Source organism: Kogia breviceps, chromosome 9 (assembly GCF_026419965.1).
Source record: "Kogia breviceps isolate mKogBre1 chromosome 9, mKogBre1 haplotype 1, whole genome shotgun sequence".
NCBI lineage: Eukaryota > Metazoa > Chordata > Mammalia > Artiodactyla > Physeteridae > Kogia > Kogia breviceps.
In genome coordinates, this window is record NC_081318.1 from 22247474 (window position 1) to 22370232 (window position 122759).

General features: G+C 42.5%; 3 protein-coding genes across 17 annotated transcripts; 1 reads left to right on the plus strand and 2 right to left on the minus strand.

Annotated features, from left to right (window-relative positions):
• Positions 1–17056: 17056 nt before the first annotated feature.
• On the plus strand, positions 17057–65708 carry CEP41 (centrosomal protein 41). Of its 10 annotated transcripts, XM_067042151.1 has the most exons (13): positions 17133–17201; positions 31302–31365; positions 33901–34008; positions 44242–44289; positions 48503–48564; positions 49858–49927; positions 55391–55535; positions 57227–57375; positions 57772–57839; positions 58885–58999; positions 59442–59657; positions 60351–60495; positions 64581–64668. In XM_067042151.1, the coding sequence occupies exons 4-13, from the start codon at positions 44250–44252 to the stop codon at positions 64603–64605; spliced, it is 1035 nt and encodes a 344-aa protein (XP_066898252.1). In that variant the 5' UTR covers positions 17133–17201; positions 31302–31365; positions 33901–34008; positions 44242–44249; the 3' UTR covers positions 64606–64668. The 10 variants fall into 10 exon arrangements, with proteins under 10 accessions (XP_058930063.1, XP_058930061.1, XP_058930064.1 ...); XM_059074078.2 differs by lacking the exon at positions 33901–34008 and having other exon boundaries at positions 17097–17201; positions 64581–65708; XM_067042152.1 differs by lacking the exon at positions 64581–64668 and having other exon boundaries at positions 17105–17201; positions 60351–62823.
• Positions 65709–69907: 4199 nt separating this feature from the next.
• LOC131762656 (carboxypeptidase A1) lies at positions 69908–85149 on the minus strand. 6 transcript variants are annotated; one of them, XM_067042154.1, is made up of 12 exons: positions 85040–85149; positions 77727–77845; positions 76838–76941; positions 75874–75955; positions 75183–75416; positions 74843–74944; positions 74208–74309; positions 73906–74016; positions 73184–73274; positions 72477–72676; positions 71878–71962; positions 69908–70231 (listed from the first exon to the last, which is right to left on the minus strand). In XM_067042154.1, the coding sequence occupies exons 2-12, from the start codon at positions 77763–77765 to the stop codon at positions 70044–70046; spliced, it is 1338 nt and encodes a 445-aa protein (XP_066898255.1). In that variant the 5' UTR covers positions 77766–77845; positions 85040–85149; the 3' UTR covers positions 69908–70043. The 6 variants fall into 6 exon arrangements, with proteins under 6 accessions (XP_066898255.1, XP_058930310.1, XP_066898256.1 ...); XM_059074327.2 differs by lacking the exon at positions 85040–85149 and having other exon boundaries at positions 77727–77874; XM_067042155.1 differs by lacking the exon at positions 77727–77845 and having other exon boundaries at positions 69995–70231.
• On the minus strand, positions 77881–106022 carry CPA5 (carboxypeptidase A5). The gene is made up of 12 exons (XM_059074331.2): positions 105975–106022; positions 104839–104973; positions 96191–96289; positions 94909–95010; positions 93628–93729; positions 93162–93272; positions 92607–92697; positions 88847–89046; positions 88507–88591; positions 87796–88010; positions 77994–78231; positions 77881–77903 (listed from the first exon to the last, which is right to left on the minus strand). Exons 2-10 carry the CDS (start codon positions 104926–104928, stop codon positions 87823–87825), a joined length of 1068 nt encoding a protein of 355 aa, XP_058930314.2. The 5' UTR covers positions 104929–104973; positions 105975–106022; the 3' UTR covers positions 77881–77903; positions 77994–78231; positions 87796–87822.
• Positions 106023–122759: the final 16737 nt, after the last annotated feature.

A 122759-nucleotide genomic window follows, 5' to 3' on the forward strand; every position in this document is an offset into this window, starting at 1 on the left:
ATAAGGAAACACAAGCTTTAAATGATACATTAAATAAGATGGACTTAATTGATATTTATAGGACATTCCATCCAAAAACAACAGAATACACATTTTTCTCAAGTGCTCATGGAACATTCTCCAGGATAGATCATATCTTGGGTCACAAATCTAGCCTTGGTAAATTTAAGAAAATTGAAATCGTATCAAGTATATTTTCTGACCACAACGCTATGAGACTAGATATCAATTACAGGAAAAGATCTGTAAAAAATACAAACACATGGAGGCTAAACAATACACTACTTAATAACGAAGTGATCACTGAAGAAATCAAAGAGGAAATTTAAAAATACCTAGAAACAAATGACAATGGAGACACGACGACCCAAAACCTATGGGATGCAGCAAAAGCAATTCTAAGAGGGTAGTTTATAGCAATACAATCCTACCTTAAGAAACAGGAAACATCTCTAATAAACAACCTAACTTTGCACCTAAAGCAATTAGAGAAAGAAGAACAAAAAAACCCCAAATTTACCAGACGGAAAGAAATCATAAAGATCAGATCAGAAATAAATGAAAAAGAAAGGAAGGAAACGATAGCAAAGATCAATAAAACTAAAAGCTGTTTCTTTGAGAAGATAAACAAAATTGATAAACCATTAGCCAGACTCATCAAGAAAAAAAGGGAGAAGACTCAAATCCACAGAATTAGAAATGAAAAAGGAGAATTAACAACAAGCACTGCAGAAATACAAAAGATTATGAGAGATTACTACAAGCAACTCTATGCCAATAAAATGGACAACCTGGAAGAAATGGACAAATTCTTAGAAATGCACAACCTGCCAAGACTCAACCAGGAAGAAATAGAAAATATGAACAGACCAATCACAAGCACTGAAATTGAAACTGTGATTAAAAATCTTCCAACAAACAAAAGCCCAGGACCAGATGGCTTCACAGGCGAATTCTATCAAACATTTAGAGAAGAGCTAACACCTATCCTTCTCAAACTCTTCCAAAAGTTAGCAGAGGGTGGAACACTCCCAAACTCATTCTATGAGGCTACCATCACCCTGATACCAAAACCAGACAAAGACGTCACAAAGAAAGAAAACTACAGGCCAATATCACTGATGAACATAGATGCAAAAATCCTCAACAAAATACTAGCAAACAGAATCCAACAGCACATTAAAAGGATCATACACCATGATCAAGTGGAGTTTATCCCAGGAATGCAAGGATTCTTCAATATACGCAAATCAATCAATGTGGTACACCATATCAACAAACTGAAGGAGAAAATCCATATGATCATCTCAATAGATGCAGAGAAAGCTTTTGGCAAAATTCAACACTCATTTATGATAAAAACACTGCAGAAAGTAGGCATAGAGGGAACTTTCTTCAACATAATAAAGGCCATATATGACAAACCCACAGCCAATATTGTTCTCAATGGTGAAAAACTGAAACTATTTCCACTAAGATCAGGAACAAGACAAGGTTGCCCACTCTCACCACTCTTATTCAACATAGTTTTGGAAGTTCTAGCCACAGCAATCAGAGAGGAAAAAGAAATAAAAGGAATCCAAGTTGGAAAAGAAGAAGTAAAGCTGTCACTGTTTGCAGATGACATGATACTATACATAGAAAATCCTAAGGATGCTACCAGAAAACTACTAGAGCTAATCAATGAATTTGGTAAAGTAGCAGGATACAAAATTAATGCACAGAAATCTCTGGCATTCTTGTACACTAATGATGAAAAATCTGAGAGTGAAATTAAGAAAACACTCCCATTTACCACTGCAACAAAAAGAATAAAATATCTAGGAAAAAACCTACCTAAGGAGACAAAAGACCTGTATGCAGAAAATTATAAGACACTGATGAAAGAAATTAAAGATGATACAAATAGATGGAGAGATATACCATGTTCTTGGATTGGAAGGATCAACATTGTGAAAATGACTCTACTACCCAAAGCAATCTACAGAGTCAGTGCAATCCCTATCAAACTACCACTGGCATTTTTTACAGAACTAGAAGGAAAAATTTCACAATTTGTATGGAAACACAAAAGACCCCGAATAGCCAAAGCAATCTTGAGAAAGAAAAATGGAGCTGGAGGAATCAGGTCCCTGACTTCCGACTATACTACAGAGCTACAGTAATCAAGACAGTATGGTACTGGCACAAAAACAGAAATATAGGTCAATGGAACAGGATAGAAAGCCCAGAGATAAACCCACACACATATGGTCACTTTATATTTGATAAAGGAGGAAAGAATATACAGTGGAGAAAAGACAGCCTCTTCAATAAGTGGTGCTGGGAAAACTGGACAGGTACATTAAAAAATATGAAATTAGAACATTCCCTAACACCATACACAAAAATAAACTCAAAATGGGTTAAAGACCTGAATGTAAGGCCAGACACTATCAAACTCTTAGAGGAAAACATAGGCAGAACACTGTATGACATAAATCACAGCAAGATCCTTTTTGACCTACCTCCTAGTGAAATGGAAATAAAAACAAAAATAAACAAATGGGACCTAATGAAACTTAAAAGCTTTTGCACAGCAAAGGATACTGTAAACAAGACCAAAAGACAACCCTCAGAATGGGAGAAAATAGTTGCAAATGAAGCAACTGACAAAAGATTAATCTCCAAAATTTATAAGCAACTCATGCAGCTCAATAACAAAAAAACAAACAACCCAGTCCAAAAATGGGCAGAAGAACTAAATAGACATTTCTCCAAAGAAGATATACAGATTGCCAACAAACACATGAAAGAATGCTCAACATCATTAATCATTAGAGAAATGCAAATCAAAACTACAATGAGATATCATCTCACACCGGTCAGAATAGCCATCATCAAAAACTCTAGAAACAATAAATGCTGGAGAGGGTGTGGAGAAAAGGGAACCCTCTTGCACTGTTGATGGGAATGTAAATTGATACAGCCACTATGGAGAACAGTATGGAGGTTCCTTAAAAAACTACAAATAGGGGCTTCCCTGGTGGCATGGTGGTTGAGAGTCCACCTGCCGATGCAGGGGACACTGGTTCATGCCCCGGTCTGGGAATATCCCACATTCCGTGGAGCAGCTAGGCCCATGAGCCATGGCTGCTGAGCCTGTGTGTCCGGAGCCTGTGCTCCATAATGGGAGAGGCCACAACAGTGAGAGGCCCACGTACCTGAAAAAAAAAAAAAACACAAAAAAAACTACAAATAGAACTACCATATGACCCAGCAATTTCGGTACTGGGCATATACCCTGAGAAAACCATAATTCAAAAAGAGTCATGTACCAAAATGTTCATTGCACCTCTATTTACAATAGTCAGGACATGGAAGCAACCTTAGTGTCCATCAACAGATGAATGGATAAAGAAGATGTGGCACATATATAAAATGGAATATTACTCAGCCATAAAAAGAAATGAAACTGAATTATTTGTAGTGAGGTGGATGGACCTGGAGTCTGTCATACAGAGTGAAGTAAGTCAGAAGGATAAAAACAAATACCATATGCTAACACATATATATGGAATCTAAGAAAAAAAAATGTCATGAAGAGATTAGTGGGGGGATGGGAATAAAACACAGACCTACTAGACCATAGACTTGAGGATATGGGGAGGGGGAAGGGTAAGCGGTGACGATGTGAGAGAGTGGCAGGGACATATACACACTACCAAATGTAAATTAGATAGCTAGTGGGAAGCTGCCGCATAGCACAGGGAGTTCACCTCTGTGCTTTGTGACCACCTAGAGGGGTGGGATAGGGAGGGTGGGATGGAGGGAGACGCAAGTGGGAAGAGATATAGGAACATGTGTATATGTATAACTGATTCACTTTGTTATAAAGTAGAAACTAACACACCATTGTAAAACAGTTATACTCCAATAAAGATGTTTTTTTAAAAAAAGATGTGGCACATATATACTATGGAATATTACTCAGCCATAAAAAGAAGTGAAACTGAGCTATTTGTAGTGAGGTGGATGGACCTGGAGTCTGTCATACAGAGTGAAGTAAGCCAGAATGAGAAAAACAAATACCGTATGCTAACACATATATATGGAATCTAAGAAAAAAAAAAATGTCATGAAGAGCCTAGGGGTAGGACAGGAATAAAACACAGACCTACTAGAGCATGGCCTTGAGGATATGGGGAGGGGGAAGGGTAAGCTGTGATAAAGAGAGAGAGTGGCATGGACATACATACACTACCAAACGTAGGGTGGATAGCTAGTGGGAAGCAGCTGCATGGCACAAGGAGATCAGCTAGGTGGTTTGTGACCACCTAGTGGGTTGGGATAGGGAGGGTGGGAAGGAGGGAGATGCAAGGGGGAAGAGATATGGGAACATATGTATATGTATAACTGATTCACTTTGTTGTAAAGCAGAAACTAACACACCATTGTAAAACAATTATACTCCGATAAAGATGTTAAAAAAAAAAAAAAAAACTACAGTGAGGTATCACCTCACACCAGTTAGAATGGCCATCATCAAAAAACCTACAAACAGTAAATGCTGGAGAGGGTGTGGAGAAAAGGGAATCCTCTTGCACTGTTGGGGGGAATGTAAATTGATACAGCCACTATGGAGAACAGTATGGAGGTTCCTTAAAAAACTAAAAATAGAACTACCATATGACCCAGCAATCCCACTACTGGGCATATATCCTGAGAAAACCATAATTCAAAACGAGTCATGTACCACAATATTCATTGCACCTCTATTTACAATAGTCAGGACATGGAAACAACCTAAGTGTCCATCAACAGACAAATGGATAGAGAAGATGTGGCACATATATACAATGGAATATTACTCAGCCATAAACAGAAATGAAATTGAGTTATTTGTAGTGAGGTGGATGCGCCTAGAATCTGTCATACAGAGTGAAGTAAGTCAGAAAGAGAAAAACAAATCCGTATGTTAACACATATATATGGAATATTTTAAAAATGGTTCTGATGAACCTAGGGGCAGGACAGGAATAAAGACGTAGACGTAAAGAATGGACTTGAGGACATGGGGAGTGGGGAGGGTAAGCTGGAAATGAAGTGAGAGAGTATCAGTGACATATATACACTACCAAATGTAAAATAGATAGCTAGTGGGAAGAAGCCGCATAGCACAGGGAGATCAGCTCTGTGCTTTGTGACCACCTAGAGGGGTGGGGTAGGGACGGTGGGAGGGACATGCAAGGAGAGGGGATATGGGGATACATGTATATGTATAACTGATCCACTTTGTTATACAGCAGAAACTAACACAATATGGTAAAGCAATTATACTCCAATAAAGATGTTAAAAAATAAAGAAAAGGAAACTAAAGATCAATATCCCTTAAGAACTTAGACACAAAAGTTCTCAATAAATACCAGAACACTGAATTTTGTAAGATATAAGAAAGCTTATACACTATGACAGAATATAAGTTTGGTTCAACATATGAAAACAAATGTAATACATTATATTAATAGAATGAAGCACAATACCATATGATCATCTCAATAGACATCAAAACAAGCATTTGACAAATGTCAACACCCTTTTATGATTTAATAAACCCCAAAAAGTATAAATAGAACTCCCTCAATCTGATAAAGGGCATGTACAAAAACTCCACAACAGATATCATACTTAATGGTGAAAGACTGAAAGCTTTTCTCCCTAAGATCAGGAACAAGACAAGTGTGTCTGCTCTTTACACTTCTAATCAACATGGTACTGGAGGTTCTAGCCAGGGCAATGAAGCAAAAACAAACAAAAAAAACCTTTGTGCTTCAAAGCATGCCGTTAAGAAAGTTAAAGAAACCACCCACAGAATGGAAGAAAACCTTGCCCGTCATATGTATGATCAGGGTCTGGTATCCAGGATATTTATCCAGTCAAAGAACTCTTACAATTCATCAATAAAAAGACAAATAACCTAATTTTTAAATTGCCAAAAGAACATGAATAGACATTTCTACAAAGAAGATACACAAATGGCCAATAAACATATGAAAAGATGCTCAACATCATTAGCCATCAGGGAAATGAAAATCAAATGACATACCACTTCATACACAGTAAGATGGCTCTGATAAAAAAAAATATGGACAATAACAAGTATTGGCAAGGATATGGAGAAATTGGAACCCTCATACATTGCTGGTGGGACTGTAAAATGGTACAGCCCCTTTAGAAAACAGTTCGGCATTTCCTCAAAAAGTTAAAGTTACCATACGACCAACAATTCTGCTCCTAGGGATATATCCAAAAGAACTGAAAACATATGTTTACACAAAAACTTGTACACAAATGTTCATATCAGCATTATTCATAATAACCAAAAGGTTAAAACAACCCAAGTGTCCATCAACTGATGAATGGATAAACACAATGTGGTATATCCATACAGTGGAATATTTTTTCAGCCATAAAAAGGAATGAAGTACTAATACATGCTACAATATGGATGAGCTTTGAAAACATGCTAAGTGAATGAAGCCATACACAAAAGGCTACATATTGTATGATTCCATGTATATGCAATATTCATAAGTAAATTCATAGAGACAAAGTAGATTATTGTTTGCCAGAGGTGAAGAAAGGGGGATATATGGAGAGATTACTAATGGGTATGGGGCTTCTTTTGGGGGTAATGAAAATGTTTTGGAACTATATAGTGATGATAGAGACACAAGCTTGTGACTGTAGTAAAATCTTCTGAACTGTATACTCTAAAAGGATGAATTTTACAGTATACAAATTTTATCTCAATAAAAAAGATATGCTACTGCTAATACCCACATTAGTATCTTTTTGAATCTTTCTCTATGCTTATATGTAATATGTAATGTTTTAACCAAAATGACATATTACTAGATATACTCTTTGAAACCTTCTTTTTCAGTCACCTTGCCCTTTCTGTAAGTTTCATTTCATCTACTACTCAATCCGTATTCCAATTTCCCCATTTGTTTAAAAAACGTTCTTTACCGTTGGTTTGCCCAAATCAGTAACCAATCCAGGACCATATATTACATCTTGTTTGATGTCCCTTAAGTCTCTTTGAACATAGCACAGTTCCTTTTCCATGGCACTGACTGTTTAAGAGGCCAGGTCAGTTGTCTTGCAGAGTATCCTACTGTCAGGATTTGTCTGGTTGCTTCCTCATGGTATTTTTCCACTTGTTCCTCCATCTCCTGTTTTTCATATAAAATAAAACTTATATCTAAACTATTTATTCAAGTTAAATATATTTGGATAGAACGTGTCATAGGTTATATTGTATACTCTATATGGAGTCACATCATAGGACACATAACATCTGGTTGACTGTCTATTAGGAACGCTGAGACTGATCTCAGGATATAAGAGTGATGACAGCCTGACCCCTTTGCTATACGGTTTTTCCACCTTGCTGTCTGTGGTGTGTTGCTTTGGTGCTATCAGCTCCCCAAACTCATTCACCAAACAGTCTTTTAAAACTAACTGAAGCACCTTGCCTGAATCAATATTTTCATTAGAGCTTCCCAACTATTGCTTTCATTATTGTATAATTCCTTCTACATTGATTTGCTGGCATTCTTCTGGTAGCACTTTCCCTCATCTGCTAGGGCTACTTGCTTACCTTGAAATACAGTTCCAACTGGAAAGGGAGGATAAATGCTTAATTCCTCCTATTTAATTAAAAAATTTTAGGGTTTTTTCCCTTAGTGTTCACCAACCCCACCTTCCTTTCCTCTACTTTCTATAGAGCTTTCCTTCTGCCTGAATATGTATTCAAGGCCTCTCTGCAGCCCAGCATTGATCCATTTGGCATTTCCTCTCAGAAGCCCCATTAACTTAGCCCATAACTTTTCCTAGAACTCAAAAAACCCCACAGAATACCCATAGGACTACCAAATTCATTAGTTGAGGCCCTAGACCTACAGAAATTGTCCAAGCATCCATTTCAACAAGACTAACTCAACCAGGTTGTCTCCTTTTCCATCTTCAATGCTAATGCCTGAGTCCTTGACAGGGTAAGCCCTGGCCAGACTCACATCAACTCTAACTATGTTCTCTGAAAGTATTTTGCCTAATCTCTGGCCTTTGGAAATGATTACTAAGATAAATAAACACATTGGCAAGGAATCGTGGTATGGGAAGATGAGAACTGTATCATCAGCAGAGGCCAGATTTTTGAAGAGGAGAGAAAGTCCTGACAATAGACCCTGAGTATCAGTATGGACTGTGGGTCCAAAAGCACTTTTCTTCTATGAGGAAGGTGTAAGTCTGAAGCAAGATGGACTCAAACCTGGAGGAGCTATGGCTGACTTGTGATACTTTGTCCTCAGCTCATGCTGAGTGAGGGTGCAAACAAAGGGGAACAGGACCTTGCTGGCAGTCTCAGCAAAAGCTGGGATAATGAGCACCTCTGCAGCCCCCAGGGGCTATGAATGGACTGATCTATAAACCAGAACACCAATGCATTTATATACAAAGAGGATGCTCCTTGCCAAAGAGACCAGATGTTCATGCTGACTGGTCATCGCATTCTCTCCTGTTGGAAAATCTATATGGAAAGCCAAATTATAATCAAGAGGTTGTTTGTGAGCATGAAATCAGAACAAAAGCAGGGAATTGGATGAGCTCTGTGGCATCAATAGGGATATAGGGTGGACTGCATATTTGTGTCAAATGGTCAAAAAACAACTCTTTCCCTTGACAGGGCTGGAGACATAATGACAAATGTTTGTTCCTTGGCTTCACTTTTCAGCACTCCCTACAGACCACCCCCCGTCTGCTCACATATTCTTTCTTCAGCTGTTAAGGCCATTGATTAGGTTACAGCTTTGCTCCACATTCCATCATGCCTTGATTAAATTTCCAGGCACTGCTACATCCTGTTTCTTAGGATGACATTTGCAGACATTTATTCACATTCATTGTGTGTGGATTTCACTAGTTTAACAATCAAAGGCTGATATTATTTACCAGTTTAGAGGACACTTTAGAACTGTGCCCTATGTACTGATATACTAGACAGCAGAAAAAAAGGTTGAAAATGCTCAGTGTGATAAAGGGGGAGCCTTCCTCTGGTTTGGTCTCCCATGTATCTTCATGAGCACTGTCACAGAATTTCATTAATTTGACAAATATTTATTGCTTGCCACCATATGCCAGAACCATCCCAGGCACTAGGACTATAAAGAATGAGACATGCTATCCCTGCATTCAAGGAGCTGATAAGGTAGTGAAGGAGGCAGGCAAAGAAATCACCCATCACAGCACAGCATGATAGACACAGGGTTCCATGGAACCATTTTGAAAAAGCACCTCCTGAAGTCTGGGATGAGGGTAGGAGTTAGTCAGGGAAGGCTGCCAGAAAGAGGTGATTTCCTTCTTTATCCCAAAGGGATAGTGAAGAGTGAAAAAAGGATTTTTCAAACAGAAAGAATAGCAAGCACAAAGACTCATGGCATACTTGAAGCCATTCTGTATGGTAAGAGATTGGGCTGAAATGGTAAGCAAAAAACAGAATTTCAAAGGTCTTGTGTGTCACTCTAAAAGAGTGGATATATGTATATGTATAACTGGTTCACTTTGCTGTACAGCAGAAACTAACACAGCATTGTAAATCAACTACAGTCCAATAAAAATGAATTTAAAAAATTTTAAAAAATAAAATAAAGAATATAGACTTGATCATAAGACTATGGAAAATCACTGAAGGGTTCTAAAGTCTACTTTGTCTAAAATTAACATAGCCAGTCCAGCTGTTGTTTTGTTTTTATTGTGGCAAAATATATATAAAAGAAAGCTTACCATTTTAGACATTTTAAAGTACGTGTATACCATATTTTGTTTATCCATTCATCATTTGATGGGCACTTGGGTTGTTTCTACCTTTTGACTAGTGTGAATAATGCCAGTATGAACATTGGTATACAAGTATCTGTTTGGGTTCCTGTTTTCAATTATTTTGGGTAAATACCCAGGAGTGGAATTGCTGAGTCTTATGGTAATTCTATGTCTAAGTTTTTGAAGAACCATCGACTATTTTTGCATAGCAGCTGAACCATTTTACCTTCCCACTTGCAATGCACAAGCATTCCAATCCACATCCTCACCAACACCTGTTTTCCATTTCTTTTAAAAAAATAGCCATCCTGGGCTTCCCTGGTGGCGCAGTGGTTGAGAATCCGCCTGCCGATGCAGGGGACACGGGTTCGTGCCCCGGTCCGGGAAGATCCCACGTGCCGCGGAGTGGCTGGGCCCGTGAGCCATGGCCGCTGAGCCTGCGCGTCTGGAGCCTGTGCTTCGCAACGGGAGAGGCCACAACAGTGAGAGGCCCGCATATCACAAAAAAAAAAAAAAAAAAAAAAAAAAAAAAAAAAAAATAGCCATCCTGCTGGTTACAAAGTGGTACCTCATTGTAGTTTTGATTTGCTTTTCTCTAATAACTAATGATGTTGAACATCTTTTCATGTGCTTATTGGCTATTTGTATATCTTCTTTGCAGAAATGTCTTTTCAAGTCTTTGCCCTTTTTTAATTGGGTTGTTTCTTTTGTTGTTGCTGTTGTTGAGTTTTAGGAGTTCTTTATATATTCTGGATATTAATCCCTTATCAGAAGTATGATTTGCAAATATTTTCTTCCTTTCTCTTTACAGTAGTATCCTTCAAAGCACAAATGTTTTAATTTTGTCAAAGATCAATTATTTTTTTTGTTGCCTGAGCTCTTGGTGTCATATTTAAGAAAGCATTGCCAAGTCCAATGAAAATATTTGCCTTTTAATTGGGATGTTTATAGAAGGGGTTGGCTATAAATGTTTTCTGTAAAGGGCCAGATAGTAAGTATTTCAGGTTTCCAAGTCATCCAGTCTCTGTTATAAATGCTTGACTCTGCCATTGTAATGAGAAAGGAGCCATAGGTAATGCATAAATTAATGGGTATGACTGTGGTCCAATGAAACTTATTTTACAAAAACAGGCAGCAGGCTAAATTTGAGCTGAGGGCCATAGTTTACTGACTCCTGATATAGACTATTTATATTTGTTTTAACTATTGGTATGGTTGGATTTAAACCTAACATCTTACTATTCATATCCTATTTGTCCCATTTATTCTTTATTCTTTTTTTCTGGCTTCTTTGGAGTAGCAGTATTTTTATTCATCCATTTTAACTCCATTATTGTCTTGTTATTCATGACTTTTTAAGTGGTTGCTCTAAGGTTTATAATATACATCCTAAGCTCATTATACTCTACCTTGAAATAAGATACCAATTCATGTTTAGTTTAAGATCCTTGCAACAGTACACCTCAATTTCCTCTCCTAACCTTTGTGCTGTTGTTGTCATCTTTTTTTAATAAATTTATTTTATTTATTTATTTATTTTTGGCTGCATTGGGTCTTTGTTGCTGTGCGTGGGCTTTCTCTAGTTGCGGAGAGTGGGGGCTACTCTTCATTGTGGTGTGCAGGCTTCTCATTGCCGAACATGGGCTCTAGGCACGCAGGCGTCAGTAGTTGTGGGACTCGGGCTCCGTAGTTGTGCTTGCGGGCTCTAGAGTGCAGGCTCAGTAGTTGTGGTGCACGGGCTTCGTTGCTCCCTGTGTGTCTGGGACTCTGTGCTAGTCAGGGTTCTCCAGAGAAACAGAACCAGTATAAATACATACAGATACAAATGTATATCTATATCTATCTGTCTATACATCTAAGAGAGAGAAAGATTTATTTTAAGGAATTGGCTGTCACAATTATGGAGGCTGGCAAGTCCAAAATCTGCAGGGTAAGCTGGCAGACTAGAGCCCCAGAGAAGAGCTGATGTTATAACTCAGGTCTAAAGGCTGTCTGCTGGCAGAATTCCCTCTTCCTCGGGGGACCTCAGTCTTATTCTTTTAAGATCTTCATCTGATTGAATAAGTCCCACCCACATGATGGAGGGCAATCTGCTTTATTCAATGCCTACTGATTTAAATGTTACTCTCATTAAAAAACAAAACAAAACAGGGACTTCCCTGGCAGTCCAGTGGTTAAGACTCCATACTTCCACTGCAGGGGATGCAGCTTCGATCCCTGGTCTGGGAACTAAGATCCCATAAGCCGCACAATGCAGCCACAAAAACAACAAAACAAAACCTTTTCAGAAACATCCAGAATAGTGTTTGACCAAATATCTGGATACCGTGCCTAGTGAAGTTGACACATAAAATTAAACAACACAGGCTCCCAGTTATTCTAAACTGATCTGCTAGTCGAAACTCAGCATTTAGGAATTAGTGAAAATTATAGCTGATTTCTTCTTACCCACTTCTATGGCCGTCACTTTTTCTTCAGTGATCTGCTAAACATGAAACAGTTTGCATGTCTCTTCTCTCTGCAGTAGAGCTTGTCATTTCTTGGAATTTGGTTATTTGGTTGCCTTGTGATCTCAGCTCTCTGAAGGATTCCAGAAAACATGATTCTGTAGATTATTCATTTTTTCTTATTGTTAGGATGTGAATGATGTCCTTTGCTGCTTTCTACATCCTAAGTGGAAGCAGAACTTCCACTAGTTTGTTTTTACAATGGGTATGATCTTGATTATTTAAAAACTGTGAAGGACACGAACTATATTTGCAGAGTGTAGTACAGGGGTTGCAAATTAGTAGCCTCTAGACTTCACATGAAAACCCAGGTTTCTAGATTATTTTGAGAAATGTGACCATATGACACACTTGAACCACTTTTACCGGCCTTTTTATGGGGCACAAGCTCTCCAACTGACCATTGTGTCCAGAGTGACACAGGTACCTACCAACACTGATTCCTCCTCTATCCCCTTGGGATGGACCATCCCGGGACCTACGTTGGATCCTCAGAGTTCCTCGGAGCTAGTTCTGTGGCAAAGCATTGTTTATGCAAATCCCAAGCCAGAAGCAGAACTCAGCATATGACAACCAAATGCCCTAGGCTCACAAGTGGTAAAGAAGCTTTTAGATCTCCCTGGGAGGAGACATTATACATCCTTTCTACCACAGGTAAGAGTCTTATGTGGCTCTCAGAAGTGGCCACAGAACTGTACATGTGGGAATGCCAATCCCATCAGGTATGCAACCAGCATGCCAATTTCTTTGTTTCACCAGCAAGCAGTGTAGCCTGTAACGGTCCCAAAGGTATCCTGGGAGGTAGGTATTACTCCCCTGGGAGGGGTTGCAAGTATGGTTGAGGTCTTTGGGCCCAGGCCAAGTACTTCAACTCTGTCCTAAGCTGGAAGAGGGCAAGGGTCAGCCCTCCACTCAGAGGCTAACGTGCTCCTTCCCTGGCACATTCCACTGCCAGGTAGAACAACATCAAATTGTTATCAGAACTGCAGAGAATTATCACTGCATGGGGCCTGTGGATCTGTGGGTTCACTGCCTCAGGAGCAGTTCCATTTCTGGGGGCTCAGGGAAGACACCCAGGACTGGACTGGATTGGGCAGAATTATTTCCTTAAACATCTGGAAGTGCATGTCATTTAGGGAATGAAGGTAAATGAAGCCGAGGAAGAGAGCCAAGGCCCAAATCCCAGAAGCAATGTCATGAGACAGGTCTGAGGGGAGGGTGCTGGGCTCTGAGCAGGAAACCAGGCTGAGAGCTGAGGGTGAGGGGATGAAGAGCTAATTGGTGTGAGACTGAAGGAGAGGATGGATTCAGCATGAAGGTGGGGAGGCAGGGTCCAGAGGGTTTTAGCTCAGAGAGGGCCAGGCTGCTTAATACCCAAATACCCATCTAATTGCCGGGGAAGGGAGGCTGGGGGCAGGGGACTGACCAAGCACAGGGGCACCTAAGACACTAACTAGCCCTAAGCCAGCCACACTTAACTATCTGGGACTCCCACTGACTCTGTAGGGACTAAAAGATTTTTAGAACACATACAGGGTTAAAAATAAGACATCCAACAAATGGAAGTTCACAAGAGCACTCCTAACTTCATGAAAAATAAGATTAATCAGTGGAAGTAGGAACTTTTAAAGAAAAGAATCAGAATTTCTTCTCTTACAAACAAAGCTTGAACCTCTTAGCAATCAGAGCTCTGATTGCAAGGATCTTACTCAAGTGCCTGGAGAGTCTTTTATTGCCAAGAATGGGAGAGCTATAGCACTTCAGAGGGCAGAATTACACAGAATTCAGCTCAGCTCTAAATCGGCCCAGACAAAGACCAGAGACAATTTTCAGGCTGAAGGCAGAATCAGGTTTTTTGTTTCTTAGGGGGAGAATTTTTTTTTATTAAGATATAAAATCAATTCATAGTCCCTGAAGCAAGTTTGCAAAATGTACAAAGTGTAAAGAATAAAACAAATATCTCCATTCCATAATCCAGAGATGGTTTACATTTTAAATATTTTTTGGTCCATTTTTTTGTGTGTGTGGATACCTATGTTTTTCTCCACACAAATCAGGATTCTGTTAAATAAAAAATTCTTTCCAGCTCTTCCCTTTGCTCCATCAGGAACAGTTAGTTCTCCATTACCTTAATTATTCCTTGAAACATATTTTTTAATGGTTCCATAAAATGACTCATTATGAATATGCCATCATTTCTTTTAATCATTTTAAACTAATGATCAATTAGATTGTTTCAATTTTTCATCATTTAAAATAAGATTCCAATAAATACCTGTGTGTGTAATCTTTGTGCATCTCCCTTATTAGGAAGAATCCTCAGCATATTAAAATTTGAGGGCCCACTCTTGCATTACTTTTCATTTCTTTTCACACTACCAATGTATAAGCATGCTTGTTTCATGAATCATTAGCCAACACTTAGCATTATCATTAAAAAAAGAGAGAAAACAAAAAACCTTTTTCTATTCATTAGTTGAAAAATGGGATCTAGTTGTTTCATTTTGTGTTTCTTTCCTTATTAGTCAGACATTTCTTCATAAGTTTATCACACGCTTTTCTTCTACGAATTATCATTTTGTGTCATTTACGTACTTTTCATATTGGCGATAAGAACCTTGCTTTAATTTTGATGCAGTTTTGCTATAGCAAGACCCAAAAGGAATCCTGAAGAGAAACTCACGATGTTGAAAGCCTTTTGACTTATAGCTTTAAGCTTTCCAAGGATTCCACTGAGGCAAAATATGAAGGAAATGGGAGGCTCTTCTAGTCTCTCAAGGTGTAGCCCTTGGATCCTATGCATCAGAATCAAGGGTGGCAGCTGGGGAAGATGCATTTAAATTACAGATTCCTGAATTCCCACCCCAGACACAAAGAGTCAGCATCTCTGACAATTGGACCCAAGAAGCCACATTCCTATAATATCTCTGATTGCTTTATATGCAGCCCAAATTTGACAATCACAATGACTACTGAGGCAAAGAAACCTGATATTCCCATAGGCTCTGGAACAAAAGGGAGCCAACCATAGAGAGAAGTGACTCCAAACATTGATAAATGGAAGTTGAGCTTCCAGCTCTTTGGGCTGTTGGGTCTTGTATTTTCTGTTCTTTTGATTTCTTGACCTCCATTGTACTTTAAGTTGATTAATGCATTATCACTCATCTATTCAGTCCCCGAGTTAGAAAAATTATAACCATCCTTGGCATCTTCCTATTCCTTGCACTCCTTATCTCTTCTCATATATATAACAACTGTTCATTTTACCTCCAAATGTCTTTAAATCTCTTTACCTGTTTCTCACCACCCCTTAGTTTCATACCTATTATCTCCCTCTCTGCTCTCCTTTCTCCTGTTTATTCTACCCATAATCTGTATCATCACCCGACCCCGACTCTGCACCAGGTAAGCATACATTCTAAGTTGTAATGTGTCTAGAAGCCGTGGTTGCTATGCAAAACCTTCTAAATATCCGCCACCCCCTTCTAATTTTCTGCAGTCTCTAAACGCTTCCTTATTCTAGTGGAGGGGAGAGGAACTGGGAATTTCAGAGAGTTGAAGGATTGGAGAACACAGGGAAGTTAAAACAAAACTCAGGAGGCATGAACTTGCCAAGAGACAGCTGTGATCCTTGAGGTCAAGCGGCTCTGACTGACAACACGATTCAAGATTTGACCTGAAGGGTGGGTTTCTGAGGAGTCTGAGAGGACAAGGGCATGTCAGGCCATGTTGTTGAATGGGTCATCTGCACAGACCCTGAAGCAGCTCAGATGTATGCTATTATTCATAAGCAGAGAGCCAGCCACTATGAACAGCTCAGGGTAACCTTTCTCCATTCCTGGAAAAAAAACTTAGAGCAAAGGGCAAAGGGTTACTGTATTGTTCCCCCCATGTAAAAGGAAATAATAATTTTGATGGATTTGGCGGGACATTTTGGAGCCAAGTCAAACTGTGTGTGTGATTGTTTTGTAAAGGTGCTAGGACTTAATTTTCAGATCTGGAATAAGAACAGGTGGTGGGTGATGGCAGGAGTCACGATGGTTTCCATGACAACGGGACTGGGTCTTAGTCATCCTCCCATCCTCCACAAAACCTACTGCAGCTTTTCTCATAAGGTGCTTATTAAATATTTGTTAAATGAATGATGAATCACAGAATGATGTGTGTGCTTTGCAATTAAGGCTGCCGTTCTGTTGCTAGCTAAAAGCTTTTACAGCAACAATAATTACTGTATTTCCACATGATATTTTGCATAATTTGCATATTAACCTGAAAATAATAAACTACAGATTCTCATCCCTGCTGAACAACAATGTCCCATATCTATCCCTGTTGTGGAAGAAGTATCCAGATGTTTGGCTAAAACGGCCTTAAAGGGGGATGGCCGTGCGCGGTATTCGTGCTTCCACATTAGCTAGAAACACTTGTTTTTTTCCACATTTTCCAGCCCCTCCCCCCTCGAGCTCTCCGCAGCCGCCCACGCGCAGTCGGCAGCCTGCCCCTCCCCCCGCCGCGCCCCTCTTCCCGCGCTGAAGCTGGCGTCCGCGGGCCCAGCGGAGAGCCCAAAGGACCTCGGCAGCCCGCGTCCCGCGTTGCCCTTGGCAACCATTGAGTGGCGTCTCACTCTCCCTTGACCCCGCAATGAGAGTAAACAGGGCATCCATTGGCTGTCAGGGGAAGGCAGGCCAATCGGAGAAGAGGTTGTAGGGAGGCGGCTGAGCTGGGTTGTGGGAGTAGGAAGCTAGGGTTAGAGGCTACCGGTGAGGCTAGAACCACGAGCGTGGTCGGTTGGAGCAAATATGTCTGTCCGGAGGCACATTGGGAATCCTGAGGTGAGGGCCAGGTCCGGATCGGAGAATCGGAGGGGGCGGGCGCACCGGAAAAGGCTCCACGTGGGCAGGGAACAGTAGCCTTCGACTTCCGCCCTCCGGAAGGCGGGAAGCGGCGGCGTGAGGAGGGGTCTGGATGGGGGAGGAATGAGGGGCGGGTCTGGGGGACTCCGAGCCTGGGCAGCCTGGCCACCGTCCCGCACAGGCGTACTGTATTTGTCGCTCAGGGGAGCAAAGTGCATGAAGACACAAGTTCCTTCCCTCAAAGGGCTTACAGTCTAGGCGTGGCAGTTACAAAATATAAGTAACATGTGGATGAAGCCCAAAACGCTAAAGGAACAAAATCAAAGGACCCATCATTTCTGTTTATTAGGGTACAGAAAGAGGAGGAATAAGCAGACCAAGCCATTTGGAAAGGACGCAAAATATGACATTAGTTTTACCCTCTGCTGGATTAAGACGTTTTACTTTTTTGTCTATTTCACCTCCAGTGCCCTGCTGCATATGTGGTCATTTCATCTCAACAAATGTTTACTGGATTTCTAAGGTGCAGGGAGTGCTAGAAATACAAAGAGATAAGACAAGTGCTTTTAGTCCTTTAATAAGTTCAGTCTAGTGAGGAAGACTTATAAACAAAATTTGAGTTCAATGTGGTTGGGAAACAGGATGTTAGGGGAGCACAGAAGAAAGCTAGGACTCAACCGAGGGAGTGGGAGAAGTTTCCTGGAGATGTTCTGAAATCCCAAGTTACTAACCAGGTGAAGAAGCATCCCAGGTAGAGAGAACATCTTGAGCCAAGTTTAGGAGGTGAGAACCATGAAAGTGGACAGTTCCTTGTAGAGAGGCAGGAGTCAAGTCTGGAAGGGCCTTCTTTGCCTTGCCAGCGTTCTTAGCCTTTATAGTGAACAGGAGTTGCAACGTGTCTCATCTCAGGATGGATGCCTGTGAGCTTTGCTGAGAAAGTTGTGAGGCTGAGTTTAGGCTCTGTAGGGGAGTGCCACGATGGATTATAATGTCTACCGTGGATGTCGGGGAGGTATGTGTGGAGAATAGTGGTTTGACCACTGTGTATTTATTTTGTCTGCTGGTCAGAATTTGAGAAGCTTTGGAGTTTTAAGTAGCCGAGTTTGCATGGTCAGATGTGCATTTTAGGTAGTGCTTGTAGCCACATTGTGGCGAATGGATTTGAGGAGTCCAGAACTGGGGACAGGGAGATTGGTTAGGTGGTTATTATGATATGGACTTAAAGTAAGGCCATGGAACTAGGGACAGAGAGAAATACTTAGGGGATAAAATCATCATGACTTAATAATGAGCTTTGAGAAATGAGAGTGTGATGGATGACTTAGGTTTCCAGCTTGGGCTACGCATTGGTGCTGATGCCGTTAATGAGATCAGAAATATGGGAGAGAAAGGAGAAATAGTCTTAGGAGTGTAGGAGTAGAAGAGCTGGGTTGCCCTGTGCGGTTGTCCATTTGTGCTCTGGATAAAGATGTTCAGCTCACTCTCTTGTTTTCATGGGGCACAATTACCAGTAGTTTCTTGAGAAAGAGTGCATAAGAAATAAATATTTTAAATTTATGTCTACGACATTAGGCATGTCTAAAAATGTTATTATTCTACCTTCATATTTATTTGCCTGAGAGTTTGGTTAAGTATAGAATTCTTGGTTGGAAATCATCAGCATATTGAAAACATTGCATTGTGTCTTCTACTATTCAGTTTTTGTTGTGGAGAAGTTCAAAGCCATTGTGTTCCATTGTATGCGACTTGATTGTTCCTTTCTGGAAGCTTGTAGAATTTTCTGTGTCACCAGTGTTATTATGTTTCACAAAAAATTCCTTGTTATGTGTCTATTTTCACTTAACTTTGTGGGCGCCAGAAATTCATGTCCTTTCTATTCCGCAAAATTTTTAAAAATTGTTTGTTGTTGACTTTCTTCCTCAATTTTCTCCATCCTCTCTTTCTTGAATTCATTATTCTGATGTTGCTTCTATATGACTGGTTCCCTAATTTTCTTAAATTTTATCTCCTGTTTTCCAGATCTTTGTCTTTTTGTTGTCTTTGAGAGATTTAACTTTATCTTCCAATCCCTCTATTGAGTTTTTAATTTCTGCCATCATGTTTTTAATTCTTAAGAACTGTGTTTTGGACTCTGACGTCCTTTTAAAAAAACTTTATTTTGAAATAAATATAAATTCACAGGAAGTTGCAAAAATAGTACAAAGTGGCCCCATGTACCCTTCACCCAATGACTATATTTTATGTAAATATAGTACAATATAAAAACCAGGAATCTGACATTTGTACAATGTGTGTATAGTTTGAGGCTATTTTATCACGTGTAAATTTGATATAATCAAGATTTGCAAGTGTGTCAATTTACAATCAAGATAGAGAACTATTCCTTCACCACAGATATCTCCCTCAGGCTCCCCCTTACTAGTCACATCCACTTTCCTCCCCCTCACCATCCTAACCCGTGGCAACCATTAATGTGTCCTCTTATTTCTGTAATTTTGTCATTTTGAAAATGTTACATAAATGGAATCATACAGTATGTGACCTTCTGAGACTGGCTTTTTTCACTCCAATAATGTCCTTAAGATGCATCCGGGCTTCCCTGGTGGCGCAGTGGTTGAGAATCCGCCTGCCGATGCAGGAGACACGGGTTCGTGCCCGGGTCCGGGAAGATCCCACATGCCGCGGAGCGGCTGGGCCCGTGAGCCATGGCCGCTGAGCATGCGCGTCTGGAGCCTGTGCTCCGCAACGGGAGAGGCCACAACAATGAGAGGCCCGCGTACCACAAAAAAAAAAAAAAAAAAAGATGCATCCAAGTTGTTGCCTGTAGCAATAGTTCATTCCTTTTTATTGCTGATTAGTATTCTGTGGTATGGATGTAAAACAGTTTGTTTAACCATTCAACTATTGTAGGATATTTTGGGTGTTTTCTGTTTGGGGCATTACAAATAGAGATTTGAACTTTGGGGTACAGTTCTTTGTATGGACATTAGTTTTCATTTCTCTGGGATAGATGCCCAGGAGTGCAGTTGCTGTGTTGTATGGTAAGCTTATATTTAGTTTTTTAAGAAACTGTCAAACCATTTTCCAGAATGGCTATACCATTTTACATTCCCAGCACCAGTGTATGAGAGATCCAGTGTTTGCACATTCTTGGCAACATTTAATACTGTAAATAATTTTTATTTTAGTTGTTTTAATAGGTGTGTAGTGACATCTCATCATGGTCTTAATTTACATTTTCCTAGTTGATACTGAGGTTGAACATCTTACATCTTCTCATGTGCTTATTTACCCTCCATATATCCTCTTTGGTAAAATATGTCATTATGTCTTTTGCCTAATTTCTTATTGGATTTTTTTTTCCACAGTTGAGTTTTTCCTATGACTGTAAATATTGATTACTGCCAGAGCAGTGATCAGTAGGGTTACATTTTCTTTCTTATTGCTTGTTGTTTTTCCTGGAGTTTCTATCTTTATTTTTATTCTCTACTATTTATAAATTTTTATAAATAATGTCTATATCATTATTTATCATTTTTTGCATAGTTATCTTTTCCAAAACTTTCTCTATGCATTTGCATATGTGTGTGTGTAGAGAGAGAGAGAGAGTTGTATTTTGGGATTTTGTTTTACACAAATGTTATAACATTGTTCATATGGTTCTTTAACTTGCTTTTTTCACTTAATATGTCTTGGACATCTTTCTGTGTCAGAAAAATATACCTCAACTTAATTATTTTCTTTTAACTCTTACCTAAGTACTTGGTATAATTGTAGAGCAAAAATTTTTTATATCTTTTTGCTTGTTTTATATACGTATTTATTTATTTTTGATAATGGCATGACAGAAATAATTCACATAGCATAAATCCACCTGTTTAAAGTGTGCAATTCAGTGGTTTTAGTATATTCACAGAGTTGTGCAGTCATCACTAAAATCAATTTTAGAACATTTTCATCAGCCCCAAAAGAAATCTTGTAGCCTGTAGCCATCACTCCCCTGTCCTCTCATGTCTCTCCCATTCCCCCACCCCTCAGTCTTGGCAACCATTGATAATACTTTTTGTCTCTGTGGATTTGCCTGTTCTCTACAATTCATGTAAATTGAATTATGCAAAATCTGGTCTTATGTGACTAGCATCTTTCATAATGTTTTAAAGGTTCATGCATGTTGTATTATGCTTCAGTATTTCACTCCCTTTTATTATTGAATAATATTCCTTTGCATGGATATACCACATTTTATTCATGCATTCTTTTATTGATGGACATTTGGGTTATTTCCACTTTGGGGCTATTATGAAAGATGCTACTATGAATATTCATACAGGCATACCTAGTTTTATTGCATTTTGCAGATACTACATTTCACAGATACTGCATTTTTCACAAATTGAAGGTTTGTGCAACTCTATCAAGCAAGTCTGTTGGCGCCATTTTCCCAATAGCATCTGCTCACTTTGTGTCTCTGTGTCACATTTTGGTAATTACCACAATATTTCAAACTGTTCAATTATTATTATATTTGTTATGATGATCAGTGACCTTTGATGTTACTACTATGACTTGCTGAAAGCTCAGATGGTGGTTAGCATATTTTAGTAAGAAAGTTTTTTTTTTTTTTTTTGCGGTATGCGGGCCTCTCACTGCTGTGGCCTCTCCCGTTGCGGAGCACAGGCTCCGGACGCGCAGGCCTAGCGGCCATGGCTCACGGGCTTACTTGCTCCGCGGCATGTGGGATCTTCCCGGACCAGGGCACGAACCCGTGTCCCCTGCATCAGCAGGCGGATTCTTAACCACTGCGCCACCAGGGAAGCCCAGAAAGTATTTTTTAATTAAGATACATATATTGTTTTTAGACATAATAGACTACGGTTTAGTATAAACATAACTTTTTTTTTTTTTTGTGGTACGCGGGCCTCTCACTGTTATGGCCTCTCCCGCTGCGGAGCACAGGCTCCAGATGCGCAGACCCAGTGGCCATGGGCCACGCGCCTAGCCGCTCTGCGGCATGTGGGATCCTCCCAGACTGGGGCACGAACCCGTGCCCCCTACATCGGCAGGCGGACTCTTAACCACTGCGCCACCAGGGAAGCCCTAAACATAACTTTTATATGCACTGGGAAACCAAAAGATTTGTGTGACTCAGTTTATCACAAAAATCACTTTATTGGGGTGGTCTGGAACAGAACCCATGATATCTCTGAGATATGCCTGTATAAGTTTTTGTGTGGATATGTTTTCTAATGATAATTTTTTAAAATATGTTTTCTCCCTACATAGTCTCAGTTTCCTCCATATTGCTATTTTTCTTTTTGTTTTGTTGGTGATGTTTTTATTTGTCAGCTTGGACTGCCATTACAAAATACCACAGAATGGGTGACTTAAACTACAGAAATTCATTTCTCATAGTTTTGGAAGCTGGGAAGTCCAAGATCAAGGTGCTGGCTGATTTGGTTTCTGGTGAAAACTCTCTCCTGGCTTGTGGATGGCCACTTTCATGCTATGTGTTTGGATGACCTCTTCTTTCAGTGTGCAATTGAGGGAAGAGAATGAGCTCTTTGGTGTCTATTTTAATAGGGACACTAATCCTATGGGATTTGGGCCACACCCTTATGACATCATTTAACCTTAATTACCTCCCAAAGAGGTGCAGTCCTATCTCAATACAGTCACATTGAGAGTTAGAGCTTCAACATACAAATTTGGAGGGGACATAATTCAGTCCATACATAGAAATGTTCTCAAACTTCTTTTAATCTTAAATTGTTAATCATTGTTTTTGAGTAGGAGACTTAAAAAGGTGATTGAGATCTCTGTATATTTGGGAGGAGTTTGCTGATGTGAGCTTAATTACCAGAAGATCTCAGTGGGCCATGATTTGGGGACTCCCTTTCCCAAATCTGTATCTTCAGCTCTTTCCTCTCAGGCTGGTCATTTTCTCCAGAGAACTCCTCCCCTCTCCTGAGAGAAAAGACCTAGTTGAATTCCTGGAAGAATTAAGGTTAGGGGCTAAATTTCAACATTAGTATGCATCATTCACCTAATACCCCTGTTTTGTTTTCAGTAATGATATCCTTTCCCTGTGTCTAGAGACACCCCCCAGTCCAGAAACCCTTTCCAGGGATAAATCTATAGATACCTGCTATGGTGGGGGAAGGGCAATCACCTAGTGGCACAGAGGGAGAAGGTTTTGGAGATCCAGTAGCTTCTCATTCAGCCTTCAACCAATATTGCTTATTTCAGTCACTCCTTTTACTCCCACTTCTGGAGGTTCCTGGGGCTGCCAATTCCTGAGCGTTTTAGGAATTTTTCTTGTCTTTCCCTTCGATTTTCTTGAGTCCATCAAGTCATTTTCACTTGTTGATGTGCTTTCTAGACTTCAGAAATCACTTGTTATCACTTCTCCCACTCTTTCTTTCTTTTTGGACTTTGTGTCTGTAAAATAGTATCCTTTTAATGAGGTTTTACTGAGGTTTTGGAAGGAAATGAAATTAGATGCATTTGTTCAATATGCTGTCTTCACCCAGTAGGCCATGACCTGTAATTATTTTATTTGCTTGTTTATTTTTGGCATACTTAGAGGAAGATAAGATAGGACCTTGTCTGTACTGTGCCACTTCCTGGCACACAATAATTGTTCCTTAAATATTTGTTAAATGAGTAAATGAATATATCTGAGCTGGGAGAAGTCAAGGCTAGAGTTCACTATTTGGAAATTAGAAGCATGTAAATGGAATTAAACCTAAATGGCCGACAGAGAACCTATAGATTAAGAAGATGGAATCCTGGGGAACACAGTGTTTAAGTGGCTGACAGAAGAATTGTCCATGTGTGATTGGAGCATTAGGAGAGAGAGCTGTTAGTGAAGCCAAGTGAAAGCTGAAGGTGGGACTATATAACAGTGTACAGAAAGGTCAGGTAAGTTAGAGACTGAAAAGCAGCCATTATATTTAGCAATTAGGGGATCTCTGACATTGCCTAGCTCCTACAGGAGCCACAGTAGAATGATGGGGACAGTAGCCGCATTGCAATGGATGGAGGAGTAAGTTGCAGTTACTCAGTGTAGTTTTTGTTTTTTTGTTTTCTCCCAAGGAGCTTAGCTAGAGGGAACTCCCTGGTGGTCCAGTGGTTAAGACTCCACGCTCCCACTGCAGGGGGCATGGGTTCGATCCCTAGTGGGGGATCTAAGATCCCATGTGTCGTGCGGTGCGGCAAAAAAAAAAAAAAAAAAAAACGAGCTTAGTTAAGAAGTAAAAAAGGTGGGTTGGCATTCCAATTATATATTGGTTTCTCATGAGTCTCCCCCATATTTAGTGGCTTAAAACAACAATAGTCATTTATTTATTATCACTTACAGTTCTGGAGGTTGACTAGGCTCAGCTAGGCAATTACTTGGGCTCTCTCATGTGGTTTTGCAGACAGAAACTGGGTCTAGAGTTATCTTGAAAGTTTCTTCATTCACATTAGGCTGCTGATATAGTCTGTTGGCTGGGAACTCAGCTGGTGCTGTCAGCCGTATCACCTACAAATGGCCTTTTCCATGTGACTTGGCCTTCCTTGTAGCTTGAGCTGGGTTCCAAGAACAAGTGTCCCGAAAGAACCAGGTGGAAGCCATATTGTCTTTTATGATCTAGACTCAGAAGTCGTATGGCATCACTTCCATCAGTCACAGGCCCGTCCAGATTCAAGGGGAGGGAACATAGGCCCCCACCCCTCATTGGGAGGAGTGTCAACATCACAGTGTGAGTGGTTGGGAAGTTCTGTTGTGGCCATCTTGAAAACTACAGTCAGCCCCAGGTGGTAGCTGCTGGCAGAGTAGGGGCTGCTGCACACGCAAACATGGGTCAAGGTTGGTGTCTGAGATCGGTAGGACTGGTCCAGATTAAAACTCCCATAAAAAAAATATCTTTTAAAGTTGACACCTAGTCCCTTCATTTTATTGACATCCTCTTTATACAAATGAGAGAAGTAGAGAAATTTTGAACAAAATATATAATGGAATTTTGTTTAAGTCCTTAAATGTAAATCTTACTACACACGTTGCAATTTCAATGTGAACCACCTTGTGAGTTCCATTTTAAAAGAAGTGGGAAGTCAGAAAAGCTCATTCATTTTTGAATGACTTGTGCTTCAGACAATCTCCCTCATTTTCTTAGTGATTTTCCTTCAGAAAAATCCCACTGTTGACTTCTCATTCTTCTCCCTTTCCTGCAACATCCATGTATTCACAAAGCCCGGTCTCACTTTGCATATATTAGTAATCTACCAAAATACTCCTTTGATTGTGTGGCTCATATCTCAGTGTTTCTGATATCTTCCATTGTCTTCAGGGCCTAGTCCAGACCCTCAGCCTAAATTCAGGGATCTCCACCTGGTGCCTATGTATCCATGTCCAACCTTACAGCACAGGATTCCATACACCCACCGTTCTTAACGTTTTGGGGTTATAGAGCCCTTTGAAAATTTGGTGAAAGTCAAGGACCCTTTCCCTAGAAAAATGTACATATACTCAAAGTTTTCCATACAGTTTCATGGGACTCATGGACCCCCTAAAGCCCATCAGTGGACCCCATGTTCAGAACCCCTGCCTGAATGAGGCTGCACATTAAAGTGTTTAAGAGTTCAATCTTGGGCTTCCCTGGTGGCGCAGTGGTTGAGAGTCCGCCTGCCGATGCAGGGGATGCGGGTTCGTGCCCCGGTCCGGGAAGATCCCACATGCCGCGGAGCGGCTGGGCCCGTGAGCCATGGCCGCTGCGCCTGCGCGTCCGGAGCCTGTGCTCCGCAACGGGAGAGGCCACAACAGTGAGAGGCCCGCGTACAGCAAAAAAAAAAAAAAAAAAAAGTTCAATCTCTAGAGCCAGACTGCCCAGTTTAATTCCAGGTTCTACCACTCTTACCAGCTAACCTCAGGAAATCACTCCACCTGTCTACGTCTGCTTCCTAGTATACAGAATGAGGATGGCCTTGCTATTATAATTTCCTCCACTTAGAATACTTTCTCCATCCCTTTTCCCCATCATTTTATCCACAGAAGCTCAACCCTTAAAACACAGCTGCAGCACCATTTCTTCCACGCAGTCTCTCTTACCACCCACAGTGTGAGAGCTACCTTTTTGTTTCAGGTTCCTCGAGCCCTCGATGTCTGTGCTGCCCACTGGGCACTAGCACGCACAATGCGTGTTGCTCAGCTCTCAAAACCGTTTCCATCCATTTGGTGTACTTATTGTTCTCACACTGGTGCAAGGCCTTGTAGCAGGTACAGAGGTAGAGCCTCTGTCCCAAGTGCAGGCAGTGAGGAGTGTTAATGGTACAAAGTGCTGTGACGGTCCAGGCAGGGCAGAGATTTCTATCTGACTGGGCCCCCCAGAGGAGGAATCTTCCTGGAAGATGTGTTTGTGCTGGGTCTTAAAAGCCAACTAGAGGTTAAAGAGCAGGGATGGGGTGGGTAGACAGGGAGGGCATTATCTTTTGACCCTCCCTAGAGATGTAAGCCCCCAAAGGGCTTCTGTCGTTTGGGGTTGCTTTCAGAGAGCCTGTACGAGTACCACAAACATGAACTTTCTCAACTTTCTCCCTTCTCCTGTTGAACATCATCATGACCACCTATCTTATTTCATTATCTTAAATATACGTCCAAAGCTGCACCTTCCACCTGGGCTCTGGGCCTCATCCTTTCCCGCTCCCTTGTTTTCATACCTGCCTGCCTCATTTCCAACCTCTTATCCAGCCCATTAGCTTATAAACATCCTCAAATCTCTCCTTTCTTCAAACAACAAAAACTATTCCTTAGCAACTCTGAAGGGACAAAAAAGACCATCTGGCTACTCTGCCCCCTCCTCATAACACTCAGCCTGCTGTTTTTGCTTCTGCTCCTGTCAGTTTACTGAAACTGCATCCAGCGGGGTCATCGGCAGCGTCCTGGTGCATTCAATCCAAATTCACTTTTCTGTTTTCTCTTCCCTGACCTGCATTCTTGTTCGCTGGTTCATATTTGACCTCTTGTTCTCTGACTTGACAGCATTGATCACTGTTGACCATTTTCTTCTTCCTGAAACTCTTCTTCTTTAATTCTCATGACCCACTTTCTTCTGGCCTCTTGCAAGTTTCACCCACAGTGCTTTTCTCCACCTGACGGTAAATGTTGGATTTCTTTTTTTCTCAGTCTATACACTCTCCAATGGTGATTGTGTCCATTCCCATGGCTTCCCCCAAATCTTGTTTTTTCTAGTCCAGAAATCTCTCCTGATCTCCAGACCCCCCAGATAGCCAGCGTACCACTTCCGTTTTGGATAACCCACAGATGCCTTATATTCAAAATGCCCCAAACAGAACACATCATGTTTTTCAATATATGCTTCCTCCATAAGTCCCTTTTTTTGGGGAATGGTACCACTGTCCTTCCCCTGTTACACTAGTCAGTTTTAAAGATTTTATATCTTAAAGACTTCTTAAAACTGTCTCCCTCTCCTCATCTCTACTGCTGCTTTCTTAGGACCACAGATCCTCTGAGCACAACCTCTTACCTGATCTTTGTGCCTCCATTCTTGACTGTGATCCTGTTAGTGCTCCAGAGTGCTGCCAGAGTGATCTTTCTAAAATGGAAATAGAATCCCATCCCTTCTCCCTAACCACCTTCAGTGACTCCCATCACCTACACCAGGCTTCCTCAACTTCAGCACCATTGACATTTGGGGAGAGCTAATTCTTTTTTTGGGAGTTGGGGGCCTTCCTGACATTGTAGAATGTTTAGCAGCATCCCTGGCCTCTACTTACTTGATGTCAGTAGCACGCCCACCATCCAGTTCTGATGACCTAAAACGTCTCCAGACATTGACAGGTGTCCCCATGAGTTGGGAGAGCAAAATTGCCCATTGGATCTACAGGATCTACAGTGATCTACAGGATAAAATCTAGGTTTCTTAGCATGGATACAAGGCCCTTTGTGTTCTGCCCCTGCCTGCCCCTTCAGCCTCATTTGACCCTATATTGCCCACTATCCCCCAGGTCTGTCAGTTACCAGGAACCCTGTAGCTTCCACCCACCACTCCTTTAACTTGACTAACTTTCTCAGCCCTCGGATTTCAGCTCGGAAGTCACCCCTCAGGAAATAGTTCCTGACTCTTTTAGTCTGGATTGGGTGCCAATCTCACATGCTCCTGTTGCACCCCCTGATTCCCTCTGCTTGTTCATCATGCAGTGTGACGTCTGTTCACTTGTCTCCCTTCCCAGCATCAGCGAGAGCTGGATGGGAAGGACTGTGTTTTGTTACCTCGGTGTCCTTAGCACGGTGGCTTATTCCTAGCAGGCATCCAGTAAATGTCGACTGAATGAATTGTTGGTGCTCAATAAGGCTTTGTTGAATGAATGAATAGTCCTCCTTGAAACAGCTGCTTTTCTCAGCTCTTTCACTTTCCACCATTCCATCCTGTTTATGTAATTGAAAAAAAGCGAGTTGGTCAGTAGGTCAAGAAACAGTCACCCCCGAAGCAAGGATTTTAAGGATAAAGTCTGGCAGTTCCATAAACTCTGTGGGGCACTGCGTAGAGTGGAGCACAAATAGTTTTACGTTATGGTTGGTACCAGGAAGTCAGGAACGGGAATTTGGACCAAAATGGGAAAATGGGAAAGAAACACTACATTTTTGTACTGTAGCATATGGATTTCTCATTAGTCTACGTAAGGGAAAACCGGGGGTGGGAAGGGCTCAGCGACTGCAGCTGTCCACACTCTCTCCCCCCATCGTTCTGCTGCCACCACACCTGGTCCCCAGAGACACCCTCACTTCTTAGCTATGTTGGCTGAGGTATGGACAAATCCCCTTGGTTCAGCAGAGACTAGCCTGGAATCTTTCAAAGGAGCTTTGCTAGGAAACTAGTGGGAAAAACAAAACAAAAGTAAAAACAGGAAACAGCATATAGAAATTATAAAAATACAGAGAGGAGTTATAAAAATAAAGAGGAAGGAAGGAAAATTAAAGACAGAGAAAAAAGAAAATCCCTTAGCTTAAGATAACTAAATTCTAGTTTTAGCTTTCCTAAATTTACCAGGCAAATGTTTTCTCCTGGGTTTTTTGTTTGTCTTTTTGTTTTTGTTTTGTTTTGCCACAATATTGCCTCCCTCTGAAGAACTCATCCTACAGTCCCCCTTTTCAGTCTTTGAGTATTTTCCTTTTCTCACTTAAGAATCCTCTCTTTCTTCATCTACGAGGGAGTTGGAATTGGCATTGGTCACTTTCTCTTACCGATGGCGGGTTACTGATCAGAAGGAGAAAGGAGCTTTGAAGCCTTTCTCTGAGGATAAAGTAGCTCAGGGGTTCTGCTTCTGAGGACCAATGCTAAGCGTCCATGACAAAGGTTTTACTTGCCTGGGGTGAAATGAAAAACACAGACAATATCAATGAGTTCTTTAGTAGCACTAAAGGACTGACCTTTTTATTCTGGGATATTTTTTTTCTTTCTTACTTTTTAAGTATTAAAATAGCAGATGGTAGTTGTGAGGTTTTGCTTTGTTTTTGATGTCCTTGTCAAAATTAAATGTTGATAATTCTCTGTAGGTACCCCAGTTTTTAAAAATTCTTCCTGGTCTCTGAAATCCAGAACTCTGACCAGTAGATATTCTGTAAGACATTGAAGTGTACCCTATTTTTTTAATGCTTTGTGGGTGCTTTGAAAAGGTATTTTAATATGTAAATTTATTTTTCAATCCTCCAACAGGACGTGCTGTAGTTAACTATGTTTTCAAGGGCAAGTGATACAGGTTTTAAAGTTTGATGTTCTGTTCTAAGGAACTATGTAGTTGCTGTAATATAATCCTCATTCTAGATATTCATTTATTGGTTGAATATCACTAAATATGCCCACCATGTGCTAGGTACTGGGTGAAAACAAATTTGAGTAAGTTATTGTCCCTGCCTTCAAGGAAATTCTAGACTAGGGAAGAAGGTCAAGGTGTGAACAATAGTACAAGGTATCAGTACTCTAGGAACCAGAGAGAAAGTACCTAATTCCACCTTGGACAGCTTTATAGGGGAAGTGAAGTGTTGCCCATGGACAAGTTGAGGAAAGACATTCTGGGCAGACATTTGCTAAGACTGGAACCTGAGTGAGTGTGGCATATTTGGGGAACATTGGGGCAGCTTCAACTTGGGAACATGTGGGAGAGTGGCAGAAGATGAAGCTGGAAGGGTATTGCCCAGTTTTAATTTCCTTTTTTTCCACGGCTGCCTGTTACTGAACATATGCTTTTCATACTTGTCATCCAGAAAAAAGTCTGAGCAAGAAAACTGTCTTTTGTAATGTTTTTATTCATTAGCCTTCCCTCACTCAATGCCTTTTGAAAATTCCACTAAAACTTAATATGGGTAAATGCCTCGTACTTGGGTTCGGAGTTTACTCCCAGAGCGTAGGACAGGGGAGACCTGACACAGCAGTTTGCTGACCATAAACTTTCCTTGAGCCCATGATACGCCCCAGCTGCCCCGAGAGCAGATGCCATCGTGGTGACATCTGTGGAGCATCAGACTCAAGGCAAGCAGCGGGTCCTGGCCTGGCAACATCTGGGCACTATTCTCAGATCTGCGTGCCACTTGTTAGGGCACATGTGGATAAAGTCTAGAGGGTATCCGAGAAGATGGCCTACAAACCATCATATAAAGAGTAAAATTAGAAAGAACAAGAGAGCTGCCTTTAGTTATTTTAATGGATTGCTTGAGGCAGGATGGAATGGCTTATTCTGGGTTGTACCAGTGGACTGGATGGAAATTAGATCAATTTTGACTCAGTGTTGGAAATAATTTTTAAGAGCTTTTTTTCCTAATTACATAGCGCTATGAGATTATTTTGACAAAATATGGAAATGTTTTGACAGAAACATGGTAGCCATCTTCACCCGTGGAGACACTGTAGTGTGAAATGTCCTATTTGAAGGAACGGTTGGACCTCTAGAGCTCCTTCCATCTTTAAATCCAATGAAATTTTAGCATTTGTTCTAATTTTTAAAGTATCTTATCTCTTTCCCAACTTTGCCCCCCTTACCCTTACATTAACCCAATTATTTGTGAATTTTTTTATTTTTTAGTATCTGACCAAAAGGATACCACAAAACCCAAGGTATCAGCATGTCAAGTCAAGACTAGACACTGGTAAGTAAAGACTAGAAAATAAAAACTTTTAAAAAATCTAATAGCCAATCATTGACAAAAAACAATGTGTCATGCCTGGTATAAATCATAGCTAAAAGTTTCTTATTGTCTTGGCTGATGTTTTTCTGAGCTCAGGACTTATCTTTGAAAGCTATTTTTCAGATTATCATTAAAAATCTCCATTCACATAACTGAGCTTACTATAAATTGAGAAACTGATAAAAACAGTGTTTAATAAGTTCCAGGACTGAGGCTAATAAATATCAGGACGTCAACCTCTATTTTGGAACACCTTAAGTATCTTCCTTAAAACTGGGATCAATAGATTATACTTGTGCATGTTTGTTCAATTCCATATTTGCAGAGTACAACTACATGCAAAGTTATGGGCTACAGGACATGTAAAGATGAGTGTGAATTGTGATTTTTGTAATCAAAGAGCTTAGATTCAAGTGGAGTCAGACAGACTTGAATGAGTAACTAAAATACCAGGCAAAATTAAATTAGTGCTGCAATTCAGGTAAAATGAAATTTAAGATTGCATTACTGCTTATTTCCATGCTGTTGACATTTTTCAATGTCATGATGAAAACTATTCCCCAGATCCCTGGTGGATTTTCAGTCTTGTGAGATTTTGGGTGGTTGTTTAGTTTTTTTCAACATCTTAAAGTCTGCTGTGGAAAATCCATCCTATTAAGATGGTTTTGCTAGTGGATAGGGGTACCACATGCCTTTAGCAATACTGAATTTTCTACCAGTAACCTCAAGACAACTGAGAAAATAAACTGGGATGTTGACTTTGTTTAAATCTCATTCATTTTGTCTTTCTCTTTCTCCAGTCTCCTTCAAAATTATTGTCTTCTGTTATGCATGTTTCCCCAAATAAAATAGACTTAAATTAATGTTTTAAATGAACCACATTTGCAGATACTATTTCTTGGGACCTTTCTTTCAAACATTTTTGTGATGTATAAATATTTCTCCTTGCAAATATCCTGTTTGATGGGAGGTAAAAAATGTTATCTCTGTCTTTGAGGAGGAGGAAATTTTAGTCCAGAGATTATGTGATTTACCTGGAGTTCAATAAAGGAGATAGAACTAGGATTTGTGTGCAGGATGAGGAAGTCAATGTTGGAGACCTGGTGTGAAGTCCTGGGTACTGTCACTTCGGCCACACTGTCCCAGTGCTTCCTCCAGCCTCATTTCTTCTATCACAAATGCCTTCAGCTCCTGCCTCTCTGCCTGTCTCCCTTTATTTGCAACTGTGACCCACCTTTCTGGAATAAGTTATTCTGAGAGGGAAGTACTTTGATTTAAAATACCATATTTTCTCTGAGCAGTACGGACAACGTTTTAAAGACTGCTTAATGCATTTATTTTGGAACCTTCTTAAAATTAAAATTTGTAAGCGCTGAAGTCTTTTTCAGATATATAGATTTGTCTATATATAGCTTCATATTTTTTTTTTCTCCTGGAAGTTGAATTGAGTTTTGTGAATGAAAATTGATTTCCTTCCCTTCAATTCCTCAGTTCATAACCAAAGTTTGACTCAATAATGGTACCTGAAATTAATTTCAATTTTTTGGAAATTGAGATATTTCTGTCTGCTTTTTATAATACAAAGTAATTGGGCTTCCCTGGTGGTGCAGTGGTTGAGAATCCGCCTGCCGATGCAGGGGATGCGGGTTCGTGCCCTGGTCCGGGAAGATCCCACATGCCGCGGAGAGGCTGGGCTCGTGAGCCATGGCCGCTGAGCCTGCGCGTCCGGAGCCTGTGCTGCGCAATGGGAGAGGCCACAACAGTGAGAGGCCCGTGTACCACAAAAAAAAAAAAAAAAAAGTAATTGCCTATCTCCTTTTATATTTTGAGGTTTGTAATCTAGTATTTTTGCTAATTAAACTTTTTATTTTGAGGTAATTGTAGATTCACATGGAATTGTAAGAAATAAAACAGAGATTCCTTGTACCCTTTACCCAGTTTCCAATAGTAACATCTTGCAAAACTGTGCTGTGCTATCCCAACCATGATATTGACATTGATAAATACAGTCTGGCTACAGAACATTTCCATGACCGCAGGGATCCCTCATATCCACTTTCCACTCTCACCTGTGCCTTAACCCGTGGCTACCACTAATCTGTTCTCCATTTCTATAGTTTTGTCTTTCACAAATGCTATATAAATGGAATCACGCAATATATAAGTTCTTGAATTGGATTTTTCCGTCAGCAAGTTCTCTGGAGATTCTTCCAGGTTGTTGCACATATTAGTAGTTCATTCCTTTTTATTCCTGAGTAGTATTCCATGGTGTATTCCATACATGCACCACAGTTTAACCATTTTCCTGTTGAAGGACATTTGAATTGTTTCCCCTTTTTGATTATCACAAGTAAAGGTACTATAAACATTTGTGTACAGATTTTAGTGTGAAAATAAGTCTTCATTTCTCTGGGATTAGTGCCTAGAAGTGCAATTTCTAGATTGTATGGCAGTTGCATTTGTAGTTTTTTAAGAAACTGCCAAACTGTTTTCCAGAGTGGTTGGACCATTTTACATTCCCACCAGCAGTGTATGAGTGATCCAGTTTCTCCACATCCTCACCAGCATTTGGTGGTGTTGCCATTTTAAATTTCAGCCATTCCGGTAGGTGTGTAGTAGCATATTATTGCCTTTGTGATTTGCACTTCCCTAATGACTTATGATGTTGAATATCTCTTCCTGTGCTTGTTTGCCATTGGTGTATCTGTATACCTTCTTCAGTGAAATGTCTGTTCATGTTTTTTGCCTGTGTTCTAATTTGTTTGCTTTTTAATTGTTGAATTTTGAGTGTTCTTTATATATCCTAGCTACTAGTCCTTTGTTGGATACATGGTTTGCAAATAGTTTCTGCCAGTCTGTAGCCTGTCTTTTCATCCTCCTAACAGGGTCTTTCAAAGAGCAAAAGTTTTCAGTTTGGGTGAAGTCCAGTGTATCAGTGTTTCCTTTTATGGATCATGCTTTTGTTGTCAAGTCTAAGAACTCTTTGCCTAGCCTAGGTATCAAAGATTTTCTATATGCTTTTTTCTAAAAGTTTTATATTTTAGGTTTTACATTTAAGTCCATGATTCATTTTGGTTTAGGTTTTACATTTAAGTCCATGATACATTTCTGTATAAGATGTGCAACTTAGATTGAGATTAATTTTTTGATTGTGGATATCCAGTTGCTCTAGCACCATTTATTAAAAAGGTTACCTTTCCTCCATTGAATTGGTGTGTTCACCTTTGTCAGAAACAAGTTGGGCATACTTACGTGCATCTATTTCTGGGTTCTGTATTCTGTTCCATTGATTTATGTGTCTATCCCTCTGCCAATACCACGGTCTTGATTACTGTAGCTATATAATAAATTGGATACTTAAAATTGGTTAGACTGATTAGTCCCACTTTATTTTTCTTTACAAAATTATTTTAGCTACTCTAATTCCTTTGCCTTTCCATGTAAATTTTAGAAAAATCTTGTTTACATTTACAAAGAAATATTGCTGTACCTTTTTTTTGGTATTTATTTTATTTATCTCTTTTTTTTGGCTGCATTGTGTCTTTGTTGCTGTGCACAGGCTTTCTCTAGTTGTTTCTTTCATCAGCATTGTATAGTTTTCAGCATATAAATCCTATACATGTTTTGTTAGATTTACACATAAGTATTTACTTTTTTTGAGCAATTTTAAATGGTACTGTATTTTTAATTTTGGCGTCCATGTGTTCATTGCTAGCGTATAGAAATATAGCTTATTTTTAATATTTATCTTGTATCCTGAGACCTTGCTAACTCACTTATTAGGTAAAGGAGAAATTTTTTTCATAGATTCCTTGGGCTTTTCTATGTAGACAATCATGTCATCTAAAAAAAGGCAGTTTTATTTCTTCCTTTCCAGTCTGTATGTGTTTATTTCCTTTTATTGCCTTACTGTACTGGCTAGAACCTCCAGAACTATGTTAAATAAGAGTGCTTAGAGCGAACATCCTTGTCTTTACCCCAAACTTAGTGGGAAAGTATTCAGTTTTTCATGATTAAGGATAATGTTAGTTGTATCAGGTTGAGGAAGTTTCCTCCTGTTCCTATTTTTCTGGGAGTTTCTATCCTGAATGACTATTGAATTTTATTGATTGCTTTTACCACATCAGTTGATATAATCATATGTTTTTTTTCTTTAGCTTGATAATATAGATTACTTTGATTGATTTTTAAATATTGTACTAGTTTTGTATCTATAGAGTAAAACTCACTCATGGTGTATAATTCTTATTATATGTTGCTGAATTCAATTTATTATTTAATTACAGATTTTTGTGTTTATATTCATGAGGGACATTGGTTTGTAGTTTGGGGTTTGTTTTTTGGATTGTCTTTGCCTGGTTTTAGTATCATTATAATATTGGTCTCATAAAATGAGTTGGGAAATGTTCCCTCCTGTTTTCTGGAAGAGATTGTATATTATTGGTGTTAATTCTTTCTTAAACATTTGGTAGAATTGTCCAGTAAAACCATTGAGCCTGGAGATTTCTTTTTTGAGAGTTTTTAAATTTTGAATTTAATTTTTTGATAGTTATGGGGCTATTCAAATTGTTTGTTTCATATTGGATGAGTTGTGGGTTTGTGTTTTTAGAGGAAGTAGTACATTTCATCCAAGTTTTCAAATTTATGTGTGTAGAGTTGTTTGTAGTGTTCCCTTATTATCCTTCTAAAGTCTGTAATATCTGAAGTGATAGCCCATGTTTCATTCCTGATGTTGGTAATTTGTGTCTTTTCTCTTTTTTTTCTTCACTACAGGTTTGTCCTTTTTATTGATCCTTTCAAAGAACCAGCTTTTGGTTTCATCAATTTTCTCTTTGTTTTTCTGTTTTAAATTTTACTGATTTTGCTTTTATCTTTATTTCCTTCTTTCTCCTTATTTTGCTCTTGTTTCTAGATTCGTGAGGTAGGAGTTTAGATGATTGATTTAAGAGTTTTTCTCTTTTTTAATGCTTATAGTTGGTGCTGTAGATTTCTCTCAGCACTGATTTAGCTGTGTCTCACAAATTTTGATATGTTGAATTTTCATTTTCATTTAGTTCAGTGTATCTTTTTATCTCCCTTAAGACTTCCTCTTTGATCCATGGATTATTTAGACATGTGTTGTTGTTGTTTTATACATTTATTTATTTATTTATTTTTGGCTGTGTTAGGTCTTCGTTGCTGCTCACTGGCTCTTCTCTAGTTGCAGTGAGCGGGGGCTACTCTTTGCTGCAGTGTGCAGGCTTCTCATCGTGGTGGTTTCTCTCGTTGTAGAGCATAGGCTCTAGGCATGTGGGCTTCAGTAGTTGTGGCTCACGGGCTCTAGAGCTCAGGCTCAGTAGTTGTGGTGCATGGGCTTAGTTGCTCTGTGGCATGTGGGATCTTCCCGGACCAGGACTCGAACCTGTGTCCCCTGCATTGGTAGGTGGATTCTTAACCATTGTGCCACCAGGGAAGTCCCGTATGTTGTTTAGTTACAAGTGTTTGGAGATTTTCCTGTCATCTTTCTGTTATTGACTTCCAGTTTGATTCCATTGTGGTTGGAGAATGTACTCTGTATATTTTAACTTTTTAAAATGTATTGATGTTCATTTTATTGCCCAGGATATGGTCTATCTTGGTATATGTTCCATGGGCACTTAAAAAGAAGCATAGTTTTGCTTAGTGTGTTCTTTGTTTTGTCCTGATAGTCCGAGACTCCTTTTATCTTTTCCTTTCTAATTAGAGAACTTCCTTTAGCCATTCTTTAGGATAGGTCTGCTGGTGACAAATTCTCTTAGTTTTCATTCATCTGAGACTGTCTTGATTTCCTTTCATTCCTGAAGAGTATCTTCTCTAGGTATAGGATTCCGGGTTGGCAGTTCTTTTCTTTCAGCACTTGAAAAATATTGTGCTACTTTCTTCTGGCCACCTGATTTCTGATGAGAAATCTCCTGTTATTCAAACTGTTTTTCCCATATGAGTAAGGTGTCATTTATCTCTTGCTGCTTTCAAGATTTTTTTTTCTTTAGTTTTCAGAAGTTTAACTATGATATATCTTGGTGTGGATTTCTTTGGTTCTGTCCTGTTTGGAGTTTACTCAGCTTCTATATAAATCTGAAGTTCATGTCACTTGCCAAATTTGAAAAGTTTTCAGCAATTATATTTTGAGTACATTTTCAGCCCCAGCTTCTTTCTCCTCTTTCTGGTACTTTGATGGCCTCTCATCACAGTCCAACAAAGATGGAAATCAAGGCTCCCCATCTGGCCTTTGCTGGCAGTTAAGGGTAGGACATAGCTTTTCTGTGGAATGTGGCTGGAAAAAGGCAGTTATTACCTAATAGTTTTCTGTCTTGCTGTCCTTTGGCTGGAGACAGCAGGCTTTTGTTAGGGACATTTTTGGTCTATTCGTTGGTATTTCTGGGTTTCTGGCTTCTTCAGCTCCAAGTCTAGTGTATATGAGGCAAAAAACAAACAAAACAGAAAACACCCAGGTAACTCAACCATTATGTCATTCCTCAGGTCCTGAGGTCCCTAACCAGTCTGCCTTCCTCTCTCTACCTATTAGAGTCTTCTTATGTTTGTTTTATGTCTAATGTACAGGATTTTAAAAAATTGAAGTATAGTTGGTTTATAATGTTGTGTTAGTTTCTGGTATACAGCAAAGTGACTTTTTTATATATATACTATATATTCTTTTTCAGATTCTTTTCCATTATAGGTTATTACAAGATATTGAATATAGTTCCCTGTGCAATACAGTAGGACCTTGTTGTTTATCTATTTTATATATAGTGGTGTGTATCTGATAATACCAAACTCTTAATTTATCCCATCTAGGATTGTTTTTTCATTCAATCTTTTTTTATAATTGGTGTGTTTTCTTAAATTGAGATAAAATTTACATATCATAAAATTCAACCTTTAAAAATATACAATTCAGACATTTTTAGTACATTCACAAGGTTGTGAAACCGTCACCACTATCTAATTGCAGAATTTTTTTGTCATCCCATAAAGAAATCCCATACCCAAAGTAAACATTTCCCATTCCTTACTTTTACCAGTTCCTGGTAATCACTAATCTATTTTTTGTATCTATGAGTTTGCCTCTTCTGAACATTTCATATAAATGGAATCATACAATATCTGACCTTTTGTGTCTGGCTTCTTTCACTTAGCATAATGTTTTCAAGGCTCATCATTGTTGTAGCATGTATCAATACTTTATTCCATTTTATTGCCAAACAATATTCTTTTATATAGCTATTTCACATTTTGTTTATCTACTTATCATTTGATAGATGTTTGGTTTGTTTACACTTTTTGGCCATAATGCTGTTAAAACATTAGTGTACAAGTTTTTGTGTGAACATACATTTTCAGTTCTCTTGGTTGATGTACCTAGGAGTTGAACTGTTGGTCAGACGTTAACTCTGTGTTTAATTTTTTGAGGAACTGCCAAACTGTGTTCCAAAGGAGCTGCACTTTACATTCCCACCAGCAGTGTAGGAGGGCTCTTTTTTTCTCCACATCCTCAACAACGCTTGTTATTGTCCATCATTTTGATTATAGTCATCTTCGTGGGTGTGAAGTGGTATCTCATTGTGGTTTTCATTTGCATTTCCCTAATGAGTAATGATGTTGAGTACCTTTTAATGTGCTTATTGGCTTTTATATATCTCCTGTGGAGAAATGGCTATTCGTATCATTGGTTTTTTAGTTGGGTTATTTGTCTTTTTATTATTGAGTTATACGAGTTCTTTTATATACTCTGGATAGTAGACACTTATCAGGAGTATAATTTGCAAATATTTTCTCCCATTTAGCGGGTTGTCCAGGGATTTTGTTGTACTTAGCTGGAGGAGTAGAGAAAAGTACATCTACCTCATATTCCTGGAAGCAGAAGTCTCCCAAACTAGTTTTATAATGCCTTTGGAAGGGCCAGAGTATTCTTCATTGCTTAAAACAACATATTTTAAAGTCAGTGTGTGAGAAATCTAATTCTAGTGTTCGGTTTTTTGTTTGTTTCAGATTTAGAAATTATTTTAAAGTCAGTTTAAGGGAAAGATTTTAATTTTTTTTCTATTTATTTTGTGACTTACCTCCCTGTGTATTCAGTACAGTGACCTGTGGGTTATGAGCCAGGATACAGATCCCTTTAACCCTCTGGAGAGCCATCAGGGCTTGAGACAGCCCAAACCTCAGCATTTTGTCCAAATATTATCACTTATATATGTCTGCCATGAGGTGAAAAGTGTGAGGAGTCCTGGTTATGGAAACACCAGAGTGACTTTAAAGGTCAAGTAAAAGTAAGAAACTCCTGTCTGTGGTATGATTTTAAGCTCTGCAGTCAGAGCAGTGGAAATAGGCATGGCAATGAGTGAGCATTTCTCATTTCTAGGCTAAATAGATGGGTCTTTAATCTTTTCTTACCAAACAGTGAGCAATTCAGAGTTAATTACAAGAAATCAAGAATTTCGTGGCATATCTTGTCTTCACCCAAATCACCTTCTACTGAGCTCTTTAAAGACTGGTATCTTCTTCCTGGGTAAAGATAATGTCTTATTTCTATCCTTCTGATGCTGCTTCTCTTATAAACTCAAACACCAGGGTATAGCCATGGCCAGAAATATCAGAATTATTTTGAACTTCAAATATTTCTTTTGTTCCATAGGTGCCTGAGTGTATCTTACCAGCTCCCCAGCATTGCCAGACTGTGCCATGAATGGATTATGCTTCCGATGAAATCCCTGATGGCGTTTTGTTCAGTCTCCACTGCAGGGTTCTTGTGTATTCTCAAGCACCCTCTCTGGGTTTCTGCTCTGTAGCAATGCAGGCTGATTTACGGGACACTTTCCAAACCACAGTGCTCTCCCTTTGTTAGTCTCCTACACTCTTTCATTGCTGGCATTATTCTCTCATTTCAATCTATATTCAATCTAATTTCAAATTTCTTTAGCTTTCTAAAATTCTGTAGACTATCTCCATTCAGTCTTTTCTAGCCTTTTTCTATTTTTTAGAAATTCACCTTAGTTTTCTTATCTCCATACAAACTAGTCATTTCCTTTTTTCTTCTTAGTCTTTACTTTTCCTGAATATCTGCTAATAGCCTTGATCTTAAGCACTCAAAGTCATTATAGACTAGGTACTCTTCATTTTTATTTGGTATTTAATTCTGTTTCTTATGTCAAAGGAAGAAATGTATGTGAAAGCCTTTTACAAACCAGAAAGCACTATGCACTCGTATAACTTATTGAGATTAACAAAGGACCACTGTGCCTCTTTTCAGGCTTTCTGCTCCTGAGCCAAAAGAACTTCTCCATAGAGGAGGAAAATATTGAAGAAAAATAAAGCAATGGAATTGTCTCTTAGCAACTGAGTTCGTGCCTTATAAATCTTACCCACTTTCGATTACTGCTGCTCAAAATCCCTTGCTTTTCTTACTGGCTTAGTTCAAATAATGCTATTAAATTATAGGAAAACAAAGGAAAAAATCTAATGAATGAGTCACTCAGTTCGTGGATTGTGCTCTATCTTTGCTTAGCACTATTGATATAGTTGAGTTGTCTCTTTCTCTTGATTCCAGTTGTAAAACTTTTTTATATATCTTTTGTTGCAGCTTAAATTATAAACTAAGTAGAAGCTAAATACCATCTTATACATTTCTAGGTTACCTGAGTCCTGAAACAATATAGGTCATTTAAGTAGTATATAACATATATATACTATATATAACAGGTTGGGCATAGCTTAGAGAAACTCAGGTATCCAAAAACTCAAACCAAATTGGGGTGTGATTATTTACATTATAATATAATTCATTATAAGGATTCTTCAGCTAGTAGATCTTCATAGTATTTTTCATTTAGCAAATATTTTTGAGTGCCTCCTACGCCAGACAATGTAAAGGATAAAGATATTCTCTCTGTGTGTGTGTGTGTGTGTGTGTAAATAGTTGTTTTGGGCTGTCAGTATAATAAGATAGATAAGACTTGCACACAAATAAGGCAGTACAATGATAAATGCCTTGTGAGTGGTAAGCCGAGTGCTGTAGAAGTTCAGAGGAGGGAAATGTCACTTCCAGCTGGGTGAGCTATTATGATTACATGGGCAAGGTGACATGTTACAGAACCAAAGACTAACAGAGTTTGTCAAGTTTAGTAATTAAGGCAAGATTGAAGAGGTAGGTAAGATGTTGGTGCCTTCACGAGTAGAGCAAGGAGTTTAAACTTCAGTCAGTAAGTGATGAGGAGCCACTGACTTTTTTTAATCAAACTATTGTCTAGGAAAATTTATCTGGCAGTAATGTGTAATTTTAATTTTAAAAAATTAGTCTGTTGATAGTCTTTTAGTTGCCTTTTGTGTAAAACGAAAATATGTTTATAAATAAGTCAATTATAGAATTGATTCATTTGTATTCTTTTTAAAAGATAGTCAAAAAACTATTTTCAGATGAAATTAGATCCAGTAAGATGAGCTGCTTAGTTAAGATATAAGCAGTATATGAAGTGGGATAAAATACTACTTTTCATACTTTCTAAACTCATTTTTAGAGATTTTTTTGTGTCAATTAGTCACTTCTCCAATTGAAGCAATGCAGAAGTCCTCCATATTCTTTCTCCGCCCCCCCCCAACTTGGATAGAATGAATGGCTGTAATGAAAAGAGCTTCTTATCAATAGTCCTCTTAGATTTATTCTTAATTTAGCCAAGTATTTGTACACCTCTGCAAAAGATTTTGTTTTTCTGCCTTCTCCTTTAGTGGGAAAAATAATCAGTAGGAATGGCAACCTACCTCACAGAGTCATCGTGAGGCTCTGCTGGTATGAAGATGAAGTGTTGTATAAATACTCCGAAAATGTTGATAACTGACTGAGAAATGGATTTTAGACACGTTGTTAGTGGAAACTGCTATAGACTGGAAATGCAATGTTTTAATAATAAAGACTATAAATAAGGTTGGCTCTTGTATTCCGTGCGTAGTATGCCTCAGGGAATTTAGAGCATAAAATGGTTCCCACTCGATACTATAAAGGAAGTAACACTTCCTACATGTTGACCTCACAGTGAAATCATGTTTTTACAACAGCACAGCCAGAGAATGATATGTTTTTGTGAGCCATATTAGAAACCAGGAGGTTGGGAGTACTAATCTTGACTTAGTTACTAACTTGCTGTGTCACTGGACAAGTCAGTGATCCTTTTTGTACCTCAGTTTTTTGACGATTCTGGAAGGAGGCCTAAAGCTTCTCCAGCCAAAAGAAACTAACTGCCACATCAACAGCCTGGCACTGTAAGGGACTCAGGAACATATAACCAGAAGCTCCTATGTAAAATACTTTAAGAATAAGACTGTAGGATGCTGAACAGCATGCCATTTGCCCTGTCTTCTAACCCCAGTACTGACCAGTCGAGTTCCCGCTCAAGTGCAGAGTTGCAGGGAAGAGGATGTGAGTCTGGGAAGGATTCATGGTTTCCACTGTGGAGATCTGGTCACATCTCAGGTCCATTATAGCCTGAAGAACCTAGAAAAGATCATATTTTGTTCTTATCTTGGTCTTTGGTGCTATTTGGACTTCTTCTGAGATGTTCTCAGTGTCTGTCTTGAGGAGCCTCAGCTTCTGAGCAGCCCTGACTACTGTCATGTCTCTCTGAGCTTTTGGAAGGATAAGGTCTGGGTCCAGGACTACACTGAGTCCTGCTTTTTGGTTCTGATCTGGGGACTGTGTGTCTTCAGACGAAAAAAAATTTTAACTCAGTAGAATTGTATTCTGTAATGAATTCATGACAAGAACTTAATAATAACAAATGATATAAGTTGTTTTTTGAAAATGTACTTTGGGTTTCAGAGCAAGGATTTTCTTTCTCTGCTTCTGACCTAAACATGAAGAAAAGTTCAGAACAGTGCTTGAAAACATCAGTTCATGCCATTAACTGGAAGCATTTCTTTTACCTGAAGTTGTGACTGAAACTGACTAGCTCCTCTCAAGGCTTAAAAGTTAGCACAATTTTAGAAATGAGAAATTATTTTGAATGTTTTCCTCTTTTGCTATATCTTTCAGGTGCCAGATAGAGCTTGCTGTGCTGAATTGAATCAAATTGAAGCATGCCTTCTAAAAAATAATAGCCCCTGGCTTGAGAACCAGACTTTAGTTCATTCGGAAACCAGAAGGATCCTGGCCCAGTTTTAATGCATGAAAACTCTCCAAACCACCTTGGCTAGAGCCTAGTGTTGTAGAACCAGGCCATAAAACATGAGGGTTGAGGACTCTTCACAGTGGTGGGAATCTGCTGTTATTTCTCAGCAAATCAAATCCACAGTGAATACTGGTGTACAGACTGTGTGGTCTAGTTCAGGCTGCAACATCAGCATGAATAGTGGAAGACCAAGTTCAGGAAAGAGAAGGAAACCACAAAGATTAAGTGAAGATGAAAGGGTTGCTTGGGTAGGCACAACAGCACATTTTAGACATTCAGAGGTCATTGCTTCTTTCTCTTCCTCTGCATATCTTCCCCACAAAAAGCTTATGGGGGTGATAAATGGAAGAGGAAAGGCTTAACTCAGAAAGAAAAAAAATGACATGAAGTGATCATTCATACTGCCTGGTGGGACTTAATGTTTATTGGGTGTGCACCTCAGCTTAACACATTTGACCAGAACATTTCCCTGGGTTCCTTACCTTTTAATAATGCTGTATAATCCAAAAGACTATTTACTATGTCTGATCCATTTGTCTACTGTAATTCTGTAAAAGCAGAATGGGAAGGCTTAGGGAATACTTGCACTCCATTCTGTTTTCACAGTGTTACTCATTTTCTTCCATGAGAAGCATAGCTAAAATCCTCCTTCTCTTTTTAGGTAACAGTATGACTAAATACATTGAGAAGCTAGAAGAGATCAAAAAAAGTGAGTAACACTACTGATGGTTTGGGATAATGGAACCCTGTAGTTGCTCTACAAGTTGGTTATTAACGAGCCTAACCACACTCTACAGCTGACACACACACAGAGCTATGGGAGTCAGGTGAGTGTGGCAGGTGCCTAGAAGGATGTGGGAAACACTGTGTGCCATTCTGGTCAGCTGCTACGATTGTGGTCTTTGCGTCTGAGTTCTACCTGACTTAGATCCCATAGGAGATATTAATGTTGGAATGCGAAATAACCTCTAGTGAAGCACTGAGAACCCAAATTTCTAGTTTCATTGTACTGCAGTCTTTATGACCTTTATTCAAGGTACTTAATCTTTCCGATATTATTATTTTCTCTATACCTGAGATAGGAGTAATAATAACTTATATATCAAAACATTCTTTTGAGTATAAATTTGACAGTATTCATGAAAGACTTAGTGGTGTAAGAAAGAAAGAGCTTATTCTTAAAGTGGTGTTATACATTATAAATTCATTGCAGTTGGCTTCCTTTTAATTAAAAATCATATTTCATGCACATCCTTTTAAAAAACTAATCTTTGGCAAAGATATGCTTCTAGTCATTGAGTGCACTGCCCTCGCACAAAATCATAATTTTTCAATGTGTCCAAAACAAATGTAAAATGTACACATCATGTCTAGAATTAGAGAAGTAGGAACATCTATTTTCTAAGATGGATTTGTTCATAGCTTCAGTAGGAGAACCCAGTGCTAGGGCAGTACTGAGCTAATGGCAGTGAAGAGGTACTCTGATTGATAGCAGTTCAGCACTTGGCTCTGGTAATATACATCTTCTGGGAAGAGAATATTACAAATCCAAAATTCACCAGAACTTTTGTTTTTACACAGCAGGATTTTTAATTTAAATGATAATGTTCCTGTTCCTTTTGAATTGCTGCAGTATTGAGAAACCCCAGACAATAGATCTGGACTCAGGAGCAGCTTCTTGCTGACTCTGTTACTTGCCACGTTCAACTACAAGGACTGATGCTATAGACATTTGTTTTTTAATGTGTGATGTCGCAGTATCCTTTTCTTCTTATATATTTTATATTTTAAACATTTTATGCTATATATTTAAAATGTTATATATCTAAAATATTCCACTTTAAGTATATATATTTTAAGTGTATATTAAAATTTTAAACTATGGAAAAAAATCTTGTTTACTCACCTAAACTTCATTGTTGTCCTTAATTCATCCATGGCAAGCAAAATTCAACTGGCCTGCTTCTGCCTCGGTTTGTAGCCTCTTTCACCTCCTAAGCATTTGTAGCTGAGTGTAAGCTCACCTGTCCACACCAAAGTTTGTCCCATAAAAATTGTCCCATTCCACACAGATTGCTGAAACCCTGTTTAAAACAGTTCTTAAAAGCACAATGTGGTTTCTTTAATATCTAAACTTTAAATGGAGCTTATCTCCCAAAAGAAATACCTGTGGATTAGAGTCCTTGAAAATGCTTACTTCACCTTCCTTCTTTAGAAGTTGTGGGCTTCTTTTTAGTAAGACAGCAGATTCCTCTCACCTTTTACACGCTTTGTGCTGACTCCCTGACTAGAATTACTTCAGATTCTGGTTTGGGATCTATATTTTGGAAGATATTTCCTTCTCTTTTCCCATCTTCTGTTGTAGGTGCTCTTTTGGGTCAGAAGGGAGGAGAATATTGCCTTGTTTGATGACACCCTAAACCCGTCACTTTTCTCGGATTACCTTAGATGCCATGTCTTTCTGTGAAATCACAAACCTTGTGCTGTTACTTCCTTTGATTTGTCTTCCTCTGTGAGCCCAACTTCCCTTTGCTAATAATGTGTTTTAACAGAACCCTGAAAACGCAGAATTCCTTTGTAATCTGAATATTCTTTCAACTCTGCTGGGGAAAATAGACACACTGTGTCTATTGACCATTCACAAAGCCCATTCTTGGCTTCTAGTGGTTAGATGACACTAGTTGGGCCCAGTGTGAAACATCCTAGATAGTTAGGTCTCTGTCCTTCCAGTAACTCGAGAGAGACACACTTAGATTCCAGACTTACCAGAGAAGCAAAACTTGATAACATATCTGAAACTAGGATTTTTTGTCTCCATCACAGAGTTTGGGAGAAGCTATAGTAGCAGAAGCTCCATTCTTAAAGCTCTGTTCGCCCTTGCAAGGACAGACTGTCAGAGCTTTCCAAGTTATCCTTTTTATAAAATTTAAAACTTACTGTAAAACGTCTAGCTTGATCTTTTATCTCTGAGTAATAATGTCAGAAAGTCCTAATGATGGCTGTCCTTCTAAACCAGAACCAGGTATGTAGAGTTTAGGCTCAAATGTGCATTGGGATTTCTAGTGCTTATGAGAGGATGCTAGAAACTATGATCATTAGAAAATAGCAGCGCCTGTTTTCTCGTTTAAGGTGATTTCTATTTAAAGGGGATTTTAATGTGTACCTTTTATACTTAGAATGTGAAGAACTGGAGAAGTATTTCAAACTATGTTACTATACCAAAAGAATATCAGTGGATAAATGCCACAGTGCAAACTACTCTGAAAGCTGTTGACTGTTTTCATTGGCTGATTTATTGCCATTTTGCTTTAGGTAAATGGCTTTTGGTGGGCAAGTTAGTGGCAATTGAGAGAAATACTGTAGTCGTTCACTTGAACTTTTTAAAGCTTCTGCTCAGCTTATTTGGGTCTGCATCCTGGTGGGTTTTAGAAGCTCCTTTGTATCTTGTATCTAGAAGAAGCTGTTTTATGAATTTTCTGGAAGAAAGGTCAATTTTTAGCCAAATTGCTATCTTTAGGACATTTTGGAACAGAGAAGCTTTAATTCCCATAAGAAAGAGTCTTGATATATTTACAGAAGGCCTGTTTTTAAGGTAAAATCATTTCCCGACTCTGAGTCTCAAGCTATTTGGTAAACCAAGCTAACATTATCCTCCAAAGTAACTATTTGGTCTGTGCTGGTTTTTTGGAAAATTCATGGAAATGATTAGTATCACCAGGTAAATAATCTTAAGTACCTTTAATCCTTTCCTTTGTTGCTAGGAGTCTTGGTTTATGAGACAGTGAAGGCCATAGTAATTATCCAGCTAACCTTTAGTAATTCTGAAATAATGAGGCAGTATTTAAGGAGTCAAGGACGCCAATAAATAAACCTAGACGAGGCGTGAAGGGAAAGGGTAGGCAGGAGTTCAACGCTGAAAACTCTTCAGAACTGGCAAGTCATCTTCAGAAAAGTTTAGGGAAGCCAACTTTTAATATGCCTCTATGGGACAAATAATAAAGTGAGATTGGCTAAATTTTTTAGAACTGTTTAATATGATATGAAGAATTATTAACACAAACAAATGCAAAAGTACCCCCACTGAGTTATGTCTCAGAATTGTAAAGATAGCACTGAGTAAATATTGATGTTTTCAGTTGATTTTTCTTTTTTTAAATCGTGGTAAAAAAAAAAACCCACATAACAAAATTTACCGTCATAACCTTTTTCAGTGTACAGTTCAGTAGTGTTAAGTATATTTACTTTGTTGTACAATAGATCTCCAGAACTTTTTCATATTCAAAACTGAGTAGGTTGATTTTTTATTGAAGTGGAGTTGAGGGAAAATTGATATAAGAGATTATGAGGACCAATTACAAGTTTGTGCCCAGCATTGTACTCTAGGAAAAAAAAAAAAAAAGGGTTGGCCTGTGTCTCTAGCATAGTCTGTAACCTCAGGAATAGAATTGTACTCTTTTCAGGGCAGAGATAGAATAGTAAATGTCTTACCAGCTCTTGACCTAGGGCAACTCAGCTTCTCTGGGTCTCTGTCCTCATTTGTAAAATGCAGATGTTTATTCCCTGCTTATTCTGAAAAGGATTTAAAGGGCTTACAAAAATGCATGCAATACAATATGGTCAAAGTAGAGACAGCATAGTAAGGAATATGTACACCAATAAAGGGGAGGGGTAAAATCATTAGACCCAAAAAGGTGGCTTATAAGTTCAGCTTGAGGCTTCTTACTGGACAAAGCAAAGGAATAAATGAAAAGGTGATATAAAACCTGCCATGCTTAATTCTGAGGATATCATGAGGATCAAATGAGATAAAACATGTAAATAACTTGAAAAATATACCATATAACTTGATGACTAGAAAGAATTAATATCTCTAAGAAAGCAAAATAAGCCTGGAAAAATATTTGTCCTATTCTGCTTTTCAGATTATAGATACAAAAAAGATGAGCTTTTTAAGAGACTAAAAGTTACAACTTTTGCCCAGCTGGTAAGTTTAATGATCTTCCATTGGAGTAAAGACTTTCTAATTTGTGCTGCTTTATGTGAGTATTTCTAAATTCAACTCTAGGTAATGTTTGCAGAGGGTTTTCTTCTGATTCTTTATGTTTCACCTATGAGAGGACTAATTAGTATGAAATTTTCTTTTTTCTTTGATAAGAATTTTATAAAGTAAAATGTACATTCTCCTTTTTAATCATCAAATTTGTAGTTTAGGTTTTATTTTTCCTTGCCCATTTATCTTAATATTGAGAATCTAGAATTCTGGATTCTTTATTGCTTGGACATTTTTCTCTGTGGAAAGCAGGTGATCTCCCATCTATGACTGGGTTCGTTTTCCAAGTCTTTCTGCCATGGTCTATTTTGTTACTTTAGGAAAGTCGCTTTTTTCTTTCATTTGAAAATTATGGACAAAGTGTCTTTCTGACCCCCAAACAAGGATTCCAGTGATGTAACTTAAGGTGGATATTGTGTCTTATGAGCTAAGTCGTGAAAAGTGATTTATTATTTTTTTAATTTGAATTCTACCAAACATTAAAAAAATTTTTTATTGGAGTATAGTTGATTTACAATGTTGTGTTAGTTTCAGGTGTACAGCACAGTGAAGCAGTTTTATATATATATATATATATATATATATATATATATATATATATATCCATTCTTTTTCAGATTCTTTTCCTATTATAGGTTATTACAGAGTATTGGTTAGAGTTCTCTGTGCTATACAGTAGGTCCTTGTTAGTTATCTATTTTATATATAGTGGTATGTATATGTTACTCCCAATCTCCTAATTTCTCACTTCCTCCCAGGCAAAAAAGTGCTTTAAAAACTGTATGTTGGGTATACAACATTGTAATCAATATATTCATAATTACATTTATTTCTTCATTGCATGAAGAATTTCTGATACAATGCTGTTATTTTAAGTATTGCATTTTCAAGAAATAGCATGTTATGTTGGGACTAGAATAAGTATGAATGCAGTTTTAAACTCTTACTTATGTTTCGTGTCCAAAATTATCCTTTTGGTCTTTTAAGTTTATTGTGTAGTGTTTTAAAGAAATCTTTTCTTCTGGAATGATCATCTGCAGTGTAATTACCACCCCCAAAGTAAGAAGACCTGAGATTTAGTCTCCAGATGGGGACACTGACAGTTTCTTAAAACAGGAGATCTTTGATGTTTGATATTTGCTCATCTTTTGTTAAAAACAGAATTGCCTCTGTTTAAAGGCAAACAAACATACACACTTCTACACATTTCATTCTTTTTTCTATCAGGTCATCCAAGTTGCTTCCCTATCTGATCAAACACTGGAAGTGACAGCTGAGGAGATTAAAAGGCTAGAAGGTAATGAGAAGTGAGGATATGGGGAAAATAACAAATTGACCATTTGACTGTGCTATTGTGTTCACAGGGACTTTGATGGATCTATTTGTAATTAGATTGTTACTCTCTGAGAAATGCTATCTGGTGCTTTGCTAATTCTTATTTCTTTAAAAGAGCCATCTGGTTTTCTCCATGTAACATTTGTAGTCTTAAATGTTTTAAACGTGTTTAATATACTAATTACTTTTTTTCAACAAATATTTTTAGTGCCTTCTATATAAGTACAGGTCACAGAATTAGGTGCTGTGAGACTACAAAGATGAATAAAACACAGCTCTGCTTACATGGAGTTTGTAGCCACGAGTGTGCACTGCACATATGTATGTGTATTGGGTGAGGAAAATGATAACAGAAACACAGAATTACTAATATGACAGAAATTCATGGAGGACTAGAAGGAAACCATCGTTTGATGAATATATATTGCTAGGTACTTCACATGAGTTTTCTTATTTAATCTTCTCAAAAACTCTAGAAGGAAGGTACACTGTACAGATGAGAAGCCCAAGCCTCAGAGGTTAAACTTCTTGCTCAAAGTGAACAGCCAATAAAGAATGGACATAAGATACAAATCTGCATGTCTCTGGTAGCAGCCAGTGTCTTCTCACTGCCTTTATTGCATCCTTATGGGGTCTTGGAATGTGCCTTTTCGAGAGATGCAGGGTGCTGTGAGAGCTCTGTATTTTCCAGCTAGGAAACTGAGGTAGGTTTCTTCCTACCTCAAAAGCCAGTTCAGATAGGCTTTTGAACTGGGCCTCTGCCCCCTTTAGGGGTAGAATCTCAACAGGTTCAAGTTAAGGGTGAGGCTGTCTCAGGCTGAGGAGCAGCCTGAACAAAGGCACAGAGAAGTCCAAGTGTGTTTGGGGCATCTCATAACCCAGTCTGGCTGTGGTCTGAGGGAGGGGTAGGTGCGGGGGTAGGAGATAAGGCTAGAAAGATAGATAGGCGCCAGATTTACTTTCTTAAATACCAAGTTGAAAAGAAAACCTCTTAGGTGTTCTGTCATGAAAAGAATTCACAGAGTGAAGGTCTTTATTTTATCCTGAAGTCCTCAGCTGTCAATGTGTGGCTGTTTATTGAAGGGGAATGTGTTTTGTTAAGGTTGATGTAGGCCAGGAATTTGACTTCTGATTTCAAGACAAGTTTCTCAGGAAGTCTGAACACTGGGTTTGTACAACTCGACTGTCATTTCCCTGGGCTTGTTTTTGTTAGGGAGGATAAAAAGAATCTGTAAAAGACTGGAATTTATCTATGACAGATGCCTCTAACACAGCAGAGAAATAAGGGCTCTTTGTAATAGAGATAATTGAGTCTCCTCATACAAGTACTCCCAATTTTAACCTGGTTATATAAGTACCTGGATTTTGTCCTTTAATTCATTGTTGAGATTGCAACACCAGAACATATGGGCACATGCAATTTTCTCTTCTGAGATAAATTTACAGGCTTTTGTAAAGTAGGACACCATAATGTGTGAGTAATATTAGTGTTTCTCTAGTGCTCTATACAGAATAATAACTCAGGAATGCCTGTAGAACAGATTGTATCTGTATGCGTATTGGCCAACTTTGAAGGAAAAAAAACTCCTTTTATAATGTTTATTGTTTTTTCCTGACTTAAAAGTATATTTCTAGAAAATTAGAAAACTGTAAAAAACATATAAAGAAGAAAACTAAAATAACTAATAAACCCTATTAACATTTTAGTCTGTTTTCCCCACCCACATCCATACTCTTTGTATATAGTTTTGTATTATGCTGTTTTCAATTAACATTTTATCATGCACACTTTCCTATGTCATTAAATAGACTTCAAAAGCTTAATTTTAAAGGTTGTATTGTCATATAATGTCTATCCTTTGTATATGCCACATATTTAATTATTCTCCTATTGTTGGCTATTAACGTTTTTCTAATTTTTCATTTTTATAAGATAATGCTACAGTGTAAACCCATAAATGTTTGTATGGTTCTGATTTATTTCCTGAAGATAAATTGCTGCAGATTGTCAAAGGGTGGAACCATTTTAAGATGCTCTGTGCTGATTCCACATTATCTCCAGAAAGGTTCTACTTGTTTGCATTCCCACCGAGCAAATGAGAAGACCCATTTCTCCCCATCCTAGCCAATGATGAATAATTCTCATTTTTGTAAATGTTTGCCAATTTGATGGATGAAAAATGGTATCTAATACTTTTATTTTGAATTTCTCTGATAGCGTGATTGAGCTTTGCGTATGTCTGTGTTTGTTGGTCATACGTATTTCTTCTTTTGAGGACATTATATGTCCTTTCCCATTTTTTTTCTAATGGAATGTTCATCTTTTACTTATTGATTTGTAAAATCTTTATATAATTATGATATCTTTATTCATTGGAAACCAATATAGCCTTGAAAATAAATGAGAAAAATCTTTATTTGATGATTTGGAGCAATGCCCAAGCTGTATTATTAAGTAAAAAATAAATAAATGAATAACAAAATAAACAACAAATCAAAGTGTAGAGCAGTATGAATAGCATCCTCCTAGATATGTAAAAAGGAGAGGAAATAAAATATATACAAAATATGTAGTTGTTTCATTTCTGGAAGGAGACAAATATTTGAAGGTAGTTCCCTTGGGGGTGGAGGCCTGAGGGCCTGCAGGTCTGGAGTGAAAAGAAGACTTCCTTTCCATATTGGCAATTTTATCTTTGCATTTTTACCTTGTGCACATGATCTTTTTTCTATTAACGAACTAGTTTTAAAACTCCTAATAAAGTGTATTAACCTTTTCTTACTTATATATGTCACGAATACTTTTCCTAATTTGTTATTGACCTTTTAATTGTCTTTGTGTTGTTTTTTGACGTATATGAGATTTGCGTTTTTACATGATTAAATCTATTAGCCTTTCATATTGTGTTTTCGTTTAGTGCTTTAGATTCATAAAATCCAAAATAAGATATTCACCTATATTTTCATCTATTAGCTTGCTTGGTTGCTTTGGGTTTTTTCCAACATCAATCCATCTGTTATATATTTTGGTATATGATATGAAGGGGTTATCTAAATTTGATTTTTTTGGATAGTTGACAAATTATCCCAGCACCATTTATTTAATAGTTCTCCCTTTACCCACTGATTTTTGATGTTACCTTTAACATACATTAGATTTTTGTATATATTCTAGGATTTGTTTCTGAGTTCTTTGTTATTTTCCATTGTTCTGGTGCATTGTTTTGATCATTTACCTTTTCAGTATATGTTATTATTTGAAAAGGCAGGTTCTCCAAATTACTTTTCTCTCTCTCTCTCTCTCTCTCTCTCTCTCTCTCTCTCTCTCTCTATATATATATATATATATATATATATATATATATATATATATATACACACATACATATATCTTTTTTCTTCTCTTCTCATCTTTAAAATTCTTTTAAGCTTTTTTTAAGCCCATCGGGATTTGTATTAAGGCTAAAAATTTGGAAATTTGGAAGGGATTAACATCATTTCACTTTTAGTCACCAAGTCAGGAATATGCAAGGTATGTCACTCTCTCTTCATTCAGGTCTTCTTTAATGTCCCTAAGTAAAATTTTTATAAGACCTATAAAGGACTTATAAGTTTTTATACAGCCTTTACATTTCTTAATAGGTTTATTTTCTAGGAGAGTATATTTTGTATCTGCAGTTGTTACTGTAAATGAGAGGGTCTTCATATTATTTTCTAATTAGTATATAGGCAAAATATTTTGATTGTTCGTATTTTCTTTAATCTAACTTATTTATTTTATAAATAGGTTATTTTTATAATTAACCTTAAAACCTAGATTATTTTTATAATCTAATATATTTATTTCCCTTATCTCATAGGATTCTCTTAAAGTTTCTAGGTGTATTATATCGTATGCAAATTAAAACTTAATATGCTCATTAACAACTAGGCCTCTTATTTCTATGTCTTCTCTCATTACATTGGTTAGAACAGCAAATTCGCAAACCTTTTGGTATCAGTCTCCCTCCACACTTAATTTTTGAGGACCTCAAAGAGTTTTGGTTTTTGTGAATTATATCTATTAATAGTTAGGGTATTAAAATTTTAAACCAAGAATTTTTAAAATACTTGCTATTTACCTTAAGAAACAATACTAAACCCATTACAAACATAAACAACATATTTTTATGCAAAACATCTATGTTACCAAAACAAAAATATATATGGAGAATGACATTGTTTTATACTTTTTTGTAAGTCTTGTTAATGTCTGATTTAATAGAAGACAGATGATTCTCATACCTTCTGCATTCAGTCTGTTGCAGTTTGCTCTTTGGGCTAAAGTACATGAAGAAAATCTGGCCTCACACAGATCTGTAATTGAAAAAAGGAAGAATATTTTAATAGCCCTTTCAGATAATTGTGGGTATTTTTCTTTGACACTACATCAGAACTTGATAGCTGGTACCTTCTTAAAGGTTAGTTGTAGTGTGGAATCTGAAACCAAATCAATGAGCTTTTCATACCCTGTTACATTAAACCCATTGGTCTCTTTTGTACTCTGAATGTATCTTTTACTCATACATGATTTTATAACATCATTCATTGGTCATTTGGAAAATACTAGTTCACTGATTCACTTATCAGAAAAGTCATTAAGATGGTAAAGAAGTCAAGCTCTTGATGGCAAATAGTTTCCAAAATTCTGATTTTTGTTCAAAATTTAATCACTGCAACAAATACCATCAGTTGTTTTCCTTGAAATGTGAAATTCACTTAATTTTTGAGAAAATACCTGCCAAATGCACAAGTCTAAATAACCATAGTTTTCCTGTCAGTTTTTCTTCCAAGTAAAAGTGGTGTTCAAGGCAAAAGCAGCACAAATCACACACATACTTTTCCTTGAGACAACAATGGGACATTGGTATGTAGCAAACTTGCTGTATGTGGATTCCCCCATTTCATCACACAGAATATTTTAAAAGTGTGTACTTAAGGGTGAGATTTAATAAAATTATTATTACTGCTTCATCAGGACTTTTAAAAATGTGACTGCCATATTTATTAACTGTGTATGCGTGTTGATGAAAAATACAATGACTACTAATAAAGCTCTGTACCTCGGCCCTGATTCTTGCTAGGTGGCCAGTAGTTTTATCCACCACTTCTTTTGCACCATCAGTGCAAATATCAACATGGTAAAAAAGATAAATAACATCTTAGTATTATGAAAATAGTTTTCGCCTTTCAGATCCCCTGAAAGGGTCTTGGGGGCTCCTGGGGTCCACAGACTACAGTTTGAGAGCCTATATGTTAGAACTCTTAGAACAATTTAATAATGGTAATATGAGTTCCTTTTCTTGACCTAATTTCAGTGGAACTGCCTAACAAGTAAATACAAATTCTGAGGTTAAATTTTTTTTATTTATTCACTTGCAAATTTTAGACAATGATTCTGCAACCTCAGACCCTGATGCTGAAATCACTGCCAAGACCAACGGGAAAGGGAGCCCTGGGGAGCAGTCGCCAAGCCCCGTCCAGTTCATAAACAGTGAGGGAGCCGGGGACTCCAGCCGCTCGACCCTTCAGAGGTGCTCTCATCAGATTCATGTTTTCACTGCATTTTACCTTCATTAATCTAGATACCAATGTCAGCGATTTAATGACCTTAGAAACAGGTTGGCGTAGTGAAGTCCCACATTTTCATCTCAGCCATTCTATTTTCTCTTTATATCAATGCCACCTCCTGGATCTTGTCACAGCATTCTTAGTTAATGTAAGAATATATTGATAGGAGAGCATTAATTTTCACTCCTCAACCCCATTCTTCTCAGTCTTCCTATATGCAAGTTTGCTATTAGGACTAAGCTTTACAACCACTATCTTTTGACTCAGGCAGTATGATTTCCCCCCCTCTCCTTTTCTGTCTGCTGCAGCTTATAATTATCCTGTCTAGAATCAGAAGAAAAATAGAGTGCCACACATAGTGCTCTGATATTAAATAGGCTCAAAGGAGAGTGAAAGCAGCCTTGGTGTCAACTCTCAAATGCACATGGCAGTTTCATGATACAGCGCTTCCTCACAGATATTCACTGTTGATTATAAGACGGTGCTGATTTTCTGCACATATCCATCCCTTCTACTGGTAAAACAGTTCTACTAGAGAAGCTAGTTCTACTAGAGAAAGAATTGCTATTGTCGATTGCACTATTATTTTTACAACTACTTCTGTGCAAGGACTCTAAAATTGCATTCAAAACAAGATAGACCAACAAGGCTCCCACTGAGCACGTAATTTCACATGGAATAGAGTTTCTTCTCCTTTGGTTCAAGAAAATATGCACTATAGGGCATATAGTTGTAGTGATCATTGGATTTAAAGGCAGAATTTGACTTGCTGTGATGGGAGAGGAACTATGGCTAGGCTAATCTGTGGTTTGGCATGCGTGTCTTCATATTTGCCTGGAAGAGTGATCACCTTCTTATCTCAATACAGATATTTCACTACTCGCCACTTTGATCATAACACCTATCCTTTTTTCTCTGATTCATGTTTTTGCCACATTTTGCCTATATTAACCTGGCGACCAATTTCAGTGATTTTATGACCTCAGAAAGAGGTCCGAAACAGACCTCCCTCATTTTAATCCTAGCTTTTCCACTGTTTCATTATATGAATGCTGCCAAATCTAAAAGCCTCTTCAGCCTCAACACTGTACCCTATAAAATGGAAGTGACTACAGATAACTATTGAAAACATTAAGGTTCAAAATCCATACTGGATGAGTCACTGTATAAGTATATGAAATATATGAAAACACTGTTGTTACTTTATGTTACATATGATATACATAGAAATGCCTTCAGTTTTCCTGCCCTGTCAACCATATTCTTTCCTCTTTTGCTCCGCTTTCTCACACTCATCAAAATTCCACTGGAGTAACTGTTTGCCTCTTTCTTTCTCTGAATGCTGTACTTGCTTCTGGAGGCAGCTTGTGCCTACAGTTTCTGCCCCTCTGCGTGCTAATGACCTAACGTGCATTCTCTGAAGGTTAGTATAGACAGTGGATCCCTCCTTTGGGTCCAGGGTGAGAGAACAGGAATCCATCCGTAGGATCTTGCATTCAGAGGCAGAACTGAGACACCACATCCATTTTCCTTTTTCTTTGAAGTGTATTTTGAAGAGACATTGAGCACCCTCTCGCCATTCTGAAGAAACGCATTTGACCTTTAAGCCACCAATCCCTGACTAGTGTCTACTGACCTACTTTTTCACTTGCAGCGTCATCAGTGGCGTTGGGGAACTGGATCTAGACAAAGGGCTTGTGAAGAAAGAGCCCAGTACCAAAGACAAACCTTATCCCGACTGCCCCTTCCTGCTGCTAGATGTGAGAGATAGAGATTCTTACCAGCAGTGCCACATTGTTGGAGGTAAGAGAGAGAAGGCCTTACAGTGTCTCACTCCTGAGAACACAGCCCGGTAATGAGCCCAGGCAGGCTCAGACCACAGCCTGTGGTCAGCAGTTGGGGAAACCCTGTGTTAGCCAGATGTGTTCTGGGAACCTGTAAGTTGGCTCTACCACATGCTCTGAGAGAGGCTAGTAACTCTCTCAGGGGGCTCAAGGGCCCAGTGCTAAATGTCAGAAACAGTGAAGTGACACTTCCTATTTGTTCATGGTGTCCTGTTCCTTTTCTTTCACAAAAGTTTATAGCTAGTTAATTTTGAAAATATGTTTCTTTTAACTCTTAGACTTTAAACCAGCTGAGAATTGGGGCCAAGTTGTACCAAGAGCTACAAACTTCCTAAGCTTTTTCTTCTCTTTGCAGCTTACAGTTACCCAATTGCAACTCTGTCTAGAACAATGAACCCTTATTCAAATGATATTCTTGAATATGTATCCTTTGTTGCATTTTAAGGAGTTGGATGGTATAAAGACTAAAGACTCAAACTTATCATGAATTATGCTCCTAGTAAGAAAACCCTATGAAGGACCTTTGATATTAATTAGTTTACTTAGCATATTTTAGAATTTCAATCCTTAGTTTTTGCTGAGAATGCTTCCAAGCCATCCTGCAGTAGGACAAAAAACATTAGGTTAAAGGTTATGATCCGTTGAGAGTCAGTCCTAAGACTGTTTTCCCCAGAAAGTTTTCCCAAGTAAAATGTAAGGAGTGAATTTTTTTCCTTCTATTTTAATTTTTTTTTGCTTCTTGAAATTTTAATTTTTTTGCTCATAAAAATCATACAAATAGAGAATAATTTAAATACTGAAAAATATAAAAAAGAAAATTGAAATCTCCAATAACCACACAATTGAACAACAAACGCTTACTACATTTTTTGTGTATTTTATTCCAGACTGTCTTCTTTGTCTTTTCAACAAAGTAAAAATTATACTGTATATATAATTTAGTACGTTGCTTTTCCGCACTTCATATTACAGTGTATTTCCCCACACTAACACAAGCTCTTTATAAACTCTATTTGTGATGCAGTATAAGATCTCATCTTTAGATTTACTGTAATTTACTAAATCATTCCTCTTTGAAGGAATGGACTTTTAGGTGGTTCCCATTTTTTTACTATTATAAATAAGACTGCAGTGGACACGTTGGGCATAAAATTTTTCTGTTTCCTCATCTGTAAAATGGAGGTTGTAATACTTACTCTCCAGGATTGTACAGATGAAAGAGCCAAAGAGTGTACAGTGTGTAACTAGTGCCGTCTTGGACATGGTGATACTAGTTCATAGAAGAAAAGGATACCAGCTTGTGTGGTTTCCACGACAGGAAAAAGTCCTGTACCCCCTGAAGAGGGGTCATCCGATGCTCCTTGAACTCAGAGAGGTAAACCTTGACAGCTCTTCTTCCTCAGGGGTTTCTGTATAGTCTAGGAGCATTAGCTCAGTGTGGTCGAACCTTAACTCATCTGCTTCTTAGAAAAATGCCCATGGCAAGATCATCATTCTGTATGACGACGATGAGAGGCTGGCCAGCCAGGCAGCTACCACCATGTGCGAGCGGGGATTTGAGAACCTCTTCATGCTTTCCGGAGGTGAGGGGCTGTGTTCTGCTTAGGACTTAAAAGGCGAATACTTGGGCTCACACTCCTTCAACTCTACCCCTATCACCTTTTCCCTCCCAGAGCTCAGAACTTAGTATTCTGGAAACAGAGACAACCATGCTGGCAGAAAGGAGTCAGTATACGTGAAACTTCCGTTAGCTCCATCAGCACATGTTTTTAATTCCTGAAATAATGATGTTACTTTATGGCTCTGTAAGAAAGCCTTAATGCTGAAGACTTGAGCTAAATGATTTCTGGTGGAATTCTCAGAATCCCACATAACAACTGACATTTTCTGGTGTAATTTACTTAATGGTGAAGCAGTTAAGAAAGATTTCCTGTCCTTGTGTTGAGGAGACATGCGGACTCCTTTCCAGGTTTCCTTAGCCTCATCGTGCTAACTCGGCTTTTTCTGATGATCTTCCACACCTAGGTCTAAAAGTCTTAGCTCAGAAATTCCCAGAAGGACTGATTACGGGTTCCCTGCCAGCATCTTGCCAGCAGAACCTTCCGCCTGCTTCTGCCCGGAAACGATCCGGCCCGAAAGTGCCACCCCCAGCAGCCGAGAATAAATGGAGATTTACCCCAGAAGACCTAAAGAAGATAGAATATTACCTGGAAGAGGACCAGGGTCCTGCAGACAGCACTAGTAAGATATTTTGACCTTTAGAAATAATGTTTTCTGTAGAACTTGAGATTTGCAGCTGTGAACATCAACCTCATCATATGAGAAGCTTGATCTCTTATATTCAGATTCTTGCAGATATTTGCAGGAGAAGGGGAAGGTGCAGGTGCTATGTGAGGAGAGGGGAGGTGAGTGGAGGTGATCCCAGATTATGGTAAGAATTAGGCATTGCACACAGACATAGAAAGAGAAGAGAGGGTATCAGTCAAATAAAGTGTGCATCTCAGGCAGAGCTGAGAGGCTAAGCTAAGGCTTTCAGATTCCTTCTCGGAAAGCTCTGCTTCCTTCTGCCGCCTCTGGGCACCTTTAAACTACTTCTGGCCTTTCCTTTGGCACACTGCTTTCTCTTTTTCCTCTCACCATTCCTGTACCCTTCTCTACTGAGAAGGAATGAAGGAGAGACCAGGTTGATTGGGATAATGGAGAGGAAGGAAAGAAAAGCTATCTGGGTTTCCCTTCCTCCCTGCCCCCTTCCCCACCTTCTAATTGATCTCAAGGATGAAGAGTGAGTTTTAGCCTAAAGTAGATGCTGAATAGGACTTCATTAGCTTAAAAGTGGTTGGTAGCATAAGACTTCATTAGTTTAAAAGTGTACTTGGCAGGTTGTCCCTGGAATCATTTTTGCAGCTCTGCTCCCTGCTTTCTTGCTCCCTTCAGGCCGGCTGAGCCAAGGTAATGCTTCTGGAAGAGACTCCAAGGTTCCAGGCGCCCGCAGCGGTCAGAACCTGCCTGCCGGGGGCCCTGCCGGCCACCAGAACCCCCGCTCACTGGGCAGTGGCCACCTGCAAGGCAAACCCTGGAAGTAAAGACTTTGTCTGTCTTAGTCAAATAAATGTTTTCTCTCCTTTCGGAACCCCTGAGCAGTTCCCAAGTTGGTCATTTTAAGAAGCTGCTGCAGAGGAAAGACCTCAACGTGTGTCAGGCCCTCTTCCCGCTTCCTGTCTCCAGCTCCTCTCCCACATCCAACCCGGGAAGGATTTTTACAAAAACCAGAGGCATGACAGGCTCTAGTGTCCTCCCTGTTGTTTACAGAATATTTAAGTCTCTGAAACTGAGTAGGAAAAAAGTCTAATTTTTTTAGGCTTTCATTTTTTTTTAAAATAAGGTCCAGTTTGTTTTGGTCTGTATCCTGCGTTGTTTTGTAAATACTTGAGGCGCATCTGGTGTGTCCTTCCCAGCCAGTTCTTTCTCACTCACTCTTCTTGGTTTCATCTTCATGAAACCAAAGCCTCTCTCGGTAGGCTTTGCAGCCTAAGCTGTCCCTGGGGGCGCAGACGATTCGTAGCTTTCAGCCCCCACCAGCTGTGGACCCGCTGGCTGAGGAGCTCTTTGCCCAGCACCCGATGCAGGCTCCGTCCTCAGTTTGGAAGCCAGTACCTGTGAGCATCACTCAGTTAAGATTTAGTAGTAGCTCTCACATGTGCTCAGCGCTCCTCCTCACTAGATGTTTTCCTGGAACCAGCACAGGTGATGATGTGTGCTCAGCTGCCTTCACGGGCAAGTCCTGCCCACTGTTCAGGGCCGGGGTGGGAGCCACTGAAGCCCCCTGGAGCCGTCCCTCATTTGCGGTTAGTTTATTAGTTGTAAGCTCCCATTACCCAGCTCTGGCCCATCGATCTTAGATGGGTAGAAATTATGGCCACTTGAAAACATTGGCTTTGGTTGGGCCACTGCCGGCACACAAGGTGAGGACAACTCCACAGTCCTTTGTCAGAGCTGACAACCCTTTAAACCCTTGCTTAAAAATACAGTATTAGTCTAATTGAGTAATTAGTGCAATTCCCTGCTTCTCATTCTCATGACTGAGCTGTGATTAGGAGGTTTTGATTATAGATTCTTGTTTGGGCCAGAATTTTGAATCAGCATTAATTGAATTGCTAGATGACTGACATTCATTCCATTTAATTGGGGGAACAAAAGACCTCAGGTAAGGATGAGGCACTCTGAAATCATCAGGAAAAGGAAAAAGAGCCTTGTTAATTTTTATGGTCTGTGATCTGTAGCTGTGATAAGGGACTAAGGAATAAATTGTGCTCTTTGTCATGGCAACCAGCTTCTGAAAAGCCAGCTGAAAATTGCCTATCCTTAGGTGGTTATTGCTGCTGGGTAAAATTCGTCTTAACAGGACTATTTTTCTCACCACCAAAAAAAAAAAAAAAAAAAAAAGCATCACAGTATTTCCAGCATGGGGGGCTGTGTTTGTAGGAGAAATAAAGGTAATAAATATCTTATAGAGACATATGGAAAAATAACTTTCACATTCAGCCCAGTTCTGTTTTAGTGTGTTTATTCTTCTCTACTTGATTTCCAAAGTGCAACATTTTCCGATGCTTTAGAAATCAAACAAACCAGGGACATTGTTCAGATGTCAAGCTGTGCCCAATTTTCCACAAGATTCAAGAATCTTGTATAAAATTCAGCCAACGTACACATAGCTTTAAAGAGGAGCCTGTCATGTTTCCCCATAAATTTATTGCCTGAGAACTAAGCTCAGCCTTTTGCTAATGCCAAAATGCTCTGGCTTTTTATTTTCTTTACAGCATAGATTTTTTAAAATGCAAATTTTTCCACACTCAACTTTCCCCTAGCATGGACAAGATTTTCAGCCATTTTGGACACATATGCATTTTTAAGAAAAAAAATTTTTTTTCTCTGTGACAAAGTTCTGGTTATGCCATTTTCAAGTCGACTAGTCAGGAGTTTAGATTTCCCCACTCGATTCTGTTTTGAAAGTAAATGGTAGTCCCCCTTTTTTCCTATTCTGCATTCCCATCACCACACAACACTAGAGTGTTAGAAACTACTATGTATATGTGCAAAGTCGGTATAGCTGAACCTATTAGAATTGTAGTGCATTTAGTTGAGAGATCTGGCAGGTTGACTATATTTATGTGTTTCTCCATAGTGCTTTGCCTGTAGGTAAGGATTTTAAATAACTACTCCTCAAAGACCTGTTCTGGTTCTTCACTTTGTGTGTTAAATGTCACTTGCAGTTTTTACATGCCCAAGGTATTGCTTTGAAAGTTCTACTTTACTAGTTTCTTCGTTAGATTAACTGACATGTATTATCTAAGCGATCTGTGATACTTTGTGCAATTATGAATGTTGAAGATTAAAGTACATAGTTCTTAATTTGTTGTTTGCTGTTAATATGCTGAGATCTGCCAACTTCTCTCTTCCTCTCTGTTGAGATGATTTGTGGGGAGTCACATGAGACTGGGGTGATCTGAAAGAGTACTTCTTTTTGCTCTGTCTCCCAGTAATGCATATTTTCTTTGTATAAATGAATCAGGAAATCATACCAATTAGGGCAGGGGACCTTAGCTCTCTAGTCAGAAGGGTTTCTCCTCATGCGCAGCAGGGACTGATTGCCACCTTAAACTCATTACAGCGGGACTTTCTTGTCAGTGTTGGGGGTTGATGAGTTTCCCTTGCCTGGGAACTTATGACCCCCTAGATGGAAAATGCTTTATCAATGCACAGCTGCTGCTCCATCTGAGCAATGGTGATGGCCAAAGTCTAAATAATAAGTTCAGTACTTTATCTACTGTATTTAAGAAAGAAAAGAGGGAAGAAAGGAGAGAAGCAAGGAAACAAGAAATGTGGAGGGAGGAAGGGGAAGGCAACATTACTCATTTGAGTACAAAAAGAACATCTCGGGCTGTTACAATGTCAGGTTTAATCTATTGAAAGGCATAGAATGGGGACCTCCCTGGCAGTCCAGTGGTTAAGACTTTGCCTTCCAATGCAGGGGGTGTGGGTTCAATCCCTGGTTGGGGAGCTAAGAATCCCACATGCCTCGTATCCAAACAAACAAAAAAACCCCATAATACAGAAGCAATATTGTAACAAATTCAATAAAGACTTTAAAAACGGTCCACATCAAAAAAAAAACTTTATAAAAAAAGTAAAAAGAAAGGCATAGAATGAATCAAATGACCTAAAAGTAATTTTACTTTTTACCTTTAGCAGAAAACCAGAACTAGCACAATCATATTGGACTTGGGGTGTAAATCAGAATTAAAAGAGAACAGATAGTGTTCATTAGTTGCTGAGAGATTTTTCCTGTGATGCTATTGAGATTATACAAAAATTCATAAGACTTTAGGCTACTCACCAAGAACACAGAACAAAATAAAACCTTCTTTTCTCTAATTCCCTTGTGGAATATAAGTGAAATCAGAGTCCTAGGCTAGGAAGAAATATGTAGGCAATTTTTCTTGTGTTGGTTTTGGTTTCTGTCATGTTATAAATTGGTCGTAGATTCTGTCTTTTATGTTATCCGACTTTTTTAGGGGGGATAATTAATTTCTGTCTACCTGGATTTAAAGCCATGACTCCCTTCCTGCTCTACTCTGAAGATAATCATTAAGAACCTTTCTTTCCCCAGTTCCAAAATATTCCCAGTGTCTATAATGTGCGTTTATTTTTTCACAATTCTTTCAAAGTTTTAACTCCCATAATACTTTCCTTTTTCTTTTTTCAAGAAACATCAGAAATGTGGATATTATATCAGTTTGTGTGAGCATGATGATATGCTTATCTACTGTTCAATTAATTTTTTGATTAAAATATATTTTTCCTATAAAAAACAATAAATAGGACACATTGTGCTTCCAAAGTGTTCAGAAGACATTTGGGTAGTAATACTTTCCTAAAGTTGCGGTAATTATTGAAATTGCTATTGCCACGTCCTTAAATTGGCACACAGGTCAGTTATAGCATAAAATATGTAACGGTAGCAATTTGTCAGCATTGAATTCTGACAGGACAGAATTCAGTGCATGATTTTATGTGCTTACAAAACTATATTGCCCCCTTCCCCGCCCCACCCCATTTCCTTATGGTCTCACTCTCTGATGCTTATCCTCTTTGTTCCAAATGCAGACGCAGATTCTCTTCACCTGCATAACATCCTGAGGCACCTGGTGAAATGTGTGGCAAACAGAGGTCACTTATTAAATACTATTGACTGATGGACTACATTTTTAAAAAATTATTTAAAATTATTTTTGACTATAACCTCCCAGAGGGTGAAAATCACCAACTACATGACAGTGGCCCCTAATAAGGGTGTGTGAATAAATGAACTGAACCTGTCAAGACTGAAGTCTGGGATGTAAAGCCCATTGTGGTGGCCACTCAGCGCTGGTCTGCCATTCTGGAGACCCGGAAAGTTTGTTATCCCTTGTCCTCCTGTACATCCTACTTTTGTATGTGAGACATTCATCACTCTAGGATTTTTAGATTACCCTCTGCAGGAGGTACCCAGGAAGCTGTTAGGGCCTTTATTATTAGCCTGGCTGTCTGCAGTCTGCCTGTTTCCATGGTCCCCTCAAGCTCAAAGTAGCCTTCAGAATTCAACTGCACCATCCCCATCTGAGAGTGGGTTTAATTTTCTCTTTTGTTTCAAATCTTGTAGATTTCCAGGTAATAATGTTAGCAAACATTTATGGAGAGCTTACTATGTGTTAGGCAGTATTCCTAGATTCTTCATTTTACATTTTGACTCATTTGACTATCAGAACATCCCTACAAGGTAGGCACCCCCATTTTCAGGTGAGGAGACTGAGGGTCAAATGGAAATTAAGCAACTTGCCCTGTGTCACTGAGCTGGAAGGTTGAGAAACCATTCTGCTCTGTGCTTGTCCACTCTGGGTGGGTACAGCCACTCTCTCCCTGGCTACACCTCCAATTCACTAACAAAAATTTAACTTTCCCTTGGCTGTTGGCTTCCCTTTCTTCCTCGTCACCTGAGATTCCACTGAAAGCTTTCCTCCTCTGCCTGCACAAAAGGTGAGGAATTCAGGGATTGAAACATCTGCTCCTGGGACCATTCCACTGTCTGTGTCTGATGACCTATCTCGAAGACAGGTGCTCCAGGGTTTCTGAGATTTGTTTCTTAATGAGGTATCACTTAAGGAATGGGAGTTACAAACTTTTCATTAGATTGTAGAGAAAAAGTAGGCTGTTTTCCTGGTGGTTGAACTATCCAATAAAACCATATTGATATGATTTGTGTCTGAATTTCTCTTTCCTTTGCGGTGATGTTTCTGATTTAGGCTGAAACATAAATTGTGTGAATTGGCTCATGGCCGCAGGCCTGGGCTTCATGGGAGGAAGCAGCAGCAAACCTCTGTGCCTCAGTCCATGTTAGCAGAGCTCTCATTCCACCGCAATCTTCCAAAAATGTAGCCGAACACACCACTGTAGTTAAGCAGAAGACTTTTAATTTTCTTCTTTTAGTTTGGCAGTAAACATTTGGCAGTCTTCACCTCTGGGGTCGTTAGATGATGCTCACAGTTTGAGTTGCCAAATTAACGTGGATCCTGAAAGCTTTGGGGAGAATTCATTACCCTTTGACAGTTTTTCAGATTTGACGGGTGCTCTGTGCTGCTTTCTCAGAGCTCTTCCTTCATCTGGCCAATTTGAATGTTTTGGTTGGTCATATCAGTTTCCTGTAAGGAGCATCTGGGTCGTAGTGTGTTCACAGAATGATGTTTCTGTCCTTAGAGCCCTTAGAGCAAGAATCTGTCTGCATCTTCAAATCCACCTAGTCCCACTTGCCCTTGCAAAACAATTGCTGAGATGATGAATAGCCCTGTACTGGATGAGGGACCAGTGAGGTCATATCTGGATTGTATTCAATGACATTTCAATTTTAACTTCAGGCCAAAGCCAGAAAGCTAGACATGCATATCTTAGTGTTAATTCAAAAGACCACCCAAAGGATTCTTATGGACCACGAATGGCCCACGGGCCACACTGAGAACCATAGATAATGCTCTAAGAACAAAGTAAAATGAGTTCATTTAAAAATAAAGATTTTTGAAAAGTCCTAGAGAATAGGCATTAGCATAATCAATTCCCCAGATTGCTGCGGGAACTGAATGTGAGCAGCAAGGGCTCTTGGGAGTTGTCATCTGAGCTACCACAGAGTGCTTAGGTAAGGGCCCCCAACCAGGAGACATTACTAACCTGCCCTTGGTAGAAACACTTGCTTCCAGCTCTATCTGGAGTATAAACTTTTCCAAAAATAAGACCTTGTTCTGCGCAACAGCAGAAGAAATGAGTTTAGACAAATTATGAAAAAGAATCTGGGCACAAATTAAGATGGCCACTTAGATGTTTGATTTTGATAATAAATTGATCTTAGATAACTTTACCCACAGGTAATCTGGCGTGTTTGAAATAGCTTTTTTTAACCCCCCTGATTATACAAACTCATTGTAAGAAATTCATAAAAGTATAAAGAGGAAAACCACCACCGCTGCCTAGGGTAACCACAATTATTATTATTGGGAAATATCTACTTCCAGGCATAGTGGGTGTGCGTTTTTCAAACAAAAATGAGATTCATACTCAATATACGATGTTGTAGCCTGCTTTTGTTTTTAAACAACTGTATGGAAATATAAATTACATGCCATAAAATTCACCCATTTTAAGGATACAATTCAGTGATTTTTAGTAAATTTACAGGGTTGAGAAAGCATCACCACAATCCTGTTTTAGAATATTTCCATCATGTGACCAGCTTCTTTTGCCCAGTATATTGTGACCATTTTTCCATATCAACACAGACTACAATGGCTTCCCGATATTCCATTGTGTAAATGGGTAATAGCCATATCAATACTGGTATCTATCTAGGTTCATTTCCTTTTAATTTAACTTTTTATTATTACAACCTTGTACATATGTTTATTTGAACTTCTCAAAATATTTTTATAAAATAAATTCCTCCAAGTGGACTTACTGGGTCAAAGTGTCAATACGTTGAAATTTTTTATTTATATTGCCAAATTCCCCTCCAGGAAGGTGGTGTAAATTTATCCTCCCACCAGCAGTATATGACAGGTCTCATTTCTTCAGACTCTTGATAATACTGAGCTGTCAGTCTTCTTATTCTTTGTCAATCTGCTGGGAGAAAAATAATATATTTTTCTTTAATGTACAAAAAAAACTCACTCAGAGAATCAGTATCTTTCATTTATTGGCTGTTTGTGTTTTTTCTTTTGGGAATTGCCTATTTTTCTTTTGAAATGTTAGTCTTTTTTTTAAACCCCTTTTACTTATAAGAGCTTTTTTCCCCTCAAGGTTATTAATACTTTTTCATATATACCACATTATTTTCTAAAATTTTTGTTTCTTTTAGCTTTATGATTTTATTTATAAAATAAAACTTTTTTACCCATAGATTTGTAAAAATATGTATCTGCAAACTGGAAAGTTCTTCCTGTAGTTGAAAATAGAAAAAGAAATGTTAATGACTTCCATGTTTCCATTGAACAAGCATTTATTAAGTGCCTACTATGTGTCATGTACTTGGCCACCAGTAGAAATTGAGTGTTGAGCAAAACAGCACAATCCCTGCCCTCATGGAATTTTCATTCTGGTGCTTTACTCCTGTCTTTTCAGCTTTCTTAAGACTCTTACTTGTTCAGAGCCTTACTTTCTAAACTACAACTCAGGGAAATTCAAAATGACTTGCAAGCCTACAAAATAAAGATTATAAAATGTATAAGTTCTCTAGTATATGTGGAGAACATTCAATCAGCAAATATTTATTGGGTATCTGTATGTCAAGTACTGTTGATGGTTTTGGAGATTGAATGCCAAATCAAGTGGTCTCTGCTATCAGGGAGTACAGTTTATTTTAAATTAAGCAATTCTACCCTTGAAGCCTAAGTAATCCAATTTTTTAAAATGATATATTGTCTTGCTAACTTAATATTTTTTCACTTATCAGTCTTTATTAAACAGTAAGATCAGTTTCATTTTTTTTTACTTGCCCAAACTGAGCCATCACAGTGGGTTTCAGTTTATCTACATATATTGAAGGGAAATGGTTCCCAAAAGATAACTTGAAGGAAGTGTCATAAAATCTTTAGATCATCCTTCTGTAAAGACTGAAATACCATTTAACCTTGCCTCATAAACTTATATATGTATAACTTTATGTGTACTATATGTATAGTCAGCCTCATTCTTTTTGTTTTCTAGAATGTTTGGTAGCAAAAAAAAATTAAAATAAAAAATGGAGTATAATGTATAAAAATTTTGAATCACTATGTTGTATACGTGAAACTAATATATACTGTAAATCAACTATACCTCAATTTTAGAAAATTAAAAATTATTAAAAACCTCCAAGATTAAAATTCCCCAATGGGCCCTTAAAAAAAAAAAAAAAGAAAGAAAAAATCGTTTGATCTTCAGGCTATTTTATGTGAAAAAGACACAGATTTTAAGTCAGTGGAGATGGATGCATTGTGATACTTCATCTGGCTGATACAGGGAGAGGCTGCCATCCTTACCCCAGCCCCCCTATATTTGGGAAGCTACCAAGCCACCCCCCATCCACTTCCCAGCAATTTCAGTGGGAGGAACCCCCTGCTTGACAGTCACACCTTAAGAAATTTGGAAGAAACGGAATGTAGATTCTTGCTTTGAAAAAAAGTTGAGATATATGCTATGTGCTGTGGTGCTAGCCACTAAGTGTGATATCACAGCCACCAGAATCACCAAGCCAAGGGAGGGAAGCCAAATTCTAGGAGCTGTGGAGGGTATGGGGAAGGAGAGGAGAGCCTTATGTTTGAGAAATTTTGCTAACGATAATGAGTGGTGGTGAGTGGAAGAGGAGACAATGTAGCAGGAGATGCTAGAAAGGATGGGGCAGTGAGAAGTAAACTACTTCTGTCTCTAAAGGCAAAGTCTTCCTGATACACTTCAATTAATAAAATGCCCTGGGATTGGTGTTTGTTCTTTATCTTCAGTAAATGATTCCATTTAACCCAATTGTTTTCTTCCAATTTAATTAGGAGTGGGAGGCCATACTTTGCTCTATAGAAATTTGCTTTGCCTGGCTGCAACATTGATTTGGGACAACACTGGCCACCAGGATTATTCTAGTTTGTACTCAGGGTTATTGCTTTTGTAGATGAATGGATCCAACCAGCTACACTATTGTACAAGCTGAATTCCTCACCACCGCAGGGTGCCGGGCATTTGGTTAGCAGCTGTGGCTGCTGCTTGCTCCTAAGGTATGAACAAATCACCCCACTGACGAGCTGAGCTCAGGGTGGTCTAATTAAAACAGACGCCACTTGGATACAACTTCACAGGACTTTGGAATGCAGGGGAGTTTAAGGGTCATCTAGTCCAACTACCCACACGTTTCCAGTGTGACCTGCAGGAACTAAATCACTTCTGCCATAGCTTGAAAAGGCAGACATGCCACATGCATTCCCACACATGAGCCCCATTCCGGTCCATGTACACTCAAACTTTATTTGGCTGCCTGGGTGGGGACGGAGAGGAGGAGGAAGACAGTGCTGAAGGGCCGGGTCAGTAGGGGTGATTCAGCGTGTGCTCCATGATGGTCAGAAGCGCCAGCCATGTCTCCTGGGCCGTGGGGATGATCTGGGAGGCCGGCAGCAGGAAGCCATAGCGCCCGGTGTCCCGGAGCTCGAAGGTGAAGGAGTACTTGATGCCCTGGTTGTAGGTCCAGTCAATGGTACTTCCACTGGCTTGGTCTGGGGCAGGAGCAGACCAGCAGAACAAAGGTCACTCACTTGAAAACATTTGCATGGGCTGGGCTAATGGTCCAAAGCCCAGAGCCTCGTGCAGTGTTGACTGGAGTCAGCATCTGCTAAGTGCCTACTGTTGACCAAGCAGGCTGGCTTCCTCCCAAGAAGGTCCCCTGAAGGGTCTTAGTCCAAGAGGCCCAGAGAGGCGGGCCAGCAATGGTTCTCCTCTCGCTGGGTCATGTAAGGAAGCTCCCACGATTTTGAAAGCTGCCTCCATCTAACAGCCACTTGGGTCAAGCCCCCAAATATACCAGAGTTGCCCACTTGGGTAACCAGGACTGTCCCCCGGATGCTGGTCTGCAGGGGGAAAGTGCAAGGGTCAGAGTCAAAGCAAAAGCCCCTCGTCTGTCTTTTGTAGACAGATTTGCAGTAGGTATCAAAGCAGCTGCAGAATTGGGCAGGGGAGAGGGAGGTGGCTGCATATCAGAATTTAACTCCACGGTATTGAACAAAGCAAAAACCTTTTGATTCAGGGTTAAAACAGTTTCCAAAGAAGGCCTGGAGTCCAAAAGTAAGGCCAGCCTCAGGTGAGACTGTGACTCACTCACCCCCCAGAACTGGGCACTCGTGGCAGGAAGTCTGAGGTGTGTCCCTGTCCCCTGCTTCTTCAGTACTCTCACCTCTTGTCAGCCACAAGCTTGCTGTGCCTCCTCAGGGCTCAATGGGATCTGAACACCGCAACCTCAACCCCCGCTGCCATCCCCGCCACCTGTCTCTGCTGCAGCCACTGGGTCTCTGTGCTCTTCCTGCCGTTCCCACACACGCCAGGTCAGGGCACACAGGAGGACCTTTGTTCTAGAAGATTCCTCTGCCTGGAAGGCTCTTCCTCAAATAGCCTCTTAGCTCCATCGCTCCTTTCCTTCAGTACTTGCCCAAATTTCACTCTCTCAACGAGGCCTATGCTTCAGTCCACCTGCCCTGCTTCCATCCCCAGTACTCCTGAGTCCCCTCACCCTGTCCTAGTAGTTCTTTTTCTCCCAGCACTTATCACCTAACACATGGTATCATTTCCTTATTCATGTTTATTGTCATGGCTGGCTAGAATGAAGGTTTCCTGGTCTTTGCTTATTTTTATTCCCAACTGTATCCCAAGCACACAAAACAAGGCCTGGTGTATCATAGGTGTTCAATAAACATTTGTTGACTTAATTCCTTGTTGATGTAGCAGTCCTCCTCTGAGGGGCACTGCATGGATAAGTAAGCTGGGAAAAGATAGGATATGTTCTCTAACTGAAGGGCATTGGAGGAAGAGAATTTTTTAAGTTGAATTTCTTAGGGATCTACAATACAAAGGCCAGCAGAACTCTCTACCCCCTCTATTCATGAAGCTGAACTTAACCCCAAGATAAGAGTTCTCAGAGGAACTGAAGGGTTTGTCTGAAGGTATCGAGGAAGGCAGAGTTCACATGAGGAAAGGGCCCCCCTACCCACCAAGCCAGCAGTAGTCAGACATGGCCAGGGCTGTTCTCCTCACCCACGATCCCAGGTTGGGGAACCCTTGGCTACCTCCTCCAGGAGGGACACTCCCTCCGGTGGGGAAAGCCAGCTGAGCTTCCTCCCAGACCACCCACAGAGACAATGCACCTACTTACAAATTGTTGTGATGATGCTGCCATACTTGAACTTGGTCCCATACAGAGAGGTCAGGGCCTCAACAGCAGACTTAGCCACCTGATCCTGGAGAAAACACCAAGCAAGACTGCTTGTCACGGCCAGCAATGCCAGACCCCCAGAACCGCAGGGCCGGGGTATCCTGGGGTCTGGCAGGATGACCCAGGAGCACATACTCTGCAGAAGCCAGCCCCCAGCAGAGAGCATGGAACCTGTTGGGCCCTGCAGGGTCAGCCCTGGGAACTCAGCAGGATGTGACCTTGTGGTATGTCTGGCTGCTACTTCACTGCCCTTTGGTCACCCTGCAGCTCCAAGTTTAAACCTGTGGTACAAGCTCAAAGTCCACCCCTACCCCTTCCTCTGTCATGTGACAGAAGTGACTCAACCACTCTGTGCCTCAGCTTTCCAGACAGAAAGGCTAGCCTGCCCTGCTGGTCTTCTCAAGCCATCAGGGATCCATGGGAGAAAGGAGTGCTAGGCACAGTGTAGGGCCTCGTGCCTTAAGCAGGTTTGATGGATAAACCCAGGCCTTCCCAAAGCTGCCTTTGGGATAAGAGGGCAAGCAGGGATCAGCACATACCAGCTCATCCTTGTCTGCAGGTGCTTCTGTTTTGTAGCCAAAGGGATACAAGAGGAGCTGGGAGTAGCTGTGGATGGAGATGAAGGCTTTGATGTTCCTGTGGTCTTTCACAAAGTCCACGATGGACTTGACCTCCACTTCGGAATTGGCAAACTTGCCACGGTAAGTGTCCGAACAGGGGTTGCTGCTGGATCCCGCCTCTGTGGAAGGGGAGAGTTGGCCTTCTTTACACCCAAGCAGTGTGGCTTCCATGGCTTCTGGTCTTTGCATGAGTTGCGATGCAGGAGGGCTCACCCCCACCCCGGATAAGGAAAGGGCAGAAGCCTTTTATAAGCTGGGGGTCCTGCCTCCCTCCCTAGCCAAACCTGGACAAAGCTGATGGACATGCCCAGAGAGATAAGAAGGGCTACTCAAGCAACACCAGTTCCTGCAGTGAAGTGACCACAGAGGGAAGAAGCTGAAGTTACGCTAGACAACCCATAGATTGGTTTCAGACCTCAGTTCCATTGGGAAGGACTTTACAGGCAAGGAGCAAGCAGATTTCAGAGGGCCACCTTGCTCACTGTGCACGTTGGAGGAGAGACCAACATTACCCACATGCCCCCACTGCTGGGGCAGGAGAGGGTTGGGTGGTGACAGGACAAAGGACAGTAAGAAGCCATTCTGGGGTGTCCCATCCCTCCTCCCCAAACCACACTGGGCCTTACTCCCAAAGCCAGCATCCCAGTTCCTGTTGGGGTCCACCCCAATGCAGTTGGAGCCCGACGTCAGGGATCGAGTCTTGCGCCACATTCGATTCTGAGAAAGGAAAAGTAACCAGCCACCAAACAGAGGCCACAATCAACACAGAGCCCCAATCCGGAGCCTGGGTGTGGACACGGTATGGAATCAGAAACCACTTTCAACTGGTTGTCAGGGAGGAAGGTTTGCAAAGGGGGCTCTTGGCTGAAGGAAAATAGAGGAGACAATGGATGGCATTTGGCCAGAGAGTTCTACTGGCAGAAAGAGGAAGGCATGTGGCAACACCCCCCCACCGCCACGCCAGGCCCTTACAAAATTGATTGGTAGCATGCTGTCCCATAGACATAAAATAGAACCAGGGAAGAGGGTCTGGGCAGTGTGTCTCCACTGGGGAAAATTCTGTCCCCCACAACCTGGACATTTGGCAATATCTGAAGATGTTTTCAGTTGTCTCATCTGGGGGCTTGAGTCGGTCAGGATGCTGCTTGCGCAGGACAGCCCCCGACACACAAAGAATTATCTGTCCCAAATGTCAAGAATGCCAAGGTCAAGAACCCCTAGTCTAGGAGGACAGGTCTATTTGTCCCTCTCTCAACTTCTGGGAGTTGAGATTAGGGGTGAGTAGCTTGTGGGGCTCAGAGGACAGAGGTCCACCCTGCTTTCCCCAAGAAGAGGAGAAGGCCTATACCTTGCTGTGGGTGAAGGCAAAACCATCAGGGTTGGTGACGATCTCCAAGAATATGTCCATGTTGTCCAGAATGGCAGTGAAAGCTGGGTCCTGGCCATAGTCTTGTGTGATCTGGTGGAGGTTAGGAAGCAGAGGGGCAGAGCGGGCGAGGCCAGGAATCTGCCATGCTAGAGCAATGGATGCCTGCCCTCGACCTCCCTCTGTGGTCATTGCCTCTGGATGGAAGCAGAGGCCAGGGCTTCTAAGGGCCTTGGATACCAATGCCCTACCAGGCGAGAGCACCCTCACCTCCATAGGCTTACCTTCTTTGCAAACCAGACCCCACTGGCCTGGGTGACCCACTCCCGAGAATGGATGCCCGTGTCAATCCAGATGGCTGGACGGTTGTTCCCCCCAGTGCTGAACTGGATGAGAAGAGCAGGAAATAGTTCAGCTGGGGCCCTGTCTCACCTCCTAGAAGGGGAGTGCACCCCAACCCAGAGGCTGTCTGCTCTCTGGGATCTCAGGTTGAGGCTCTGTTTGTGGGACCATCACTCAGGTGGAATATGGGAGTGGGTCTGGACCGGGATCCTGCAGAGCTTTGCCTCCTGCCCTCAGCTCAAGCTTGGCGCAAATATGACTCAGCCAGTCTTTCGGGCCCCACCATGTTCCCATGCCCATACATAGTTCTCTGTCGGAGGTCACAAACAAAACATTTTATCTGGACTACCAGACTCTGGGATACTTTCCACAATGTGACACTTGATTGGAAACACTTGCGTCACCTAAAAGTTTAAATTGTGTGTGTACTGCTATGCACACACCTATGCTACACAGGGAGTCCATATAACAGTGTGTTCTCTGTAACCCTGGGCTCACCCATGGGTGCCTACACACAGAGGTGGGTGCCCAGTCTTGCAGATGTGCTCTCATACATCCACTTGCAGGTGCCCATTACCTTCAGCACGTAGATGGGACGGCCTTCGTAGCTGCTACCGATCTGGAGCTTGCTGACAAGCTGTGGGTGCTCGGCCACCAGCATGTCCATGAAGTCATAGATCTGAGGAGGCAGAGGAGGGAAGGCTGCCTTCATGGCTTCCGGGCACCTGGATGCCTCCCTTAGCAGCTCTGTTGGCGAGCCTGCTGTGAGCCCTGAATGCAGAGGAGCCATGACCCAGAGCCTCGAGGTCACACGGTGACAGAGCAGGTGTCACGCACACCCAGGCTGGCCCTGGCGCGTTCTACCAGTCTGACGAAGAGCTTGGTGCTTGTGGAGGGTGGCCCCCGGGGTCCCTCACCTCCTCCAGGGTGTGGTAGGTGGCATAGTTAAAGGTGTTAGTGCTGCGGGCCCAGCTCTGGGAGGCGAACATCTGCTCCTGCTCCTCATCCAGCAGAGACTGCACGTCCTCTATCATAACTGCATATCTGATGCCACGGGTCTCCAGGAAGATTTTGACAGCCTGGATGCTGGGGAAGGGCACTCGGACGTCGATGGGGGAGCCTGGCTGGGCAGGGCCCCTCCAAAAGTCCAGCTGGGGAGGACAAGAGCCAGTGTCACAGCGGGATGGGAAAGGGCCTGTCTGGGAGGGGGTGTTGGCACCAGAACTTCCCATATAACTGGGGATGGGGCACAGCTGTTAGGGGAAGAGGATGAAGGGAATCCCTGGGTGCTGGACAAAGTCCAGTTTGGTCAGGGAAATGGCCCAGGAAGCAGAGTGGAGAGGCTTTGAGGCAGCAAGGGAGAGAGAAGAACTAGAAGTTGGGGCAGTGTGGGGGGCTCGTTTGCTCAGATGCTCAAAGGCAGCAAGATTCTGGCACTGGGAGGTTTAAGTCCCTTCCTAACAGGGATCAGTCCCATGGCTCCCTCCTGGGTGACTGGGGATAGAGAGCCCAGGCCCCATTTGGGCCCAGGTGGGCGGGGGTCTGAGGCAAGCCCACCTGCCCTGAGACGTACCCTGGGGCCTCAGGGCAGCTCCCACATCCTCTAACCTGTAGGTGCTCCAGGTCCTCCAGCTCCTTCACCATCTCTACCTGGGCTTCATCGGCCACAGAGATTCGGAGCACCTGGTGCCTGGGCAGAGCAGGAGGGGAGACTGAGGGCCTGAGCAGCTCCTACTGGCCATGCATGCTCCCCAGGTGGGAGGAGGGTGGCTGGGCCTCGGTCCTCTGGACTGAGCAGGGGAAGCACAAGGGATCCTAGCAACGGGAGGCCTGGGCTCCTCGGAACCTTCTGGACACTGCTGCTGTCCCCATCCCAGCTTAGACTCTTTCTCTCTAAAGCTAGCTAGGCCTCCTCCTGTCTCCTCTTCTGAAAAGTCCTCCTCAGAGCTCAGATGTTCTTCAGGGCTCAAGAGGCTATCCTAAGAGACCTGACCCCTTCTCAGTCCTGGTCCCCGGTCAGCCTGCCTTCCAGGATGTGCTAGTCTGCTCCTCTCTGACCATCTTCCCATGTGTCTGTCTGTCCATCTCCTCCAGATGCTGGCTGGGGGTTGAGTCCTCCCTATCTCCCCTCTGAGCACCCCCTCCTCTCCATGCTCTTACCCCACAAAGTCCTCTTTACCAAGGACAGCCCCCAGCAGCACACTCAAAATCAGCAGCCCCTGCATGCTGCAGCCAGTTGGGAAGGTCAACTGAGGCGGAGAAGGTCCTGGGGCCTTTTAAACTCTCCCAGGACAGAGGTCTCCTGGCTGTGCCCAAGAGTTGTCCTTCCACTTGCACCTGGGCTCTATCCCACGGGGAGGGAGAGGTGGGAGTTCCGAGCTCTGACACCTACCCACCCTCCCTGATAAAGTGGCAGGGAACAGGACAGCTGGAGAGATAAGCCAGGCCTCAACCCCTGGCCATGAGGGGCCATCCTGGGCCTGAGGGTCAGCTAGGGCTTGAGGCCTCCCAGCTGGAACCCTGATTGCCCAGAGCTCTGCAGCCCACAGACCCTATGGTCCTGTTTACTGACCCAGCAATGGAGGAGGAGCCAGGACTCTGGAGCGGCCACACCAGCTGCAGTCTCATGTGAGGTGTCCTCTTCTCCCACGTCCCTGAGCACCAGCTCTTTTGTTCCTATGAGAGAGCAAGATGGGACCCTGTGGGACCCCAGCCAGCTCCCAGATTTGCTGGTTCCTCACCACACGGGCTTTGTCCAGGGCCGCCTGACCTTTAGGGTACAACCCCGTGAAGGAAACTTCCCAGCCCCACTCTTACCAGTCTCGGTGGCCTTGTGGGAATCAGGCCACAGCACAGAAGCAGAAGTTTCCCTCCACCCCCACTGCTCTAGGGCTCTGGGATCAAGGGTTGCCCTTGATGGGAACTGTAACCAGATGTCCTCTGAGTAGAAAGTGCGGTTGTGGGAACCAGGGCCAGAACCCTGTTGGGACTGCACATTGTATAGGAGAAACTGGAATTCACAAAGGGGAATTTGCTCTGGCTCTGGATGCTGACCTCATTGCAGAGACATCTAACACAAATCCGCCCTAATCCACAGGGGCCCCAGCGGTTCCCCAGCAGCATCTGGGGGCCTTGCTCTGTGTCAGGGCCTCAGGCTTGGGCACTGCCAACAACCAAGGCGGCTCTTTCTGGTTTCCACCTGTTCCCTCTGCCTCCCCAGCCCACCTCCTACGGGCCAAGATCCCTATGCCAAGGCAGAGTGACCCCATTACATTTACCCACAACTCTCTACTGAGCATAGCTCTGGGAAGATGATAAAACACTGAATCCATCCTTAACAGATATTGAACTTCCATGAAGACTGTTCCTTTCCACTCTGGCAGCCTTTCCTGCCCTCCAGACCCCAGGCAAGGCTTACCACCTCCCTGAGGCTTCCTCTGGCTTCTTTCTCTCTCACCTACCTGCCCCTTCTCTGAATGTTCATCTCTTTTCTCATTCATCCTCTGGGCCAGGTCCTGTGCTCCACCCTGAGATGATGCCCGAAGCAGACGGGTGGGTCCCTGATCTCACAGAACTCAGTCTAACGGAGAAGACAGAAGTAACCAACTAACTTGTGTTCTCTCAGGTTTTCCAAGAAGCTGTGGGTCAACAAGACAGGATTAAGCATGCAAGAGATTCATGGGGAGACACATCCATGAAGGATAAAGGAGAGAGAGAAGAGCCTTTACCTCGTTGCAGGTCTGACACCTGGGAGAGGATTGGGCAGGAGGAACTCAGGCAGCAGTGCAGTTCTGAATCTTGGAGCCAACAATGCAGTTCAGGGAGCCCTATGTCCTATAGGAATGCTGGTACTACTGCTGCACTGTGCTCAATCACTAGCTGGGAACAGCCCGTGGGAAGTGTGGCCACATCATACCACGGTGATACTCCCCACTGACTTGTCAGGGAGCTGAGAGAGCTCACAGTCTAGTGGCAAAGACAGAAATAACCAATCAACATGCTGGTTCTCCAACAAGTCTCCAAGAAGCTGTCACCAAGACAGGATTAAACATACAAGACACTCACTGGGCTGCTCTCCTTCCTGTAGGAGACCTGAGCAGTGCATTTCCTGTGATGTGAAGTGAAAAGTACCAGTAGGAGTATGGACTTAGAACTATGGGCCCATCCAAGAGTGTCCAGGGAAGACTTTACCAAGAAAGTGAAACTTTATCTGGGTCTTAATGACTGGATTTTGCCAGGGATGGAAGGGAAGTGGTGTTTATCACACTGCTTGGTTCTTGAGCACAAACTGATATTTATTTCTCCTTAATTGTTCCTAGAGTGTTATTTCTGTCTCCCCAATGAGGCTAGACATTTCCCGAGACCAGGAACCAAGTCTTACACATTTCTCAGTCCCCCTCATCTCTTAGTGCCCTGCAGTGCTCTCGAGTTTGTTTGTTTGTTTGTTGATTGATTGATTGCTGTGTTGGGTCTTCATTGCTCCGCACAGGTTTTCTCTAGTTGTGGGGATCAGGGGCTACTCTTTGTTGTGGTGTGCGAGCTCTTCATTGCGGTGGCTTTTCTTTTTGTGGAGTATGGGCTCTAGGCGCACGGGCTTCAGTAGTTGTGACTCATGGGCTCTAGAGCGCAGGCTCAGTAGTTGTGGCACCCGGGCCTAGCTGCTCCACGGCATGTGGGATCTTCCCAGACCAGGGCTCGAACCCGTGTCTCCTGCATTGGCAGGCAGACTCTTAACCACTGCGCCACCAAGGAAGCCCCTCGAGCTGCTCTAATCTGTTCCCCACTAAGAAAGAAAGTTTTGTAGAGTCTTTCTTTAGTTTGCATTATGAAAACATTTTTTTCTATTTCTAAATCAAAAGCGGTCCTATAATTTTTAATGTTTCACGCACACTACACATGTTGAAGGGCACGTTGGCTAACTCTTGGCCTTTTGTGAATTTCTTCCAGAAAAGACAAGACCATTGGAAAAGGGGTGGGGGGAAGGCACTGCCTCGTCAAGAGACCTCTTGCTGCCTCCAGCCAGCAATCTAAGTTGTCCAAGAGTCATATAGTCTATTTTCTTGCAAGGTTGGAAAAGATTAATTCATTGCTGCAAGTTGAAATTAGGCCCAGCACTGGCAGGAAGCTGAAAGTACAGTGGCAGAGGAATGTGGGCCTCAGGTGGAAATTAAGCCTAATTCCTGGGGTCCCTCCAAATCACCTCAGTAAGCTGAAAATTGCCTTTTGGTAAAGACCAATTTGCTAGACTGGAACCTGGGGCAGAGGGCCACAACTCTGCCTCTCTACCCATGGGCATGTTTCACATTGGTCCAGAGCAAGGGCAAAGGATGAGGGTCATTGGGCTGAAAACTGGGGGAACAGGCAGAGCACCAAGACCTATCAGCATGAGAAAGAAACCACCAGGCCTGCATCTAGATTCAAGGACAAGTCACTGGGTAAGTGCCTGAGTACAAATAGACAGAGACCTGCTGTTTCCATACGGACAAGCATTCAGCGTCCCTTCCTCCTTCCTGCTGGCTGAGCAAACCCAGATTGTATGCAGGTGTCACCCCTCAGGAAAGTCACCCCATTCCCAGCTTAGGGATAAATTCTAAGATTGGTCTAAGACAATCTTCAAGGAATCTCATTCTCTTTTGCAAGTGATTGGTTTAGAGGTGGGCACGTGACACAGTTTTGTCAATGAGATGTGAGGGGAGGCCAGGGAGGAAGCTTCTAGAAAATGTTTCCCCACTCTTGAGAAGGAGGTACTTTCTCGAATATTGTCAAGTCTGTTGCCCCACCTTCGGACTATATAATATGAAAGAATATTCATTTTCTTTTCATTAATTGGGATTTCTGTTGTTACTGTAAAAAGCATTCTAACTGATGGACTTACTAAGCTTTTAAAGTACTTGTATTGTCAGAAGACAATAAATTTTAGCCCAGGGGAGCCTTTATGTGAAATGGAGAAAGGCACTCTACCTCCCACTCTGGACAGACATCATCCATTGTCCTCAGCAGAATACCTTTGTCCAGTGCACAAACTGGGCAACTATCCATGGCAGCCCTGTTGCCAGAGAATGTCCAAGCATGGTCAACAGAAGCTCTAAGACAATGCTTAGAGACCCCCAAACCAAATCCTAGAAAATGGGTTGTTAGAGTGACAAAGGAGAAGCAGTCCCCTATGTCCATATTAGAGATCAAAGGGGGACAGTGGGCAAGGGAGATCTTTGAAGAGAGCACAAACAGGTGCAGTCAGAATGGCTGGATGAAGCAGATGGATGACTACAGCTATCCCCCCTTGGTAAGTGTGTTTAAGGCTGTATGTGGTAAAGTGTGCATGTGGGAAAAGAAGTCTATATGGGAATTTGAGGCAGCCAAGTGGTGGGCTGTAAAGGACATCTCTCATTTGCCCCACCGAGTATCCTCCTCCTTCTGATAACAGCATCTCCTTTTTTCCTGAGGGTCCACCCTCCCCAACTCTGAGGCCATGTGATTCAGGTGGACCTAGCCACCCACCCCCACCCCAGCTCTAGGGATGAGCCAACAAATTCTATTCTCTTTTTTTTCCTCAAGCTTTTTCAAGCAGGTTTTCTGTCACATGTGATTGAAAAAGGTACCCAGCTATAAAACAGATAACTGGTAAGAACCTACTGTATCATACAGGGAACTCTACCCAATACTCTGTAATAGCCTATATGGGAAAAGAATCTAAAAAAGAGTGGAGATATGTATATGTATAACTGATTCACTTTGTTATGCACCTGATACTAACACAACATTGTAAATCAACTATACTCCAATAAAAAATTTTTTTAAAAAGAAAAAGAAAGAAAAAAGTACCCAGCTCACACAGACATTGTCTAAGTTCAGAAGAGAGAAAAATGGGAGAGGAATGCCTTGTAAAAGTAGACTGCCACAAACCCAGCATATGATTTGGGGCAGGTCCCTATACATCCCTGGACCTCAGTTTCCTCATCTGTGAAGGGAGGGAGTTGGTCAGAATGATCTCCATGGTCCCTTCCAGCTGTGACACTTTATGATTCTGGGACATTTGTATTTTTACCCCCAAACAAATCTCAGCCATGGTGACAGGACTGGGCAGGGTGGAGAAAGGCTTGCCAGGTTTGTGGGAAGATAAGAATAGAGCCACAGGGGCCCTGGGGTTTGCAGTGGGTAAGTGTTCCCAGGGCAGTGTAGGTTGAGAGGGACCACATCCTGCTGAAGCTGCAGCAGGGGTTTGTGGGGTGGGGGTGGGGGTGACGTGGAAGACGAGGAAGTGGAGGCCCATCAGAAGCCTCCTTGAGTTCTGCTTTCGTAACTGAGTGTTCAGCAGAGCCTATTTGTTTGCTTTGAAGCTGTGGAACTATCGCTTTAAAGTAGCTAGCAGTGTTTGTCCCCAGAATGGAGGCAGAATTTTTCTTTGGAGGAAGAGTCACCTGGAGGAAGCAGCACTTCAGTGGATCTTTAGGAAAAGTCAAGTCAGAGCCCAAATCTCAGAACAGAGATGCAGAAGAGAGAGGGGCTAAGCAGGAATGTCCCATGTGTAGAAGGAAAAACAGGGAAGGGGAGGTTTGCTTCTGCCTGAGCCTGGGAGAGGAGCTGGGGAGCACTTGAGGGTGCATTGCTACACTTTGGGGGTAGGATGGGCTGCCCCAGCAATGTGGGAGCAGGCAGAGGGTCAAGGAGATTGAAGGCTGTAGGGGTTACCTCACGAAGGAACATGAACCAACCCCAATGCCAGCAATCTCCAGCATCCAATTTAAGTGCTTTATTTTCTACATTGCATTTCCCTTCTGTATTCCCAAGTAAAATTTTGTGAGATGTTATCCTGTAGTCTTGGCTATGCTTTGGGGAATTGAGGGAGGTGGGCTGATGGGTAGGTGGATGAGAGTCACAGGAGTTGGTAAAGCTGGTTAGGAGAGAGCAAGAGGCCGAATGCAGACCCCGGGGAGAGGTTAGTGAGGGACAAGCCGAATGAATAGATTTATATCATCATGCCCAAGGATGGTCCCAAATCCTGGGGGTAAGGAGACTCTGAAGGCGAACAGGCTGGAGTTGTCCTTCAGGACACACACATACCCCACCACCCACAAGAGAAACATGTCCTCACCAGTTTGTCAAGCACTGACAGGCCCTATGTTCACTGGTTTTTCCCTCAGTTTGTACTAAGTGGCTGCCTGGGCCTTCTTATTTTTCTAAAGAAGCTTTTTAATTTTTAATTTTATTTTTCAGTAAAGCCATTTTCTCTCTGGCCCTGTATGGGGTGGTCAGAGGGGAGATGGAGGAGGACAGGGGAAATGGACAGCACCTCATGGGACTCCCAGGACCCCAGCCATTAGCACATCACCCTTGGCCTCTGCCGCCTGCCCTGCCCTCACACAGGACTCTTTCACATTCCAAACTCCCTGCCTAGTTTGTTTTTTTAAGAAAGCAATAACCACAGCACATTCACTGTGGTTCTTTATAGCTTTCCATATGTATAATCGCTCTTTCTCTCTTCAGTTTTTCCAATGTTTTTTTCTTTTAAATAAATGCTCATAAATTTTACTGGTGAAAAGGATGAAAAAACATACCAAAAAAGGATAGCTTGTTGGGAGGAAAAAAAAAAAAAAAAAAAAAGCAGAATGCAAAAAAAAAATTCTTGTTTTACATTATATACCTAAGAAATTGGTGGGGGGGAGTTCAAGTTTTATGAAAAAGAGATTATTCTGTAATATCTTCAAACCTTGCACGTGTAAGTCTTGAGCTTTTACTTGATAAGCTTAAACCCCCAGCCATCACCCCCTGGGCTTGCTGAGGAGACCCCTCAGTCCTAGAAGGACGATCCCCAGCTTCTCTCAACCATTAGGTTCATGTGGGGCCTTGAGTAAGTTAGATGATCCTGAGGCCCCCAGTCTTTATAACTGCAAAGGGTTGGATTAGAATCTTTCAAAGGACCCTTTCATCTGGAAAGTTCTATGGATTTATGATAAAGTCAGTCACTTGATGCGCTAGAGCAAAGAAATGGATTCAAAGGCCCCTTCAAATCCTCTCTCCCATCAGAGAAGCTGCAACAGACGCTGGCTGCCTTCCCAATATCCATCCTCCCCTTCCTCCTTACCAGCAGAACTCCAATTTTTGGGGGGGTCAGTAATGTGTCCAGCTATAAAGAAACTTCCCAGCCTCTCTTGCAGCTGGGTGTGGCCACCTGACACAGTCCCAGCCAATAAGATGTAAGTTTATGCCCATGGATGGCCAACTCAGCTGGTTCACATTTTTTTGCCCCTAACCCTTACCCTTTTTTTGCCTGGAATTCAGTCATATGATGGCAACAGACTAGGGGTCAAAATGGTAGCAGAGTGGCAAAACAGAACAGGCCAGAGGGGTCTGAGTCCCCAGTGCATCAAGGAGTCACTGAACTAGCCCTGCACTGCCCACCACAGACAACTTATTCTGTAAGAGAAACAAAACCTTGATCTGGTTAAGCCACAGTAAGGTGGGTTTCTGTCACATACACTAAACCTAGTCGTAATTTGCACTAGGCTGAGGAGAAGAAACACCCCCCTTCAACGAATATGGAGCACCTACTGTGTGCCTGACAGGAACTGAGAGTGAATAACCCAGACATGGTCATTCCCCTCATAGGGTCTCAAACTAGCAGTGGAGACAATGACAGATAAAGAAGTCAATTAATTATTATCACTGCTATCAAAGAAAGAAATAAGGCTCAGGAAAAGAAAATAATAGATCTATTTCCAGTGGGTGGTCCTAGAAGGACTCGTGAAGCAGTGAAATTGAAGGGGAAATTTTAAGGAGTGGACCACATGAAGGAAGAGTAAGAGGAAACAATATTCCAGGCAAGGAGGAGCAGCACATACAAAGGCCTCTAGTTGGGAAGGAGCTGAAGGAACTGAGAAAAAGCTGGTGAGGTTGGGGCTGGTGAACGAGGCGCTGAAACAAGGTGAGAGAGGGCTGGCCACCTTGTAGGGCCTATAGCAGGGCCAGCCATGCAGCGCCTTGGGCGGGTTTTATTTTAAGTCACTGAAGGATTTTAAGGAAAAAATTGCCTTTTAAGAAGACCCCCATCTGGAAAGCAGTTTCAGCCCCAACTTCTGTGGGTCTGTTGCCTGCACAGAGTTCTTTGCAACAAGTTCCTGGCCCTGGTCCTGAAGGGCTTTGGGCATGACTCAGGGTCACCTGCAGGCCAGTCCCAGGCCTGCCATTCAGCAGCTACATGCCTTTTAAAAGACACTGTCCTCTCTGAGCCTGAGCTTCCTCATCTGAAAGTAAGGACAGTAATAGTCCTACCTCGGGACTTCCCTGGTGGCGCAGTGGTTGAGAATCCGCCTGCCGATGCAGGGGACACGGGTTCGTGCCCCGGTCCAGGAAGATCCCACATGCCGCGGAGCGGGTGGGCCCGTGAGCCATGGCCGCTGAGCCTGCGCGTCCGGAGCCTGTGCTTCGCAACGGGAGAGGCCACAACAGTGAGAGGCCCCCGTATAACAAAAAAAAAAAAAAAAAAAAAAAAGAATCTGCCTGCCAATGGAAGGGACACGGGTTCGAGTCCTGATGCAGGAAGATCCCACGCGCCACGGAGCAACTAAGCCTGTGCGCCACAACTACTGAAACCTGTGCACCTAGAGCCCGTGCTCTGCAACAAGAGAAGCCACTGCAATAAGAAGCCCGCACACTGTAACAAAGAGTGGCCCCCACTCACCGCAGTTAGAGAAAGCCTGCGCACAGCAACAAAGACCCAACACAGCCAAAAATTAAAAATAAATAAGTAAACTTATTTTTTTAAAAATAGTCCTACCGGGCTTCCCTGGTGGCGCAGTGGTGGAGAGTCCGCCTGCCGATGCAGGGGACACGGGTTCGTGCCCTGGTCCGGGAAGATACCATGTGCCACGGAGCGGCTGGGCCCGGAAGCCATGGCCGCTGAGCCTGCGCATCTGGAGCCTGTGCTCCACAACGGGAGAGGCCACAACAGTGAGAGGTCTGCGTACCGCAAAAAAAAAAAAAAAAAAAAAATAGTCCTACCTCTTAGAGCTGTGAGGAGGCAATGTGTTGAATCCTTGGAACCATGCCTGCTGCACACTATGTACCAGAAAAGAGTTTATTATTTTCACTGTTACTGGGAAGCCCATCAGCGTCCAGATACTCCTGCCTCTAAGGCAATACTTCTCCAACTAGGTATTAGCATCACCTGGGTCCCATCCTCAGAGACTCTGATTCAGTAGGGCTGTGGTGGCATGAGAATTTGCATTTCCAAAAAGCTCCCAGGTCATGCTGATGCCTGTGGTCTGCAGACCACACTGCATTTGGCTAGGGTCAAGGCAGCCCCTTGGGAATATTTTGGGGAAGGATGACTGGCTTCCCATTGCTGTAGTCACCTTCAGCCCTAATAGACAATGGCAGAGGGTAGGAGGCCCAAAGCCCCACTCCCCCTAGAAGACTTGAACTTGTTCCTTCTGGGAAGCAAGAAAGCAGGAATCAGAAATTCTCAGCCTTTAAGGGACCTAGGAATTTCTGGGGAAGACGGTAAAAAAACAGATTTGGGGGTCCACCCCAGAGATTCTGTTTCATTCTGGGGGTGGAACCCAAACATCTTTATGTTAAATGACTCCCTATAGATTCTGCCACAGGCCACGCTTGGACAAATGGTGACATGGTGGTTTTGGAGTTAGACAAACCCAAGTTCAAATCTCCCTCAACTTTCAATCTATGCAGCCTTTTGTGGCCTTTAAAACCTCTCCAAATCACGCTCTCCTTATCTGAGCTTATTAATGAGCTTATTAATACCAGTAATATCCTCCCCCGAGGATTGAAATAAAAATATTTGTGCAAAGGGCATAAAAGTTATAATCACAGACTCCAGTGTGCAAAAATGACTTGCTTTATTTATTTAACTTAGCCCATGACCTCGGGTTTCTGTTAATAGCAGAAAACTTCAGCTTGGAAATTCTAGACCACTTCCAGCTCTAAAAAAAAACTCATCTTTTTTGGGAAACTCTAACCCGAGTCAGGATTCTTTCATCCTCTGTCACTGACCCTTCCCCTGGAAGTGATCTAGGTTCTTCAGGGGTTCATTTCCCTGATTTCTCAGGCCTCCCACACGGAACAGCTGGTCCTGGGCACAGGCATGCCCAGTTGATGCCCACCGTGCCATCATGGCTGCTGGCTGCATGGCCCTTCGGCTCAGCGTACTTGCTTCTACCCTAAGCCTTCTTACCCGCCAACCCTCTCATTTCTTTGCTAAGAGTTCTCAACAGCTGCATTACTGATGTGTCCCCAGCCATATGGCTGCTTCTAATCACCTGTCCAGAGCCCTTGATCAACCACTGTTAATGTGAGGCTCAGGCGCCATATTGGACATGGCCCATACCCAGAGTCTTGATCACCACTGATCCCCTCTTTCCGTTAACTGGTCCAACTTCTGTCTTCTTTTACAGGTTGGGTGGAAAGGGGGACTTGTTCCTATTTTCCCCCGCTTTCTTCCCTGTCTGTAAAACCCTGCACTCTGTGTCCTGCAGGGGCCAGTTCATGGGTATCCACAATCCCTTCCTTTAGCAACAACAATTACTAAAGTCTGGCTTTTGCAAATGAAAGTCTTGCCTCCTGCCTCAGACTTACACAAGCCCATTCAGCTCTCCAGTTGACTTCTTGTTCTCGGGGGTACTTGCCTTCCCCTGAAGGCAGGGCAAACAGACCCACCCACTATCCTGGCTCCCCAGTGATGGGGGAAGGCAAAAGGTACAAGGAAGCCTGAGGATGGGGGAAGGGACCTCATTTGTATCTCAGAATCTCTCCCTGAGATAAAGTAAATGGCCTTGCCTACACTAACTTCTCAGTGCATGACAACCACGATGATTATTGTGAGGAGGAAAAAGAGGACTTATCTCTGGATGTGCGGTGCTTTGCTGTGCTGGCTCTGACTGGCTGCGACTCTGCTCCCAAGACCAAGGGAGCCTGTGAGGGTGCCCAGGAAGAGCAGGTCACAAACCAGTAACTTGTTCACTTTCGTTAACAGGGTGAGAGGGATCTTCTGAATGGAGGACTCTGAAATGTGCATCTACTCCCTACCCAGCATGGGAAATGAAGCAGGAAGAGGAGGAGGCTGCCTATCTGTACCCATCCCTCGCTCAAGGTGCCAGAAACACCACCACTGGAGATCCACTCCTTCAGATCAAATACTGTCCCCTCCAGGTTCATCTTAAAATGTAAATACCAAAGGGACAGTGTGTATATTAGTATATTAGTATATTAGACAGTGTGTATATTAGTAGCTCCAGGGGGTGTGCTATCTGTTCTGGACCCCGAGAACATTTCAAGAGGAGAAAAGGGAAGGGCTGCTAGTCCCCCTGTCCGCCTGGATACCTGAGGAATGAAGAGGCATTTCCAAGGCCCCTGTCCCCTCCTCAATGCTGAGCCCAAAGGGGTGGCAGTCAGTGCCAGAAGCCACCAAGCCTCTTCAAACTTGTTTTTATTTCCTAAGGAGTCAGGGCAGGGGTGGAGAAGGGATCCATAACTTGGGTTTCAGGAGGAGCCCAGGCCTTGGGGAAGAAGACAAACCCTCTGGCTCTGCCCTCAGCAGTATTGTCAGTAGGGGTGATTCAGAGTGTGCTCCATGATGGTCCGAATGGCCATCCACGTCTCCTGGGCTGTGGGGATAATCTGTGTGGCTGGCAGCAGGAAGCCATAGTGCCCCGTGTCACGCAGCTCGAAGGTGAAGGAGTACTTGATGCCACTGTCATAGGCCCAGTCGACAATGATCCCACTGGCCACATCTGGATACAAAAGGGCAAAGAAATGTCCCCAAAAGGAAGAACAGAGTGTGGTCACAAGGTACAGAGGCATCCTGAGAGGACTGTGGGCCCTGAGAGTTTGGGGGCCAAACTCCCACCCATTCCAGACCACACCAAGCTTCCTGGCCCAGGCCTCAACCTGGACCATACGCTGCTCACCCAGCGCAATCTCTGCCCTGGCAAAAGGAAAGCTTCTTGAGGCCACCAGACTTGGGATATTTACCCTCAAAGAACATTGCAGTAACCCAGGCATTGGGAGATAGGCATTAATTAATGCTGCAAAGAAACAGTGCCTGTGTCTGGGTACCACCATTCACCCTTCTATTTAAATGTGGAAATCAGCTCTGGCCCAGCCCAGCTAGATCTATGGCACAACCCTGTGGCCAACCAGGCCTGCCAGTCAGCAGAGCTTGCACCTGCCCGACCCTAGGTGGATGTGGTGCCTGAAGCAGCAACAGACAAGGGAAGGCTCACTCACAGAGGGTGGTGCTGATGCTGCCATAAATGTACTCGATCCCATGAACCTCACACAGGGCCTGCACTGCATCCTTGGCAAGACTGTACTGCAAGATTAAAGACAGAGAGTGAGATGCTGGAGCTCCCCACACTCCCACACCCTCACCAGATGCTGAGAAGCAGGGACTTCAGAGTCTTGGAAGTTGAACGTGTAGATGGCTCTTGTGAGAAGGAAGCACAGCACCTCCAGTTTTGAACTTGATCACATGTGAGAACAAATCCTCCCACCCCCCCCTCCCTACCATGGGGCCTGTTGGGAGTCTGCTGGATGCCTCCCCCAAGCCCTAAGCAGCCAATCTCACCAACTCGTCCTGGTTTGAAACAGGCTCCAGAGAGTGGCCATAGGGGTACATGAGCATCTGAGAGTAGCTGTGGATGGAGATCAGAGCCTTGATGTTTCCGTGGGACGTGATGAAGTCCACAATGGCAGCCACTTCTGGCTCTGACTGAGGGGAGGGCCCATGATAAGTCTCTGAGCAGGGGTTGTTGTCAGAACCATTTCCTAGAAGTAGAATCAAAGCACCCAAAGTGTTCAAATTCCCAGGCTTGGGAAAGACACTTAGTGCTCACAAAATATACTGTACTCCTCTACATTTCCTAGCCTCTTTTGCAGTTTGGTTGAGGTCATGTGACTACTTTTGACCAATGAGAATGTGAGCAGTAATGATGTGTCACTTCTAGTTGGAGGCTAAGAGCAAGTGCGACACTCTCGACACTCTCTTCTGTCTGTGTGCTTGAAGGAAAAAACTCTAAATGGAGAAGTGCCCTGGATCTCTCTGTCACCAGTGGAAGAAAGCTGTCAAGGAGGGTCACCTACCCACATTGGACTTTGTATGCATGAAAAATAAATTTTTATTGTGTAAAGCCACTGAGATTTGGAGGGATATTTGTTACTGCTTCATACTCTAGTCTAGTACATCAGAGGAGTGTTGCCACACCATGACTCAGCAGCTCTGTGGCCCTGTAGGGAGCTCCCTTGGCTTGTACTTTGCTTAAGTCCTGACTGTGGTTCCATTAGAAAGGCAGGCCTGCCTCAGCAGTTGCCAGTAGGTCTTAAACTTGGCCTCCCCTATGAGCAGTGACCCCTTTGAGCTGATCCTTCTCTGCTGACCCTCCACTGCCATGGGAAAGGCTTGGGTCAGTTGAGTGCTCAGGATTATTGTCTGCTCAAGATTTGCCACAGCCATGGCCCAAGAACAACATGAACTTGGAGGAAAAGAGAGACTAGATCACCATAGTTGCCCAAGGCTGGTCTGGGAACCACAGATGCAAAGACTGAAAATTCTTCTTGGGGACCTAAGTTGGAGAGAGGGCAAAGAGCAGCTGTGCTTCTATTTTGTTCACAAATTTAATTTTTTCCCATCTCCTACTAGACTCTTTGCTCCCCATCTCTTTTCTTCCTCTTCTGTTTTCCTCCCCTCCCCAAGGGCCATGTCATGGAGGGCTAGGTTGGGCTGGTCAAGATTTGTGGGTTAGGAACACAACTGGAAAGAGCATCCCAGGTCCTGCTTTCACTCCTCCTCCCTGAAATGACTGCACAGAAGCACAGTCAGAGGCCAGGGATTGCCCCAACTTCTGAAGCCTCCTGAGGATGCCAGAGCACCCCTCAGGGCAGTGAGTTGGCCAGAGAGCTGGGAGGCTTGCTCACCAGTTCGGATGCTGCTCTAAGACTGCAGCAAACAGGTCCCCTCCCCAAGGGTGCAGGTGAGGGCGGCGCAGTGGGAGGGATGATCTACAGATTACTCTTTATGCAGCAATTAAATTAAGGCAATAATAAAACCATAAACAAAATCTTCCCCCCTGAGTCACTAACCAGACACTTGCTATTTCTGGCCAGAGGCAGGCCCAGAGGCAATTCTGTCACCTGGGAGGCATCTCTTCTTGGTCTTCGGGTCCTCGCCTAGGGCGAGGACTGACCCTGGTTAGAAGGGGATGTGCCTGCAGGAAACGAGGGGGTAGGAGCAGCCTCACAGGCTGGAGCTGGCCCAGCTAACAGTGGCCCTGTTTGTTGTGTCTGCTGGGAGCCTCTGCACCTGCTACACTTGATGAATGACAAATAGCAACAGATGAGCAGAGCAAGAGAGGCTGCAAGCTTTGTCTGCGTTTGCAGCCCACGCATGGAAAGTGGTTCCCCTGCCAACGACCAGGTGGCTTTGCCCAAATATGGAGAAACACTTCAGCCCCTTAGTTCTGCTTTGAGCTAAGCAGAATAAACTAATCTTCCCCTGACCAAATGGGAATTAGCTGTCTGCCTCTGCCGTTCACAGTCAAAGTCCTCTGAGCCTTCCTGTTTCACAAGTACCTGCTAATGGAGTCATTAGCTATTTATTTTTCCTTCTCTAAAAATGTGATTTGTAGCAAGGGGAACTCGCTGGAAGGACATGGTAAATTATTAAAAGCAGTAATCTTTGGGTAGCGGGATTATGGGAGCTTTTTGTCCCCTCTGGGCTTTTTTTCCCACATATTTTCTTTTACATTGTATATATATGTGTGTGTGTGTGTGTGTGTGTGTGTGTGTGTGTATATATATATATATATGTATACACTGATGATTTTTTTTCCTGTGGTGAAACTCAAAAAAGTTATTCTCTTTAAGAGGTAATTTGTCTTTCTTCTAGCCAGTCTGTCTCAGGGTACGTGGGCACTCCCTTCAGCCAGTTCTGAGGGGCTCATGTGGATGCCCTCTTGGGGGCAAATGTCTGGTTATTTGGAGGTGGAAACACCTAATTTTATGTGGCTGTGTTCCCTTACATAAGCAGCTAAAACACAGCCCCAGACTCTCAGGCAACCCCTACACTGTGGGCTGGTGGCCTTGCTCTGTATGCTTCAGAGCTGTCCTTATTTTTCAATGAGAACAGACTCAAATCAGATTTTCAAAGCAATGGGCATCCAGATCTAGAATGTTCTATCTCGTTGGCTTGACCTCCCATCTGCAGATCTGCTTTTCAACAGCATGGCGAGGGGGTAGGAGCAGCCAACAGAATGGCATCGTCTCCTGTGGAGCCAAACCCTGATCCCCCAGTATAGTGTGGGAGCAATATCTGGGGGCCGAGGGCTGTACCCATACAACCTTCTGTTTTGGAGACTTTCCTGGTTAGACCCAGAACCCCAACCATCAAATTGCTGCATTCCCAGGGACCACATACTCATCTCTGGGCTTTCTGGAAGCCTCAGTTTCCCCATCTAGTCCCTAAGCCCCTCACGTGGCAAGAGAGATAATCAGGAAGAACACCAAGGGCACTCAGGAGGAAGATGCCTACCCTTCCCTTGAACCATACAACCCTGCAGGTAAACAACAGTCCAACATCCCAGGGTCACAAAGTAATTGGGCCAAAAATAAAAGCCAGGCTCAAGTCAGTGTTAATGATAAGGGACTAACTTATTCTATGTTTGAACCTTTGTTCTGGCCTCCCTAGAGGGCAAAATTTGGGTCACAGGTCTCAGGGAATGAATTTGGAGGCATTTTCTTGTGGCATGCTCTATTCAAGGAAGGGCTAGATATTTGGGTGGAGCACCACAAATTCTGGGGTTTTTTTGTGTGTGTGGTACGCAGGCCTCTCACTGTTGTGGCCTCTCCCGTTGCAGAGCACAGGCTCCGGACGTGCAGGCTCAGCGGCCATGGCTCACGGGCCCAGCCGCTCCGCGGCATGTGGGATCTTCCTGGACCGGGGCACGAACCCGTGTCCCCTGCATCGGCAGGTGGACTCTCAACCACTGTGCCACCAGGGAAGCCCAAATTCTGGGTTTTGAACAATGAGCAAGACCTCCTCAAGCCTTTCTCTGCCATATTTAGGATCTGACCCTTGCAGTTAGTCCCCATGCAAGGAGCTGTTTCCCATGAAGGCTTAGCATATGTATACATTTAACAGACATATGCAACCTCTCCCCATACCTCACGGACAATCCTAGGCATGTGCCTGCCTGTCCCTAGCCATGACTCACTTGCATTAGCTAACTGCTTTGCCTCCCCAGTTATGAGTCAACATAATCTGACTGTGTGGGAGACGTGCCAGGAACCAAGTCCTCTCCAGCTCTGCCCCCGGGTGCAGCAGACTGCAGTACCTCCAAAGCCTGACTTCCAGTTCCTGTTAAGATCCACACCAATGCAGAAGATTCCGGGTCTGCTGGACTTGTTCTTCCGCCACAAGCGGTTCTGAAAAAGCGCAGGGCAGGTGACCTCATTCACTGGGCCCATTCCTGGGTGGGAGCCTCTGACATCCTGGTCTAGGAAGCGGGGTCCGGTGGGCCAGGGAGGGGCAAAAGGAAGAAATCTCTAGGGCAGGATGGGGCTGGCATGGGGCTGGGCCAAGGCTGCAGATCAGATGCTTTGTGGTTAAACCTGGGGTATTATGAGGTTAAACATGGGTATGGAGAGAGGTCCAAGCACAGCCAATCAACAGTGGCCTTCCTTGGGCAGCAAGAGGGAGGCTGAAGGGCAAGAGCTGCAGCTACAGTACCTGAGAAGCCCGCCTGCCTCAGTGAGACTCTGCAAGGAGCCCCCGAGGGGCCTGCCCCTAGGGAACCTCAGCCAAGCATCCCAAAGCCACAGTGACCTTTCCTCCATTCCCCCAGATCTGACCCCTTATCCTTGACCCCCTCCCTCTCAGGTAATCTCACCATGCTGTGGGTATAAGCAAACCCATCAGGGTTGGAGACAATCTCCATAAAGATGTCCATGGCGTTCAGTACGTCTGTCACAATGCGGTCTTTGCCATATTCATTGACAATCTGTAAGAAAGGGCAGGGTGGGGACAGGGTGAGGGACAGGAGGCCCTGCCAGGCTCTCCTCCAAAGCAGAGCAGGACATCTGTACAGCCAGTGGCTGCAGGAAGGGGTGGCATCAGTCATCAGGTTCAGCCTTGTGCAAAACCAAAGGCTTGAATTTTAAACAACTAGAAGGCAGAGGACAGCTGGGGGCTCTGTGCTGCAAAAGGCCAGAGCGCATGGCCGCTGTTCCATAGGGCAGGAGCATAGACAGCGCCCCGGGTTAGGAGAACCACGAATAAGTTTTCAACTGGAGGTGCCCTTAAATAGTTGAGCAGCCCCCATCCACCCCAGCCCAGCCCCCATGGTTCGTGCTGACCTTCCTGGCAGTCCAAATGCCGATGGCATGGGTGATCCACTCCCGGGAGTGGATTCCAGTGTTGATCCAGATGGCTGGGCGCTGAGAACCTCCAGTGCTGAACTGGGGAAAAGCACCGGGCCCCATACAAGTTTGAACGAAAACAGCTAGAGGGCTGTCCCTAGGCTGCCTGGAAGGAGGCCCCAGACATATCCTCACTGCCTGGAGTGGCCCCATGTTCCTGAGAGGGGGGCTGTAGGTGGAGGTACCTGTGCATGAGCCCATAGAAAGTGCACACGTGTGTGGGTGCCCTGGAGACACAGTGATGCTCTTGGAGAGCAAAGTGATCCAGCCAGAGGCACAGAATTTCCCAAGTTTGAAAGTATTTTAGACTAGTGCTTCTCAAACTTTGAAGGGCACATGAATCCTCCGGGGAGCTCAGTAAAATGCAGATTCTGATTCAGGAGAACTGGAAACAGGTGTGTGGCTGGGAGTTTCTAACAAGCTCCCAGGAATGCTGCTACTGCTGGTCCAAGGACCGCACTGAGTAGCAAGGTTTTAGACAGCATTAAAGGGGGAACACAGACAGCCCTTAAGGAAAATCAAAGCAGGCACAGGCGAAGTCAAGTCCTGATGAGACCACTTGACCCTACAGAAGAGTCCCCCAGGGCATTGTTGAGGACTGCAGTGCCTGTCTTCTCAATGCCCTGTGTGGTCCATGCTCCTGAGTGCCCGTTAGGGCACACACAAAGAATCATTTTCCCGTAGGCTCCACACTCTCACCCATTCTGCCTCCTTCATGGCCAAGGGCACTGCTGCTGCCAAGTTTACTAGAGCTCTGTTTCCAGTGGCCCCTGTGAAGGGCTGAAAGGTGTCCTCATAGACTCAGGCCTATCTGTGGGGCTGCCTGAGCCAGATGACCTCAGTTGTTATAAATGAAGCCTCTGGGTACTGCTCTTCCCATTGAACAGATGAAGCAACTGAGGTAACAGGAAGAATGCTGACTCACTCACACTCACATCCCAAGTCCAAGGTGATGACTGCCACTCTGCAGTTCTATCTCCTTAGCAACCCTCCCACCAGATTCCTGACCCAGACGTGCCAGATCACTGCACTACCACCTGTCCACACCTACAAGGGTGGGTCCCTGAACACCGCCATCCCAAAGCTTGTGGGTCACCTCGGGACAAGAGTGTACACATCTCTCTCCCTAAAACTCCAACCCAGCCACAACCCCAAATGAGCTCAACTTATGCCAGAGGCACTCACTGTAGTCTAGTGGTCAACACTGCTAGCTTTTACCTTCAGAACAAGAATGGACCGATTTTCAAAGCTGTGGCCAATCTGAATTTTTGAGACAATATCTGAATGCTCAGTTACAAAGTTGTCGATCCAGGTATATATCTGAAAGGAATGAAGTTTCTCAGATGGGCAGTTAAGCAGGGAGGGGGCAAACCCCAGGATCTCTCTGAGTATTCTCCTTGCCCCATCCCACCCTCTTTAATGCTTTCCCACCTCCCTTGAGGATCTAAAAGTATCACAAAAATCAAAGACTACCGTGGGTCTAAGGCAGGAGCTGTGGTTAGCCTGGATTCCCGGGCTCTTCCTAAGCCTTGCCTGGAAGAGCAGCATGTGCTGAGCCTACTCAGTCCCCAGGGTCAGCCTGCAAGGCTCTCTCTGGCTGGAAGTTTCTCTTGCTTCCACTTTATTGGCCCGTTCAATCCATTTGACAGATCTCATAGTCCCTGCAGTGTTGTTTTTAGTCATCCTGACCCTTTTAGATTCTAAGCCTCCTGAAGGCAGGATTATTTATCTCTGACATAAATAAATACTGATGGAATATACTAATTCATTCTCTTTTTCTTCCAATATATAATTAAATTAACAAATATATGAAAGAAAATGGATCCTCTATTAACGGACTTTGTGAAACGGGGAGAGTGATAATGATAATAATAGATGGACAATATCAATAATGTTATCCTTTACATGGAAATAGGACGTATGCCTAGAGTTTCTTTCTCAACTGGGCATCTCTATGCTTTTCTTGCATATTCTACCTTTATAAACAAGTCACAATCAGTCATGCCTGCCCTCGATGGCTATAACTGTAATCATAAATTTTCTCCAGATGAAGGCAACTCTTTAATTCTACAGAATGGCTCTCTAACATGCCTAGCTTCCTGTCCCTCTATGCTCTAGTACTCACAGCTGGGGTCACTTAACACAGGAATGGTCGTGCAGAGGTTAAGACCCCTGGATCCCTAGCCAGAATGTCAGATAGGAAGGTGCCTCTACCTGCTCTGTTCTGGCCAGTGCTGGATCCCTGCTCTAGTGTTCCACCTCGCAGACCCATTACTCCGGTACCACGCCTGCTGTGGACCGCACTGTTGAACCACAGTCCACTCTGTCTGAATCCTGGCTTTTGGACCTCCTTGAGCTGTCTACCTCTTGTCTCCCAGTGTGTGCTCTGCACTCCCCAAGCGTCAGCTCACAGTCTCCTGTAGACCCCAGAGTCCTGCGGCTGGAGACCCTGAGGGCTCAAGAGGACAACAGAGTCCAGAGCCTGACCCGGCAGACCCACCTCCTCCAGCGTGTGATACGAGGAGTAACTGAAGCTACTGGTGCTGCGCTCCAGCCGGCGGGATTTCGCCATGGTTTCTCTCTCCTCGTCCAGCAGCACCTAGGAAGGAAGAGGAGGCTTGGCCAGGCAGGTCTCTTCTGAGCCCTGCCTCAGCTGGCTGCACAAAGACAGCATCGACATGGGAGAATGAGCCGCTGTGAGTGTGAACTGCGCAAAAGGAGGAGATGCCAGGTTGCTGGGTGATTCTTCCGCTTGGCAAGCTGGCATTCATGCCGCCATTTCCCAGATGAGCACAGGACAAGGAGTCTGGAGAACCTGGTTCTAAGTGTGCCATTGCCATTAACTTGCTGTGGAACCTTGATCTTGGTTTCCTCAGCTTGAAAATTGGGACTTGCCTTGCCCATCTCAAAAGGATAAAATGTAATAAAAGATATAAAATTGTCTTGGAAAAGACGCTCATGGGCTACTGCCAACATTGCTTTTGTCCTCTGTGAACACTCTGTTGAGCCAAAGCCCAAGTTGAACTATGTACACTGACCCCTGGGGGAGCAGAGAGCTCCCCTGACCCACAGCATGCACTCTGCCCCAGGAAGTAGTCCAGACAGTTGATGTCCAAGCCATTCGAAAAGCCAGTCCAAATCATTATAATTAATGTGCCAACAGTCTGTCACTCACCATCTTAACTGCCTCTTAAACACAAGTACAGGTGAGCCAAAGCAATGTCCTTCCTTGAGTGGCAATTTGGAGCTGGCACACAATCCTCATGTGGTACTTCCCACAGAGAGGGCAGTGCAGTGCCTGGGTTGAATTGACCTCCCACATCATCCTGGGGCATTCTTCCCAGCTCGGGACTCAGTGAGGTGGGCAGGTGCCCTTCACCCTAAGCTCATACCCTTACATTGACACCCAGGGACTGAAGCACCCCAGGACTCAGCCCTGCCTGTGCAGCATGGGAGGCGCCTGGGCCCCTTTGCCACAGGGGTGCTGGGAAAGCAGAGGCTGTCAACCCAGAGTCACTCAGGTTTGCAGCTCTGGGTCGCAAGTAAATCCTGATAGTGCCTTACTTCAGGCCAGAGTCTTTTAGTTTAACCAAGCATCTGTATACTCATCATCTCGGGTGATCTGGTCAGATGACCTGATGACAGGACAAGAATTAACTATTCATGTTTTAGAGAAAAAGCAAATTAGAGAGGTAAAGAGACTTAATAGCAAAGCTAACTAGGGGCAGAGGTGAGATAAAAACCCAGGTATCCTAGTTTCTAACATTATGTTCCTTAAGGCCAGCTAGCTATCAAAACTGAAAGCTAATAAGAATCTCACACACACACACACACACACACACGTACACGTCTATATGTGTGTGTGTGTGTGTGTGTGTGTACATAGAGAGAGAGAGAGAAAGAGTAAGCACACGTATAAAATATGAACAACAGGTGAAAAGTCCATCATACTATTCTTGTAATTTAAAAGTGCTTTAAAATAATGAAAAGGCAATACCCCAAGCATAGGAAAATAACAGAGTAAAATGTCAAAAAAAAAAAAACCCAAAATGCTAACATGCCTGTTAGGAGAGAAAGATTATGATTTCAAGCAATTTTTCCTTTTCTCTATTTTTGCATTTTGGCAACATGCTCACACTACTTCAATAAGGAAAATCTTCTAAGTGAATAAATAATACTAAAACAAAGACAAAACACCCAAATGGCTAAAAATAAAGCAGCAGCCATGGCGCCTTCAGTCCCAGGGCTGGAAGAGACACCCCCGCCCCGCCCCGCTGCAGCCGAGGCCACTACCAGATGACACACTTACCCCACCACCCCTGTCAGCTTGCTCACAACCTTCAAGTTCACAGATTTTTTAATGGGAGTGGAAGTCAATGTTTGGGGCTCATTTCATTCTCTTTTTGAGCACCAACTACACGCTAGGCATTTGTGACTGCAATGTTCTCTAGCTGAACTGGCTGGGCTGGGGACGTTCCCACTTGGACAAAGCTGGGATTGCTGGTTTAGTTAAGAGATGGCTGGAGGAGCCTTGATCCTCACTGGCACAAGCACCAGCCTGGGAAGCTCTAACAAAGGAAATTTGTCTTCTTCCCAGAAAAACAACGGAAATCTCAGCAGCCTCCATGACCAATGCGTGTACCTCACTGTGGGCCGGGCATTACCAGCTGCAGTGAGCAGCTGCAGGGCAGAGAGCAGGTCAGGCCAACACACCCGGAGTCAGGGCCCCAACGCCATAAAGTTAAAGGGCCCATACATCTAACTTCCTAGGGATGGAGGTGGTGAGTGAAGGTGGAGGAGAGGGAAGAAAAATTGGGAAGATAGGACCGGAGGACCCAGTTCTTTCCCCACAGCTCAGGGACACCCACAGGAAGAGACTTCCCATAAGGCTGTCCTTTGTTCCACACGACAGCTTGGAGGCAAATGGGAAGTCGGCACTAAACTGCAAATAACTTTCCAAACACGCTCACAGCCTTGTGAATGGATATGACACCCGCTTACAAATTGGGAATGCTCAGCCCTCACAGCTGGGCCCTCGATTCCAGGAACATTAATCTACCCTGGCCTGAAAAATACACAGATGTTTGCTCCCTTCACAGGGCTGAGGGAATGCAGACTTGCCGCAGGCTTGCCTAATTACAGCCCTGTCAGGCTTCTCAGAGAAAACAAAGACTCAGAAGTAAGCCATTTGCCTCCCTGGAAGCCATAAGCTGACAGGGAAAGTAATACCTCGGTGTAAATTAATTTATGACAGGAGCAAGGAAGGATGGGGACATTAAGAACAGCACCTCCAAGGTGGGGGGCTGGAGGACCGTGGGCCCCAAAGGTGAAGATGACGCCTGAGGGGAATCTGCGTTCACAGCTCACTCCAACCACAGACGTAAAGTGGAAGAAGTTCACAGAAACAGTGGTGGCGGGCAGGAGATGGGCTCTAATGCCTGCTCTGTGAGGAGGGCAGTCACCTCTCCTCATGCATCCCTGGCCTCCTCTTCCAGGCCTAACGTTTGCAATAGCAGCTGCATGGCTGGTGGCAGTTACAGTCCATGCCTACGTTTGGATGGAGGGTGAGGGGGTACAGATCTGGGGCTGTTAGGATGGACCCCTCAGAATTCAAGACCGAACCAGGGCTTCCCTGCCCAAAAGGCAAAGCTAAAACACCATACGAACAACAATGACACCGCTTGAGAAGGCAGACGGCACAAGAGTAAAGAGTCCAGGGCCTGGAGCCAGGCTGTCTCAGATTAAATCCTGACGTTGTCACTAACTTGGGCAAATTATGAAGTTCTCTGTGCCTCAGTCTCCTAAATTAGGAAATTCTCTGCACCTTCATAAAATGGGGGTCATGTTACCATGTACTTTCACACATACTTGAAGTGTTCTTGTGAGGATTAGAAGGGTGAATACATGTAAAATGCTTAGAAGCTTGCCTAGCATGCAGTAAATGCCAGCTATGATGATGATGACAATGACAGGACAACAACAGTAACTCGTGGGTGACTCTAGGACTCTGTGGTGGAATAATCATTACAGGGCATGACCAGGAAATCTGGGTTCCTCCAGGGAGAAGTGGTGTCTGCAGGACTTGGACAGCAGGGGACCCCCATTAGTGGTCACTTGGGTGAGTCAGGCAGCCCCTGCCCCTCCCTGGGACTAAGAGAGGGGCCTAGTCCTTCTTCTGTTCCTGTCTCCCAACCCCTACCCCCAACCCTCCTCAGCCCCCTACCCCCATGCAGCCAGACTCTGGCTCCCCCTCAGGGCCTTACACATGATTCCTTCCTTTCCTCGCCTATTCCTGTCTTCCTCTCCTCTTTAGAGCTGCCACCCACCCCCACCCCAGCCAACACCTTTTTAATCTCTTCTACTCAGCAGATCAGTGTTTGTGAAGAACACACAGATATGGCAGCCAACAAAACAAAATTGCCTGCCCTCATGGAGCCTACAGTCTGGTAGGGGAGACAGACAATAAACAAGACAAATAAGTATATCATATAGAATATTAGAAGGCTGTACGTGCCAAGGAGAAAAGTGAGGGCAGGAACTGGGGGAGTGTGGGAGGAGAAGGGGACAACTTAAAATAGGGTGAAAAGTTGATATGTGAATCAAGTGTTGAGAGTAGTGTGGGAATAAGCCATGCCGATATCTGTAGAAGCAGCATTCCAGCTACAAGGACCAGCAAGTGCAAAGGCCCCGAGGTATGATCCGAATCAAGGGCACTGAAGCAGGAATAGGTCAGGCAAGCTGGAGGAACATCAAGCAGGTTCCAGTGCCTGGAGCAGAGTGAGCAAGGGGAGAATGGCCAGTGACGTGGGGTGGGGCTTGCATCGTGTAGAGCCTTACAGCAGTCTTAAGGACTTTGGGTTTTACTCTGAATGAGGTGGGGAGACACTGAGGGTTTTAAGCAGAGGAGTGACATAATAGGACTTGCACATTTTTAAAGGTCACTTCTGCTGTTTTGAGGCTAGGCAATAAGGTGGCAAGGGTGGAATCAGGGAGAACCGTTAGGAAACTACCAGAATAATCCAGGTGAAGGTTGATGGGGTGTCGACCCGTGGTTATAGTATAGGATGTGATAAGATATATTTTGAAGGGAGAGCTGATAGGATTTGCTAATGGACCACCTGTGGGATGTGAGAAAAGAGTCAAGGATGACTCCAGGCTTCTTGTCTGAGTGACGGGAGGATGGCACTGCCATTTCCTGAATTGGCTATGGAGGAGCAGGCCAGGGGAAGGCTATGGAGGAGGAGGCCAGGGAGTGGCCAGCGGAGCTAGGTTTTTACCTGTGAAGTTTGCTATGCCCATTAGACACCTAGGTGGAAATGCGAAGTAGATGGTCAGATATGTCAGTCTGGAGTTCAGGGTCAGATATATAAGTCTGGCTGGAGCTATAAATATGGGAGTATTCAGGAGGTTGAAGGTATTCAATGCCATGTTCCTGGATGAGGGGATAGAGGAGAGGTCGAAGGACAGAGCTGGGAAACAGGGAAACAACATGCAAAGGAGCAGCCAGTAAGATGGGACAACCAGGAGAGTGTAGTGTCGCGGAAGCCAGAAGGAGAGACGTGTTCCAGAGAGGAGAGAGTGACCAGTCAGGCTGAAAGATGAAAGAACAGGACACTGCACACTCAGAGCTGACTGCTGAGTTGGACCTAGGAGCTGTGTGTGACATTGTCACAGGCAGCTGAGGTGAAGCAAGGGATGGACAGTCCACCCGAGGAGAGGGATGGAGATGGTAAGTACAGTCAATATTTCCAGGAGTTCTGCTCTATGAGGAAGAGGAGAAATGGGGTGATAGCTAGAGGTGGGGGAAAGGATCAAGAGAGGACCTTTTTAAGATGAGAGAAATAACTCTATATTTGTATGCTAATGGGAATGATCCAGGAGAGAGGGGAAAATTGGTGAAGCAGTATTTACACTAAACTGTATTTTGCTCTAGAGCGTGCTTGGAGCATGGGTGATTTTTGTTTTCTCCTTTGTGCTTTCCCCTATTTTCCAAATTATCTACCATGAATATTTATTAATTTTGTAATCAGAAAAAAGCCATTAAAATCCACAGAGCTGATTGCTCAAGTGAAGCTTTTCCATGGTGACTCATCCCAGGGAAAAAAAAAAACAAAACAAAAACAAAGGGCTGAAAAGAATGAGGAGGTGAAGAAAAATTAAATGCAAATACAGCTCACTTGGAATCAGATAATTTCTTCCCTGGCCCACTGCAATTTCCTCACCACCCTCCTGTCTGTCAGTCTCTCCCTGTTCCTGTCCCCAACTCAACATTGTCAACATTGTCACTGTCAGAGGGATTGTTCTTAAAATGCAAATCTGATGTCAGAGCCCTCCGATGGCTCCCCCACGGTTTTCAGGATTTTATCTTGACTTGTTCACCTGGTAGAGGATGCCCTTTGTGCTCTGGTCTGGCCTCAGTGCCAATCATAGGCCCCTTCCCCTCCCCAACCCCCCCTCTCCTGCTCTTCAGCCACACCGTAATTACCGCCTCCTCAGAGCCTCAGAGCGACATGCAGTGCCTCTTGTACTCGCTCCCATAGCAACGTGCTCCACTCCATCATCGCATCATCCACTCCATTGTAATCACTGATTTACTCCCCTCAACTCCCCCATCCCCACAGCACTCAAGCGCCCCTGGATCCAGTGACTAGATTTTTTTATCTTTGTTTTTCCAGTGCCTTGCCAAATACCCAGCACACAGTAGGTATCTCTGTATCTGGGGGTGGAATGAATAAGCTCATCTCAAGCATCCCTCTGATCACAAGGCAGGAGTGGCAGGGGGGCACTTCCCTTCTTCAAAAATCTCCAGTGCCTCTGGCCAAAGTAAAAGCTGGCACCAAGGTTTTTCACACTTTCTCTCAGCCTGGTACTAACAAGCAAGCGTACTCTCTCCTCTTCCCTCTCCTTCCCATGTCCATTAAGTCAACTGACATTTACTAAACCCCGCCTAAGTGGCAGGCCCTATGGTAGGTGCTGGGATATAAAGATAGATAAGGCAAATGATTCTGCACCTTGAGGGGCTCAGGGGAGGGGGCTCTGGAGACAAAGACCAGCATATCAGTCAGGTCTCTCTCTGGGCATGCTCCTCCTGAACCTGCCAATAGAGCGATTCATTCAGCACACAGTGGTTGAGGGCCCACCATGCAGGAGACACTATGCCAGACACTGGGGTGAGGTGATCCAGAAGACAGAAGGCAACCAGGTCTGTGCATCAATAACTAAAACATGAGACTGGAGGCCAACGACCTGAGTGGTGCAAAGCCCTTCCCTCCTGTTAGCACCTCTGAGCTTCCCTCCTCCTAGACACCTTCTCCCATCATCACCACAAATCAACTCAACACAGCTGCTTCCTCCCAGCCCCAGCTCCCTGGGAGCCAAAATGTGATCTCAAGTATAACAATCAGAGCTTGATGCGTTACAGACAGAGCAAGTTGTTAGTGAAAATCCTGCCAGACTGGGCTAGGGACCCGAGTCGAGGGCATTTTACTGAGAGGGCGTGACAAGCTCCCCGTTTCCCGTTTCCCGCAGGCGAAGGGAATCCAGGGGCCGGGATGACAGGAGAAGACAGTTCCAGAGGAGCGGGTGAAGCGGGGGAGACTCACAGGTGCCTCTGGGTCCATTCCTGATATGCAGAAATCAACAGAAAAATTTCAGAGACCTCTTCATATCTGTTTGCCAAATGCTGCAGGGTCTCCAGGGCAGGACAGAAGCAGGGAAATGCAAACTTCAAAATGCAGGCAAGGGCGAAAAATGAGAATTGAGCACTGAGTCTTTTGATGTGGTAGCCTCTCTTGTCTGTGGGAGTTCCCCATTTTTGTTTGTGGGGGATTTAATTAGGGAAATGTTGAGCAGGAAACAGATGTGCCTGAGGAGGAAGAAAGGTCTTTGAATGGACCACAGCACCCCAGCCCAGTGCTTACATGGGAAGGAATGCACCTAATGGCATGTGGTGTCAAGTGTGTGCGGTCTGGGGACTGTGTGTTCCCACACGCAAAGCCCTTAGAGGAGATTAGCTGCAGCACAACGTGGCTGCGCAGGAATCTATGTGGATACAAATCTACAGGTACACGACAGCGTCTGCGGAGGGGTGCAGCCAGAGAGGTCTAACCCAGTGATGCCCGAAAGATTCGATTTAGGAAAGAGACTCCTTGGGATATCCTTGAAGACAGAACAATTAAAATAGAATTTCATGACATTCAGAAAAGACGCTGTAAGGTGCAGCAGCAAGTGGGGGGGAGGGCATGGGGTGCCTGGGATGAAGTCTCCCTTTGCCCTCCCCAAGGGCAGGCCTGCAGCTGCTTCTCCCAAAGCTGTTCCTCTGGCAGAATCCTGCCTGGGAGAGGCGCCCTGTACTGAGAGCCCTGCAGTGGAGGTGGGGGGAAGAAAACCGCAGCAGGGCTCACACTCAGCATCTCTCACCTCTTTCTGCCTTTCTGGAGTGAAGGAATCCCCTGCTATCAAATGGCTGAGACACAACAGGGAGAGGAGGGAGCAGTCAGAAAAGCAAAAGGAGCCATCCAGAAGAGCTGCCTCCCTCGCCATGGTGCCTAGAAAAGACCTGAGCCATTTCCTCCTGTCTCCCTTCTCCCCCCATCTCCTCCTTTGCCATGAACTACAAATTCCTCCAAAAGAGGACACCACAAGTAATCTTAAAAACACAACAACTAGTGAGTATAACAAAAGAGAAGCAGACTCACAGGTATAGAGAACAAACTAGTGGTTAACAGTGGGGGGAGGAGGGGCAATATAGGGGTTGGGGAGTGGCAGGTACAAGCTGTTGGGTGTAAGACAGGCTCAAGGATTTATTGTACAACACAAGGAATATAGCCAATATTTTGTTATAACTGTAAATGGAAAGTAACCTTTAAAATTGTATAAATTTTTTTATTTTAATTTTTTAAAAGAAGAGGACTCTACAAGCTACCCTGCCATTACCATACTATGACTTATGAAGTCTGTCTTAGATTTAAATTTTCCTTGAGAAGTGTGTGGTTTCATTCTTTCCATGGCAGGTTCACAAAAATGCAGATGAAACTCCAGAAAGAAAACGTCCATTTTAGCCCTGGATGTTCTTTCTCCATGTTGGGCCCAAACCAAAACAGGATATGAAGGTGAGACCCCAGCCACAGTGCTGGGGCAGGACCTCACCTGGATGTCCTTTATCATGATGCTGTAAGCAAGGCCACGAGACTCCAGGTAAGCTTTGATGTCCTTCAGTTCAGAGAAAGGAACCCTCATATCCACAGGAAGGCTGGGCCTGGCTGGGCCACGCCAGAAGTCCACCTTGATCACAAAGGAGAAAAAAAATGGGCATGTTTATCACACAATCCTGTAGGCACCCTGGAGGGCCAGATGTTCTTCTCTTATACAGTTGAAAGGGCCCCAGTTCCAAACTGAAACCCCTAAGGCCAAGCAGAAAGACAGGGACAAACAAAATCCCTAAGTCACTGAGTTTCCTTCCCTGACGTTAAGCACCTGATCTCCCAGCCTCACTCACACAATGTAACTTCACCTGGATCCAAAGAGCCCAAAATAATTTCTAAAGGTGAGACCGCTCATCATCTGGGACATTAACACGGACAAGAACCCTGGTGAGAAGAGGGGGACATCACTGCCCCTCAACCCCAAAGGGGTAGCAGAGGCCTGATCTGGATCCCTGTGCCATCCAACTGCCATGTCTATTTTTCAGTTTGTAAAATGGAGAGACTTATTATAAAGTTTTCTGAATCCTGGTTGATAGGGGCACTCAAACGAATAGGAACGTGGGCTTTGGGCCACATCCAGAAATATCAGGTTGTTTCAACAGCCCTCAAACAAAAGCCTTCTATTATTGAAGAAAATGTTTTCCTTTGTGGAATACTTGCTGAGGACAAATGTTCTCAGAAACCAATGCTCAGGCTGACAGGGACGAACCCAAATAAAACACAGGTTTGCCAAGCTAAGCCATTTCAACTGGGAAACAGATGTGTCCAGTCTGCATGTTGCATGGCATACCACCCAGAGATACATGTACCTCTCGTGTGGCTTCAGGCCATCCCAGCCATTTTCAGGGCAGCCCCTCTACAGGACAGAGGGGAAAGCCAAGAAAGGCCACCCAAACTTCCAGGTGAGTGTCCCCGACCTCTTCTGAAGAGGAGCCACATTTGATTTTTCCACAGTGTTGTGATCTTTGGCAGACACACCCAGAGGGCAGGTTTGGGGTGGGGGAAGCAGGACATGGAGCCAAAGGTGCAGGCCGCTGTGAGGGAGGAGAGAACTCGTCCCAAGCCCTGGGGAGTCCTCACCTTCTGGGGCTTCAGGCCCTCCAGATCCCTGAGAAGTGAAAGTTGCTTCTCATTTTTAGCCAGGACTCGAAGAACCTGGTCACTGGAAAGACACAGAGAGGGTGGAGGGAGCTGCTCAGAGGGATTCCTGGAAGACTGTGCTGCTTGGGAGAGGCAGAGTGGAAAAGAGGCCAGGCTGCGGGGACCTGGCAGGACAGCGGGGAGGCTAGAGGAGCCCTGAGCAGAAGGACTTGTAGCCCTGGGAAGCACGAAGGCCCTTTAGCCCAGGACCAGTGGTCTCTCCAGACCCAAGGACAGACCACCCAGGGGACTAAATAAAAGAAGCCTGTCAGTGCCGCTGAGGAAGCCGATGCTAAGACAGGGGAAAAAGGATGGGAAAGGAATGTGGCCGATGGAGGAGGGAGGGAGAACCAAAGGAGTAAAGGAGAGAAAGGAATAGATACAGGGAGTCAGGGGCACCAATGGTGGCCCCATATGCTCTTCATACAAGAGCCCAAGGCCACGTCTGCCCTCAGCCCCGTGCCCTCTCCTGCCTTCTCCCAAGAGCCGCAGGACATGGAAGAGATCAATCTCAAACTACCTCATAGGGGGAAGCTGAGCTCCTTCCTGTCCCTCTGGAGGGGTGGGGAGGTCATGTAACTGAGCAGCCTGCAGTGTGACCTCCGGGGTCTGAGCCTGGGATGGCGATGGCTCCCTCCCTGACCGGCTCTGACACCCTGGATGATGAACACCCTCTCTAAGCTTGTGTCCCCTCTTCTCTACTATGGAAATACCATGGAGTGGTTACCTTGCACGATCTTTGGGAAGCTGAGAGATCATGTCCGTAGAGGGTATATAATACTCATACTTATTTTTACTCAAAGGAAGACAATACCACACCCATACATTAGGAGTACACAGTCTTTGGGGGGGTTATAACTTTTTTAAGAATTGGAGAAAAGTTACAAACGCTTCCTCCAGAAAAAAAGTAGATACACAAAAAATTTTACATATGATTTCAGGGGATTCTTGGAGCCCTGAAAGCTTACCCCTGGAGCCCAGACTAAGAAGTCTAGGTTGGGGGAGGGACAATAATACAGCTGCGAGTCCTGCCCTCGCACATGAAATTGAGAGGTGACGGAGTTGGAACTGGGTTCAGGATGGGAACTGAAATCCTGAATCCCTTCACCTTGATCAGGTCCCGCTGGGCCACCCGGTCACCTGGCTCCCAGCAATCCTCCCTCCCACTAAGGAGCAGCCACTCACTCTGTGAAATTCATTTGGCCCAAAGCTGCTGCCAGGATAAAGCTGCAGACCAGGAGCGTCTGCCTGTCCACAGGGGACAGCCCTCGTCCCACACTTCCTCCAGGGAAGCCCTGCATGCTTCTTCCTCCAGGCGAACTTCAGGGGTTTTCCTCATGCACAGGCATGGCCAGGCCTCAGGACAGCAGAGCACCTAAAGGTCGACAGGCCAGACCCGAGAATGTGCGTTAGGCTCTCTCTGGGGAGACCCTGCGTGGGATTCCCACATGCCAGGTCTTGGAGAGCTGGGCGCCCCTCCCCACTTCTAGGTGAGTCTTCTCCTGAGAAGGGGAGGAGGGGAGGGAAAGAGGAAGACAAGGCCTTTAGCTGTTTTCCTCCCCAGAGGTTTGCTGGGCCAGCCTCTCGTGAACATCGAATCCTCCATCTCCAGAGAAAGATGAGAGAAGCCAGAGGCCCAAGGAAACTACTCCTTTCCTCCCTCTTGCTAATCTTTTCTCTGTGCTCCTTCTCCCTCCCATCCACTCACACATATCCTCCTTGCACATAAGGATGTGGACACCATTGAAACAATGCTGTGTTTAGACACAGAGCCGGTGCTCACTTCCTGTCTAAAAGGTCTGGGGCAATTGACATAATCTCTCTAAGTCTCAATTTACTCATCAGTCAATCAAACGGGGTTAATAAAATCTCTCCTCCCTGCTTCACAGGATTTTGTGTGTGGGGGTGGTGGTATTAGATGAGACAACTTGGGTGAATTGGCTTGGCAAAGCCTGCAAAATATAATGTCATTATCTCAAAGCATTAGCTCTTAGTCACAGCTGCATCTTAGCTCAGGACTCCAGTTGCAGTGGAGAGAAGGGGAGAGAAGAAAATGGAGAGGGGAACAAAGGAAATGTCTATTCTATGAGAAGGAATTCAGTGAAGAGTCCCTTTTCTCTATCTTCAGGTGGTCACCATTATGCCAGGATAGGTAGTGCATTTTCTGCTATACATGAAGGTCACTGCAGTCATTATTATAGTTCTCAACAGAGAGCAGAGTCAATTTCTCAGTGCTGCTGAAGCCCCACACAGCCCCCTTTACAGTGTGCGAACAGTAGGAATAAAGCAGAGGCCAGCACACAAAGCAGTCATATTAGAAGGAGAAAGTGAAAGATGATGCCTGAATGGTACATGATGAATCTAACAGAAAATCTGCAGGAGGTGGAGGAAAGGCAGAGACTAAATCCAACAAAGTTGTTCAGCAGAGGACATCAACAAAAGGCCACTTAACTGTCACTGGTGATTCTCAGAAGCCCCCCCCTCCTCATCCATGCTTTCCCAGAATGGCCAATTAACTGGCCATGTATACAGAGAGGGGAGCTCTTTTATTGAGAGAATGCCCTGCTCCCACACCCCGCTGGACCTACTCCATTATCTCGTAGTTCAGCTGTTCAGACATGCCAAACTCTCCTAGAACCCTGGCTTTGGGAACTCTCAGACTGAAACATTAGCAAAGGGTTTAAGGACCTAGAAAAGAAAGCAATTAGGCTTTCTACCCAAGTAACATTCAGCTTCAGTTAGAAATAGGAATAAAAGAATGTATTAGTAAACAATAGCTCAGGAATTTAAAAGAAAGAAAAGTGAGATGGTGCTAGTCACCCAAAGTACCCAGCATCTTCTTGTTCAAAAGAACCATTATAAGTCACTAATAATAAGACAATCCCTGCACTTGGTTTAGGGGTGGGGAGAGAGAGAAAGAAAGGCTGAGAGCAAGAGCAAAAGAGAGACAGAGGAGCAGTTAAGAATTCTTGAGAATTCTAAGGCAGCACTTCCAGTAGAACTTTCTGTGATAATGGAAATGTTCTATGTCTACAGTATCCAATAGGATAGCCACCAGTGGCTAGTGTGAGTGAGGAATTTTAAATTTTAATTAATTTTAATAATTTAAATGGCCACATGTGGCTAATGACTGCTGTATTAGACAGCATAGTTCTATGGGAATTCACCAGCCCTGAGTACTGTCTCCAAGGCTGGATCTGAAGCAGAGACACACAGCTGTGTTTGATCTAATACCTAATATTGGCTTCTCACTCAAAATTAATTACTCATTAATTAATTTTACTTTTAGACATTAAAATATCTAATTAAGTAGACATTATTTACTCAATAAATGTTTACCAAATACCTACTATGAGCCAAGCACTTGCTAAGGTGTAGGAATAAAACAGAGTGATACAGACCTAGCCCTTAGATTTCTAATGGGGTAGGTAGACAATTAAGTTAAAGAGCATACAAATAAGTGTGAAAACATAGCTGATGTATGTGCTACAAGGGGAAGGTACAACATGCCAGGAGGATGGGTAACATGGACTCCATGTAGACTGAAGAGGCAGGGAGAGTTAACCTAAAGAAGTTGTTAGAAGGACTTTCATCTCCTGCAGGTGAGTGGGCAATCCTGCCCAAATGAAATAACTAAAATGCTAGATAAAATATTTTTAATAACAACTTTTCTTAACACCTCACTGGGCTGGCATGAAAGTAAGAATCTACAGATCCCAAAAAGAAGTAAAAGAAGTAAAAGCAAACTTACCTGAGAGGTAAGCAAACATGTCCCCTGAAGAGTAGATAGAGGTCTCTCAACCCTAGAGTTCTTGATCTTCCTCCTAAAAGAATATACCTTGTAACTAGGATCATTTTCCTCCTGCTTGAAGTATATATTTAAATTCTTTCTTTAGTGAAGCTCTCTGTTTTTATTTGTTTGAAAATTCTTTATTTGCTTCCTTCTTGTTTAAAAAAAATATTTATTTATTTACTTGGTTGCGCCAGGTCTTAGTTGCAGCACACAGGATCTTCCTTTTTTTTTAAGTTGCAGCATGCGGGATCTAGTTCCCTGACCAGGGATCGAAACTGGGCCCCCTGCATTGGGAGCACAGAGTCTTAACCACTGGACCATCAGGGAAGTCCCTATTTGCTTTCATTCTTGAAAGAGTCTCACTGGTTATAAATTCTAGGTTGATTATTGTTTATCTCTCAGCACATCAAAAACATGATCACTTTTGCTGTTAAAAGGTAATCATTTAGACACATGTATAATGTGTCTAAATATAAATTTCTTTTGGTTTATCCTGCTTGAGATTGGATTACTGTACCTGGGGACAGCTCTCTTTCCACTACTGTCACAAATTTCTCAGTCATTTTACTTTTTTTTTTTTTTTATTTTGGCTGTGTTGGGTCTTTGTTGCTGCGTGCGGGCTTTCTCCAGTTGTGGTGAGCGGCGGCTACTTTTCATTACCGTGCACGGGCTTCTCCTTGTGGTAGCTTCTCTTGTTGCAGAGCATGGGCTCTAGGCATGCAGGCTTCAGTAGTTGTGGCACGCGGGCCGAGCAGTTGTGACTCATGGGCTCTAGAGCGCAGGCTAAGTAGTTGTGGCAGAAGGGCTTAGTTGCTCCATGGCATGTGGGATCTTCCCGGACCAGGGCTTGAACCCATGTCCCATTGGCAGGTGGATTCTTAACCACTGTGCCACCAGGGAAGCCCCCATTATACTTTTTTTTTTTTTTTTTGCTTTACGCGGGCCTCTCACTGTTGTGGCCTCTGCCGTTGCGGAGCACAGGCTCCAGACGCACAGGCTCAGCGGCCATAGCTCACGGGCCCAGCCGCTGCGCGGCATGTGGCATCTTCCCGGACCGGGGCACGAACCTGTGTCCCCTGCATCGGCAGGCGGACTCTCAACCACTGCGCCACCACGGAAGCCCCCATTATACTTTTTAATGTTGGCTTTTTTCCAATCTCTTTATTACCTTCTGGAATTTTGATGTGGTATATGTTAGGTGCTCTCATTCTATCCTCCAAGACTCTTAGTCATTCTGTTATATTTCTATTTCATTGTATCTCTGGGCTACAATCTGGATAATTTACTTGTATTGAATATTGTTTCTTTAGCCCAGTTAACTGATTCTCTCATCAGCTGAGTTTAATCTGTATTTTAATCAATCTCCTAAATTTTAACTTTCAACTTACACAGTTCATCGATTCTAAAACAACTTTTTTCCAGATTTTAAAACCCCTGAAATCCAGGAGCATCTTATAATCGGTGGCATCTTGAATGATAATTATCAGTGTTTTTGACAACACATAAAATTATGGCTCATCTTATGATCAATCTTATTTTACAGTCAACACATTATGGTATTCCTTTTTCATTTTGGGGAAGTTCTATTTTATTCTTTTCGAGCCCAAATGACTTGGATTTCTTACCTATTTTAGAACTTCTTGTTCATTTTTTTAAAAACTTATAAAACTTGGATTTCCCTGGGGGCACAGTGGATAAGAATCCACCTGCCAATGCAGGGGACACATGTTTGATCCCTGGTCCAGGAAGATCCCACACACCGCAGAGCAACTAAGCCTGTGAGCCACAACTACTGAGCCCGTGAGCCGCAGCTACTAAAAGCCCACACACCTAGAGCCCGTGCTCCGCAACAAGAGAAGCCACCACAAGGAGAAGCCCACGCACATCAATGAAAAGTAGCCCCCCCTCGCCACAACTAGAGAAAGCCCACGCGCAGCAACGAAGACCCAACACTGCCAAAAATAAATAAATTTAAAAACAATTAAATCTTTAAACTTATAAAACTTAATAATCTTATATTCTGTGTCAGATAACTGCAATATTTGAAGACTTTGCAAGTCTATTTCTACTGCATATTATTTCTGCTGGTTTTCATTCATGGTGCATTTTTTTCCTGTGCTATTTATCTGTGAGCCAGTCATTTTCTTTGGACCCTTTACCTTTGGAATTGCTTTGAGGCCTAAATTGAAGTTGAGTTCCTCCAGAGAGGATTTGCATTTACTTTTATGAGTTGCCTGGGGGGCACATCCAACCTGAGACCACTCTAAATTAAATTAATTTGCTTGAGTTATTTTGGACTACATAGCATAAATTTAGACCACAGACTCATGTAGGGGCTTATTTATTATGGTTATGAATTCTCAGGAGACATTTTTCTCTGGATCACTTAACATCAGGATTTTAAATCCTGCACAACAGCAGATTATTTGCAAGCGGGTAATCAGATTTAGTGTTTTAAGGTCCTCTGCTGGAACAAAGGTTAGACAGTGATACTTTTCTAGACTTTGGTTAAGTATGCACGTTCAGATTGCTAGAGTAATAACTTCCAAACAGGTAGAAAGGGTAAAGATGAAATGAAAAACAGGGGGGAAAACAAATTAAAAGAAGATAGAAAGGAAGGTGGGAAAAAAAGGGGGTGTTAAAAGTAGGACAAACGGAAAAAACATAAAAAGAAAAACTTACCTAAATATATTTCAGTCATACTAAAAGTAGTTTTAACTCTCCAGTACAAGACAAAAATTATCAGAATAGATTCTTTTTTAACCTAGCTATACGTATTCACAAGAGCTATGCTTAAAGCATACGAACAAAGAGAAACTAAAAGTCAAAGGTGGAAGAAAGATATGCTAGGTAAATGTTAACCAAAAGAAAATATCTGTAGCTTTATTAATATAAGATAAAGTAAACTTCAAGGCAAAAGGCATTATGAGAAATAAGAGGGTCACTACATAATAATACTACTTTTAATTTCCCAAGAATTTTTAACATATAAAAATATTCAGGAATAATTCTAACAAATAATGCGCAATCCTTCCTGGAGACAATTATAAAACTTTATTGAAAAATGCTAAAATTCTAAATAAACCTGAAGATATACTTTATTCTAGGACAAGAAAATGCAATGTCATAAAATTACCCATTCTCCCCAAATAGATTTAGAGATTCAACATAATGCCAATCAAAAACCCAACAGCACACAACTCCATGTTTATATAAATGTATATGAAAAAATAAAGGTCCTAAGAAGAGTCAAGACAATCTTGAAGAACAAAGTAGGAGAACTTTCCATATCAGACATTGAAACATATTATAAAACTATAGTAATTGAGATGGTACAGTATTGGCACAGATAAATAGAACATAACAAAGAAATAAACCCACGCATATTTGGAAACTTAATTTTTGGCAGACTTGGCACAGCACATTGTTGTGGAACAGAAAGACTATTCAATAAACGTTGCTGAGACAACTGTAGATCTACATGGGGAAAATGGAATTAAATCTCAATCATACCATATACAAAAATCAATTCCAGGTAGATTAAAATACTTAAATGTAAAAGGTAAAACTATAACACCCTCAGAAGACAACATAGAGAATATTTTATGACATTGGGATAGGTAATAATTTTTCTAAATAAGACGTGAAAAGCAAAAAAAAAACTATAAAGTTTCCCATAAAGGGAAAAATGGATAAAATCAACTACATTATAATTAAGAACTTCTCACTAGAGAGTAGAAAGTAAGCCTTGGGCTTCCCTTGTGGCCTAGTGGTTGAGAATCTGCCTGCTAATGCAGGGGACACGGGTTCGAGCCCTGGTCTGGGAGGATCCCACATGCCGCGGAGCAACTAGGCCCGTGAACTACAACTACTGAGCCTGCACGTCTGGAGCCTATGTTCCGCAACAAGAGAGGCTGCGATAGTGAGAGGCCCGTGCACCGCGATGAAGAGTGGCCCCTGCTTGCCACAACTAGAGAAAGCCCTCGCACAGAAACGAAGACCCAACACAGCAAAAATAAATGAATAAATTAATAAACTCCTACCCCCAACTTAAAAAAAAAGAAAGTAAGCCTCAACTGGAGAGGACATATCTGTAACACATAAAACTGGAAAAAAATATCCATGATATATAAAGAACATCTGTGAATCACTTTTTTAATGAACACAAAAGTCCATTTCACAAAAGAGAACTCACAAATGATCTATAAACATATGAAAATTATAATTAGTCAGGGAAAAGAAAATTAAACCACAGTGAAATTACTGTATCATACTACCAATGTCAAGAGCTAAGTGTCAGTCAATACCAAGAGTTGGCAAGGATGGGGGCAACAGCACCTCTCATCCACTCCTGGTAGAGCTTTAAATTGGTGAAATCACTTCAGAAAACACTTGTTACCTAGTGAAGTTGCACATCCTACACCCTAACAATTGCACTCCCAGCTGTATGCCCTGAGGAAACTCATGTACATGTGCAGCAAGATATATGTCCAAGATTGGATTTCTAAAATGGAGATGTAGTTGTAATATAACAGAGCAGTGGAAATGAACTGACTACAACTACATGCATCCAGCAGACGAACCTCAGAACCATGATGTTGAGTGAAAGAAGCCAAATTGGAACACGCACTGTATGTTTCCATTTATATACATTCACAAACAAGTAAGACTGAACAATATATTGTCTAGGAATATGTGCACAGCTGATAAACACAAGGAAAAGGAAGGAACTTATTAGTGTTGATTTGTGGTTTCATCTGGGGAAGGGAAGGGAGTGCAATGAGGAGCACCTGCAGGCTTCTAAGGTGTGTTTGTTCTTGTTAAGCTGAATGGTGGGTAAAAGAGAGTTAATTATATTTTTAACAGGCTATGAAAGCTTTACACAGGCTCTTGTACGTATGATATACTTCACAATAAAATGTATTTTAAAGGAAATATGGGAAAGCTAAATTCTTATTTTTCATAGTGAGAAATCAATAGAAAATGCCTAAAACTGAACAAAGGAAGAGGTAGCAATATAAACACCGTATCTAGGTTTATGGATGTGAACGTCAAGGCTAAAAGAATTCAGTTTGGTTGTTGCTGGAGAGCAAGACGTGGAAAGAAGGAATGGGGAGCAGGACTCGGCTGCTTTTTATAACAAGTCTCGTAGACCTGTTGGATTCATTAAACGATGTGCCATATAATTAATTTAAATAAAAGTGAAATTTTAAAAGTGGCGTCTGATACCTAGGATAGTTAAATGCATGGAGACAGAAGGTAGAGTGGTGGTTTCTGGGGGCTGGTGAGGGAACGGGGTCATGGAGGGTTAGCGTTTAATGGGTACGGAGTTTCAGTTGGGGAAGACAAAAAGATACGGAAATGGATGGTGCTGATGGGTGCACAACAATGTGAATTTCCTCAATGCTACTAAACTGTACACTTAAAAATTATTAAAGTGGTAAATTTTATGTTATGCATATTTTACCACACACAAAAAATTAAAGCTCAAAAAAAAGAGAGTGGAATTTGAGCTAAGTCAGGGAAAGTATGAAGGAGTTAACCATCCCACGCAGGGTGAAGAGGTTCCAGGAAATCTGATTCTTGCCCTGAATCCTTTCTTCATTAAAGGTATTAATTCCCACTTCTGGTTGGAGACCTCCCTAATGGTATCCAGAGATCACATGAGGTGCTCCAATATTTGCAAATAAAACTCCCTAACTAAATTATGTTTAATTTCCAGAAGTCCCCTTTGGGTGCTTGATGGAAATGAATATATCAAATGTAATCTTAAAAAACAGAAAAACAGGAGTATCATCATTCACACTGCAAAAGGATTCTCTGACTAACAAGAGGATTTACTACAGTTTCTAAACATTCCTCGCCTGGGACACTCAAAATGTGATTTAATTAACACAAAACAGGCTTATCCCACCTTCCAGAAATTGAGAACTGAAAATGCAAGAAAACAATGGCCCACCCAAAGGTGGGTTAATGCTGCTCTAGAATAGTTTCTAAATCAACTTTATCATTGAAAAGTCCCACACTGGGGTCATTCCAGCAAGGGAAGCTGTAGCTGACCGACCATATCTCCATCACACCTCATGCTTCCTCCTATCATCACACACCCTGTAAATTCTAATTCTTCACAAGCATCAATCTAACACAAAACAAGCTCATCGTGGGCTGGGGCTGTGTCACATTCATCTGTGTGACCCAAGAAACCCTGCATACAGCCCAGGCACTGCCCAGGACCTACTTATTGATGATCTGTTGATCCACTCATCCTGCTAACTGCCCAAAGCCTAGGGGAACAAACCTTGCTTCCTAGGCCTTTGCCCTTGCCTGTTTCACCAGCTCTGCATCCACCAGCTCAGAACTCCTAAATCTTTGCTCTGTCCTGCTTCCCAATTTTAGTTACTGGACCCTTCTCACCACCCACAGTCAGAGACCTCACATGGTATCATACTTAAATGCAACCCTCCAATACCAGGGTCTTGCCTTCCCCTCCCCCAGAACTGGCATCCACCTCCAAACCTCGGCCCAGCAGTTGATGACAGACTCTTGGGCCACCCTCTGCCACATGGATGCCTTCGTTTGGACACCCAGCTGGCCTCCTCTCTATTGCAGCACACCCACCCTCTTCCTCACTGGTCCAGCCACCTACCCGGGAGACCCCAGCTCCAGTCCACCTCCACCCAGTCCCTAACAGGGAGAGGGTTTGCCCAGTGACATTCCCTGGCCCTCAGCCCACAGCTCTCACCCCACTGTGGCTGAGGGGCTGGCCATACCAGGACCACCCAGCCAATGATGTTGAGGTGCCCCAGACCACAGGCCAAGAGCCTGCTCCCAGTGAGGCAGAGAGTTGGCAGCCACCACCCAACAAGCCACTTCCTACTTTTTGGAGAAGGGCACCTGCAGGCCAAGGGGTGCAGCTGCAGCCAGGGGCCAGGCCCTGGTGCTGGGGAGCCACGCATACAGCCCTATGAGGAGCTGGTGAAGTCTCTACTGTGTGGAGGAAACGCAAAGGTGACCAGACACTTTTCCTGTCTGTGGGCCAGCAAACTCTTTCTGGAAAGGACTAAATAGTAAATATTTTAGGCTTTGGGGGGCCCATGAGGCAATATACAGCAAGTATTCTCACTGTATTGTCTTTCTTATATTTAAAAATATAAAGAGCTTTTGGGCTGTACAAAAATAAGTGGATCTCGATTTAGCCTGCAGGCTGTAGTTTGCCCACCCCTGTCTAGTTGAAGAGGCAGGCATTCATTTATGAGACTAGTGGAAACTATCAGAAAGCTCAAGGGAAATCAGAGACTGGAGTTAGAAGCATTCTTCAATCAAAGCCAATGATCTCCAAAGTGAGGCATTTGCTCTTACAGGGAGAAAGGAAGAAATTATTAAGATGACTAGTGTATATATTTTTTTAATTAATTTATTTATTTATCTATTTCTTTTTGGCTGTGTTGGGTCTTCATTGCTGCGTGCGGGCTTTCTCTAGTTGTAGCGAGCGGGGACTACTCTTCATTGCAGTGCGCAGGCTTCTCATTGCGGGGGCTTCTCTTGTTGCGGAGCACGGGCTCTAGGCGCACGGGCTCAGTAGTTGTGGCTCACGGGCTCTAGGCATGCAGGCTTCAGTAGTTGTGGCTCACGGGCTTAGCTGCTCCGCAGCATGTGGGATCTTCCCAGACCAGGGCTCGAACCCATGTCCCCTGCACTGGCAGGCATATTCTTAACTACTGTGCCACCAGGGAAGTCCCTCTAGTGTATATTTTTATCTCATCCTTTTTTATTTCAATTTTTGTTTGTGTTTCATTAAATACATGATATAAGTACAATGGTATTTATACAGAATTTATAAATACATAATTACGTATGTTGGGTGTGACATGCTAAAAACTTTTGAATTGTAGGAGGGCAGGATGAAAAAAATCTTAAGAATGCTGGCCTAATGATCTGGCACCAATTTTGAAAAGTCTCATACTGTCATGACTTTGTTTCTATAAGTACCTCTTCTCTTACATAACGTTGGGTGGCAAAATCTGATTTTTTTAAATTAAAACTTATTTAAATCAACATTGACAGATACTGGAGAATTTCCCTATCTTTGAAATCAATGTATTATGGGGCGGTGTACTATTTGAGCACTGCTATGAGCAAGGTTATGCCTTTAGAATCTGATGTCTGGTTGAGATTTTGAATCCTTGCTGCTCCTTTTTGTCAAGGGGTGTCGGAACAGTCTTCCCCCTAACAGGCCTTTGGGATCAAGAATTTTAAGACTACTGCTGGGTCCATGTTTATTTCAGGCTGTCCTTGACTTAATTACATAGTAACACTTCTTGTATGTGCTGAACTCAGCCTCTGTGCAACAGCAGACTTTTGTGCAACAGCAGACTTTTGTGCAACCGAAGACAGCAACTGGGGGGACGGGGTGCTGCCTGCCAATTTAGCTCCTCACCTTACTTGATTTCATCTAAACAGAGTTGTTTGCACATTTTGCCCAGATTTTGTAAAAATTAGTGGAAAATGGAAAACTGAAATTTTAAGTGCCAATTTTTAAAAAGTTGAGATAAACTTGATGCAACTGAGATAAAGATGGAAAATAAACATTCTGTAAACAAATAGCCTCACCCGGACATTCACTGGAGTAACCTAGGTAACTAGGTATTGATTTGGACAGGAAAAGATTAAAACTATAAAAGATGTTGTCAAGAACTCTGAAAGGTCAAAATTTTTACCCTGACTTCAAGTTAATAAGTTGGCTTGCCACCGTTTCCTGGATGCCAGCAGAAGACACAAAACCCTGGGTCACAGACAAAGAACTTTATTACTCATGGCAATATCAGTATTTGTGCCAGTTCCCTGAGTCCCATTTTCCACAAAGAGGGTCAGGTGACACCTGCCCAGGCAGTAGGTTGAATTACAGGAGAGGAATCCTGAGTGTAATCTTCTATGATTTCTATTCTTTTAAATTTTTTTTTTTTTTTTTTTTTTGCCGTGCCGCGGCTTGCGGAATCTTAGTTCTCCAACCAGGGATCGATCCCATGCCCTTGGCAATGAGAATGCGGAGTCCTAACCACTGGACTGACAAAGAATTCACAAGACTTTTTTTTATGGCCCAGAATGTGGTCTATCTTAGTGAAAGTCCGTGAGCGCTTGGGAAGAATGTGTATGCCACTGTTGTTGGATGGAGTGTTCCATAAATGTCAATTAGATCAAGTCAACTGATGGTGCTGTTCAGGTCAACTATATTCTTTCTGATTTTCTGCCTGGTTGACCTAAACATTACTGAAAAAAGGGTGTTGGAATTTCCAACCAGATAGCAGATTTGTCTATTTCTCCTTGCAGTTCTATCAGTTTATGCCTCATGAATTTTAACACTCTGTTGTTAGGTGCAAACATGCTAAGAACTGTTATATATTCTTGGAAAATTAAATCCTTTATTGTTATATAATGCCCCTCTTTATCCCTGATAAGTTTCCTTTTTCTGAAGTCTGCTTTGTCTGAAATTAAGACAGCTACTACAACTTTCTTTTGATTAGTGTTAGCATGGAATAGCTTTCTCCATCACTTCATTTTTAACATATCTGAACCTTTATATTTAAAGTGGGTTTCTTGTAGACAACTTAATAGTTGGATCTTCTTTATCCAGTCTGACAATCTCGGTCTTTTAATTGGTGTATTAGACTATTCACATTTAAATTTATTACTGATATAGCTGGAGTAATATCTACCATGTTTGTAACTGTTTTCTATTTATTATACTTGTTTTTGTTTCTTTTGTTCCCCTCTTACCTGCCTTCTCTGGTTTTAACTGAACATTTCAAAGAATTCCACTTTATCTTCTCCCTTGGCATATCAAGTATGCTTCTTTTTTTTTTGTGGTACGCGGGCCTCTCACTGTTGTGGCCTCTCCCGTTGCAGAGCACAGGCTCCAGACGTGCAGGCTCAGTGGCCATGGCTCACGGGCCCAGCCGCTCCATGGCATGTGGGATCCTCCCGGACCGGGGCACAAACCTGCGTCCCCTGCATCAGCAGGTGGACTCTCAACCACTGCGCCACCAGGGAAGCCCAAGTATGCTTCTTTTAAAAATTATTTTAGTAGTTTCCCTAGAATTTGCAATGTACACTTTTAACTAATCTATGTCTGCCTTCAAACAACACTACTTCGCATGTGGTGTGGGTACTTTAGAACAGGTGTCCCCAACCCTCAGGCCACGGACCAGTACTGGTCTGTGACCTGTTAGGAACCGGGCCGCACAGCAGGAGGTGAGCAGCAGGCAAGCGAGTGTAGCTTCATCTGTATTTACAGCCACTACCCATCGCTTGCATTACCACCTGAGCTCTGCCTCCTGTCAGCATTACGGTGAGTTGTATAATTATTTTGTTATATATTACAACATAATAATAATAGAAATAAAGTGCATAATAATGTAATGCGCTTGAATCATCCCAAAACCATCCCCCCACCACCCTGGTCCATGGAAAAATTGTCTTCCATGAAATCGGTCCCTGGTGCCAAAAAGGTTGTGGATCATTGCTTTAGAACAGTCCCAGTTTCTTCCTCTTACCCCTTATAACATTGCTGAAATACAGTATATTTCACTTATCCATAAACTGTAATCTCATTGTTACCATTTTTAAACAGTTATCTTCTAAGAATAAGAAAAATAAAATATTTTATTTTACCTTTATTTATTACTTCCCCTTTCCTTTATGTAGATACAAATTTTTGACCTATGTCGTTCTCCTACTCCCTGAAAAATTTTTTAAATATTTCTTGAAGAATTCAAAATCTGAATTCCCTCAGATTTTGTTTGTCTGGGAAAGTATTTCTTCTTCACTCTTTTTTAATGTTGATATTTATTTATTATTATATTTTATTATATAAATTTCAGGTGTACAGCATCATAATTCAACATCTGTATACACTACAAAATGATTATCACAAGTCTAGTTACCATTCATCACCATACAGTTGACCCCCTACCCTCTATTTCACCCACCTCTCAACCCCCTTCCCCTCTGGTAACCACTAATTTGACCTCTGTATCTATAAGTTTGTTTTTAGTTATTTTTGTTTGTTCATTTTGTTTTTTTAGATTCAATATGAGTGAAATCATATGGTATTTATCTTTCTCTGACTGAGTTAAGTCAGTTATTTCATAATACCTTCATGATCCATCTATGTTGTTGCAAATGGTATGATTTCATTCTTTTTTATGCCTGAGTGTATTCCATTTGGTATATACACCACATCTTCTTTATCCATTCATCCATCAGTGGACACTTAGGTTGTTTCCATATCTTGGCTCTTGTAAATATTGTTGTAGTGAACATAGGGGTGTGTATATCTTTTTGAATTAATGTTTTCATGTTCTTTGGATAAATACCCAGAAGTGAAATAGCTGGGTCAAATGGTAGTCTTAGCCTTAATTTTTTGAGAACCCTCCATATTGTTTTCCACAGTGGCTGCACCAATTTACAGTCTCACCAACTGTGTATGAGGAATCCCTTTCCTCCACATCTTCTGCAACATTGTTATTTCTTGTCTTTTCAGTAATAGTCATTCTAACAGGTGGGAGGTGATCTCTCATTGTGGTTTTGATTTGCATTTCCCTAATAATTAGTAATGTTGAACATGTATTCATGTGCCTGTTGGCCATCTGTATGTCTTCTTTGGAAAAATGTCTATTCAGGTCCTCTGCCAATCTTTTAATCAAAGCTGTTCGTTTTTTGTCAAATTATATGAGTTCTTTATATATTTTGGATATTAGCCCCTTATCAGATATATGATTTGCAAATATCTTCTCCCATTCAATAGACTGTCTTTTCATTTTGATGACGGTTTCCTTCGTTATACAGAAGCTTTTTAGTTTGATATAGTCCCATTTGTTTATTTTTGCTTTTGTTTCCCTTGCCTTTGGAGTCAGATGCACAAAATGTCACTAGATGTCAATGAGGTTACCACCTATGTTTTCTTCTAGAAATTTTGTGGTTTTCAGTCTTACATTCAAGGCTTTAATCCATTTTGAGTCAATTTTTGTGTATGGTGTAAGACAGTGGTCTAGTTTCATTTTGCTGTACGTGGCTATCCAGTTTTCCCAACACTATTTATTGAAGAGACTATCCTTTTTCCACTGTATGTTCTTTGCTCCTTTGTCATAAATTGTCCTTATACATATAGGTTTATTTCTGAACTCTCAATTCTGTTCCATTGATCTGCATATCTGTTTTTGCCAGTACCATATTGTTTTGATTACTATATCTCTGTAGTATAGTTTGGCATCAGGGAGCATAATACCTCCAGCTATGTTCTTCTCTCTCAAGACTGTTTTGCCTATTTGAGTCTCAAGGGATAATCTCACTGGGTAGGAATTCTAGGTTTGTGGGTTTTTTTCTTCAAAACTTTAAATATTTCATTCCACTCTCTTCTTGCTTTCACAGTTTCTGACAAGAAGTCCACTGTAATTCTTATGCTTGTTTCTCTATAAGTAGTAATTCTGCCCCCCCTCGCTTTCAAGATTTTCTCTGTCTTTATTTTTCTGTAGTTTGAATACGATAATTATTTTATTATACTGAACAGTAAACAAATCTTTCCTTCACAGGGAACATTATCTCTGTCTTCCAAAGCTATTTATTGTTCTAACAGCCTTGAAAAGATAACCTGGATGTGCAGAAACATAGAGATCCATGGAGAATTTATCCATGTATAAAACACTGTGGAAATGGCACTGGAAATTAGGTTCAAAACAGTGTCCTCAGGGGGAATTCCCTGGTGGTCCAGTGGTTGGGACTCGGTGCTTTCACTGCTGTGGGCCTGGGTTCAATCCCTTGTCAGGGAACTAAGATACCGCAAGTCAAGTCGCCTGGCACAGACAAATAAAAAGTGTCCTCAGCCTTGGTTGTCCATTAGTATCACCTGAGCAGATCTATACAAACCAAGGTCCACA

What these genes read in the sequence shown, in the direction of transcription:
- CPA5 (XM_059074331.2), bottom strand. Translation starts at nt 104,928, where the DNA reads ATGAGGGTTCCTTTCTCTGAACTGAAGGACATCAAAGCTTACCTGGAG. An exon ending in GGTCCATTCTTGTTCTGAAG is followed by an intron (nt 93,730 to 94,908) that starts GTAAAAGCTAGC and finishes GCTTTTCCCCAG; the next exon opens with TTCAGCACTGGAGGTTCTCA. An exon ending in CAGCATCAGCACCACCCTCT is followed by an intron (nt 88,011 to 88,506) that starts GTGAGTGAGCCT and finishes TTTTGTATCCAG; the next exon opens with ATGTGGCCAGTGGGATCATT.
- CEP41 (XM_059074077.2), top strand. Translation starts at nt 44,142, where the DNA reads ATGGGAAGGCTTAGGGAATACTTGCACTCCATTCTGTTTTCACAGTGT. An exon ending in GCTAGAAGAGATCAAAAAAA is followed by an intron (nt 44,290 to 48,502) that starts GTGAGTAACACT and finishes TCTGCTTTTCAG; the next exon opens with ATTATAGATACAAAAAAGAT. An exon ending in GGGTCCTGCAGACAGCACTA is followed by an intron (nt 59,658 to 60,350) that starts GTAAGATATTTT and finishes TGCTCCCTTCAG; the next exon opens with GCCGGCTGAGCCAAGGTAAT.
- LOC131762656 (XM_067042154.1), bottom strand. Translation starts at nt 77,765, where the DNA reads ATGAATGAGAAAAGAGATGAACATTCAGAGAAGGGGCAG. An exon ending in AACATTCAGAGAAGGGGCAG is followed by an intron (nt 76,942 to 77,726) that starts GTAGGTGAGAGA and finishes GCTCTCTCATAG; the next exon opens with GAACAAAAGAGCTGGTGCTC. An exon ending in TTGCCTTCACCCACAGCAAG is followed by an intron (nt 73,275 to 73,905) that starts GTATAGGCCTTC and finishes TTCCTTTCTCAG; the next exon opens with AATCGAATGTGGCGCAAGAC.